The sequence below is a fragment of the Rhea pennata genome, chromosome 11 (genome assembly GCF_028389875.1).
Source record: "Rhea pennata isolate bPtePen1 chromosome 11, bPtePen1.pri, whole genome shotgun sequence".
NCBI classification, from domain to species: domain Eukaryota; kingdom Metazoa; phylum Chordata; class Aves; order Rheiformes; family Rheidae; genus Rhea; species Rhea pennata.
In genome coordinates this window covers 1,971,501-2,085,062 of record NC_084673.1, presented here as the reverse complement: position 1 = coordinate 2,085,062, position 113,562 = coordinate 1,971,501, and the positions used below count along the sequence as shown (strand labels likewise).

The window sequence follows — 113,562 nt, the reverse complement described above, 5'->3', positions numbered from 1 at the left end:
CACCTCTGGGGATGCTTCTGCTGCTGTTTGTCAAAGCAGGACACCTGGAGTCACTGCCAGGGATATGCTGCTAGTGCCCTGGACTCTTCTTGGGGAAGCTTGATTTATGTTGGAAATGGAGGGGACACTGTGCCTGAGTCAGTTGACTTCAGGTTTTCAGCCAGCAGAAACACTTGCAAGGCAGGGGAGGAAAATGCAAACTGGCTCACTCTTTCCAACCATTTTTGTCCTGAAAACGAAATCAAAGGAGTGGATTTACCACTGCTTTGATTTTGTTTTGTCCCGTGCCATGAAGGCTGTATAAACTTCTGCTTCTTGAAGGGTTTTTATCCTGCCCTCAGAACTCGGCAAGGGCATGCAGAAGTGATTTTACATGGCTCTCGGCCGCATCGGTAGAGTCGTTGGTGACGCTTTCCTTCTGCGAGCCTGTGGCAGTATATCCTGTCCAAATGATGAGTTCAGACCTTCGCAGGTCATCCTTCCTAGGAAACTGGTATGGGGACACCACGACCGAAACCCATGCTGAATAGCAGGTGGTTGCAAAGGGGCATACTGAAATTCAGCACTTCTAAGTTCTGTTTAGCTTTCAGTAATTACTGTAATTGTTTTTCCAGAAAAGAGTCAACACTTTCCACCTGAGTCTGCACTGTTAGATTTTTATTTTTCCTTACAAAGAAAGATGGGAGGGATAGCAAATGATGTTCATCATGCACTGGGGTGCATGAACAATGTACCTTGTGGGACCCAGAAGATAGTTACTCTGTGCGGCTGTGGGTGTATCGGGTGTTTGTCACTGCCGTGTAGCGCTCCAGTTTTGGGTACTGCACCTTCGGAAGGGGCAGACTAACGGGAGAGATCCCAGAGGATTGCACAGACAGCAGTCCTGAGAGAGCCCATGTGGCTTGCAAAAGAAAGTCCATGCATGTTTCTAAAGGGAGGAATGCCTTCCAACAGGCATTGCTTGGCTGTCTCCAAGAAAGAAGGGGAGGAATAATTCCCTTCAGCCTGAAAGGGAACAGACCTTCATTTTCAGCAGGGATGGATGTTACAGAAAACTTTCTAGAGGTGAGGATAGAAAACCACCAGAAGAGATACCAGAATAGTAGTGTAGTCTCCATCACTGCAAGTTTCTAAAAACAGATCAGATGAGCATGATCCAAAAGGGCAAAGGAACAGTTGACCTGAGGACTGGCGGGGCATGGGTTTACCGCCCGTGCTGTCATTTCTTGCCATGCTTCCCTGGATGACCAGTCATGGTGAGTATCACTGGTGGTGTGTGGGACGTGCACCCTAGTCACAAAGTCAGACCTTCACAGAATTTCTTGCAAAAAGAATTGCTCCTCAGGTTCTGCAAAGCTCAGCTTGCTTTAACACAATATTGTCCTTCTGCTTCCCAGCAGATGTGTTGGTCTGGGGGACCAAACGGTGCGATTCCTTGAGCCCTTTCCTCTGAGGTCAGCAGGGCGAGGGCAGACCACGCGCTGGTGATCTGGACTCAGCATTTGCCTATCTGCCTTACGAACAAGGAAAACAAGCAAATACCTTCTGCTCTCGCTTCCCCAGCGTTCACCAGTAGCTGCAGTTTGTTCCTTGTCTGTTTGGATGAGCTCTCAAGGCAAGTACTGCTTCCTGCTAGGATTTGTGCGGTGCTTAGAAGAGACAGGGCCTACCTTTGCCGAAAGCTAGGTATAGTTTGAATAAAGAACAGGATAAAAGACTGAAAATGAGGGAAGCAGCTCAAGAGACCTGAAGGGTGAGTAATAAATCAGGTCTTTGTGAAGGCGGCAATGCTTTCACAGGCTCAACAGGTAAATAGTTTCCTATTGCTTTCAAGTATCGTACAGATTATATTCCTTGCATTTATTTGCTGAGAGCAAACAACTGGACTGGCTTTAATCTCAACTTTATCTTTCTTAGCTTCTGTGGGAAGAAAATAATGAACTATGTTTCACGAAGCCTGTGCTTAGCAAAGTCTCTGGTCCAAAAAAACGAGAGAGAAATCCCTTAAACAGGAGCTTTGTGGATAGTGAAGCCTGCAAACGTGGCTGGTAAATTCGCTTAAGAGAAAGCCCAGCCTCTGACAGAGGCTGCCCCTATTTGTAGAAATAATTTGAATTGACTCTATCCCTCCTAAAAACGTCATAAATGTATCTCAGGAAACGTCTAGTGAAAAGTAAGTCCTAGCATTCACAGGACAGCCTTAAAATACGTTCCAATCAGCATGTGCACAATCTACCAGGATTTTAACTCGTGGCACAGCATAAGGGCTGGCAAGACAATGCTGAACAGTTTACGCGAATGAGCCAAGTTCTGTACTCTCAGAAGAAACCTTCTCATGCCTGGTCAGGCTCCTGCAGTGCCGAGTTTGCTCGTGGTGCAGGACTTTGCTCATTGCTCCTCTGTATTTCTGAGACATGACATTGTAAATTATTGGGTTTACAGAAGCCCCCAGGGAGAAGAGAAGCACGGAGATGAGGCTGAAATACGGCGTGAGGTCATACAGGATGATTTCAGTCTGGGCGAAGACGATTCGGCCGACACGGAACGGGAGCCAACACGGTACAAAGGCCAAGACAACGACAGCTGAAGGAGGAAGCGAACCCAGTTTAGTCATTTTGAGCAAGTTCTTCTGCTTCTTTAAAGTTTTATTCTGTGACTGAGATATCAGCTTGCAACATTTTGCCCCGCAAAGACGAAAGCTCCTGCCCTGAGCAGCTCCTGTTGTGCTGTGGTTACTGGCGACCTCAAGCACCACGCGTTTAAAGCTGCAATTAGAACAGGGCACGCTGCACCCGTGCTGCCCAGTGGAGATATGGAATCAAATTGGGGTTGGGGGGGGGCAAAGCAGCCCCAGACCCGTGCTTAAATTAGGAGCTATTGCCCTCTCTTTTCCTAAAAAAAACATGAGTAATCATTGAAATCCTGCTATGGATTTCGGGGGGGGGGAGGGGGAGGACAGGCGAGGTGTGAGGAGATGGAGAAGGGGAACAAGCCACAAAGCAAAGTGATCAAAGAAGCTGGGGTCTGGGAGGTGTCGTGAGACACTGAGGAAGAGGAGGGAAACCAGAGCACTTAATAAGCAAAAAAAAAGAAAAAAAAAAAAAAAAAAAAAAAAAAAAAAAAGGAAACCACAAGGAAACAGCAAATGAATAGCAAGACTGCACTGTTCTCCTGTGGTCTGTTTTTCTGCAGGTATCTATAGTCATGGGTGCTGCTGGGTGCCTGCCAAAAATGCGTCTCTGCTGCAGCGGGGGCTTGGGAGGACGAGGGATCTCAGGATGGGGGAGTTTGCGCAGGGAACCGAAAAGGGACCTATTTCCTGCTCTAGCCCTGGGCTAGTCTTTGAACCATTTTCCATTGCAGAAAGATATCAAAAAAGTCCATGAACTGCTTGAGGCCTGACAGATCAGGCCTGTGGCCCTGGTTGTGATGCCTGGCACCGGCACCGCTTGGAAGGGTGAAAGGCTGGGCAGAGACCCATCGCAGCGAGTGCGCACCCGGGCCAGGGCGCTCGTGGTGGGACACCCAACGCAACCCACCTTGGTCCGTAACAGCTGCTGGAGGCGACTCTCAGATGTGCTGCAACGGAGGGGAGGAGAGCCAAAACCTGCCGGGTTCAGTGAATCTGCCCCAAGCCACAGGTATCAGCTGGGGCAGAATAAAGATCGCATTCAGCTAAACCCAGACACACGGGTAGTTACCATCCCAGCCAAACCTGAGTCACTAAGCTCTACATATTTTGCAGGGAAAGTGGTTTTAAAACCTTTCCTTGCTACAAGAAGGGAAGTGCTTGGTCTGGTTTTAAGTTGCAGAATTTTTTGCATTTCTTTATTTTAATCCCACAGGGTCAAAGATAGGGGTAGAAAAGAGGAACGTGGTCTCAAAACAAGCATTTGCTTCCCTTCAGTGCAACAGGAGCCTGAGCACTGTTCAGATGGGAACTCCTCACCAGGAAAAGCTAGGAACATAAGCCCTAACTGTGTTGATTTTAAGCCACTGTGAGCTTTGAATTTCTTCTCCTCCTGCATCATGACAGCTTGCCCCGGTAATCAGGAGTGATTAGGGAAGGCAGCTTTTCCAACTGGGTTTCAAAACCCCTCTTATCCAGCATTTTGACTATCTGTGCGTGGTACTTTTTTTCTGCTCGCAGCCTGACGCCCCTGCAACAGCTGCCAACTTTCTGCAGATGAGCCCGTAGAGCAGAGTCAGGCAGCACATCGGCAGGAAGAAATAAATGGTGGAGACCCAGGCCACGGTCTCCAGCAGCCCTGCGCGGGCAGCACGCTCTGTCTGCTTGCACTCCTGTCTCGCACGCGGCTGGCTGCCGTTGCGCTCTTCCACCCCCCGCTCTTCCACCCCGAAGAGGAAGAGGATGGGGCTGGCACTCAGGAGGGAGAAGCCCCACAGCGCCAGGATGACCTGCTTCGCCTGGCACTCGGTGATCGTTGCTTTGGCTCTCACGGGGAGGCAGATGGCGAGGTACCGCTCCACGCTCACCATGGTGATGTGCAGGATAGCGCAGTACGTGCACGTTTCGCTCAAGTAGATTAAGAACTTGCAGAGAAAATTCCCCAAAATGTATAGCCTGTACTTCCAGATCCAGTAGAGGTCCGATGGCAGGCCAAGGAAAATTAGGGTGTCCGACAGTGCCATGCTAGACAGGTACATGTTAATGGTTGTTTTCATTTCCTGTGAGTATTTGAAAATTCATATTGTTATCAAATTCCCAGAAATGCCAAAGAAAACCAAGAGGATAGAAATTATAGTCACAGGCACCAAAATGTGAATGTCAAAGAAAGAAAAAGACTGATCTTCAGAGCAGTCTGTGTCATTTCTGGAACAGCAGTAAGTGGAGATGGAGCCCATTTCTGGCTTCAGAACAAAGGGAAGGGCTGGCCTCACGTGTCCGTGCGATGGAAACCAGATTCATGACAAGGAGGAGGCATGTTTTGGCCCGAGTGTCCAAGTGCCAGTGAAGCTGCTACTCAATGATTCTTAAGTGATCAGATAAAAAAACAAATCAAAATGGTGTTCATAAACATTCCACAAATTAAGCTAACTATGTAAATGATGATTAGTCTAATTTATGAGAATGTGGAGGAATATTAGATTCATACTTCTATCATTTTCTAGACATAACCTTTTAAAAACAGTATTTACCATTGTAAAGCAATATTTACTATTCCTGTTTTTACCATTAGCTTCAGAGTGATTAGAAAACTACCAATTTTCATGTCCTGTGAATTCCACTATGTGTATGGCTTGCAAGATGGATCTGGTGCCATCGCTAGCGACCTGTTGCAGAGTATGTGCAAGGAGAGGCCATCCACCCTGACATGAACAGGACAGGAAAAGCTCTCCAGACCTGTTCAGCAGTTTTCCAGGTTCCTTCAGTGCTTGCAAGCGACAGGGAGTGGAAATCTTCAGGCTGAGAAGAGCATTTCCGTGCAGCTCTGTCAATGAGCGGGGAGGTTTGCAGGTGCTCCCGGCACCAGGCGGACACAGGACACTACCACTGCAACGTGCAGAATGACTTTTCTGCCATTGGTGACTAAGATGCTGTTTGTGCCAGGAGGTTCCCAGAGCAGCTGGAGTTCCCCAAACGATTTCTGAGGGAACAGGTTGGGCCACTTTGATTTTTTTGTCATCGGTTCCGGTACATGCCCATTTAACAGTCATCTGTTTTCCTCCCCTCCACCTAAACACCGCTAATGCAGCTGTGTTAAACATGAACGCTGTGCTCTGCTTTCCTCCTCACCCTGCAAAAACTGCCATCAGTTACCAAGTAGGTTGAAATAGTTCTTTGACACGGAAATTCAATTAGCCCATTTGGGCCAGTTACATAATTTTCCATTGTGCTGTGTTTACCTAAGGCCTTTCCCACTTGAGCTGCTCCTCAGCATATGCCATGGAGTGAGAAATGTCTACAGACAGCGTTTTAATGAGATTATTAAGATAGGATGGGAAAGTCTTTATTCCAACATCAGTCTTAAAAATGAGACAGCCTGACACTTAGTCCTGATTTACTTTCCACTTCAGAAAAGAGCGGAGATTATGAGCTGGTAAGTGCCAGTGTGGGGGAGGCAAGGGGAAAAGTGGGCCAAAGCTAGCAAAAACACGAGGGAAGACTCCAGGAAGCTGGAGATTAATTGCACACCGCCGGGAGGGAGCAGCGATGCTCAGTACCAGACATGTTGGGTACTCTACTCGGTTTGGCAGCAGGATGTGTGCTGCCGTGGTTTAAGGAAATTCCTATATTCCCTGAGATCTTGGTCATTAGCAAGGAGCAAGTAGGATACCTAGTACAAAAATAAACCTCTTATATTCTGTTCTCCTCAGAGCTGTACCCATTGCAGTCTTTCTTGTCTTAAAGGCTGTTCAGAAGCCAGCACTCTATAACCAAACAGTGTGGGATTTGGGCTTGAAAGGTCAGTGCTGAATACAGGCACTGCATTATGCTGATGGAGCTTTGGTTTTAATGCTAGGGAGATTTCTGCTGCCATTTCCATGAGATGTGGGCACCGCCTGTGTTTTTCTAAAGCCAGTCACAGGTTTAGGCACCTAAATACCTCAAAAAAAGAAAAGAAAGAAAAGCAATCCATTTGCAAAGGCTGTGCTGCCCCTCAAACACCCCTGCAAAAACTTTCCCCAGAGCAAAATCCGCAAAGCCTGACTCTGCATGGTGAAACCACCGTGCGCACGCTCACACATGGGGCTGAACACCGCGCGGGCTGGCGGCCCGCGTTATTCGAGCAGATCCCTGTCAGCGGGGAGCCGGCTGTCTCTGTTCGGTGGCAGCAGACCCCGGAGCCCAGCGTCCTGCCCGGTGAGGAAGCGACATGGTTTCCTGCTGTGCAATTCCAGCTGGAAACGCTGCGGGTAGCTATAGCTCTCGATCGCGTTTCTCAGCCCGCAGAGTCACTTTTCGCAGCAGGGTTGGCCCGGGAATGCCATCACGGCAGTGGTGGGAGTCCTTTGGGGCCCCAAGGGCCTCTGGCTGCTCTTGCTGGTAAACCTGGAGCCCGCCACCACCATGCAGTATCATCCCTCCCTTTTCAAGAGATCAGCGGCAGCAGAGGACAGCCTAACCCGCTGCCGGTGTCCCCCTCCCCTTCCTTAAACGAGAAAGAAAAGTGGGTTTTGCTTGATTAAGGCCAGCATCTGGAATTCATCCTCCGTTCCCTCCTAGCAGGATGTTTTTGTGTAACGCGCTATGACTCATGAGAGTCAAATGACTTGGCCTCCGGTGCTAGGGCAGAGCCAGCCAAAGCACCCGCGCAGCGGCAGCAGCTCTGTCCCCGGTGGCTGCAGAGCGGCAGAGACAACCGTGCTGCTGCTCGAGGCAGGCACGGTCTGCGGGGTCAGCCGCTGCTCGCTGCGGGACGAGGAGGAGGAGGAGGAGGAGGAGGAAGGGAGGAGGAGGATGATGAGGAGGAGGATGTTGGCTTCATCGCCCCATTATGTCAGCCGGTTCAACGGGCGCATTGCCGCTTGCTCCAGAGGCCTCAATTCACTTGGATCCTCACAGCCAGCAACAAAATCCCGGGAGAAACCATCCCCGTGGCCTCGCTGTGCCCGAGGAGGCCGGGAAGCTCCAGAGCAGACCGTGGAGCCGGGAGCGTGGGGACAGCGCGGCGGCCGCCCGGCCTCCCTGCCGCTCCGGGGTGCCACGCGCGGGGCGGGCGGGCTGTGGAGGGCGGCGGGGGCGACGCAGTCGCCCCCTCTGTAAGCGCCCTGACGGCCGCCGCCTCCCGTGCTCTCCCCTTCCAGCAGCACGAGGAAACACCCGGTTTCCGACCAGGCATCAGGCTCCGGGCGGGGTGGGGGGGGCGCTCCCCGCCCCGGCCAGGCCCGGGCCAGGCCCCGTCGCCATGGCGACGCCGCGCGCGCGCACGCGCGCCACCGCCGCGCGCCCCGGTCACGGGATTGGCCAGGCCCCGTCGCCATGGCGCAGCCGCGCATGCGCGCCCCGGTCACGGGACCGGAAGTGGCCGCGACGGCAGAGCGGAAGCGATGGAGCCGGCGAAGATGGCGTCTCCCAAGAGCGCGCCCAAAGATGCGCAGGTACCGGGGCGGCGGGGGGCGGTGTGTGTGTGGGGGAACCAGGCCGGGCCGGGCCGGGCCGATCCGGGCGATGCCTCCCGCTGCCTCCTGCCCCGCAGGTCATGGCGCAGATCCTGAAGGACATGGGCATCACGGAGTACGAGCCGCGCGTCATCAACCAGATGCTGGAGTTCGCCTACAGTAAGCAGCGGCGGCGGCGCGGGGGAGCACGGAGGTCCGAGGGGACCGGGGAGGTGACAGGGCGGCGGGGAGGGTTCAGGAGGCCTGTGGGCGGCGAGGGGCACCGGGGACGCGGCTGCGGAGGGAGCGCCCGGGTAAGCACTCAGTGGCAGGAGGGAATGCTGCCCTTAAAAGCCTTTCCTGGGTGGCGTTTTCACTGTCAGTTTCTAAACGTAATATTGAGGAAAGCTGTGTCATGTAAGGGTTTTTTTCAGTCATAAATAGGCGATTTCGAAGTTTTTGTTTGTTGGTTTTACTCTTAGTCCATTCTTGATGAGAGACTTTGTTTTCCAAAGGATATGTGACAACTATACTAGAAGATGCAAAGATTTATTCAAGCCATGCTAAGAAATCCAATGTCGACGCAGATGATGTGAGATTAGCGATCCAGTGTCGGACGGACCAGTCATTTACATCTCCACCTCCGAGAGATGTAAGTAAAACTGTATTTATGATTCCAGAAACTGTATTTATAATTTCAGACCATGATAACAAAACTGCAGATAGGAGCGTAACCATGTCTCTTCAGTTCTTGTTAGATATTGCAAGACAGAAAAATCAAACGCCTTTGCCATTGATAAAGCCTTATTCTGGACCTAGACTTCCACCTGACAGATACTGTTTAACAGCTCCAAACTACAGACTGAAGTCCTTACAGAAGAAGGTAAGGGTAGCGTTGCATTTTGATTTGACGAGGCACCTAATCTTCACATTGTTTGTCAGGAATGCTCAAACAAGTTTTTCACATCTTTGAAGGATACACACGTGCAAATGCAGACCTGTGCCCACCAAAATGTCATTTGAAACTAAGTCAATGGTCTATGTTTCTCAGAATGCACAAATATGCTTATTGTTAATAACTTCAACTGTAAACTATATAAAATAGATGGATCTATGATTCTTTTTAGCCTTGCAGCAAAATTCTTCAAGTTTTGTAATGGCTTGTAAAAGACAGAACTAAGATTTCAGATTTTTAGAGAGTTTTTTTCTACTTCTTATACCTTAGACGTTTTTTTCTATTTTTCTTTGTTTGCTGAAAAATACTGAATATCTCAGTCTGTAGTATTTTATCTTTATTTCCCATATTTTAAAGAAGTATCAACAGATGAGCCTAAGGTTATATTTCAGATACTGATATGGGATATGTCTTAGTGCTAGATATAGAGTGGAAGAAATACTAATTAAGAAGTTTTAGTTTTGTTTTCTGTAAAAATCAACGATTGTCCTGAGTGCTGTCTGTCAGATCAGATATCTCCTGATCTTTGGTATTACGTTAAGTCTATGATCTGCCAAACTATGATCTGTGAAAGCTGCCTAGGCAAAGCAATTCATATATGCTGTACTTCAACCTGTGAGATGTTTAGAGGGGTCAGCATCACGTTTAAAAAAATAATTAGGTTTGATTTCCAGAGTACAGACCTCTTGGTGATCAAGAGTGTCTGATTACATACTGCTGGTGCTCCGTGTTATCAGATGGAAAGTCCAGTTTTTATTTTATTTAGTCTTGACGAAGGTCTGTGTGTTCCTTATGGGATTTTGCTTCCACAAGGTACCATGTAGAGCCATTTATACCATAAAGAGTTTGAGACCTTTGTGTTGGAATACACTGACATAATCTATTATTGCTGTGAAATAGGCTGTCTGTAGTTTTTTAGGAGGAACTGCCTCTTCTTTTCATGTTAAGAATTACTAATTTCTAATGTGATGCTAAATTAAATAGTCTCTCTTGACAGGTCTCTTCCTCTGCAGGAAGAATAACAGTCCCTCGCTTGAGTGTTGGTGCTGTAAGCAGCAGACCTAGCACACCTACTTTAGGTAAGAAACAGCTCATTTGCAGTTTCCCATGTTGATTTTGTGAAGGAAAAAAATCTGAGGAGTATTTCAAAACCTTTTTCAGCCATTTAAGAAATGTTGGGTGCTATCTGAAAGTAATATAATTGTTAACACTTTATCTTTTTTTTTCAGTTGAGATGTTATTTCAAATATTATTTTAACTTGGATATGTTTGTATGATACTGGTCTTCTGTATTTTTATTCCTGCTTTTCTTTTAACTTCTATATGTGAAGAGACCATTCAAGAAACAATTATTCAAAATAAATTTATTTTTTTTCCTCAATGTAAGTGGTATACTGAACTGTTAATAGCACTACAAAATTCACTTTTCTAAAAGGTTCACAAAATTTGGTCTGAGCATTTGCATTTGTGAGTGTGCATGTTTGCTGCTAGCCTAGGATTTCATAGGCATGAATAAAGGTGCAGTGCCACCTTAAAATCTAACCAGTATACATCTAGTATCAATGTGTTCTTAAGGCTTTTTTACTTCTTTGGAACTAATACATTCCATGTTGAAAGCAAACTTACGAGTTCAAGTTACTTATTTTCTTGCAATCTTTTGCCTGGATTGTTCTGTATTTTAGGTACACCTTCAGCACAAACAGTCTCTGTTTCAACAAAAGTTGGCACTCCAGTGTCGCTGACTGGTCAGAGGTTCACCGTACAGATCCCATCTTCTCAGGCAACAGTTAAATCAGGTAAAATAGAAGCTACAAAGCACAACTTCTCAGAGCAGTGCTGCTTTTTTGTTATTCCTTTTAGCAGAACAGAAATTAGTTTATAGTAATAATGTGTGAAAATTATTTCACGTCCTCGGTTTTTAAATATTGCTAGTCTTGGCAATAGCAGCTAGTTGCGTCTCCTCACAAAAGACAGGCACTCTCGTCTTTGGTCATTCTAGTAGCTTCTAGTTTTATTTCATATTTCTTGCACAGTGGTGGTGACCAAAATATTTGGTGTTTCAGACAGCTTTCCCTTACAATTTAACTATACTATCTCTGTGCTCACTCGCTCTCTCTCGCCTGTGTGCTTGTCCTAGCTTTCTCCTTTCTTCTGCTCTGCTGCACTCCCAGTATCATTCCAGGATTTTCAGCAGTTCAGTTGCTCTACATAGAAATCAATCTTACACCATCCAATAAAATTTGGTTTTAGATTTAATTTCCTGGTTTTTTTAAGATGTAATAGCCAGCAAAAAAAAAAAAAAAAAAAAAAAAAAGTATACTGATGATCTCAAATGTCCTGTCATAGTTAAAGGCAATATATACGTGCTTGACTTCTCAGTCTCCTTGTGTCTTAATATAACTGTAAAAAGAGTATTGGTACCTAAAATCCTAAAATGATTATATGTGACATTAAACTGGTGCAGATTTATAAACACCAACAATTAATTCTTGTAAAAAGTGACTCCAGAAAAGCTTTAGCAGCTGATGTACTAACAATATTAAAACTTTGGAGGAAGGTTTCCATTGTGCTGGTAATGCCTTTGAAGAGTTACAGAAGAAAAAAAGAATTTTGGCACATAACATTGTTTTCTGATGGTAGATTATTACATGCTTTATGAGCTTGAAGGAAGTACTTTTTTGTTAGTTTTGAAGTGTGGAAAGATCAGCTGTTTTTTTTCCCTCGGTACATTTAATTACTTTTTTTCTTTACAGCCACACCAACAACTCCAACAGTTCAGAATGTTCTAATTAATCCTTCATTAATTGGTCCAAAGAACATTCTTATTACTACAAATATGGTATCATCACAGAATACATCTAGTGAATCAAATCCCTTGAAAAGGAAGCATGAAGATGATGACGACTATGATAATTTGTGAAGAGACTGTCTGGTCCCCTTCCATTCTTCAGAAATGTGATTCATATTGAGTCTGGTAGGGTATTTGCTAAATGTTCTTCGCAAACTCTATGACAGCATGTAAATATTTTGTTAATATGCAGTTGGTTATAGAGTGAGAGAAAGATCATTGTCCTGTGGAAAGACTAAAAAGCAACTTATCTTTTTCTTTGGTCTGTAACATCTTTTAGACCTCAATAGAAACGGTAAGAAACTAGTCACTGTTACACAGGAACACAGCCTTCATGTCTCTTCTGTTATCTGTATTTCGAACAGAAGTGTTTATGGCTTTGAAGACTGGTGAGCCAGGTGCTTTCATAGTACTGTACCGTGCCAAGTACAAATAATTTTTAGAAAGCACTGGGTAATGTAGACTCTGATATAGATACTTAATTTCAAATCAAATAAAAAGAGAACACAGTCCTCGGTGAGGAGGGAAACAGCCAGAGAGAGAAAATTGGCCTTTTTTCCCCCCAAATACATTTACAGCTTCTAGATTGTGTTACTTCTATATTCTGTTCTCCATTTGCAGTTTTAATAGGTGTGAAGATTATCACTTACAGTAGAAACACAGACAAACAGTAAAGGATGGGTTTTCTGCAGAACACTTGCTCAGTTTTAACCTCAGTCATAGATTAGTGATTTTTGTTGGTCTTCACACCTACAGCAGTATACACATGACCATGCTTCAAGTTGGTGAAAGAGGTAAAAGCACAGCTATGATTTGTTCTTTATTTGTTTCCAAAGAGCGTAACGGTATCAGTCATCAGTTCATTAGACTTGTAGTTATATATGTGTGTGTGTTCAATAAAATGCCATTAACATCATGGTACCCAGGGGGAATCTGACTAAGGGCAAAGGGGAAAGTACTGTTTTTCAGGAGCAAGTTGCTTTTGTTCTGTATTAAGAGCCTAAGTATTTGCCACTGAACCACTGAAAAACAAACTTAAGATGTGTTCATATATTATATATATTTTTAAAAAGTGTTTTTTTTTTTTGTTTGGTTTTAATAACTGCCCTTTCTTTGTGAACATTTTTGCCTTGCGCTTCTTTCCCGCTTCTTTCCTTACTGCCTCTTTACTCATGCTCGGCGTAAATTGGGCTGTGGGACCTGCTGTGTGAAGTGTGGTTCAGTTGCAAACCTAAAACTACCCTTTCCTAATCGGGCCTTTCAGGAGCGACAGGGGCTGGCAAACGGCAGCTTGCAAAGTCGTACAAAAATGAGTGCTACCTCTTCAAGGCACAGGTTTCTTTCAAGCGTGACCCTGCGTGCCAGACCCGCCCTTGATTTACCAGTGCCGCCCGCCTTTTACAAATGCTGACAGACACTGGTGAATGTCTTTTGCAGTTCCAATGTTGTTGTTGTTAACTTGTGAAGAAAAGAGTTATTTGCAGCAGCACAGGTGCTAGGGAAAAAGTTTGTCTGCCTCCCCCAGGAAGTGCCCTGCAGAGGGGCTGGGCCTGAGAGCGACTCAAAACGAGCCACAGTCCTGAGCAGCTGCTTGGTGCCAGGGCTGGGCAAGGAATGATGCTTCCAGGCTGAAAGCCGAGTAGGTGGATTTCTTTACAAGTTTAGTGTTAGAGGTAGGACAGGTTTACTTAAACCACAGAGCTCTGTTACCTTGCTTTTTTCTTCCCTCCCACTTTGTTTCCTTTGTGCAGGGGCTTTGCTCCAAAAAGGGAACCTGAGTTAGGATAATTTTATAAATCTGTGTGTGCAGGATAGGAAGATTTGTGGGCAAAGTGTTTAAAGATACTTGAGCTTGTAACTATCTGAGATTTTATATGCTTTGAAAGTAAGAAGACTGAATGTAGCACAGAAGCCACTACTAGCGCTTATTTATTTGAGCTGACTGTATATGGGAGGTGGTGTCCTATAGCGCTCTTGTGAAAGCACTGCCAGTTACAGCACTAACTCTGCTTGTGCTAGAGGCATATGAGAGCATAAACAGGTCTTTGCTGTACTATAAACATCAGAGAATTTACTCATTCATTCATTCCGTGAGTATTTCAACAGAGAAAAACTGTTAAATCCTCACAAAGGAACAACTTCTCCACTGTGTTAATGCTAATCTCAAGGGAGCAGTTGCTCGTACACACTGACCATGCTGATACTTTATTCAGGAGAAAGCAGCCAGTTACTGTTGATGTTTATTAAGGCTCTTCTGAACAGTGACAGTGCAGACAAGCCTGTGCTGCTTGCACTGAAGGGGAAGGCACACAGCCATACTTAACACTGCTAACACAGATGCAAGACTGAGCATGGCAGATCCTGGAGCTGCTAGTTGTTATCCTTACCACCAAAGAAAAACGTTTACTTTAAAGCAAAAGACAAACACTATCACTTTTTCTGCTTCCTGTAGCTCAAAGTCAGGACATGCATCAGTATTACCCTTTTTGAGTAAGATATAGCACAACTAGATTTAGAGTCCTCAGAGGTAGCCAGTTAGCAGTGCAACCACTGTAATAGTTCTGAGGTCAATTTTAATAATGATGCTAACTGCAAAGATCCCAGAATGGATGCAACAAGCTGCACAGTGTAAAAAACAAGCACACACAAACCCAACAACAAAAAAACCCCAACATCCACCTCAAGGTTTAGTTGTTCCTTTATTAAAGCTACAAAAAGAAGTTAAAATTACTACAACATTCACATATGGCTAGCTAGTTTTCAGATTCACTGAACAAGGACCAGTGACCAAAAGGTACAGAAACACTGATCATTTCATAGCTGCTAGCTAACTTAAGACTAAAGACAGTGTCTCATTAAGATCAAGCACCATTAGATCTCATGTGGTGGTTTGGAACAGTTCTTCATTCTGTATAGGAAGAGACAGTGTCCAGATCTCCAGTGCAAATTCAAAGTTCTTTCAAGATCATGGATTAAGTCGTACACCCAGCATGTTCACAGATCAGGATGAGGAAGGCAACTGGAATGAGCAAGCTGGATAAATGGATTCTGCTCACTACAAAAATTCCAAGGAGGAAAGAGTTTTTCTCACCATCGTTCTGGTACAAGACAACCGCCAAAGTCCCACACATACAAATATTTACAAAGAATTGGACACAACCTAGAAAAAAATAGTGTTTGATTCTCTTGCTGATGCCAACAGCTGTCAGGCAAAACAGTCGTCAGGCTTATTCTGCTGCAAGAGATCAATGCTTTAAAAAAAGTCACCAACATTTGTGGCATTAAAGAAGTGCAGCACAACCCATTTGTAGGGCATCTTATGGGTTCCTCAGTCAATTTCCTCTTTGATAGGGGTACAGCCTGAGAAGAAACTGGTATTGCTGCTCAGCATTCTCTTCTTTCTCTTAACAAATGGTATCTGGTTCTCTTGGGACTCCTCGTCTCTCACGATCATGGAAGCAGCAGTGCTGGGCTTCTTGATAAATACATCCTGGTCTGTAATGTCTTTCAGGATCTATCAAGAAAGCAAGGAAGATAGTTTTGAAGCAAGTTGGTCACTGCTCTGAAGTGAGCCAACTAGCTTTCATTAAAGCTTGGAGACAGCACATAAATATGTGAAATTGTGGCCAATTTCAAAAGAGTTGCTGAATTTCTTTATTCAGGTCAAAATCTAAAGACCAATCCACAGGCTGAGCTGGAGGAGACAGCACTAAGAATCAGTATTTAGAGGGTACACCTGAAAAAAGTTAAATGAATTAATTTAGCTGAGGCAAGACTTCAGCTGCCAAGTCAGAGCAGATTAGAACAGTAAGTTTAGAAATAGACAGATACAAATCTGTCCTAGTTCCCCAAATCACTCTTTCATTGTGGGAAGGTGCAGCAGGAAAGCAGGGGGTGTGAGTTAGTATGGGTGACTTTAATTCCTTTAATTTAATTACAACTTTAATTCCTTTCACAAATTGCAGAGAAAGATTTGTGTGGTGTAGTTTTCATACAAAGCCTTAAGAGTTCAGCACACTCTGAACTTAAAATTTATCAGCTGGCCTGAGAAGCTGTGGTGTTTTTAGAAGCTTCTAGCAGCAATTTATTTCTTTGGATTTGGTGTCCACTGCTAACCCTAGATGAGATATACACACATTCAGAATCACCTTTTCCTCAGCTTTGAACAGTACCTTGGTAGTTGGAGTGATACACACTGGTTGAAAGAAGGTCTCTCCTGCAGTCACTTCTGTGGGGTCTTCCAGTTTGAAGGATCCTTCAGAGTCCCTTGTTTGGTCCTCACACAATGGGGCATCCTGAGGGGCAGCACAATTCTAAAGCACTTTTACAATATCCAGCCATCCCTTTCCTACTAATAGAGACCCCTAATATTTCTTTAGCTAGGTGACCTTCTCTCCAATTTCAAAGCAATACCAGTGCAAAGTGATGCCAGATGCCTCTATCTGCTATCAAGCAATTGGTTTCATAGAATAGTGAATAATTAAAGACAGCAACACAGAACGGGAGGTCTGTGCTTCAGATGTCCAAGGGCAAGGCAGATCTTTCTAGCAAAACTTCTAATGATCATCAGTTGCTCATGAACCATCCAGATGCTACAATCCCTGACCCTAATTTACTCCCTTCCATCCTTTTAACACTTAAAATTGAGTTTAGCTATTATGGATAAACCACTGAATTACCATGATATTTACAAAGGTTTCAGAGAGGTATGCACAATTTAGCTTGACAAATTAAGCAATTATGCTACTAGCATGCATACACATGCATTCACCAAGCTTTACTTAAACAAACCACAGGGTCTGAGTGCCTAGTGCAAACACTTTTGCATCCACAAATACAGCAGTACTCACCGGAAAGCCAGTGTCTCTATTTCTGCATTTTGTTGAGTCACAGCTACAGCCTTCAGCACAGCCCACCTTCTGCCTCCTGCAGCCACACTGTCTGTTTCCACATCGGCCTTTGCAGGAACACTAGATAAGAGAAAGTTTAGTGCAGAAAGAGCTTTGGTATTTTATAAACTGCATCTAGATTTCCACAGCTATAAACACCTGAAGCAAGCTGAAGGATAGGACTATCCACAAGCTATCATGAACCTTCTATTTCATTGTCAGTCTCTCAATTCCAGGAGAAGAAACAAAAGTCCTCTTGCCACCTCCTGAGCCATTTCTAGATCAAGTAATCCCAAAGCAAGCACCTTGGGTTTTATATTCGCTGACTTCAGGTTACCCTAAAGGATGCCAGTTTCAGTATCAGTTGAACAAGGTAACATCTACACACAAGAAGGCATGTCAGTATCACCATACTTGGAGACAGAAGTGATCCGATTTGGATATTTCATGGTGCATTAGAACAGCAAACTCCTTTGCATCGTCCAGCTTCTACAAGCTGCAGTTCTACGTTGAAAAGCAACTTGCACTGAGGTCCTACCCAGTTCCACAGAAGGACTCAGAAAAGCATACTGTTAAACACAGAGTCTACTTCCTGCAGTGCGACTAAAGCCAGATTAAAAAAAACAAAAAAACCACACACAACCCACCACACAAGCACAACAAATCACAGCCGCCAAAGCACATACCACCACCATAAACCTTGAGTACTGTAATTCAGAATTCACTAGTTTGACAAGCATCAGTGAAAGAAACTAAAAGTTAAATATTAAAATGCATAGGTTGTTCCGTGGTAAGCGCCTACAATAGCAAAACATGTAGCAATTTACCCTTTAGTAAAGGGAAAGAACGTGTCTCATGATGGAGGTCTACCTCATTGCAATTCAAGCCCAAAGAGGCCCATGGGTTCACACTGACTTTTATTCAGCACTTAAAGAGGAACCTTGCATATCACCTCTTCTATCTTGGCAGGAATCAATTTAGCAGCCAGCTGTAGCTTCAAGTTCAGTAGACTGATGTGAACAGAAGATGAAAATTTTATCTTCTGTCATGGTCCCATACAGTGGGACCAGAAACTGCAGTACAACATAGTGGGACCAGTACATAGAGATCCATGGCAGTCCTTCCCATCTTTCCCTTAAAAGAGGCTCTATGTAGAAATAGTTAGGATTAGCTCAGTTGGCTAAAGCGTGGTGCTAATGATGCCAAGGTCACGGGTTTGATCCCTGTATGGGCCACTCGCTTGAGGGTTGGACTAGGTGATCTCCAGAGGTCCCTTCCAACCTTACCAATTCTATGATTCTGTGATAAAGCAGCTGTTAATCTCACTATTTTGCTGTCATCTAAAACATCTAGGCCAATTGCACAGCTAAAGGCAGTACAGTAGAATGTATTTTGCTCATGGTAGAACCTGTCTGATGAAAAAATCATTTAGAAAAGTGTTGCTGAGGCTGTAGGAAACCTTTTTTTGTCTGCCAAAAGATTGTAAGTGACCAATGCCAGGAATAATATCAGCTTAAGACTGCTCAGAAGATTAGTGGAGACACCACAATCTCACTTTTTCCTCTGTGGACACACTAGATCCTCTGGGATGGGGGCAAGCGGTTCCCTTGTGGGTAGTAACAAGTCAAAGGTAGATAATTAGGTAACTGGATCTTACCCCCATCATGCTTTTCTTTGCTCCTTTGACTGCTTTTACTGGAATCCACTCTGCATCCTCCAGTTCCCCTCCAGACTCCCCTGAGTCAGAGAACAGCTCTTCCACATCCATTTCTGGAGTCGGTGCACGGGGTTTTACGGTTGTTTGCCGGCGAGCCTTTGGCTACACACAGAAATTAGTAAGAGCGGAGGCCTCAGAAGAAATGACAATAGATCTGTATTTTACTAAGGTAGTGTTTCTGGTGTCCCATCTGCATAGCCCCATTCCCCGCAGACAGCCAAGAGATAGAGGGTAAGGGAGAAGGCAATTCAATCACATACATGGTCTAAACTGCTGAAATTCTTAAAAACACAATTCTATTAATTTGCTAAGGATTTGTCAGCTGTGTCACAGTCTTGGAAAAATGATTTTGGATCATTTATTCCTCCCAGCACTAAGATTTAGATATTTTGCAGGGCAGTGATTAAACATCCCATGACAGATGCCTTGTTCCATGATTCAGGGACAGGAAATACTACAGAGAAAACACCTGGCTTACTAAAGAGGATACAAGTCAGACATAATTAGAGGGCACAGGATTTTTAAAAAACAGAAAAACTAGTGCCAAAATTCCAGAAATATTTTAAAAATCAAAGCATAAGGACTGCCTGAAGTAGAGAGCAAGCCTACTTCAATAAGCAGAATGAGATGCCTTGTAAGCAGCAACCTGGCGGAAGGAAATCAAGACTATTCTAGTAGCCACCATTAACATTCAAAAAGAACCCAGGCACAATAGAAACATGACAAGTAGTAGGCAGTTGCTCTTTACTTTGGGTGGAACATAATCAAAAGGAGAATCTGGGGACTCAGATGGCACTTGCTGAATGCGTCGGAGCTTCTGTCCACTGGCAACTTGGAGAAGCAGTAGTTTCTGTTAAGAGGGACAAAAATTAGCTTGGCAGTGTACACTTACCCCACTGCTATTATACAAATTAGGTCTGTACAGATTTCTACCTGTTTAAGAGAGTCATTTTCCTGGAGAAGTTCTTGGTTCTTCTCACAGATCTCCCTCATTTTCTCCAGTTCTTCCTCCTGTTTGCAAAACACAAGGAAGTCTAGAGGCTTACATGGGGGTAGCACAGCCAGCTTTTTGGAACAGATTTTTCTACTTGGCTCTTTCTTCCAGTGTCAACAGGGTTTCTCTATTTTCCAACAAGATGTCAGCTTTGGTTTCTAGATCAGGAAAATCATTAGTGCCACTACTTACTTTTATGAATAATGCTGTCAATACAACTGTGAAAGAATCTAGTCTAAGTGACCATTTAAGATGTAAAACCCCTTCTGTTTTTAAGGCTTCTCTCCAAATTATGGGCACTTGGGATCAAAGTGACTTCAATACCACCGTGTTCTTCCTCAGCAGCTTGCTACACCACTTAATTCTCTTAGCTACAAGGCAAGGGGCAGCTTGTAACATGCTTCTATCATCCTGGAGGCAATTTTATCCTCAAACTAGAGTTCTTCCACTGCTGACAGGACAATAAGATTGTGCTCAGTAAAGCATTAGTAACAAGGTGTTGACTGTCCTAACTAAAGGTGTTCTGAACACGGAAGAAGATTGCACAAGCTGGTCAGAGAACAGTAGGCCTCGTTGCTGAATTCAAATTTATTTCATCAACTGAAGAAGATGCACAAGAGGAAAAAAAAAAAAAAGTCAAATAACCACAGGCTTAGCTGAATCTGTATTGCAGATGGCTCTCAAACTCAGCGTAATCAAGCAATCATAGTTACAGACAGAAATGCCCTCAGCAACAACCCCCTTTGGGCATTCCTCACTCTAAAGCTACTATTTCAAATAATTCCATGTGCAGATAGCCCCACTGAGGAGGCCCCCAAGAAAACATATCCAGAAACTCTACCTGGAATTTGAGTCGTTCTTGTAGTTGTTTCTCCTGCTCATTTAGTGAATCTTCCAATTTCTTCTCTGCTGCTTCTTTTTGCTGAAATTGACTGAGCAGGTATAGAACCTACAAGCAAGATAATAGACCAGACACACAAATGTGAATTCTTAAAGAGATATCTGGCAGATTTGGCATAAAAAGCCTTGGCAGTTTTCTCAAAAAGAGTTGCTTTCTGCAATTTTCAGCATGATTCTGTTCCAATCCACTTAAAAAAAAAAAAATCAACTTATACTCAAGTGCTACAACCTCACTTAAAGCAATGTGGAAAAGTTATTGAATGAATAAATAAATAAATAAAACTTGCAAGGGCCAGAAGGTGAATAGGAAAATTCAGGGGCTTTTACTGTGGTCCTGCAAGAGGCCAATAAAACCTGAACAGGTAGACAGCAACAGATCAGTTCTGTCATGCCACTATTGCCTTTTTCCCTGAGCAGATATGGGAATCAGTTCCAAGACATTTGCACAGGACCTCCCAAGATTTGTCACTCATGTTTTACCTTTTCCTGGTGTTGTTGCTCCTGCACCAAAAGCTGATTTTGGAACTCAGCCTCCAACTCTGTTACATGGTTTCGCTCTTCAATCAGCATCTTTTGTATGTCTGAAAAGCTAGCTTTACTCTGCTGAAGATTGCTCTCCAGCTTGCTTTCCTGCACTTTTGAGGAGACTAGCTGAAAGACAACAGCAAGCAGGTTGCTTGGGTCAATGAGCTCCACATTTTGTGATATATTTAAGACAGAAATGCTTCAGTCAGAGTAGAACAGTTTTGCTTAGCTTATAACCACCTTATGAAGGGGACTAGCCATCAGCAACAAAAGGAGCAGACAAGAGATTCAGAGCTGACAGCCACTGCAGAAGCACAAAATGGAGATAATAGAAATTTTGCTAACAGTTCCTAAATTAATCTGCTTTCCTGCAGCACTTGAGATGAGAGGATTAGGAAAAAACAAAACAAAACAATGAATGCTCTCCTGCTCTCCCATATTTCTTCCTTCATTCTTTTCCTTTAGTTTCTAAGCATCTGGGACTGCCATGTGATTGTCATTGAGCTGTTCTGGCCTTAATTCTGTATTAGACTAATTTCTACTCTCAGTCTTGTTCCCACTTCTTTCATCCCAACAGTGATTCCAGTGTTCCCTAGTCTGACCACAGGCAACTCCCCTTGCTTTTCTGCAGATTGCCAATTATTCTGGGAAGTATTTTTTAGGTACTTTTTCTGTTCTCTTCCACTTCTGAAACTTGTCTCTTTCCTTTTACTGTTCCCATGCAAGGCTCCTACAAACAGAGCTTTAGCTGATACCTCCAGACCAATGTCTATTATGTTTCCCTATTCTTTTTGATTTTCAGTCCCCAAGATGATCTGGAGTACAGGAGAATATTTTAAACAGAAGAACGTTTAAGGAATGAAGTTAACCTAATCCAGTACAACAGTGCTTCACTTGAATTCATCCCTGCTAACAGTCTGCCTATTAGTTGCTTCCTTTCATTCTTGGCCCAGAAGACTGAGGTTTTAGCAATGCAAATCGGAAAATTCAAAATTTACCTCTCCAAGGAGATACTTCAAAGCACATTTAGCCTCTAGAATTGTTGCAATGTTGTCCCAACGCTGTTTCACACGATCGCCATTGTCTGCATCCAAGAGTTTCTGCTGTAGATCTGCTATTTGAGCACTCCTTTGGAGAATATATGTATTTGAGATGAAAGTACAGAAGAGAACCAGAGCTAGCATCTAAGATAGAACTACTGTTACCCAAACATTAGACAAAATAGTTCAAGTTTTACTACGTAGTATGGCCACTGTAACCTGCAGTTCTACACCAAAGACTCCCTCCTCCCTTCTACACCTCTGATTAAAGCAAAAGTGCAATGTTCACCTCAGTTGAGGATACTCGCAAAAAACTAAGACCACAGCAACCTTATTTTTGCCTGAGTAGTACCCTCAGCTCCCCATATTTTGCAAATTTTCAAGCCAGGAAAACCACACGGTCTTACTTCATAATTTATGTTAATGCTAGGAACTACTTGCATTTCTCTTCTGTTTCACAAAACAGCTATAGAGTTGAGAAGAAAAATAGAGGTAAGGTGCAGGCTGTGCACATCACCTTTGTAGTACTGGTTTACCTTAGCTCCATCTCAGTTTCCAGACTCTCTATCTGCTTTGATATGGAAAGGTCCATCTCTGATGCCTGCAAATCTGCGATGGAGTAGGTACGTCTCTAAAGAATTGCAGCAATGGACAGAAGTGAACAATAGTTGAAGAAATGTTATGAAATAAACAGCATGCAAGACAGGGCTTTCATTTATAGACATTTCAAGAAACGAGCAACATTATTATAAAAGCTTCCAAGTATCTTTTAATAGCTTGAATCCCTTTGCAACAGCATAAAGTCTTTGATATAGGCTGTGACCTGCTCACATCGGTCAGATTCATTGCACTAACATGTCACACCAGCACCTATGTTGAGAGACACATATTGCTACTGGAGAGAGTCCAGCATAGGGCTACAAAGATGATCAGAGGGCTGGAGCATCTGCCCTAAGAGGAACGGCTGTGAGAGCTGGGCCTGTTCAGCCTGGAGAGGAGAAGACTGAGGGGGGATCTTACCAATGTGTACAAGTACCTGAAGGGAGGGTATCAAGGGAACGAGGCTAAGCTCTTTTCAGTTGTCCCATGTGACAGGAAAAGAGGCAACGGGCAAAAACTGAACCAGAGAAAGTTCCGCCTGAATGTGAGGGGTATTTATTCCCCGTGAGAGTGACAGAGCACTGGACCAGAGAGGTTGTGGAGTCTCCCTCTCTGGAGATCTTCAAGGCCCGCCTGTCTAACATGCTCTAGGTGACCCTGCTTGAGCAGGAGGGGGGTTGGACTAGATGATCTCCAGAGGTCCCTTCCAACCTTACCGATTCTGTGATTCCCTAACTTGACAGAAGACAGTGGGAACATTGATTCTTTCTCCCAGAGAAGGGAGAGGGAGATGGTTCCCCTTCTGGAAGAAAGAGTTAAATAGCAGCGAACAAGACTAAGTTACAGCACTTGCTGAACAGTCAGTGGTTTGGGTCAGGAGACATGACATTTCCCTCTCTTACCCGGAGCTTTGGAGGTGGGTTATCCCCAGCTTCTTTCTTCTCTTTAAGCTGAAGGAGCTCCTGTGCCAAAATCTTTCTGTCCTCCAGAAGGTCAGCAAGGTGTCGTCGAGCTTCTTCAGTACTAACAAGGACCTCTACTTCATTTGCAAGCCAGCTCTGGAGAAAAAAAAAAATCAGTATACTGGTTCACTCTAGACTTAACTCAGGACTGACTCCTTCTCTGAAATGCTTTCAAAGCTGTACTGAAAAATAACTCTGCCTTCCTTCATATTAAGTAACTCCACTAAATTTCCCTATTGTTTGTAGGGATGCACAATGCATTGTTACCCACCTTTACTCGTGCAGCAACTCCTTCCATCCCCCGATTTTGACTCTCCTTCCGTTTGTCCGCAGCCTCCCGTTGTTTCTGCAGAGCATCCTTTAGGCGCTTGTTAGCAGCTGCTGCCTGCAAAACATTTTACACAAAAGCTGAACAGTAGTCACCTCACCTAGAGGTTCTGCAACATCTAAAAAAATCACAGAGCATTTACAATGCAAGCCACTGACAGTCAGTGAGAAAAGAGTTACAGATTGGCAAATCCACAACAACTTTAAAATTAATCAGGGAATATATGGTCCCTTGCTTTATTTGCTTTGCTGAAAGTCTCAGTTTATAAAGAATCTGCTTAGAAATTAGAATGGCCTATTGGCAGAAGAAAACATCTAAAATCGTGGTGTCAGATGTATGTCTTCTTTGCAGCCATCCTGAAATAAATTTGAACTGCAATCTATCCGAGCTGATTTTCCATTTTCTAGCTTGGATATCCATAATAGACAGCAGCCTGATGCTCAAAGAGTAATTTGTCCTTTAAGGAGCACATTTAATTAGAATCTCTCAACATTTACCAGACAGAAGTACAATGTTTTCTGCAAAAAGGAAAACAACTATTTCCACATCTCCAAACTACTTTTAAGAAATTTCTGCATACTATACTACAACCTCTAACCACATTTTGCAGAGCTTTAGGAATTGGTCAGGAGTTTCTATCACGTACTGACTCCTTACCTCTTCTGTTTTGCGCCGAAGTACATTAGCCTGCTTCTGGAAGTCTCGTTCTAGCTTAAGTAGCTCATATTGCCTCTTACGATCCTGCAAGGAAATATGTTAGATAGAAAAGTTACATCATTTTAATAACTATGGCCAACTGCACATTTTATGGCAATTTCATACTTCATGGAACAAAATGGTTGCACAGTAGAATGGCAAGTTTTAGTGGTTCTTGATGATGATTTCACTGAACCTTACAACGTTAAGCCATATAGTGCCTTTACGAACAAATGGCCATTAGGCTAAAAGCGACTAGAAAGGGCTCCATGCTTTCTACCAAGAAAGTTTAAGGAACCTGAAGGTTGTAAGAGATTGGGACACTGTCTTAGACTTACGACTTCCAAAGCATTCAGGAACTAACTTGTTACAAAAATTCTTAGGGTAAGACAAAAAAAAAAAAAAAAAAAAAGATGTCTGCTGCCCATTATACCTGAATGCTGCAAGCATCGAATTTCATTAATAATTCTCACTGCTAACTTACAGATTCAATAATCTATAGATTACTGAATCTGTATTTCACCATGAAATACCTCCCACTCTATGTCTAAAACCTACAACTTCAACTTAAAATACTTAAAAATATTTAATACTTTTGTCTTCTGCTTCATGTCTGAACCATAATGACTGTGTTGATAGGTTTAAGATCTCTAGATATAAGCAAGTCCATTCATGACAACTGGTGAAAGGTGGTGACCATATGAACTAATATTTTGTCATCTTCAAAGCATTCCCCAGATGTTTTTTCAGATGCTTGTTAAGCTAAACAAAACATTGCAGCAAACTCTAATGAATTGTTTCACTCTTCAGAGGGAGGTACAGTTTGGGGGCTTATTGTTTGCTCACCCGTTCCTTCAGCTGGATCACTTCCTTGTCCTTCTGTTGTTTCCACTGCCTAAATTTCTCAGCATCATCTTTCATCTGGCGCATCAGCTGTACCCTTTGGTTTTTCATTTCCTGAAAAATAAAAACAGCTAGGAAAATTGTGCAACGCTTACATTCAGAATAGTTTCAACCCAGACTGTCCTGGTTTGTGTGGAAAGCGCAAGAAATACTACAGTACACTGCCCGCTCAGCGTACACGCCTCAGGAGGCTCTCAGGAGGGCTAAACCCAGGAATTCATCTTCAAAGCCACAAAGGAAAGACAAACACATGCACAATACATATGTGGAAATCAAAGTGAAGCCAAGTGACTCAACTGAGGAAACAAATTGTCAAAATAGCCTGATACTTTAGACATCTTTTTTCTATCCAAATCTCAGCAGTTGCCTGCCTATTTCATCATCAACAATGGCATTCGTGTAGGAGTCATAGAGGAATCTTGCAAAAAAACTCCTGGTGTTCTCAATCTAACAAAACAGGAAACATCAGCATCTTCCATCTGGAAGCTGCTCTGTCTACACTAGAACAAGTCTGAAATCTGCATGTCAAGATTATTTACCCTGATCTCCTGGTTCAGCTTAGAGACTGTACGTTCTGTGGATTCTTTTAGCTTTAAGAGCTTTGATTGCTCATTCAGCTTCTTCTTCAGCTCGTTAATTTGCCCTTCCAACTCTTGAAGTCTTTTCCGACGCCGTTCACTCAATCTGTAAAGAAATTACACTTTAAATATAGATCCTTAATTACTGTCATTCTCAAACAAGTACTCTCCAACTGTAGAGGCTCCTTACAAAAAATTAAACAGTTCTGCATTATCATCTTTCCCACTAATCTTAACACACTTAACAATTCAACTGCCCTGGTATGTCAAAGGGAAGCAGGATCCTAGGAAGCCTACAGTACCTCACAATTCAATGACTACTTATCCACAACCGTCAGGGGAATGGCCTTCCGCACACTAAAAATGATTCAGACACAAGCTCAGTTATTTTGAAGTCATTCAGCACTAAGATGGAGTTAAGCACAGAATAACCTCGTGCTCATCCCTAGTCCTGTTACAAAAAACAATACTTTCTACAGAGAGTCAACAGTCAGAGAGATCACTGTTACTGGAAGAAGCCAGGGCAGAAGCCAGAGAGTTGTCCAAGCTCAAAGCCTGCAGTAAATCTACATTTTCATCATACTCAAGTTGCTTAGTTATTTTTATCTCACAAGTGAACTGTAAAGGGCCTCCTTTTCAGTTCCTCAGAACAGTGACAGTAGACAGGATAGCCTAGCCCTAGGGTATATACATATGTATTTTGCTTAATCAGGGAAAAATACGTATCGCTGCTCCCTTGAATTGTATGACTAGTCCAAATCTTTATGTCAGTTCAGGATGAAAGCTTTCAACACCAATTATTCTTTAAATACAAACTCTTTCAAAGCCTTAGAACATACTCACTACCAAAAACATCAACAGTATTTATAAGTATTCACTAGAATGTCACCGTGCCATGGATCAGTGGTGCAGTGTTCTTAACCTTGTCTGCATCAAAATAAGAACTATTCCAAATAGCTGAAGCTTACTTGGCTTGGTTGACATCCTTCTTTGCCATATGCAGAGCGAGGATCAACTCCTCCTTTTCTTTTTGCAAACTGCTAACTTCTAATTCTAGGTCCTTGATATTAGTCTGAAAAGAAGGACACAAGTAGTAAGCCTCCAAATAAAGACTTTGAAACTCTACTCCCAGAGACAAAGCTTTAAGACAGGGGACCTTAAGGAGTCCTGTTCCTTTCCAATAAGCTGCAAAACACCCTGACTGGAAACTGCATCAAAAAGGCTAGTCCTCCATATGCTGAAATTGTAGTCAGTCCATAGAACCACCATAATATAGACTAAAAATTATGATTGAGCAATTTCAGAGATGGGAGCTCTCAGCACAGCTGATGAGTAGGGGAAGCCAGATCAGAAGTTAAAAATGAAGTACCTTCATTTAAGCTTGGTGTGGCCAAGCAAATCTCTGAGTAAAAATATGTTCCATTTCTAATAGAACAGACAGAGACTGTCTTATTTTCCATAAAATAAGAACTTCTAGTAGTAGAATTGTTTGTAGACAGCCAGCAACGTTTCCTCCTCTCCTTCCCACCCCATTTTCCACTGACACTTGTAGTTAGCCACCTCCTCCACCAATCTGCCCTGTGCCCAAGTCAGCAGTGACAGCTTCATTAAATAGGCAGAACCAAAGACATGCTCACAAAAGGATGAGTCTTCTCCCTGCTTCCCCCTTTCAGCAGTGCAGTGACTGCTTTAACTGGGAAAAAGAAATTGAATAGATCCTTACAAGAGCCGTTTTGGAAATGATTTACCTGGTATTGAGATTGAATTGGCTCCAGCTGACTTTCATTCTGTGTCATTTTTTTGGCAAGAGCCTCTTTCAGAGCCAGGGCTTTATTCAGTTCAGTCAGCTCTTTGGACATCTGCGCTTGGCGGAGGGCATGTTGAGTGGTGAAGTCATCTGGGGATCTCTTGGTATCCTGGCCCATTTCTGCTTGCTGAAGGAGACACAGTCATGAATTAGGGAGGCCAGTCTCAAGATCTCTAACTATGCGATCACAGTTTCTGCAGAACACTTCAAATTCATTTTTACACAGCACAGTTAGATTTTCAGAGATGAAAATAGGCTACTGATCTTAAATTAAAGAGTGCAGAAAAGCAGCACACACAAAATTGACACATTTCTAATTCAAATGCTTGGTAAATAGACTAGTGTAAGGATGCAAACAAAAGGAGTAGTGTGGGATAAATCATTCTCCTTGATAAGGTCTATGCTGTTGGACTCCTCTCACTTACAGATGAGGCATCTTGTTCAGTGTTTGCCATCTCTGCAGCAGCTTCCATCATGGCAGCACTTTCGCTCTGTATAGGACAAACAGAAAACTTTAGGCTAAAGCGAAAGCTAGAGAAGTAAGATGAAGTCCATAGTAGCCTGTTGGTGCGTGATGACAAAGCCCGAGTTACTCTCCTCTGTCCAGAAAGCTCTCTCTGGAAAGACACCATCTTTCTACTTCAGTAGTGAGCAGACTTCTCCCACTGGCTGAGCAAAGCATCCTTTATAATCCACCCCCCTAGACTCCAGCACTGCCAGCCACTTTCTTCTGAGGGTAAAGAGTCTAGGGACAGGGAGAAATGTCTAGCAAGGGAGAACAGAGAAGTTCTCAATTAGACAGAGATTTGGCAACTTCTATTACACAACTCCATATCCCTACAATTCAAGTTGCTCATTAAAAATACAGAATTTATAACTCAGCTCTTGGCTTCTGGATTGTAGATCCATGCTAATCTCCCACTGTAGGCTTCTTTTAAGGAGACTCATTTATTCTCCGTGTGCAGCCACTCAAGCACAAGTGGGCTTTCTGTAGCATTAAAAGAGCAGCAGGACAGTTGAATTTAAAGTAGACATCAAAAGTCATTTAGTATTTGTAATTCCCGGGGTCCTTAAGCAAGGTTTCTGCTGAGTGGAATCTACTGCTCAGCAGATTGGCAGAAGAGCACTAGGTTTCATTAGTGAACTCATTTGTCACGCTGTCTTCTTTCCCCGGACTCATTCTTACCTGGAACTGAACCAACACTTGCTGCAGATTGCGAATCACCTCTACATTTTCTTTGAGTTCCTGATCTTCCACAGTTTCTACCAGCTTCTGCAGATCAAGCTTGCATCTGAAATACAGACATGGGAATGAGTCCACAGGTCTGACATGGCATGTTTACGTCAGACATGTCAATATATAACAACGGCTTTCCCCACCCTATATGCAAATGAGTTTTGAGTGAACAAACACAAGTTGTCTGTATACTGTTCATCCCAGCAAGAACTCTATGCTGAGAAAATGCCTTTCAGCATTGGAACAGGGTGTGGAAACAGACTTACACAGCATGTTGTTGAAGTTGCTCTAGTTTGACATTCATCTTCTCATTTTCTTGTTCTGTCTAAGAGAAGCCAGAATTATACTGAATTGCAGGAAATGTGAGATAGAAAACAAGGAGTCAGAAGACACAGGAAGTAAATAACTTATCTGTAACAAAAGATACATTCTTAGTTTGTGGTAAAACTATGCACTGAAACATCTTCCACGATCACTTCCATCAGTTTGTTTAGACTTAATAGCTTTATCGGTAGGAAAACAGATAAGAATTAGGATATACACTGCAAAGAATCAAAAAGAGAAAGATAGTGCGAGCGAGCACAAGTGCAAGTGCTGGCACTTAAAAGCATTTAAGTAAAGGATAAGCTGAATGACTTAGGTCTACTCTTGCCCCTGAAGTCACCAGATCTATAGGTGCTGAAAGTCTTCAAAAGACTTGGTTCCAACTACCTGACATCTGGATATTTCAGATAAATGTGAAAGTAACATTAAAGAAAGATTCCTAGTATATCATTAGTACAAGAACCACTATTGACTAGTCGTTAGCTAAGGAAAGTCATGCAACTTAAACTCTTGAATTGAACCTTACCAGAATGATCCTTTCCAACATCTGTGCTGTCTGACCAGCAGCCTCACTCAGTCCTCTGCTCAGCTTTTCATTCTCTTCCATTAGCAACTGATTCTTCTCCATCAAGGACTGGAGATTCTCTGAAGGTGCCATACTGCTGAAACATCAAGGACCAGCTTGCTTGTGAACATGACTGCTAGAGTTTTGCAGTGGCACCGAAATTACCTCCAAGTTTCCTAAATAACTTACAATGAATATAGTTTACAGCAGTGGAACAGAAATAACTCAGAGGAGGTCTAATATGAAATCAAAACTGCTGAACAATCGTACCAAAAGTAGATATTTGAAAAAGACGTTTAAACAATAATGCTATAACCTATGGCAAATCTGTAAACTACATTTATTGGGGTTTTGAAACATCCTTAAGACAACACCCACGTGCCATTTTTTCCCTGCATTTTGTGCTTTTAAGGACAACGGAGATGAATTTAGGGCATGCAGGTAGATGAGAGGAGGTAGGGATGGGTCTTAGAAACAGGTATCTATCCTCTCCAAATTCCTACAATTTATTTTTGCAGTCTTAAGGTTTTTGCTACAAAATAAACAAACCATAGATGCACAGAATTTCAGTAAGCATAACCAAAACCCCTCACCCTACAGCATTGTCACCTACAGCAAAGAAGATCTAGTGCTTTTGGTAGTGTATGACGCGTATTGGTTACATTGAGCATGAATCTACAAAGCTTACTTGATAGACACTGGAAGGGTCCCTCCGTGGGCCTGCAACAGTAACACCTGTAGTTGTTGTACCTAGAAACAGAAATAGTTACTACTTGTAAATCTCTTTCATACAGTAACTAGATGGTTAAAGGAATTACTATTAAGGTCCTTAGTCTTAACCTGTCACCTGCTCCACAATTGTGCTGTTACTGTTTTCTGGGGAAGGGATCATACACCTCTATGGTACCTAAAGAAGTTTGCTTCTTAAAAAAAAAAAAAAAAAAAAAAAAAAAAAAAAAAAAACTCCTCCTCAGGGTTCCTCAGATCAGCATCTGTTTATTTACCCTTACGCAGCTGACAGTGTCGGATGCAGGGTGTCAAAGCCCCCACTGAATCAGAGGGGAGGTCTCACACTTTGTGAGAGATGGTTCATTGCTACCTTTCACATGAGATAAAGACTGCTTTTATTCCTCAGCTGTGTGAATACATGATTTGAATTTACAGTATCTTAACAGACATTCACAAAACTCTGGTTAAGTCTCATATAGAAAAACAAAAAAAAAATTTTATTTGCTCTATTTTAGAACCAAATTATTGAGTGCTCATATGGAGGGTTAGCATGGAAGAATAAGTACATCATATGCTTAGTGCCAAGTGAGTTCAGTAAGCCTGGTTTAACTGCCATTGGTAGACAAGCCCTTCAGCACTTCTAGTTTTGAATTTAACTAGTTCTTTCCAGTTTACGCACTTTAAGTCCCCCCTGAAGCTAACTGCACAGGTACTTCCCACTCTGTGCTAGACAGAGCTGCATAAAGTCAACAAGGCAACCATCGCTACAGGTCTGTCCTTGGCTGTAGGCTAATGAGCAGGCAATAAGAGTCAGTGGAAGGGAAATGCAGACCGCACTAATGCTTCAATTTTTCTATGGCCTCAATGGTTGCTATAGAACTACAGAAAACATTCAGTTCCCTTTATAGCACTTATAGCACCATCTCAAGAGAAAAGAAACACATACTGAGTAGTTTTCAAATGTTCAGCACATAACCATCCTATATCTTTGCCTGCTCTTTAATGAGCTTACTACCACAGCAATAAACCTTTGTCATATGAAGAATCAGTACCTGCTGCTTTAGATGATGCAACTCAGCTGCCTGAGGATCCACGTTGATGATTGGCTTATTTTTTATTTTTCTTGCCCTGTCAGCATAACGTAGTGTATTTAAAGTTTCTTCTAGGTTAGAATCCGCTGGGCTTATACAAGCGATCATAAGAGTGTGGCTGTTACCACCCAGAGAATCTGAAAACAGGATATAACTGATGCTTTAAGAGAGCAAGAATGACCTAGTAAGGCATCATCATACCTAAGATAACATGAATGCATCACCAAACAGATAAAAGAAATCTAGCTCTAATTTTCTGTCATTGTCATCTACTTTCTCCTCTGCTCTAGCAAGTACTAAAGAGCATTCTTTGCATGTCCCAGCATTATGTTTGAGCTCTAAGCACTGGTGATTTCACATCAGAAACCTCGTCACAGTGTTGAGTATATGCAACTTCTGATAACAGTTCTTTACTCTCCGTTCTCTCACACAGGTATAGGCAAGACCTTTATGGATATCCAGACTGCTAAATTCTTATTATTATTTTCCAATTTAAAGAAATAATGACTAAGAACATACCTATTCAGATCATTAAGTTGTATAGTGTTTTATCCTTTGTTTTTACACTAACACACATTGCATACCTAGAACTTTTGATTAGAAAAGAAGGCCCCAAACCCAACTCCACATGAGTTCAAGTTCCTTACATTTGATATTTTCAGATATCCAAAACACTGAAAAGCCTAGCTTTTGGTAGCAATCTATTTAACTATCATAAAGAAACAAAAATGCATTAAATTGCATTATTATGGCTATGCTCATATTAAGATATTAAAACTAAGTTACATAAATTATATTAAAAGACCATTACAATGATTGAAAAACAAGCATTATAACAAACAGATTCAGACTAAGAAATCAAAACACTAAGATACAAAGTGCACAGTTAAGACACAGACAGCCTGAGCTTCATTCTGGATGCGATATCCTCCAGTTAGTAGCTACAATCAGGATATAATAATAGGTCTCTGTTTCCAGACTAAAATTCTCATCTTCCTTCTCCCTTGCAAAAAAGCTGCTCCAAGTTTATCATGGCTCTTCCCATCACAGGGTAACTGCAAGAGTGGAACTTAGACTGCCTGTCTTACTACAACTGTAACCTAAAAATCAGAGTACAGAAAAGGTCTAGCTACAGTGAGAAGAATAATGAAATCAGTAAAAGCAATCATTGCCAGCAGCAGCTTCCCATTTCAGAATGTAGTTATATGGCTTTTAGAGTTTTTTTTTTTTTAATACTTTGTTATTTAAAATGCATTTGTAGATTTAGGCTTTATCATTATTTGGTTCTTACCTTGCAGCAGTCTCGTTAACTTTGAGTCTCTGTAGGGGACAAAACCACCCTTTTTGTTTTCATCACCAAGAGCACTAATTACGTTCCCCAGGCAGAGAAGACCTCTGTTAATGTTGATACCTGCATACAAACAGAAGACAACGAGTAGAGCTACCTCAATAGCTAGAAACTGGTTATTTCTTGTCCTTTGTAAAACACAAAAAGGTAAAAAAAAAAAAAAAAAAAAAAAAAAAAATGCGTTATACTTAAAGAACTGCTTTGCTTCTCCTGACAAGGACTCTATTTACAAACTCAAAAGTGGTAACAAACACAAGTTATATGTGTCCTCTGCCTTCTGACCTTCTTTGAGTCGGTCTCCCTCAGCCTTGGTCTTTTTTTGTCTCTCAGATCCAGCAAGATCAACCAGGTGTAACTTGGAGTGAAAACTGCTGTTCCTATTGCAGAAATAGAAGATTTTACTCTCAGGTAAACATGGAACTAGGAACAGAGTAGTCTAGCTGTTAGTATAGTTGAACTACTGGGCTGAAAGTATAGTTCGCAAAGACAGCAAAACAAAGGAACTGGCTCAACTGTAGCTCAGATGAGTTCATCCCAGACTAGGTGAATAACAGACTATGAAGTTTACATTAAGTCTGACTCCTAACTGCTGCTAGGAGTAGCTGGGCTGTCACACTTACTTGTCATTTTTCTTCTTCTGATCAACGGAAATGGTAAAGATAGCATGTGACCGAGAGGACTGGGAGTTCATTGCTGTGGAGGCCACTGTTCTGGAATTGTTTCCTTGCTCTAGGCAGGATACAGTATCCTGGGCACAAGTGACGTTTCTTTCTGTTAATCCTATAATCTGTATCCAGGAAGAAAGCATCATTTATCCTCTTTCCCATTCATTCCTAACTTACTGCTTCACAAAAATTCTTGTCTCAGACTACAGCTGATGAAGTGAAATCTATCAAAACATACGTTCACAGCAGAGTCTCTCTTTAAGGGAGAAAGTTGGTGTGGATTCCCTAGCAAAAGTTTGTTTTGAACTTCACATCAGTATCTTGTAAATTTCATCACCTCTCTCTCTCCTCCCCCTCCTGCAGGTACACACCAAGCTCTTCTATGCCTGAGGGCCAGGGGGCAATGGGATGTAAGCAGGGCTCCTCAGTACTCCATAGAGAAACCCACAGCAGCCCTTGGATGCCAGCTGGGCCAGGGGGTAGCATAGCATCTATCTGGGGGCTGAACATTGTGACAGCCCCAGGTAGAGGAAAAGGAGACTGATTGATGGGGGCAAGGAAACTGTGTGAGAAGTGTAGAAGGGTGGCAGGTACTAGGGACATAAAGGACAGAAGGGACAGAGCAGCAGGGACTAATACAGTCTACTGGTCTTTATTCTTGGTAAGCTTCATCCTTCCCCAAAAGGCCTATCTCCCTGAAATATTAAGCTATTGCTAACTGCTTAGTTACCATACAAGTAGGTCTATCAAGCAGCAGCATGATGTTTTTCTGCATTAGAGTATAAATGCACATCTACAGGAAACCATTAAAAGAACAAGCTGGTCATTTGAGTAGTTTCTGTCAAAATCCTTTTGTTACACACCATTTCTGCCAAACTGAAGAGCACAATTGCAATAGCAAAATTTGATTAAAGGACCTGAAGCGCACATTCATCTAGATCAGTCTTCAAGAAGAGCCATAAAACTTGCAAATAGCTTTGTCATAAATATCTAACCTTACTGGTGTACTTTCTGAGAAAACTTAAAAGCTCAGCAACAGGTCAATTTTGAGCTAGCCGTTGTGGTGATTTTATACATATGTGTTTACATAGGGTGCAGTATGAGAACAGTCCTTACCAAGTAAGGCAACTGTTCTATATAAACATTTGTCCCTAGCTATACTGCTTATGTATTTATTACGTATCCATTTTTAACAGGACAACAGACCTTTATTCCTTCTTTAGGGTCCTCCCGGATACTGATTTGAGAAGACCGTTCTCTAGATGGGCACAGTAGGTCCAGAATATCTTCATTGTAGATCTGATAATATCAGAATAGCATCTCAGAATTAGCAGTCTTGCAAGAGAAGAGCTTACATAAAGAATAATGTACAATTAGGCTCAGATCAGGGTTAACTTTACATTACGCTGTACTGTTTTACCTTTAATGAGAGGTAAACGAGACTCAGAATTCATATTCCGAAGACATGACCTTACAAAACCTTAAGTTTTCATAAATTCCTATTACCTGAAGGAGACAGCCTCATTAAGGCTCACTTTACCTACAGTTCACAACGTTGTAATATATATTTTTTTTTTGGGGGGGGGGAGGGGAAAGGAGGAAATCAAAACAATTTTTACCTCTAAATAGGAGACTTTGAGGATGAATTCCCAATCCTGCCTCTGTTCCTTTTCTTTAAATAGCAGTTTGATTACCCGAGGAATGACCCCCACACTAGGTTCATGCTCTTGATTAGCAGTGTAGGTACCTCCCATGGAGTACGTTTTTCCAGATCCTGTCTGTCCATAGGCTAAGACAGTAGCATTATACCCTACAGAAATAAAAAATTCCCAGATCACAAAGTCAGGGAGAGACCAGCAGAATACTTTGACAAACTAAGGAGCATTCCAGTAAAAGCATCTTAGCATCTTTCCAAAAAAGTGCTGCCACTCACTATCAGTTTACACAACTTTGACGCATGGGTCACAGTTAACATCAAGGAAAAAATGCCAATGAAGAGCACTCCAAAGCATTGATCAAAATATTTTTCTAGCTTTTTAAGGACAGCTCTTTTGCTTTAAATAAAGAGGATCATAAATACTTTATCATCCAAACTATTCCAGTATTAGTAATGCTTTCCAGTATAGGATGCTTATCAGTACGTTATTCTTACTGAAACTCTCCTGCCTTTAGTAAACATCTCCAAGAACCAAAATGACCCAGTGAACATGCCTAAGTCATATCGATAGCTCTATGGAAGTCTACAGGTTATAAACAGGCAAGATCTGGCACTCCTCACCACAGGCTGAGGTCAGGGTCTAGAAAGCAGAGAATCTTAATTTCTGGGAAGACGAAAGAAGAAAGGACTCAGAATAGAAAGCTGAACAGCATTTTCTCTCACATACTAGAACCCACAAAAAACTCTAGTGCTCTAAAACAGTTTGAATTCAGTTACTACAAACCTTTGAAGATGCCTCGTATGAGAGGAGCAACAGCTGTGTTGAAGACTTCCTCTTGCTCAACAGAGGGATCAAACACGTAGTCATATGTGAATGATTTATCGTTGCCTACGATTACCTACAAAGATTAGAGTGAACAGCACTGACTACACCACTGTAGAAACTTTAGGCCGTGTTCGACTTAGAAAGACATATGTATATATATGGAGATAGATAGATACACGTAGGTGCATATATACATAGGTATAAGCGAGGCTGACCCTTCAAGTGCAGCAGGCCAGCTCCCTCACCTGCGGTTCTCCGGGCACAAAGGAAAGGCACATCTGGCACCCTTCGCTGGTCTCCTTGGGCACCAAGGGCCGGCAGCGCAGCGCCACACGCACGGGGATCACCTTGTCATCTTCTCTCACCATTTTCAGTTGCGCGGGCTGCCCTGAAGACGAGCAGAGAGGGATCAGGCTCCCCGGGAGCAGCGCCCGACGGTGCTGGCGGGGGGCCCTCAGCGCCGGGCCGCACAAGGCCTAGCGCTGAGGCGCGGGAGCACCGGTACGGCCCCAGAGCCTCCCAGCCGGCCGCTCCCGCGCCTCAGCGCTGGGCCCGGGCTCTTCTGGGCGATCCCCAGCCCTCCCCAGCGCCGCACGCCGCGCGGCTAGTGCCAGGGCCGCCTCCCGGCGCCGGCCGGCCCGCACCCACCTGCCGCCGCCCGTTGGAATGGCGGCGCCGTAACGGCCAACGTTCAAACCGCCGGCGGCGCGGCGCGGCGGCCAATGGCGGAGCGCCACGTCACGGCGCGCGCGGCGCGGCGCGGCGCGGGGCGGGGCGGGGCGGGCGGCGGCGCGGGCCCTGAGGCGGGCGGGCGCGCGCGGGGCAGCATGGAGGCGCGGCTGCCCTACGACGACTACCCGGTGGTGTTCCTGCCGCCCTACGAGAGCCCGCCCGCCTGGGTGCCGCCGCACGAGGTGAGCCCGCGCGGGCGGGCGGGCGGGCGGGCGGGGAGGCGGCTCGGGCCGCGGGGCAGGTCGCTCACGGCGCCTTGTCTTGCAGCGGGTTTATCACCCCGACTACAACAACGAGCTGACGCAGTTCTTGCCCCGCACCATCGTCCTCAAGAAGCCCCCCGGGGCGCAGGTGAGCCACGCCGCCGCCCTTGGCCTGGCCACACGGGGCGGCGCGGCGGCCGGCAGAAGGGCGAGAAGATGGCGGTCGCCGAGTGAGGCCGGAGGCCGCCCCGGGGGGTCAGGGAGTTGCCTCCTTTCCTCCTCCTCTTCCCGCGGCGGGTGCGGCGGGAGAAGCCTTGCTGCTGCCCTGCTGCGCGGCGAAGGGAGGGGGAGCTTGGCGGGTGAGGCAGAGGACTGCCCTAACTCGTGACGCCAAGGTGCTCAGGGGCGGGGGGCGCAGGGTGGGACGGCTGGGGAGGTCTGCAGAGAGGGGCCCTGCTTACCGCTCCCCGGGCGATGGCTGCAGCAGTTACACCTTTGCCCTGCGTAGAAGGGACCGGTGGGGACAGTGCTGGGCAGAGCGGGTGGTTACGTTTCACTGCTAACCTGGTCTCTCACGCAGCTCGGTTTCAACATCCGTGGAGGGAAGGCCTCGCAGCTGGGGATCTTCATCTCCAAGGTGTGTCTCTCCTTCCGCCGTTCCCTCCCAGTGTTCTGCCTGTTCCCTTGCTTGTTGCTGAGCCGGCTGGGTATGTGCGGAGACCGACCTGCCTCTTGCATGCACGGCTCTTGGATGTGAGCTGCCACTTACCGAACAGCTGTCACAATCTCACACCCTTTCCTTACCTGTGCCTGACCCACGACTTGCTGGTCTCCATTCCTTCTTAGTCCCGTGTAAGCACACTGGTTGCAGGCGCTGTGGAGAGGCTCTGTAAGGCTGAGCTGTGTGCCAAGGGAAGCCTCAGTGCTGCCCGTGCAGAGGGTCAGTGCCGCTGTGTCTGCTCCTCCGTTCTTAGGTGATCCCCGACTCGGATGCGCACAGAGCTGGGCTGCAGGAAGGGGACCAGGTGCTCTCAGTGAATGATGTGGATTTCCAGGACATTGAGCACAGCAAGGTGAGCGCGCTTGCTCTCCAGCTGCTGAAGCAAAGATAGAGCTTAGCCTGGGGCCCAGCACGCTCTCACCTCCTGAGCAGGAGGACAAGGGCAACATGTGTGCCTGCCTTCTCCTTCAGGCCTCTCAGCCTGCACCAACTCAGTAGCTAACTGGCAACCTGTCTAACAGGTAGGATGAGTGTGAGGCAAGTACCTAGATACCTTCATTGACAACCTGGGCAATCTTTTCTCTGTAATTCCCCCCACCCCATTTGTGGAACAAACAAAATAATTCATAATGCAAAGGGCACATACTAATTTTTTTAAAAAATATCCTTACTGATGAGGAAGAGTAGAAGAACATTAACGTGGAGGGGGGGCACAAGTTCCAGTGTTCCTTCTGAAACATCTGATACCAGCCACTGTGCAAAACAAGCACAGACTGTTGCACTGCATAGCTGATGCATTGCTCTTACCTCTTCTCTAACCAATTGTGGCCACTGAGCAAACTTTCTGCTTTTCAGGCTGTGGAGATCCTGAAGACAGCCCGTGAAATCACCATGCGTGTACGTTACTTTCCCTACAGTAAGTACCTGCGAGCTTCTGAGTGCAGTGGGCTAGCAGAATTTTTCCTTGGGAAACAGACTACCATGCATCCCTGCCAATTCCACCTAAACTTAGCTGTTTTAAATCTAAGGCTATATGTAGTGTCAAACTAGAATCCTGCAGATCAGAAAGGGAAGTTAAAATTGATTTGGGTTTGAGGACAGCTACCAAGTCAAAACAGTAAGGAATGGCTTCAACTACCCACATACAAACTTTTAGAGCAGAGTTTAGCAAAGCAATGCTAAAAGCTAGAATAACTGCTTATGAAAGTGTTATTTATAGAGCTGCAGAAGGAGCTACTTAAATAACACAGGAATTAGCTCTGTCAGTAGTAGAACCATGCTGATGGTTGGCACTGCTTGTAATTTTTTCCTTCCTTGTGTATGTTCACATTTTGTTGGGGTGGGAGGAATGTCCAAATTATTAACTCTAGGCATCTGTACCCATAAAGTTTGGGAATAAGGAGGGGGGCAGCAAAAAAAAAAAAAAGTCAAAAAGTCAAGCCAAACAAGTATTCTTTGTAAAAATGGAAATTGACCCTTGAATGAAAGTGAAAAAAAGTAAAAGTATGGAACAAGGGAAGGGAAGACTTTTAAAACATACTTTTCTTATGAATGCTTTAAAAGAACTTGAAACGACTGCCTGGGATGCTAACATACTATTTTAAAGTTAGCTGCTATCCAGAAGAATAACAAATACTCCTTCTATTTAATGGGATGTAAGCAGAATTCACGTTTTCCTGTAACACTTGGCTGACTTCCTCCAGCATTTGTGACAACTTCTCTTGCCCTTTCAGCCTTGCCATCTCTTTCCGTTTCAGATTATCAGAGACAGAAGGAAAGAACTGTTCACTAATAAACAGCTGTCTGCTGGGGCATCTCTAGAGTGCCTGTCCTGCAGAACAGTCTCTACTACCTTTCCTCAACATCCAAAATGATACATCAACCTTCAGCTGTCACTGGAGGTACAACTGTCCTGTTGGCTGCATGGGCATCAGCTGTGCTTCCTGCTTGGAGGGACACTACAGAGTCTTAATCATCTAGAAGATGGATGGAGCTTTAATCTGCACTCCTTGAATTAGGTCTTGAGACAAGCTCATGGTGCTGATGTGGAAATGGATACTGGAGGGCAGCATCTTCAGTGAGACCTGCGTTTCTATTCTAGTAGGACTTATTTTTCAGAGAGTGCTCTGCTGGTTCTGGATTCAACCCTTGTTTCTAAGGTGTAAGGCCAAGAATGTCCAAGTGTACTCAAGCAGAGCATGCCCATAATCTCCAAGGGATCAGCCACTTCATTCCCTTTCTGGTGACACAGAATCCTTTCCTTCTGCGCTGTTCTACCTCTGCTCTAGACTACTGGGTTTGCTTGGGATTCAAGGAAGAGGAGTAAAATCCAGTCAAAGCCCATCTCTAGCTCTTCTGCACTGCTCTGCCAAGGCATTGTGTTTGTACCTCTTTGTTGTCTAGCTGCCCCTACATTACTGGGCCAAGATACTTGGAGCATGTTTCTAAACTGCTGTGGACACTTGATGAGGTTCCTTTTCATGCACTGCTTGCGCTTTTAAAGGTTTCACCTGCTGGAGCTGCTTTCTTCACTTGGTGCAGCCCTGTCTGTCCCTTCCACAATCAGAACTCCCTGCTACTTTGAGGGAAATCCCTGTTTCTTATGCATCTTATCTCCTGCTGGGGGCAATTCACCCACCTGCTGTTAAATAGGTCAGATGGTGACTGTTCTGCACAGAAAAGAGAAGGCTGCTGTGCCATGTGCTGGGAGGGCACAGATGGAAGAACATACTGGTTATCAGCAAAGCTGGGTCTAAGCACATGGGGGTACACAATATAAATCATGAGCAGAACAGCCCTTGGTCTGGCCTTCTATGCAGTGTTTTCCATTTGCCTGTAATAACTGACATAATAAAACTAGTACAGCAACCAGACTTCATCTTACTCCAATTCTGAAAGTCTGGGGAGGATTGTATTTGTTATCATTGTCAGTGCTATCCAGAAGAAATGCATGGAGTATAGCTGAAGCAAGGACCAGCTCCACATGTCCCTGTAGGAGCGATGTATTGGACCCTTGCAAGCTGCCTTCTCTCCCTTATAATGGTATTGTAAGGGTATTTTTCCACTATAACCAGTGGTTCAAGTCAGCCCTGGATAAGCATGGAACGGCCTTTTAACACTGCCAGAAAAGAATAATAGCTGCAAAGGAGGCTTCAGCTGTTTGTCATGGCACTAACTTGAGATAGCTTAGGGCAGCAGCCCTAACATAGCCAGGTTAGCATTAACACAGAACATGGGCAAAAAGCACCCTGGAAACCTTATTTCTAATACATTGAGGAAGTAAGATCAGAGCTTTTTATCTATAGAGACAGACCTGCAGGTCTCGCACTGTTCTTTCAGCATTTACACACTGCAGGGAAGGAAGACAGTCAATTACAGAAGAACATCTCACACTACTCTGTCCTCTTCTGCCATCTGTTGTGCCCAGCCTTGCTGGGCTGAAGGCTCCCTGCCCCCAAAGCTAGACCCTGTGCTCTGCTGCCCACTGGGGAACACAGCAAACACGGGCATCAGGCTTTTGGCACGTAACTGCACTGCTGAGGAGCTAAGAGGTACCTTGAGCACTGCCACAGAGGGGACTGGAAATACAGGCCTGCAGTCTCTGCAAGTGTTCAGTCTTTTCATCCTGCCTCGCAGCAGGCCCTCTGCAGTAGCTCCACGAAGATCAGCTGTGGCTAGGACAGCTTCCTCTCTCTCTCTGCTGTTACTCAGAGGGTCAGATGCTCTCACAGCCACCATGCTGCCCGCCCCCATGACCATCTTGCTGGGGGCTAATAGGAATGAGTGGATTCTTTCTCAAGATATATTCATGCCTTAGATGTCTTGATTGACCAAGCTGTAATATGGTTTGCACTGCTCACTAGAGTCCATGTCATCCTTCTTCCTGAATTGAGGGGAAAAACTGGATTAATTACCAATTCCTGCAGCAAAAATAACAGGTCCAACAACATCAGATTTTTTTTTAGCTGCTCATAGAGGCACAGGCATATGCATTGAAACAGCCTTAGCTTGTCAATGAATAACTCTTCAGTCAATAAAGCAGTCAGCCAGAAGTACTGCAGGTAACTTGATCTTTTGGAGCAACAGTAACAGTCCCAGAACAAGCTGTATTGTGTTAAGGCACGGCAGATTACACTTGAGAAATGTACTGTACAACTCCTTTCCCTGAGCGTAACACGATCAGGACAGTACAGGCAGCCCATGTGCTCCTGGCCCCATTCAGTCTCTGTACTGAATGGGTCCAGTGCGCTAGGATCCACAGAGCCACTTCATGGAAGAAAAAGCTACTATTTTTTTATTATTATTTTGAATGATCCCCTACCCCACCTTTTAACATAAGGCACACAGCTAAGCCTGAGCAGCATCATGTAGTGTTCCTCCCCACAGCAATGGGAACAGCATCAGTTCTCCGAGCCACTGTGGTCGCCCCTTTCTTCCTTCACTTCCGACAGGCCACTCTCATCTATGTTCTCCAGCGAGGTGGCACGCTGGAGCACCAGCTCTGACAGTGCCAAGAGAGGAAGGTTGTTCTGCTCAGGATACAGCCAGGGTTTCACGCTCACATCGTGCTGCTGCTTCCAGGCAGGATACTTCACACAGGCCTTATGCAATTTCTTCATCATCTGATCAGAAACAGGGAAGCAGAGGGAAAAAAAAACATAGAAGCTTAAAAGACATGTAGGCACTTTTCTCATTTAACCAGTACTAACATCTGATCCAGTTCTTTTGTGGTTGCTTAAAAAAGGGCTTAGGGCCCAATACAGAAAAAGGCAGGACAGTTAAACTTTATAGGACCATCTTCCCTTTGCCTAACCCCCTCGAAGACAGCAGCTGCTTTAGGAAGCATGAAATGAAGACCTCCCACACAATATCATCTAGGGACTGAAATCCTCTGCCACTGTCCTGCTGTGACACCAGAGACGCCCTCAAGCACAGCTCTGCCACTCAGTTCAGGAGCTCCAACAGCTATTGAGCCTCAAGATCCAATTCAGATAGGGCAGGAACAGTGGGGATAAGGCATATCACTGTGCAAACATGAACCAGAATTGTGCTATTATTCACTTCCTGCTGGTTTCTGAAGTGAATCAGAATCAGCTGGTGGGACTGGTAAGGCTGGAATAATGCAATACCACAGCAGAAACTAGCTAAAATGCTCATTTCTAGGGCAGTCCTTGCTCCGAGGGAAGCCCATCCTCTGCAGCCCTTTACTCCAACTCCAGGGGTGGGATTTGGCACATGCATGCTGGAAATGCTCTGCTCACCTGTGGTGCCAGGTACTGAGAAGCTTTATTTACAACCCACTTCGGCAACGACCCTAATATATTGAGGGGAAAACCAGAAGTTAGCATGCCAGAAAGTAGCTGTGCTCCTACTAACCACTCAGCAGCCCCCCACAGCAGGCATTAACGTCAACGCATGCCAAAGAGGGTCTGGAACAGAGAAGTGCTGCAGACTTACCTTTTGGATCCACCTGAGCCAGGTAAGTCAGACTGCAGCTGCTGGGCCCAGTTGAATGCACCAGGTACCCCGTTAAGAGAGATACCGCCCTTACGAGATCCTTGCGCGGAGGATACTTCTGTGCAGACACATCAGACAGTCAGACACTACCTTCCATCTTCCCTGATCTCTCCCACCCTCAGCTCTAGCACTGAATACACAGGGCAAAGAGACTACGCTTGAAGCACAGATGAGGTGCCTCAACATGAGGGCTTGTACAGGAATCACACAACTACCTGGTGCTTTGGAAGTACTAATATATCCCAGATGCAGGCAGGATCTTGCTGTCTACAGACACCTTGCTGCACTTGTGAGAGAATGGCACCGAGCAGGTGTAGCTCAGCTATGAGGGACTCAGTCACATTCTACTCAACAGACCATCTTGACTTCTAATCTAGGAGAATTCACGTAGCTGGTGACTAACCAACTCTAGGATGGCACTTTTGCCCTGCACAGGACTGTCCACTCCCTGTGATCTCTGGAATCAGACGGCCATCCAGCCCAGCCTGCTCGTCACTCACCGGGTGTTTGACGGAGAAGTTGATGATGGCATGATACCCATCCTGAACCTGCCAGGATCGCAGTGTCACCACGTCCCTGTTCTTCAAGGGCTTCGGGCACCGCCCTGGACACAGAAGAAAGAAAACCACTTTACCTTCCTGAGCAAAACATGAGGTCTGCATGGACCTGCGCTCACTCTGCAGGCTGTTGCCTTGCCTGAACATCCTTCTTTAGCTCACTTAGGGATCTCACTACATCCTACAAGCAGTGCCTCTCCCACCCCTTAGCAGCCCAAACGGTGCTAACCAGCTGCAGAAGCACTGATCATAACGGATGCCCAGGACCCCAAATGTCTCTCTCCTGCCAGGAAGCCCAGCCAGGTGGGCCTCCACGCAAGGGGAGACAAAACTCTGGTTGAAGAGGGCCGGTCCCATCTCCTGCGGCCCTCAGCCAGCCAAAGCAGCCCTCCAGCCCTCGCTCACAGGCGTAGTAGCCCACGTCGGCGTTGGCAGCCACCCGGGCGATGTCATGCGTGTCGATGACGGCCGTGTCCCATTTCCGGCGGTACTCGACGTCGTGCAGCACGTCGTACACGGTCTCCGCCGGCACGTCCGGGATGTCGATGCGGCACTGCGGGCGGAAGGGTGGGGACGCGCTCTCCCGCCCCGCGGCCCTCCTCGGGGATGCGAGCGAGCCACAGCGGGGCGGAAAAGCCCCTTGGCGCGCGCCCGTTCCCGAAACGCCGCGCGACCCGACGCGGGGGGAAAGGCTCGCCGAGGGCCCGCGGGGGACATCCCGCCGCGCCGCGCCGCGCCGCGCCGCTCCTCCCTCAGAGCGGGGCAGGGAAGACAGAGCAGAGAGGAGGAGAGAAGCCGCCAGCCCCGGCGCCTCGACGGCGCCGCCGCCCCACCTTGAGCCGGTGCACGCCGGAGCCCGGCGGCGGCGCCTGGATGCAGACGGCGAGGCCGCCGCGGCCGTAGCAGCTCTGCCAGCCGCCGCTGCCCTCGCACTGCTGCCGGAAGGCGCGGAAGGCGGCGGCGTCGGGCACCCGCGCCGGCTCCATGCGCGGCCGCGCTCCGCCGCGCCCCGCGCAGCGCCCGCCGCCCCCCGCAGCAGGTGTCGGGCCGCGGGGCTCCGCCTCCCCCGCCGCGGCCGCCAATCGGCGTCGGAGCCGCGGCGCCGCCGCCCGCGGATTGGCCGCCGCCGCCGCGCGGAAACGGCGGCCGCGGCCCTGAGGAGCCGCTTTCGAACGGCCGCGAGGCGCGGCGCCCGCCCGCAGCGCCGGCCGCGCCTCCCATTGGCTACGGCGGCGGCCAGGCCGCGCGCGCCACGTGGGCGCCGGAAGTGACGCCCCGCGGGGCCGCGCGCGGGCGGCTCGGGGCCGCTGCCCAGCGGGCAGCGTCCTGCCGGCGCCTCGCGGGGCGACTCACGGCAGGGAAGCACCGCGGAACGGCGGCTACGGGGGGAGCTCGGCGGCAGCAGGGCCGCCCCTTCCGACCGCGCCCACTGCCAGGGAAGCGCGGCCGCCCCCTTCGCCTACACATACGCAGGACAGAGGCTGCCTGGACGCCAGTAAAGCAAGCGAAGGCAGCGCGAGCCTCCTCCCCTCAAGGAGCACAGAAAAGACGTTGGTGAAATAACTTTATTTAGTGTGGTACATGGCTGTGGTCAGACAGTCCATATTCGTATTAATAGTCACACTTACTTGGCTAACAGCTAGGAGACAGCAGGGCCAGAGACACACACTCAATATTATACACATCCATAGAGAAGACAGTGGGAAGTGAACTATTTTATTTTATTTCACTAGTTACCCCCCCATTACTTAAGGTCTCCCCTCCCCCCCCACTTCCCTCCCACCAAAGTCCAGTGACTCAGAACAATACGACAGCAGTGGCAGGGCACATCTGCCTGTGAGAAGGGGACGGCAAAACCTGTTCTACGGCAGACACAGACACACTGACAGAACATCAGCAATTCCCACACAACAGGGAGTATGTACAGAGGAGGGGACTGAACTTCCCACTGGTGTGAGGTTCAAAGGACTCTTGACTACGCCAACTATTCTGGGCGAGAAGGCGGGGGGGGGGGGAGGAAATGAGGGGGCGACACTCCAGAGTGAAATGGGAAACATCCCAGCTTCTTCCTGCAGGCCAGCTCACACGGAGAGGAAGGGACAAGGCTCTCGAGAACAAGAGGTAAGTCTAAGTAACTTGAGGCAAGTAAGTCACTGTGGCTGAAGAGCAGCTCTGGCACCACGTGAGCAGGATGCTCCTCCAGCAAGGACTGCCAGGTCGTTACAAGAGTGACAGTTCCCTTCCTATGCATGCTCTGCAGGCTTCAAAGTGCACACAGCTGAGTCAGTGACCAACAAGGCATTCTGCTAGGGGAATGTCCTCAACCTACCAAATGCTGTTGTCCCTGTTTGCACCCTTCACACTGCACTGTCCCTCCTCATCCCACCAGTATTCTCCTGTCAGCATAGGCCAGGTGATCAGAAGAACAGTCAATAACTTAGAACCCTCTTACCTATTTTTTCTCCTGCCAATGGACAAACTTACTGACTTCTGGTTAGGACTGATGGACAAGAAGACTTCCACTACAGGTTCTGAAGAGCTCTGTTAAAGTAGTTAGAAACTAGGGGTATAGAACAGAGAGAAGATGAATGTATTCCTGAAACTTAGAGGTTGAGAAAGGACTAAAAACCAAAAAAGCAAAAAAGCAAAAAAAGAAAAACACCAGCAGTGAACGTTCCTCTAATGCCCAGGTCTGGTAATATATCCATGTTACTAACCTCAGTTTTGGCAATATTATAGTGTTAACACTATTCCAAAAGTGAAATAGCTACTACACGCCTCCCCCCCACAAAAAAAGGTCTGCTACCAGAAGCAAGTAGCTATAATGTAGTGTATGATTTCATTAAGCAGCAACCTAGATACGAAAGTAAAACAGCTGTCACTGACATTCAATCTGCTGTAGCTCTCCTGCTTCATGTGAAGAAACTCCCAGCCTATGTGAAGAGGAACAGGAGAAGAAAGTACAGGAAAGGAATCTGAACAGCACCAATGATGTCCAGGGCAGATACTGGCACTGTAGTGAGGAATTCCAGGGGATTCCAGTGTCTTTGCTATCAACAGATAGGACCTACAGATCCCCACAAACCGCCCTAAGGATCTCTTCCCACTCAACCTCATGCTGCAAAGCCTCTGCACCCTCTTCTTCCCCCAAACTTGACACCTAGCACTCACCAAACACCAACATCTTCAGGGAAGATGAGAAGAAATTCCAACGGAAGAAAGCGATCTGTGGGATGTCTCTGCCACAGGAATGGGAGCAGCAAGGCTCAAGCTATCAGAGTTGGGGGTTTCCAGTGTTTTGTGTCATGAGAGCTAGGTATAGGGCAAACCTTAGAGGTGATGAGCAAGAGTTAGCCAAGACCATCCACCGAAAGGAGAAACCGAGCAGCTACTACTATGCATGCCTTACAGGAGGCAAAGCTAGAAATAGATCACCTGTACTGTCAAAAAGAAGGCAAGGCCAAGTCAAACTGTGACTAGTTTAAAACGAGTAGCCTTTAAAAAGAGGAAGCAGGGATGCAGGACAGAAAGACATTGCTGGAGTGGACAAGGAAGTAGTTAAGATGCAAGGCAATGAAGAAGGGGGAAAGCCCACCCCCAAACTTTGCTTTTGTTTTCCCTAACTTGGTGGCTTTTTCATTGCATTCACAAAAGACATATCTGAGCAGACAGGCTCAAAGTGGGGGGAGAGAGAGAGAAAAAAAAAAAGAGAGCAAAGAGATAGTGTGTAAAGGGCACTACAGTGCCACAGTGCAACAACTGAGAGAGAGAGAGAGAGAGAGAGAGAGAGAGAAAGAGAACACTCATTCTGCACTCAGGGCTCATACCATGCAGTAAGAGGGGCGGCCGGGGCTGCTCCCAACCAGTAAACAGGGAGTTCACTCGCTTAGTAGATTGGTTTTTCAGCCCACAAAGTAGGTTTGCCTAGCCAATGAGCAGTGATGTTCTTCAGTGAGATTGGCCGGTTGGGGAATGTGCTGCTACACAACAGGCCTGTTAGCAGGAGCAACCACTCTCCGTTACTGGCTGCTCAGGAGGTTTCTCTAGTTTGATGTCAATCACTGGAGGAAACAAGTTAAGGAAGTCACCTGGTTCAAGAGGAAACAAGTAGAGAATAGGGAAAGTGACCAACTTAGCCTTTTTTGGATACCAAAGACAGACATGAGTTTCATACAAAGAGAAGCTAGGTTGAGAGTTTACAATCAAAAAGTGTACAGACATTTATATGCCATCCAAACATGACTGTAAACTTAGTCTTGATGATGCTGGCCATAACATTTGGAAGAGTCAATAGCACTAATTTCTTTCAGGTGAGGCAGAACTGAAGGGTTACACTCACCATTTATGATATTGGCAGAACTGCCTCAAAGAGCACCAGTTTCTCCCGCTCCAGTCTTCAGCTTGGCGTATTTTGCTAACTGTTAATTTAGAACCAGCTGCATTTGGAAGCAGGGATGCTATGGATTTCATCTATCCTTTTATACAGGCAAAATGTGGTAAACTTAGCATAGTCACATGTGTGCTCTACTACTAGATGCATGTAGCAGGCAAAACACTGCAAGAGTATTCAGTGGTTACAGTGACAACTCTGTCCTGGGAAGATTACTACTGTCAGAAGTCATGGATCCTGCTTCTTAGTCTGTTTAAGAGTTGGCTTAAAAATAATTTTAAAAAAGCAAAACAAAAACTGAGCTTAACACATTCTAGTAACAGTTAAAAATCAATGTAGTAATTTCTCTCCTACAATTATGAAAAGCTTGTCAACTGTTCATTCTTGATAAGGGCAGATGCTCTAGCAGAGCAGCACATATCTTGCCCCGTGTAACGAGGGAAAAATACTAAGGCATTTTGAAGCTATGCAAATTTTGTCCTTAAGCAGACAAGCTTAAGGAGAGAAAATAAAACTTGCCCTTGCAGTTATAAATTGCAAGGGCAGAATTAGGGTCTGAATTTTTATCCATAGGTTATCACCACACTATACAAGCTGTTCCAGCCATGTGTCTGAAAAACCCAAATAAGGCCCACATCCACAATGTACCAAGAAATCTGCAAGTCCGACCTGCCAAAAAGGTAATTGCCATATCCTACAAGAACAGGAAAGTCACTGAAAAGAAAGCAAGGATACTGTCTTCTTTGCTCTTCTCTGGTGTGCTGTCCATCCCGGGTAAAGCAGCAGCAACACGACGGAAAAGCTAAAAAGTAACATAAGGTAAACAGAAAGCTTGTCGGAAAGAATGCATGTTAAAAAAATAACTTTATAAGAGAACTTAAGAGTCAGAATCTTACAACCTTGTTAAATGGGCATTTTAGCAAGCAAAACAATGATCAACAAATGCAAGGAGAATTCTACCCAAGATATTTGGGTAGATACCCGAGATATACCCAAGATATTCTACCCAACGTTGATAACAAAATGATTAAGTCACCAAACACCTACAAAACATGCAGTTTTATCTGTTGCTACTTAACTGAATATGGCATTTTTCTTCATTAATAACAACAGTTGTTCTAGGGATACACAGAACAGTTCCCTCCTGTGCTCAGTAAGCATGTCAGAAGCTGCAGTTGACCATTTCCAGCCTCAACTGTTTTTGTACACAGTAATGTTACACTGCACAACCCAGGAGTTCTCAGATAAACAGCCTTGGAACAGATTGGACATTTAAGTTTAAGAATACCCTAGCTTTTTAAAGCCCACCCTTTAAATCCTGCTTCAAAACAGTCATCTATAATCAGAATGATTGGGTCAAGTGAGCTTCATCTAAGCTATGAAGGAATTGCTAGAGCTAGGAAGAACTCTCATATCCACACATAAAACAGACAATGCTTTAGCATAATTTTTCAAATCAATGCCTAGAGCTCCTCCTGCTGACACTAACTCAGCAGCAAACACAAAATCAGATAACGCTAGACAAGTCTGGTGGACAGAACTGTAGAAAGGTGTATTTTTACTTGAAAAACTAGAGGAAGGAGACTGACTAATGTCAGTCAGTGATGATCTTTCTCAAAGTACTTTGTCAAGGGCTTACATCCACCTCTCCAAATTGTATTACATGGAAAAATCAAACCACTGAGGTACCAGCAAGGCCCTGCAGTCAATGTCTTCCCTCAACACAGAAGTTCTCGCTACCAACACCCACATGGCAAAGAAAGCAACAGCAAGTTAGAACCAACAATTAAGCTGAATTATATCCACAGAAGTTTAAAAACACTCATCTTCCCCCCCACAACTAAGCCTCCTAATGCCACTGTGATGACCTCCTAACTAGCTGGTGTGCAGCAAACTGGTCAATTCATACACCAGTTACCAGGTAAGTACTACTGGTATCAGGAAGTCACTCAAGCTCCCTGCAAATCTTCAAGCCCTACAGCTGTCTTATCGCCCAAACTCTGCCATGCTTCAGAACAGTGCTTCCTGAACCAATGGGGGGTGGAATCACAAGCTCATAGCAAGAAGCAGCGGGCACAAATTGAAACACAAGAAACTGATCATCAATTTGGAATCTATGATCTCCAGAGGTCCCTTCCAATCTCAACTATTCTATGGTTCTAGATTTTTTTCTGCCAGGCTTATGAACAGAACCAGGAGCTTCTACTCTGGTGCATCAGAATATGCTGTTAGCCTGACTGCTGTCAACACTGATTTTAGAAAACATTGCATTAACTGTTAACAAAAGCAGAGGGAATGCATAAAATTATGTTTGGCATGCTGCACTGTATAGTGACATCCCTATCCTTCTGCAATTTCCATTTTTAGATTCTCCTTCCTTTCAAGGTACGTTAGCTTTAACGAGGTACCACAGACTTGACAGGAAAAGAAGCTTCCACTAGATAAAGCAGCAGCACTGGTCATTAGGCAAGAAGGATTTCAAGATCTGACAAAGACAACAGGTAAACATATCTGATGGAGCATGAACCACAAACAGACTTATTCCCCCCCCCCTACAGAGCAGTGAAGTACATATTTACTGATCTTTAAAACATAACATAGATCTACCTGTTTCACATTGTATCCAGTCTTTGCACTGGTCTCAATAAACATCACATTCAGCTCTTTGGCTCTTTGTTCACCTTCTTCGGTAGTGATTTGCCTGGACAAAGGTGCAAACAGAAGCAGAAAGACAGAAGGGAAGGACAGGAAGAATTAGATGTATCTGTGACTGAGACACTTTTCAATGGAGGGCCTCTTCACCACCCATTACACGAGTGCATAATCTACAGAGACCTCAGGACCTCTGAGTTTAGGACCCCCCAGGTTCCTCGTTAGGTTCCAGCTAGGGAGGAAACAACCTCAGGTAAGTAGTTCAGGGACCACCTGGGCTATGACCATTAATAAAAGGATCATCAGCACAGGATGAAGTTTGTGTAGTGCATTTGAGTCTCATACACAGCATCCTCAAGGGAAAAGAATTCCCATTAGCTGCACCTGATGCAAAAAGCAGTTCCCCAAAAGTCAACAGGAGGGAACTCCATGAGATTACAGCAAGATGTCAGAAAGGCTCCAGCAGCAAGTACAGTGCAACAGCAAGTACTATGCTGCTGCTTGTGAGAAAGCATCTGCAAATGCATCTCTGATCAATACCCTGTACATACCTGTTTCACATTATATCCTGCTTTAGCACTGGTTTCAATATACATCATATTCAGTTCTTGGGCTTTTCTCTCACCCTCCTCTATAGAAACCTGTCTACAGCAATGAGAACAAATCACAGAAAAGAAAAACCAAAACAAAGAAAAATATTCCAAAAATGATAAAAAGAAAAAAAATGTAGAAAAACCAGTGACCAACTGAAGCAACATTAGCAGAAAAGCTGAACTTAACAGGCTACACCAAATAAAAACAGTGCTATTATCAGTTCAACTCCAACCATGTTTGACAGTCGAACTTAACTTTCATCACCACTTGGTTTTAACCAGAGGATGAATGGTTTCCTGTAGGCTCTGCTCAATTTCAGAAAATGTGATCAATCTCAGACTGACCTATGGTTTGTCCAGTACTAAAAGGCCCAGTATTCCAGCTTGCCACAAATCTCTTAAAAACAAAAATTCATAAGCAAGAAAAGGAGGCTTCTTTTAGTGATAGCTTGTGCTGACCAGCATAGCTGAATATACACCCTAACTCTAAATTCTAGGCTAGTCCAGGACTACTGTCACTTATATCAAAACTTCTACAACAGGAATTTCTGCTGACATATGAACTCCAACTGTAGCTATGCTGCAAACAAGTTTCTAGATGCCTTATTCTTATGACAATGCTGGACAAGCTATCCTGGGCACACAAGCACACACACTACTTCGGTACTATCAAAAAATAATCTAAGGCACCAATTATCCCATTGATTTTTTCAGTTCTAGAAGAAACAGTAATTTGTTGGAATTAGAAAGCCTTAAATCTAACCTCCAGATCAAACAGTTAGGAAGCTGGTGTTATTTGCAGCTTCCAGTAGAGTATAAGAGATGCTAATCGGTCAGTATACAGAGCTGCCTTAAGTAGAACAGCTTCTTAAATTTGCTCAGTTGCTTTTACAAGTCAATTCTGCAAGCTGACCATACTGCTCTGAACTCTTGCCACCTGAATTTCTTAATCCAAGCCATCTATACAAATGTGAAGCACCAAATTTTCCCAAGGTTTCTGAAGTGCATTGCACAGGACACTTAAAATGGCCTCCACTGGAACTGGGGAAAGCCAAATAGTTACCAATACTAACGTGGTCCAGCTGGTAGATGCAAAACATACTTCCGTAAGCATTAGCAGCACAAAGACCACACAGCACTCTATTTCTAACTCATTTTTCCCCTGCTTACTCAAACGACATACCAGTAATAGAACTGTCTATACTTTTCCTGCTAGGCACAGCAAAGTAAAAACTAACCGTGTGGCTTGTACAGAGATAAAGTATGAAGAAGGACTCCTGATACCAATTTGTGTAGCCAAAGATGCCTGATATTCTCTCTCATGTGACCATTTGGGCAACACCAAAATCACAGGGGGAAAACAGGTCACAGAACATTTTGAAGCAATATTTACACATCAGGCGTAAAATAAGGTTTGGAATTTAAAATGTGACAGCACCCAACAAGAAAACAGGCAGGCTCCTATTAGGCCATCATGCCAAGAAGCAGAGTAAACAGACTGGCAACTCAGGTATTAGCGCAAATTCTTTTGATAAAATATTCCATCTGTAAGGCTTTTCAGACTATCTTTCAATCAGAAGTGTGTCATGAACCGCCAAAGGTTAGGCTTTTGATTTTATAAGAGTATTTAAATTGAGATCCAAGTATTTCCCATTTCTGCTTTTTTTTTTTTCAGTGACAGTTAAAAAATTCCCATTACTTCAACGCTTCATTCTACAGATTAAACCACACAGTTTAGAGTAACTGGTATATCTGAAATGATTCAGTTCAAAGTACTGAATTTTCAAGGAACTGTGTGGCTTACTCCCATCATTCCTTTGTCAACTGTTACTGAAGCTAGCTACTAATACGAAGATTTTTTTCTATCTACACTATTTCTTATATCCTCAGAAAGAATTAAAATCTCTGAAAACAATACAAGAATTTCTACTAGTTCAATAGTCAAGAGAAGAACTTGAAATCGAAAAATACAAAAATTGCTTAGGAAAATATGTTTTCACTGATCTAGTTTCTCCTCACACTTCCACAGCATCACATGTGACATAAAATTTACGCTCAGAGGAGAACCTTTTAGACGGGTACTACTGAAATCTCATGCTGTACCTTATAACAAGAAAAAAAACTTTACTATAATCTTTTAGATTTGCACATGCAAAAAGAATCATGTAAATATGACTACAGAAAAAAGGCAGATTTCCTTGCTTTTGAATGTATCTTTTTGTTTTTTTCTCAGCATAAAAAGAAAAATTAGATAAGATACACTATGAGAAAGAGAGCTACATATAGAAATACTTAATTTAAGTAAAAGGAAATTTTTTAGGTAGGTTTGTTTTATCCCAAACTATTTGTAGAATAACAAACGATAATTTTGCATATTCTGGCATCAGAAATCTGAATATCATTACAAGCTATTATGCTTCTTGCTTTGTGTGAAGACACACAAGTCAGCCAGTTCCCTGCTTTTACTGGCCATGGCAGCAAGGCCACCAGCTCCCCATCTATGATTACCTCTTGTCTGCCAGATCAGTTTTATTCCCCACCAACATGATGATGACATCACTTCCTCTCTCTGTTCGAACATCATCAATCCACTTGGAGGTCTGCTGGAAAGAATTCAAGTCTGTAGGGGAAAAAATCGAGAATACTGAGGATAAAATTTCTTCCAAGTGAGGGAGAATGCTTTTGAAATTTGCTGCGCCTGTATCCAAGTACTTCTCCAAATCTTCCCACATCACATATAGAACAACCCACAAGTTGTTTTCTATCCAGCCAGAAAAATGGGGGGAAAGAAAGGAAGTAGGGAAAAACAAAACAAAAACCCCCAAAACAAAAAAGCCCCAAACTTTTTCTAGCATTAATTATCTTTCTGCAGAACTTCTTGCTGTAACATACCAGTTCCGCTTATATGTAGTATTTCAAATAACGAGACACCAAAGCATCACTCACTTGTAATGTCATAGACTACCACAGCAATGGTGGAGTCGCGGATGTAGCTGGGAATGAGACTGCGGAACCGCTCCTGGCCTGCTGTGTCCCAAAGCTGCAGCCGAACCTGCTGGTACCAGGCCAGGGAGAGCAGAGAGACAGCAAGAGAGACAAGAAAGGAGGAAACTGTCCTTTAGAGAAAAGGCCATTTCTAGAATCCACTGCATGCAGCCCAGTCTGAGAAGCTGAGACTGACCTTGTAAACTTGTTCCCACATATCCAAAGGGCACAGAAGCTGGCTTTGCTAATTTTCAGTTTACAGAAAAAGTATTTCAATTGCTTCCTTTTTTTGTCTAGTGATTCTGCCATTCCCCCAGTCACCACATCCCAAAGAGCTCTACGTTAAGGTTTCTAACCCAATTATCACTGCTAGTGGTAGCTAATGAGCAATAATGAGTTGGTCTTCCTTACCCAGGACTATATATGGTCTCTCCACAGTACCCCCAACCTACATAGTCTCAGATCAAAGCTCTCTGGGCAATTCCCACATGACAGACGTGCAGTTTCCTCAACACAGACACCAAGTAGTGAAACAGCATCCAGAAGGTGGTAATGGGGATTTTCATGCAAGATTAAGGTGATCAATAACTTAAGCTGTAGCAGAAACAAAAGCAAATGCTGCAGACTGTAGGCCACGTGTGACACAAAGGGCACTGAATGCCCTCCTTTCAGATAAGCACAAGAATCAAAAAACCCATCAAATTTTATGAGAAAGATGCAGTTTGATCTCCAGCACCAGAGCTATGCCCAAAATACAAACTAAGCTATTATATGATAGCTCTGAAGTCTGGTTTGTTCTTCTTTCACATATCTTCTAAACCATATAAACATCTTGTGCATATATTAAAGTAATAACAATCATTATGTTCACACAATGCTGGGACTTGCCTATTTGAAACAGAAATGGTCAAAAAAATACCCAGTTGCCACAACAACTGCTAAACAAAAGCTTTTAATGATGAGCAATTGGGATTAATACTGTTTCCTTCCAAGTTATCATTCCACACTGCTGGCTGTACAAGTAGTGCTACACAGTCAGAAAGCAAAATTGCTATTTACAATCTCAGTGGCAACAAGTTTCATACAAGGGTAGGTATTTGCTCCCAAAATAATTCAGCTGGATGATATGAATTACATCAGAAGTTCTCACAAAGCTACCTGCTCAGCCATGAGGGATAATTGCTTTTTTTTGCTTAGGACATCTGTTAATATGGGAGCTTGCAGAAGGAGAGGGAGAAAGTAGTTTAAGGAGGACTTGGTTATTTGGCTTAAAAGAGAAATTTTAACAGAAGCTGGACAGAGTACATGTCTGCAAAGCATCCTGCTACATGCATATTTAAAACAACACAGTATCTACATGAGGGCATCCACACTGTTGCTATCAGTATTCAGGACAATTAGGGCTGACAGTTGAAGCAATTAGCTTGTATGAATTGTTCTCTTCATTTTGGAAACAACTTTGATTACATTAGCAACAATCAGGGCTCTTTAGTACCCCAGGAAAATGCAGGGCAACGAACTCATAGCACTTCAACAATTTTACACCAGTGCTGGCAGATCAGATAGGTAATGACAGCTTTAGGCTCTTGCTTCTGGTCTCCACAACGAGCTACCACACAGAGCCCTGAGACACGTAGTATTTCAAACAATGAGTCACCAAAGCATCACTCACTTGTAATGTCACAGACTACCACAGCAACGGTGGAGTTGCGGATGTAGCGACTGTTCACCAGCCTATTAACCCACAGAGTTTACCAAGCTGGTAGTTTAAATGTTCCAAGATTCAGTCTCAGGATCAAAAATGCAACTAAAGGAAGAACTACAAACTTAGCAGAAGAGTAATAATCTTGTTGTAGTGAAAGGTGCAGGGTGAGGGAAATCATTCAACTAGTCCAGAGGTAGTATAAGGGCACCCCTGAAGGGACCTAAGAACAGAAGTTAGCTGCAGTATTCCTGGTTTCTAGAAGTCAAAGTTGTTCTGCAGCCATTTTTGGAGAGGAAGAGAAAACACAACCCTCCTAAACAAGACAGCTTGCTAATGACAATACTGGTCTGGAAAGATGAGAGATTCTCAATCAAGCATTAATCAGAACTAATTCAGAAATCAGCACATGAGCTAACTTGCTCTGCAAGGGGCCAAGTTGCAGTATGTCCCACTAATATTTCAAAATATCCAGCAGATTAACATAAGCAATTTTTCTTCTCAGCCCACCACATACTAGCTAAGTTTCTGGCTACTAGTTAAAGAACATCTTGGCAAAGCACCTGACATACATAAGTACGTCACAGGGAGCTGTCACTATTTTACCCTGCCATGATGCTGACCACCATTAACTTTCAAGAGACTGTTTAAGGTTCCTGAATACAGTGACTATTAAAAGATAATGCATATATACAGCTCTTTACAGTAGTAAAGAAAATTAAACATATATTCCTAATATTATTAGTGTTCACCATTATCATCACCTCAGAAGTACATGAGCATGTTCTGTCACAAACAGAAGAGATTTAAAAGCCTCTCACTAGCTAAGAACAGACCAAGGAGTAGTAACAAGAAAAATGGTATTACTTTGATCTTTTCAGACACTTTCAAGGCATGAGGAGGTAATTATCGCTAAATCATTTCTGATAGGTTTGGAAACTTAAGAACAGCTTAGACTAAGATAGATTCTTCAATTTGCCTGTGTAAACAGCATCCTTCACTTGCCCCGACAGGGGGACAAAAAACACGCCAACTTCTGTAGCCTGTCATTCTATCTCATCCAGATCTGTTCCCAAGATAAGTCGTCATGTGCACACCTTGCAACTGTTCAAACCCCAAAAAGCCCAAACAGATCACTTCAGTTTCATATTTTTATTTTGTACCAAGCCAGAAATCTTCCCCGAAACAAGTACCTGAGCTACAGGATTGGAATTTCAAAGACTATTCAATTATTTGCTTTCACTGCATAAGAGCAATGGTAACAGAATTTTGTTATTACCTGTTAAGCATTTCCATTTATCAAAGTGCAACAAAATTCAGATCTGCAAAGACTCACTATAATCTAGAATTCGTGGCAGAATAAAAGTGGACCAGAGGTTTTTCATCTGTGCCATGTTCTTTACTTAGACTTTGTCTACATGGTATTGGCTAACTGGTATAAATCCTGTGCACATATTTATGCTGATACTGTAGCTGAAGTGAAAAAGCCAGATCAAGCGGAATCAATAACAAGGAGTTACAATGAAATAATTATTATATTCATATCGTATTTTATGCTAAAACCCTCCAGCCAAGAAAATACAAAAAAGCAGCCTCCAAGTTTGTTCATTCTTTAGAAGTTACGGTAATTATAAACTTCTATTTCAGACGCTCTCTGGTGGCTCGTATAAACAGCAAGCTCTCACCTTCAATGACATGAAAGTCCCGAATCCTCACAATTTTCTAGGTAGTTTTTATTTAAATAGGTGTTGTACTACTTACATAGCATGACAATTTTTCATTATTTTGGCATGTGTTGTTGCTACTTTCATTAATTCTCTAGTCATCCAGAACAGAGGAAATTTTCATTTCAAAGTTTAAAAAAACGGAAAAAGTAAAAAGCTTTACAAAGGCTCCTAATCACTGAGGACATACAAGATATAAACCCGATTCACCTACCTGAAAATCCTCTGCGTGTCACTTCCAGTTTGAGCTTTGAGTAGACAAGAGATTCCCCAGTTTCTACCTCATGGAATGCAGTTACTATTGGTTGTGGGGGAAGATGCTCAACTACCTCCCCTCAGTAAAAGCAGATCCACCCATGAAACACCTACTGTCCTGGGACACAGGGCCTATCTTAGCTCCTTTCAGAAAACAGCCTTCTGAAAACACCACCACTTCCAGTGCATAAAAGGTACATGTTAACAGCAAGGCCTCTGCAGATACCCAGGCTCGATACCTACTTGTAATGTCAAAGACAATGACAGCCACAGCAGAGTCACGGATGTAGCTGGGAATGAGGCTGCGGAACCTCTCCTGGCCGGCTGTATCCCACAGCTGCAGCCTGATCTGGGAAACGGAAAAGTGTAGGGGAAGAAGAAAGGGAAAGAGCAGGAAAATGGAAAACAAAACCAAAACTCAAGTGAAATAAAAAGAAAAGAATTGCAAGGCAAAAATAACCCAACAAAAGGAAAGTTAAAATGGAACAGAAGTATGAAAAGAGCCAATGATGCTTCTAATCCCATCCTTGTGATAGCCTCTGTCTAACATGTCCGATAAACCTCCCTCCCTTCACAAGCCCATTAATCCATCTTGCACACACATCAACAAGCTTCTCCTTTTCAACAGAAAAGCAAGATATTCCTAATATATCTTCTAACACCACCCACTGATGGAAACAAGTGTACCTACCTCAGTGCATCCTGCCACGTCAGGATTCTGGCTGTAATGATTCTACAAGCAGACTGCAATCTATGTCTAGCTAGATGTGGTCACATCTATTTATAAGGAGTAGATCACTCGGCTACTAATTAATCCCCTGGAAAGCCTGATGTGAAGTACTGAAACATAATAGCGAGGTACAAGCCAGGACAGCAAACATCCTCTAGATAGGCTTATTTTATGCTTAAACCCAACAAGTCTAAGAAGGTACTGCGACACAGCCAAGAAAGTACTATTCAGCCTTTCAGAACTGAGGTTGTAGCTATGACATAGAACTGTCAGCCTGACAGTCAGGAGTGAGAATGGGGCTTCTCATGGCTCCAATTCACTCAGCGCCATAGCTCATTGTACTAGCAAGATGCTGTAAACGACACACAATTGCAGTCTATGGGAGTCTACACAGAGCTGATTTTGAAGAACTCAGCTCCATATGTATTTGTTCCTTCTGCTGCCTAGTATGTGCTACCTGAGCCATATTTAGAGCTCAGAGATCTGGCATGGGTGTGTTTTTAAGGGAAGGATACATCAGATGTACCAAAGTACACAGTGCAGTTACAGACTTACTCCTCATTTCAAGTATGACAGTCAAAGCCTGTTGTAAAATATAGCACTAGCCATATTTGAGAAACTTCTTTAGTGTCTGAATTTTCTTAGCTTTTATGCTGGCATTTCTCCTTCATCTACATTCAGAAACTCTGTTATTGAACAGGCTTTATGGGTGATACTGAACCACATATATAATCAAGAAGGCTAACAGCATACCAAATATTTCAAAGAGGAAGGTATTTTCTAGATAGCAGATCAGTGGGTGACTACCCTTGAGAATTATGGACTATTGAAAATAACATATTGCTATTCCAACTTACTTTCACAGGTGTCAAGTAGCTTTCCCAAGATGTTTCTTTTCCTTCTTCTACTACTGCTAGCATAGCTGGAGAATGTTAGCAAAGGAGTTTCTTCCATTCAAAGATTAAGAAAGGTCTTTTCAAACAGTGAATCACTGATAAGATGCCAGAGAAGCAATCAGGAACCCTCCCCATGCCCCCTGGGCTAAGACTTCTTCTTCTGGGCTAACACATCCAAAGCAACACAAAACTTGCATTACACCTCTGAACTCCAAACAGTTTCATCCTTAACCAATAGTAAAACTAGCAGAAAGGCAAGAACTACTGAACATGAACTAATGAAAAGACAAATACTGAAAGACAGAGGAGACAGATGTGAGGGGTCTGTTTATGCAAGAAGGAATCTCACGCAAGCTAAATCGAAAATTGCTTTATTACCAATAAGCCAGAATTGTGTTACTGACAAACTTTTTACAAGGAGGAACTCTGCCAACACTGGTAGCCCCAAACGATTCCAGGACTCAGAACTACCTTGGGCCTATTCAGGTCCGCTTACACTGACTATTCCAGAGGCAGCGCTGCAAATCCTACAAGCAAACTATGTCTATAGTACATATAGCAGGCAGCCTGCTCCCCTGTGACATGGAAATCAGCTTGCCCCAATTTTTCATGAAAGGTTTTGACTTCATTCTAGAAGTATCCAATGTTACTAAGTACCAAAAAACAGGAGACTGGGTCAATGATTTGATTTAAACACAGGAAAAGCATTCATACAGCAAGAATTAACTGCCTGAGGAGTCTGGTGTCTCAAAGGCTGTGCCTCTGAAGCCTGCTGTGGGATTTCAACAACGGCTGGAGGAACAGTCAGGCAAAACAGCATGCACAGCAACTGCTGCTCCCATGACTGCAGTTGCCATGCTATCACACAGATGCCTCACTTACCGTGCGATCTTCAAGATACATTGTTTTTGACAGGAAATCAATTCCAATGGTTGCCTGAAAAGAAAAAAAGCGTTAGCAACCGCAACTTGTCTTCCGTATCTGCAAATCAGATCTTCCCATGCAATCTCTCAAAAATGTTCATAAACTTACAGTTAAGCTCTTCAAGTCATTTCCCGTCAATATAGTTAATAAAAAAACAAGCAACATGGGTATCTGCACTATCTTCAGTTCACATCACTCTTCAAACACTTCTCAACTTCATACGATCCTTTGAGTTTCTGATTTTTCCTCTCAAACATTCATATACCTTAACAAAGATCTTATCAGAACTGGCATCTCCCTCCAGTCTATAACAATTCAGTCTAGTAAGACTTATTAGAAGTAAGGTTATTAGAAATAACTGAAAGGTAGAGCAAATGTTATTTTGAATACTGCTCAGAAATTACATGCATAAATTGTGGATGAGTGCATTGAAACCTAAAAAGTGATGTTTTCTCAGTGCTTTTTAAATTGAGAATGCACCTTCCTTTCAGTGAGATTCGGTAGCTTCATTTCCCAGATAGCTCTTTGCAAATCTCCTCCCATTCCCATTGCTTGTAAAGCAATTCAGGTATAGACACATTTGGAATAATTTACTGAGTTAGACGTATTAAACATTTCCCTGGCTCTTAAACCAAGCAGATACCTAAGTCCATCATAACACAGGGAGAAAAGACAGGATACTGATGTACTAGATTTAAGTGTAGTGCTTTAGGGGCCTTCTATATCCAGTATAATGCGACAAATAGCATATACACTGCTCTGGAAGGCCTCCATCAGAACACAAACCTCTTAAGGTCAGAAGAGGCCACAACAGTCAATTTCTGTAGCTAATACTAATTTCTGGGAGCTCTGTTTCCTGGAGCCAGGACACACTTTACAACAACTAGATTAAAACACAAGAGCACCTTAAAAAAGTCAGAATGCATTCAGTTTCACTCAATGACTTATCCTCTAGACTCCCACTTTATCTTCCTTTTCTCTAATTGCAGCTTCAAATTATTCTGGTTTAAAAACAGTAACTTTCTGGCATGAATTGAGAGAACATCATAGTCTCATCTTCGAGGAAGCTAGTTCTTATTTCCTTGAAGCTGCTTCATATTCTCTTGAAACACCCAATACTCTTGATGCAACTAACTACTTATGAAATCCTCAGATTTTGTGATTACCCTAGTTCTGTATTCAGCCCCCTTACACATCTTTAGTTTTTAATCTGAAGGTTCCTCATCCCTACTCTACTCACTATCAGAATTTCCTTGGCTTTTTCTATATCCAGTATTTTAGGCGAAAAAAATCAAAAATGAAACAAAAACAAAATCTATGCTGCCATCTTGCCTATTTATCTATGAACTCTGGACCAAACTATTATTATATAAATAGAAAAATTCTATAAAGACTCTAGAGACCAAGAAGAGTACAAGCACAATTCATCTATTGAATTCATCTATTGTGTTTCCCGACACTTCTGCATCCATCTTCAGTCTTGACCTTGTGGTTCAACTCCATAAACCAATGGCTTCTTGACCCTCTCTACTCAAGATTCTTACATGTCCAGACAGCATCTCAGTCTTGTTGCTTTTCCCTACACTGCATATCCTCACATCATACTAGATGCTTAATCATAAAGTCTCATCTCCATTTCATGGCACATTACAACCTCATGTATGAAAATGAATTGACATCTCATGCAGAATCATGTTTGCCCCTAGATCTTAAATGCATATATCTTTAAAAAAAAAGACTACCACATACCTGGTAAGTATTGTCAAAACTGTCATACATAAACCTGGTGATCAGAGAGGTTTTCCCAACTACAAAAGAAGAGGAAAAATTACTTTCAAGCAGCAGTGGGAAGGGGGGAGAGGGGTATCACTGTTCATAAGAATAAAGTTTCCCATGTAAAGCTATTTCAGTGATTCCCTCCTGTGAAATAACTAGCTAAGAAATTCATTCACAACATGACAGGACTGTACTAAGCCAAATCAAATTAGGTCAAGAATTAATCATGATGAAAACTTGGTCTATAATTTAAGTGTGTTGTGATGTACATTACAAAAAAAAATATTTGTTCTTTATTTGAGCAAGCAATATATCTGCTTTGCTTTTTACACTTGATACTTATAAAATTACCAAGTCTAAGACCTCTAGCCACAAAATACCAAAGGAGATGATGCTGATGGTCTGGACACTATCTAGCTGCCACTGACTGTATAGAAAAACAACCTTTAAGATGCAGATCCTTTCTTCAAAACACAATTCGAGAGACTGGGTAAACTTTGATGACTTGCCTAAAAGCTTTAAGTCTTTGCTTGCAAAAATTATCAAGAGGAACTGAACAAGAAATGGGGACAAAAGATAAGATCTCTCTATTCTTCTCCAAGTAGGAAGAAGACAAGAAAAATTCAAAGGGCATGGATGGAAGAGAACGTGGAAAAGGAATAAATTGCCCAGAAAGGTTGTGAAATTGTAAGCATTAAAGAGGGTTAAAAATGGTTCAGACAAATGTCTATCAGGAGCAAAGCTGATCCCGCCTTGACAAGGCAGGTGAATTAGATGACTTCTGGAAATTCCATTCTGCCTTACAGTTCTGTGATTAAGGAGTGGGTAAACAGTAAGAGGTCTAAGAGTCACAGAGCAAAGGAAAATGCAATTCCAAAGAAAATACACAATTTGCCCTTACATTAAGAGGGCATGGAAACAAACAGGAGTCAATCTCCAAGTAAAAGACAGAATAGAAGAGGGAGCGCAAAAGGGGGCAACAACCATTCTGTAAGAACAATGCTTCTTTACCATTTATTTTTCCTCTCGTTTGCCCTGCACACAGTGAGCAGAGTAGGCCACAAGAAGAGCTCCGACGCAACGGGCTGCAGCGGCAGCGTAAGAGCCGTCTCCCAAGTCGCCAGAAACGCACACCTGCCCGCACTGGGCCGCGACCCGCCCAGCGCGGCTCCCGGCGCACTGCAGGCGAGCCCCGGGAGGGGGCGGCGAGGCCCGGCCTGGCCCCGGCAGCGCCGCCGGCGCGCGGAGGCAGCCAGGCCCGCGCCGGGGGCCCACGGCGGAAAAGGGGATCGCGGCGCCCGCCAGGCCCGCGCCCCCGGCCGGCGGCGGCCTAGCGCCCGGCTGCGCCCGCGCCGCCGCCCCCCGGCCGCGGCCCCTCCCCACCCCCGCCGAGCCCGGCCCCTGCCCCCCCCCCCCCCCCCAGCCCTGACGCCTCTTCCCCAGTCTCTAGGTCGCTAAAGGCTCCTCGCCCCCTCCCCCGAGGGCACCTCCCCGCCCCGGCGGTCCCTACAGACGCCTCCTCCACCCCCGACAGGGCCTTCCCCCCCCCCCTTCGGCCCCCGACAGCTCCTCTCCGCGCCCCCCCCACCCCTGACAGCTCCTCGCAGCCCCCTCGGCCCCTAACGGCTCTGCTCCCCCCCGCTTCGGCCCCCGACAGCTCCTCTCCGCGCCCCCCCCACCCCTGACAGCTCCTCGCAGCCCCCCCGGCCCCTAACGGCTCTGCTCCCCCCCGCTTCGGCCCCCGACAGCTCCTCTCCGCGCCCCCCCCACCCCTGACAGCTCCTCGCAGCCCCCCCGGCCCCTAACGGCTCTGCTCCCCCCCGCTTCGGCCCCCGACAGCTCCTCTCCGCGCCCTCCCCCCCCCCCGACAGCTCCTCGCAGCCCCCCCGGCCCCTAACGGCTCTGCTCCCCCCCGCTTCGGCCCCCGACAGCTCCTCTCCGCGCCCCCCCCCACCCCTGACAGCTCCTCGCAGCCCCCCCGGCCCCTAACGGCTCTGCTCCCCCCCGCTTCGGCCCCCGACAGCTCCTCTCCGCGCCCCCCCCCACCCCTGACAGCTCCTCGCAGCCCCCTCGGCCCCTAACGGCTCTCCTCCCCCCCCCGCTTCGGCCCCCCACAGCTCCTCTCCGCGCCCCCCCTCGCTCCTGACGGCTCCTCCCCCCCCTTCGACCCCTGACGGCTCCTCCCTCCCCCCCCCCATGACTCCTTCCTCTCCCTCCCCGGCCCCTAACGGCTCCTCTCCGCCCCCCACCCCGGCTCCTAACGGCTCCGTCCGCCCCTAACGGCTCCTCTCCGCCCCCACCCCGGCTCCTAACGGCTCCGTCCGCCCCTAACGGCTCCTCTCCGCCCCCCACCCCGGCTCCTAACGGCTCCTTCCGCCCCTAACGGCTCCTCTCCGCCCCCACCCCGGCTCCTAACGGCTCCGTCCGCCCCTAACGGCTCCTCTCCGCCCCCACCCCGGCTCCTAACGGCTCCGTCCGCCCCTAACGGCTCCTCTCCGCCCCCCACCCCGGCTCCTAACGGCTCCTTCCGCCCCTAACGGCTCCTCTCCGCCCCCACCCCGGCTCCTAACGGCTCCGTCCGCCCCTAACGGCTCCTCTCCGCCCCCACCCCGGCTCCTAACGGCTCCGTCCGCCCCTAACGGCTCCTCTCCGCCCCCCACCCCGGCTCCTAACGGCTCCGTCCGCCCCTAACGGCTCCTCTCCGCCCCCCACCCCGGCTCCTAACGGCTCCTTCCCCTCCCTCCGGCCCGACAGCTCCGTGCCCCTCACCCCGCCGCCTCCCGGCTCCGCACCCGCCCGCGGCTCCTCCTCTGCGTGCCGCCGCCCTGCTCACCGCTCTGCTCGCCCAGAAAGACCAGCTTGAACTTCCGCAGCGGGTTCCCGAACTCGCCGCCGCTGCCGGGGGCCGACATGGCGGAGCGGGCAGGCCGAGCCGGAGCCGTGACTGAGGAGCAGCGCACACCGCCGAGCGCGCACCGCGCCGCCCCACCCGCCGCCGCCGCCGAGCGCGCGCGCGCGTCACTTCCGCCGCCGCCCGCCCGCCTTCCGCGGAGCGAGTGACGCCACGGCGCGGCCGGTGACGTCACGGCGCCGCGGCGCGTGGCGTCACGGCGGCGGGGCAGGGGCGCCGCGGGCGTCGCGCTCGTCGGGGGGAAGCGCGCGGGAGAGAGAGCGCCGCCCGTGGGGGTGGGCGGCCCGCGCGCGGCAAAGAAGCAGGAACGGCCGAGCTCTGTGTTCTGGGAGCCGTGATTTCAAGCGCCGCGGTGGGGGGGTACATCGGCTGGGTTTTGTCGCTGCCGCCGGGGCTTCGAGTCCGCGCGGGGACTGACACGGGGGGGGGGGGGCGGGAGGTGGCTAGGGGGGCGTTCTGCGCCACGGGTACAGGCCGGAGCGCTGCTGAACTGCTTGCGCTGCGCTAGGTACGCTGGAGAATGTATCGTGGAAATCTTCGTCCCAAATTCTGCTGCACGGGACGGGTCGCGGCCGCACTAGTCAGGCAGCACATTAGCTTTCTTTTTCAGCTTCCTCTTTCTCATCTTCATCGTCCTTTTCCCCCTTGAGTTTTTGGCGAGCAAATTCCTCAATCACAATGTCCTCCTCACTGGAAAGGAGAGCACAGTGCAGTGAGGTCTGGGAACCGGCGAATAGGGCAAAATTCCTGCTTGCACCCCAAAACACCGGCTCCCACTAGGGGACAGTGTGTGTGTGTCCTGCGGGTGCTCCGCCGGAGGCAGCCCGGCACACGTACGCCGTACAAACGTATTCCTCCTCCCTGCAAAGGCTGCAAGCAGGCAGGTAAAGCCAGCGCAGCCGGAGACACTTTCTGACCAGAATACACAAAATCAAGGACTGATGACTCGGGGAAACTCATGGCACTTCGCTGGCTGCTGTGCAGCTAGGAGCAGGGACAGGGGGGGGCCTGCAACTTCAGGCATTTAAAACAATGTTTTGCATTGTAAAGAGGAAAAAAAGGAAAAATATAAAATGGAGACAGAGATTAGTTACCTCCTTGCAAAAGAGATGACATCAAGGGAGAGCCACAAAACGAAAAGTGGGGGAAGAAAATGGAAAAAAGGAGTCAGCAAAACAGATTCCAAAAGCCTGCAAATGTGAAACATCTTGGCAAGTTTGCAGGGAATGGTGGCGGGGACCGGCCAAGAGGTTTGTTCCTTGGGAAGCTGGGATATCCTTGCTGAGCTGAGGAAGCAAGTCCCTGGTGTGAAAGCCCTGGAGTTGCAGAGTGAGTTTCCAGACTCCAAATACCAGTACTCATGTCCCCTTGCAGGGTGTAACCAGGCACAAAAGCAGCGTTTTGGGGCTTTGCAGCTCAGAGGCCACGGCGGCTGCCAGGAACGGGTTTGGCACGCTGCAGCGCCCGGAGGGAAGCAGCCCCAGCCTTGCGTTTTGGCTGGAGTAAGCCTGTGTCACGGGAGCCGAGGAAGCTGGCAACGGCGACGGCGCCCCGCTGGCAGCCTTAGCCCGGGTGGTCTCGGGGGAAACGGCACCGTAGCTCCGGGGCTGCAAGAGCTCTCCTGGCGCGCTCTCGCTGGGGGAGGCTTGGGTTTGTGCAAGGCACTGTTTGCTGCAAGCCAGTGCCCAAAGTACTGCGCCAGCATTTGAATTCTGCTTGTGCTAGCTCATGCTGGCTGCAACGTCACAGGGATGTCATGCAGCTTGTTTTTACGAAGGAGGAGCAGGGTTTTGAGGCCTGAATGTTTTGATCTAAGGACAGCTCCATAATTCCAAGAGGGAATGGGGCATCACATCCATCTGTGATGGATCTATACAGTTTATTTGTTAGAGGAAATAGTAATTTAAAAAATAAAATATTTTTCCTTACCTTGGCTTATCTGTAGTCCATTTATAAGCCCATCACAGGGAGGCAAGGATTGAAAGAGAGAGAGAGACACACAGAGGTTAATACAGAAATGACATTTCAACAAGCATCTCCTTCATTCTCGGATGTTTCTTCTGGAAAGACAGTTCCCTTACACGAGGCTTTCTGAGGTTTAGGCTATCACAGGATGGCCTCTGGTGTGGTGATGCAATAACTCAGCTATGTGATCTCGTTTTCTGCAGCACCTCCCCTACCCTTTGGGACTGTCCCCTGCCACCAGCCTGAGCAGGTCCCCTCTGAGCTGAGCCTGCCCCGTGCTGCCCCGTGTTTCTGTAGCATCACTTACCATCCGCAGGCTTCGGGTGCATCAGGATGACTGGTAGCTCGACACCAACGTCACTGGAAGGAAAAGCACTTCGGTCAGTGAATCGGCCCAGAGCGGCACCAAACCCTGTGCAGCCCCGTGCGGGGCCATCAGCAGCCACCCACTTCATCCACGGCTGCAGCGTTGGTGCTGCTGCATCCCCCTGCGCAGCTCCGCAGAGGGTTCCCCTCTGGCTAGTTCCTTACCTTGACGTGAGATCCCCCAGGATGCTGCGGCAGCGAAAGGAAAGGCACAGGATTAGTGGAGGAAGAGCGAAGCCGGCCTGCCGGGAGCACTGGGGATGCTCCTTCGCGAGGCAGGAGGCATCTCCAGCCGGCAGCTGCCATCCTGGGGAAATGGGTCTCACAGGAGCACGTGTCAGTGTGTCAAGAGACCCCGTGGCGGGTCCTGCCGGGAGAGACCACCTTTAGGGCTGGGGCTGGTGTCGCCTGTGTGGGACCCGGCATTGGGTGCTCTTTGGGGTGCTGGACTGCCACGGCCAATGCATTTCTGCAGGCCCCTCTTTGCCACTCCCCAATGCCGAATGAAGATGGTAAGTGCCAGAAGTGCTTTGTAATAAAGTGGAAGATGCTTTATAGTATGTTGGATGGTGCTCTTTAATGAGGGTGAAGGGCAGGGGATGTGGGGACATGCCACACGTGCACAGCATGGGCAGAGGGACATCCCTGGCATGAGCTGCTCCATGGGTCCTATCCCTCCGGCATCCACCCACACGCCACAGGCTCCGTGTTGAGAGCTTCTCACCCTCCTCGGGACACCATCAGGTTGACCTTCACTTTGTAAGACACCAGGATCCCCAGCACCTCCTTGTCCATGCCAGGTCTCAGGCTAGGAAGAAAGGCAGAGTGAAGCCATGAGAGGTGGCATTTCTCCCACAAGATGGATAACTGGGTCTGTATCCATGCCACAAACACCTCAGCTTTTTCAGTGGGATGAAGTCACCTCAGGCATGGGGACAGTGGGCAGGATCCTTGCTGGAAGTGAAAGGGAAAACACCCAGAACAGCGGGAAACCGTGGGAAAGGTGGAAGGGCAGGGGGTACTCTTGCATCGGCAATGCTGGGGGCGAGGGAGGGGGCCAGGAGCCCGCCAGGCTCTTACATTGTGGTGGAGGCCAAATTGGTGTCCTCGTGCTTGAGCTTGCCGTCGAGAGCCAGGCCTCGCTTCTCACGGTTGGCCGAGAGTGTGGGCGTCACAGAGTAGGTTTTGGAGAAGGTGGAGTTGGCCGGCACGTTCTCGCTGCAGGGAGCAGAGAGGAGGCACTGAGCACCAGTGCCATGCCGGACCAGGGCACGTCCGCGCCACACTGGATGGGGCACAGCCGTGCAGCACCAGAGCAGGGCATGTCTGTGCAGCGGCACCTGGGCAAGGCGGGCTGCCACCTCCTTTGTACTTACTTGATCTCCTCAGTGCACACGGTCTTCGTGTATTTGTCCAGCGAATAGAGGACCACGTCTGTGATCTGGTCCACTGCAGAGAGACAAGATGAAGCAGCGCTAGGTGCATGATAGGTGCTGCATGTTGCACGGGCACACACCAACGTGCAATCCCCATCACCCTGGCAGCCAAAGAGGCAGCGTCTCCCATCGGTGGGCTGGAAAGGAGATACCTGCAGGCTTTTCCCCATCACTGAATTTACCAGGGTAAACACTGAGTAGATAATGTTTCATGTTGGCGGATGGTCTCACAGTCACATTACCCCACTTCTCCCTCCTGACAGCTGATGGCTCTCAGTGGGACACTGGCAAGATGTCTGGGCTACAGCTTCAGTGCTGGCAGCAGGTTTCTCATGCCCATCAGAGTCAGTCTGTGACAGTTTCGCCCCATGGACACCCCACCCCAGGGCAGAGAGGGGGCCTGGATGTGCTCCTCAGACCTGCTCTCACCTGAGATCTTAATCTTTTTCACAATCTTGTTGGTGGTGTTATTGATGTTGACGGTCACGTTGATGGGGTCTCCATGGTAGTAGATCTACAGTCGGAAGAGACTTGGTTACACAACTGGCAAGCAGAAAAGAGCTACGACTTGGGTGTCGGAGTGATGGCTTGGTGTTGTGAGGGCAAGCAAACAGTGAGGAGGGAAGCAGCTCCTGGGGTGCACCAAGGGTTGATAACCCTCAGATAGTGGAGGACACCAGGGAAATGCATCTATGCATCATCCTTGAGACTTTCCCTTCCAGGGAGGCAAGAAAATCCCAGGTCATGGGGGTGGGGGGAAGAAGGGCTGCAGCCAAACCACAGAGCCCTCAAACCCTTGGGCTTTCAGGGGATGTCGCAGAGGGGATGCTGCACATTGCAGGAGTTCAAACATGGAGGAGAATTTCCAGTTTGAACTTTGGCTCCAGCCTAAGGTTGCGCCCTGGAGCGCAAATGGTGGTGGTGAGTTACAGGCTGCAAAAGAGCAGCAGGGCAGAGTGAAACCCCAAGCAAATAGCCCCTGGCACTGACCTCCTTGTCCAGCGAGGCCTCGAGGTGCAAGGGCTTGTCGGACATCATGAACTGCCGGGTGGTCTCCGACTTTGGTGCGGGCCCCATTTTCACCGGCGCAAACTGTATCTTTCGGATGATGAGCCGCACCGAGTTCCTGCCGGGGGGAGAGGTGGTCATCCCTACGGACACAGCGGACCTGTCCTACCCTGCCAGCCCCCTCCTCCCCGGGCACTGAAAAGGGAACTGGTGCCTATCCTGCAGCCAAAACCAAATCCGGGTGTGCCAGACGCCGCACGTGTGGCCCAGGATCCGCTCCCCGAGCTGGCCCCGGCAAGCGGCCTGGCTGTTCAGCTGCAGGGGCATGGGAAGGAGAGGGGTCCTCCGGAAATACCTCTTGTGAATTTTCTCCTCCAGGTTTTCAGCACAAAATCCTTTGACCTCAAAGTCCACTCCGCAGGCCTGAGGGAAACACGTGTGGTTACGAAGCGGGACGGGCACCGAGTTCCCCGACGTTCAGGTTTATGCACTTCCTTTTTGCACCACATCACCACTTCTGCTCCCCTGCAGAGCCCAGCTCCGGCTCCCCAACCCTCGCCCTCAGGGCGCAGCCCTGTCCGGGAAGCCGAGGAATTGAACATCCCTCCCTCCACGGCCGCGAGTCGACGGCAGCGTCTCACCTTCCCGACATCGTCTGGTCCGGGCTGGAGGGTGACTGAGCAGGGCAGGTTGGTTGCAACCTGGGAAGAAAAGGGACCAGAGGAGAGGTTTCCACTGAGCTGCCCAGCGTAACCGGGGTGAACGGAGTGGTTGGTGCCCCAGAGGGGAGCGCTCGGGGCTGCAGGGGGGCATTCGCTCTGGCGAGTGCTGAAGAGCGTGCCGCGAGGTCAGCGCCAGCCACGCTGTCCCTACCTCGAACGTGAAGGGGTAGGTGTTCTCGCCCAGCTTCTTCAGCAGCTTGTCCTGCAAAGGAGTGAGGGTTTTGGGCACCTGGTCCGGCACCGGAGGGAAGATCTGAGTGGTCAGGACATAGAGGTCCTTCCTGAAGGTCAACCCAATAACGTCGAGGTCATCCCGGCCATAGCGAAACGCGCACGTCAGCGTCACGTACACTGGCGTTGGCGCAGGGCCGATGGAAAACAAGAGAGGAGTGGGATTAGGGAGAGGGAAGGAGTACAGGAAAACAAAGGGCACAGGAGAAAAGGATTGAGAAGAGAGGAAAGAAAGAAAATCTATTAAGGACTTCAGCATTAAAAGCAAAATATTTGCAGAAACAGAAGTATAACTCCGTTATCAGCACCTGGATCTCAGGCACTAACTGGAAAGTTAAAGACTCATTGCCTCTTTCTTCAAAGGCACTGATAGCTTCAGAGTTGGTGCCCGAGACCCAAGAGATGGAAGAGAAGCAGGAAGAAAGGCAGTTCTCCTCCCTGGGTGAGCGATCATTGCCCTGAAGTGTGACAACCAGCACACAACCCATTGCAACGTTAGCATCTGTTCAGTCGCAGGTTGCTTGTGGACTTTGTACCAGTTCTTAACCTTTCCCACTAAAACATCAATTTTTGTGTGTTAATACCTTTTCTGTCCTTTAGGTACTCTGGGTCAATCAAGCAGACACCATCTGCAAACAAGCAAAGAAGAGCAGGTAAGGTTGGTGTCCCTACAGGAGGGAGCCTGCCGGGGGCTGCGAGGAGGGCAATATCCTTCCACCATACAGCGGTTCTTAAAGACACCAAAATCGTCTGTGTCTATCAGTGCTACATGTGACTTAGGGGAGCTGCCTGTCAAAGACCTTTGATGTCTCCAACAATATCTCCACCAAGAGTGCAACAGGTTTGATTTGCAAAGCTCAGGCTTTGTCCCTCTCCCCAGCATCTTCCTTTAAAGGCACTCTCAGAAAAATGGGATCTTTTGTTCCTCTGGAGTTGCTCCCGCTCCTCCTTTTCCCAAGGGGGAGCAGAGGCAACTGGAGTATGGAGGCCACCAGCAGAGGAACCAGGTCTCTGAAACCTCTCGTAGCCACATGCATCCCAGCACTGGGCAGGAGGTGGCAGCATCTGGTGGGGACTGCTCCGGGAGGGGGGGAATGGCCTTGCTCACCTACAGACTCCACGGACTCCACGTGATCCACAAAGTCTCTCTTCCCAAGGTAGATGGATAACTGGAGGAAGCACAGGGTGAAAAACAAGAAGGAACAAGGTTAGTGTTTGCCATTGAATCGGTAGACATTTTTGAGCCCCAGTTTGCATCGCAGAGATCTTTAACACCACGGTCGTTCAGCATGTTGGACCAGGATAAGATTCAAGGGTTCATATAGGTCTCTTAATTTCTATTTCGAAAAGCAAGCCCTGCAGTGGCATTGCAACGGGGGTAGAAGTCAGTCGAGAGAGCCCAAGGGGAAAGGAAACCTCCTACATCCCCTCCCCTCCCAGCTGGGCATCCCTGCAGCCCCGCAGCAAGCCCAGAAGCCAGGCTGGCACCCTGCGGACAGACCGGTCCGCGTCTGCCTTCTCCTGCACGGACTCACCTTGCCGTTGGGGCTGGTCTTCTTAAACACTCTGCAGAGGGAACAAACACAAACGTGTTGGGAAAGCCATGGAGGAGCTGGGAGCAGATTGCTCCTTCCCAGGGCGCATGGTCGCGGAGGGGACCGAGGGGACGGAGGTGGTGACGGGGGGCACAGGCACAGGGCCCCGCCAGGCTGGCAGATGAGGCAGTGCGGTGCCTCCCTGCTGTGGGTTGCCACATCCCTCCCACGCAGCACGAGCAAGGATGGATGGACGGACACCTACTTTGCTCCTTCGGCCATTTCGGATCAGTCGTGGCGCAGCGGAGAACCTGCAGGGAGAAACGCAGAGAAATGCTGGGAGAGCTCGTGGGGATGGGGGGCAGCTGGCCATCACCAGGAGGCAGCCAGGAATCGGAACAAAATCACTAATATGCCAATAAATTACAGAGTCCTCAGGCTACAGCTCTTCAAGGCCTTTCACATCTCTCAGCAGCCAAATTTCTGGGCTTTGCAGAGTTCAGGTATTCTGGTTTCTAGCGGGGCTTTGCCCTGTTGCCCTGGGGCCACGTGGACGTGGGGACACAAGTAAGACCCATGCTGGTGGCTCAACTCTCCAGGTAGGGAGAGCTGGTGGGGACAGCCCGGCCAAGCAAGGCTCTCCTCCCAGATCAAAGGGCAATAAAAGGGAAGAGGAGCAGAAAAAGTGAGACAGATACCCAAGGCAGGGCAGGTTTTAGAAAATGGGAAGAGAAACCTTGGGAGGTGACGCCCAAGGGGGTGAGTTCAAGGCTGGGAAAGGCAAGAAAAGGAACGAGACAGTTTAGAGCATTGCCATTTCACGTATTTTCTTGTCTGCGGGGAACTGGCTGTCATGACTTAAGAGGAGGAACGTGCTCATTTTGTACGATCACTCGCCAGGAGAGCAAGGAAACCACAGTCAGAAAGGTCAAGAGCGGTCTGAGTGTTGGCAAGCTGGAGGAGGGTTTGCGGCGCTGAACTCCATGGCGTGTCAGTCCCCCGCCACAGACCCCTTCCTTCCCACAACACACCAAATAGCACCCTGGAAACCCCCCCGCGCTGGAGCAGCCGGAGCTGGGGACACTTTGTTGGTCTCTCCCGTGTGCAGCCGGTTTCTCCAGCAATGGGAAACGCTCAGCACAGCACCGCGGCGCGCTGGCCGTGCGGGAGTCAGGCGCGCCCGCGCCTGGGGCACGCGTGCGTGCGCCGCGGCTCCCAAGCGAGGGCATCGCCGGGCCCGAATCGCGCTGCCGCAGCTCTGCCGCGGCCCGCTGTCCCGTCCCGCTGCTCCTCATCCCCACCGAGCCTCCTGCCTCATCCTTGCGCCGCCTCGTCTTCCTGGAGCCTGTTCCCTGCTGTGGCACCTTGCTGGCCATTAGACGATTTGCAGGGGGATTAGAAGGGATGAGCTCAGCTTCCTAAACTTAGGTTAACTCTGCTGTGAGCAGGGCTTAAACCTCGGCAGGTCGCTAAGCCCCAGTGGGGCCTGGGCAACTTCCTCCTCCCGCAGCTGCCACGATGCTGGGGAGGAAGAGGAGACCAGTATCGCAGTGGGGAGCTGATCCTCCTCCCCACTGGAAGAGGACAGATTAATCCCAACCACAGGATCTTTGATTGCCCTCTGCCAGTCAAAGATTGTGAGGGATTATGAAGTTCATACAGGTTCTGCATATGGGTTATGAAGTTGAGGCATCCTCCTCATCTGCAGGGTTTCTCGGGCAGCAGCAGGAGGAGGTGCAAAGCCTCCGCTGGCCGGGCAGCCTGGGAATCGGGCAGGGGGACGTTGCGAGCAGGAGGGGAGAGAAGAGCCGAGCTCTGCCACCGAGGCCCAAGGCTCGGAGAGGAGGGATTCGGCGACTTTCTCCAGCTTGGCGAAGCTCTCCCGCTGCTACGGCGCTACCTCTGTCCGTGCCCTCCGTGCCGACCTGCCCAAACCTCTTGGCCAGGTCGTTGCTCTTTCAGCCCCGAGCTGCCCTCCTTCCAGCCGGCAGCTCGGCGCAGCCGTCCCCGCTCTGCAGCCGTTCATCGAGCGGCAGGCCCACTGCCCGCGCCGCGGGGAGCTCGTACCTGCGGGCCGGACCGGCAGCCTCCTCTTCCTCACCGGCGCTGCCCTCCGTCGCCGCTGAATGCAGCGTGCGCCCGCTCCTGCCACTCTTATACCCCCGCGCCGGTGCCGCCCCGGCAGCCGAGCCCGCCGGCGGGGCTTTGCCGGCAGGTGTGCAGCGTGCACGCCGCGGACGTATTTTCAGGCTGGAATCCTATTAGTTTATTAATTCGGGAGAGGCTTCACGAGCAAGAGTGGGCTATAAATGCTGTTCTTGTCGGGGCCCTGGGAAAGCAGATTACGGAGATCGGCAAAGCAGGCTTAGGAGCCGGGTGATGGTAATTGAGGTGGATGCTCTGCCCGTGGGCAGGCGAAGGCACCGCGCCGGGGGGGAGGCAGCGGGGTGTCCGCATGGCTGCCGACGCACGCGGCGGCCGGTCGGGACGCCCTGGGCGCCGTGCGGGAGCCGGGACCTGCCCGACACTGTTCCTCCCTCCTGCGCTTCTTCGAGCTGGTGCGGGCGGCTTCTCGTGCAGCCGACAGGCTCGGCCAAGCCCGGTCACCTCTGGGACCTCCCGAACGCGGCCCCGGTCCTCCCGGGGAGCAGAAACGGAGTGGTGATTTCCGAGACCGGGGGCAGAGGGCCTGGGCAGCCGCGGGATGCGTCTCGCCTCCGCTGGGCCGTTTCATAACGCCGAGGTTTGCCCTCGCCTGACCCGATTAGCACATCACTAATTCAAGGTTCGCTGCTGCAAATAGAAAACTCCTGAAAGCACTGAGTGGATTTGCCTCGCGGGAGGCCCGGGAGACGAACGCTCCCGGCTCCCTTCCTCCCTCGGGAACCGGCCTCCCGCGGAGCCGGGCTGCAGAAAGCCGCCGGCACCTGCACCTGCTCTGCCCCGCGCGGAGCGGCAGCCCCGAGCCTCGCCCGGCCCCGCGGGGCGCAGCAGGGACGTGCGCCAGAGCCGGCCCCATTCCTCCGGCCCGGCTCCAGCGCAGCCCGAGCCCTCGCTTGCTCGCTGATGCTTTGCATCCCCCTCCTTTAGGCACGCACTATTTTTTCGGTGTGCTTTAGCCCCGGAGCGGTGGCACACGGCGTTTCCCTGCTCCCGAGGAGGCACCGTTCGTGCACCGACCCCCTCCCACGCTGAGCCCCCGCGCTGCACGCCACCGCGAGGGGCACCCGCCGGGCCTCTCGGGCCTTTAGCTATTGGAACGTGTCGTCCTCGCCCGGGACTTGTGATCTCTTTAATTGCACGCAGCAGAGCGGCTTAGCAGTGTAGATTAGCGGGCGCTATTTCTGCCCAGGCCAGGGGACACGTGAGCTGCGACCCGCGGGGCGGCGGAGCCCGCCGTGTCCCAGCCCGCGGCGCCTTGACACCGGTGACGGTGCTTCGCTGGGCAGGGGAAGCGCTCCCGCCGGTCCCGGGGCGGGCGCCCCGCTCGGGCAGCCCCTGCTCTCCGTTCCAGGTGTTCAACGCGCCCATGGGGCCAGGCGGCATCGTGCAAACAAGCAGCCATCTGCCTCAGGCTGCAGTAATTTCCAAAAGCCCGGCAGAGCTCCAGGACTTTCCTCCCCTGAGCTGGATTAGACGGCGCCCACGGCATTAAGGGCCCTGCGCAGCCGGCGTGCGGGAGCGGGTCCCTGGCGGGACTGGGGTCTGCAGCAGGATCCTTGCAGAGACCCGCTCGCCAGGCGGTTCCGCGCCCGGCGGGGGCGGTGATTTCTGCTCCAGATGCTCTGTGAGCAGCAAGCAGCCGGGCCCTGCCTGCCACCGCCGAGAGATGCAAATGCTGCTGTGCAGCCCTGAACCACCAGCCCAAAATAAACCAAGCTGCCAACATTTCTCGGCAGCCGGGGCCACAGCTTCCTCCCACGACGGCAGAAAGCTCAGGTGGCGCCAACCCCGGGAGGAAGCCCGGCCCGGGGGCCGGGGGCCGCAGTCATGTCCCGGCAGCCCTGGGGGCTCAGCCGGGGCCTCCTGTTTGCTTCTGGCTCAGGGGCCAGTTCCTGGTGCAAAGAAACCCTGCGTGGCCCCGCAGTGGCGAGGGGGGCGAGGAGCCTGGCGCCCGCCTTGCTCGCCCGCGGCGGCTGTGCAAAGAAACCGGCTGGCAGCGGTGTCGCCCCGGCGGCCTCGTCCCTGTTTGTGGCTCCCGTTGCTGCAGCTCGTTTCGGAGCCTTGCTCAGATCAAATGCTCCTGGCTTTCCCTGCACGTCCTCCCCAGGAATAACGGCTGGCGAGGCGCCAGCTCCGCTCTGGCTGGGCTGCAGCGGGGCGCGGGGAGGAGGAGGGGAGATCAGGGCCCTTTGCTGAGCTCTGACCAGTTTTGAGGCAGCTTCGTCCCATCCCAAATCTGCCTTTGCTCACGGCCTGAGCACGTCGGGAAAGGCCGGGGGGGGGGGGGGGAATGTGACGGCCGACGGCGGTGGCCCCATCGCTGCACCGTGCAAACCGCCCCCGCCCAGGGCTGCGTTTTGAGCCCTCCGAAACATTTGCCGTGCGGGCGGCTGAGCTTGCACCCAGCGGTGTTCTGAGCCAGGGAAGCTCCAGCGCCCGGTGCCGCGGCGGGGACAGACCCAGCTGCACTCCGGCTTTTAGCCCTGCTGATGCTGCAAGGAGAAAGCCCGGCGCCCTGGGGGCCACCCCGGCTGGGGAGGGGGGACTGGCCCGGCCGCGGCCCCCGCGGCACCCACATGACTGCGCCGGCTTCCTCCGGGCGCCGCAAGCCCGCCGCGGGGAGGAGGAGCGAGGAGGCTGGTCCCGGCAGCGGGGCCGGGGAAGCGCGGCCGAGGAGGAAGCGCGGCGGCGGGCAGCCCAGCGGGGCCGTGCGGGGAAGCGCGGGCTCGGGGAGGCGGCGCGGCGGAGGAAGCTGCCGTCGGCCCGTGCGTCCTCCCGGCTCCACTGCCCCGGGGTGGCTGGCGACTGGGCACGAGCGAGGCAAGGTGAGCGAGTCCCTGGGAGCTGGGGTGGGAGCCGGGCGGCCGCGGCGCCGCCTTGGCAGAGGTCCGGTTCGCTGATCCGTGCCTCTTCCCGATCCGGACAGGCCGGCGGGAGCCAGGCGGATGGAGAGCACCGGCACCCTCGGCCGCTCCCGGCGAAGCCCAGCAGCCCTGCAGCCAGGTGCCGCTGGGATGCGGCCGTCCCCGTGACGAGCGGCACCGCGGCTGCCCCTCGCCTGCTGCCGGCAGCAGCCCCTGGCTCGCCCCGGTGCCGCTCGCCCGCCGCCCGCCATCAGCCTCTCCGTCCTCCTCCGGCCGCGGGGCGCCCGGGTAGCTGGATGCTGGGCTGGTCCCCGGGGCCGCCCGTCGCGCTGGAGGATGGCGGCAGCGAGCTGGTACCACCGCGACATCAGCCGGGTGGTGGCTGAAGAGCTGCTGGCCAAAGCGGGCAAGGACGGCTGCTTCCTGGTGCGGGACAGCGAGTCCGTGTCCGGGGCGTACGCCCTGTGCCTCCTGTGAGTTACCGCCCCGCTCCTCCCCTGCCCCCCTGCGGGACCCAGCGCCGTCGCTCGCTCGAGCGATGCCCGGCTCCCGCCCCGTCCCTGGGAGCCGGCAGCGGCCGCGAGCCCTGCTCGGCCCCGGGGGCTCCGGAGGGGCGATCCTGCCGGGCTGGGGCCCGGCCGCGTCAGGCGGAGCCCTTCCCCCGCTGTCACCTCCCTGGGGTGGCCGAGAGCATCCCGGCCCGGCCCGCTGCCCCCTCCGCTCCAGGGTCCCGTCTGCCGCTCGCCCCTGCGGGGGCTCCGCCGACACGTCTGCGGCCGCCGGCGAGGCGCGGGGGCGGCAGGGCCTGGAAGGATGCCACCGCCTTTCCTACGGTTTTCCTGGCCCAGCGCATGGTGCAAATTGCAAACACATGGTGCCGAGGAGCGCGGCGGGGTGCAGCGCGCCAACCCGGCCGGCTCCCCCCGGCGGGATCCCAGCCTCGCTGGGCTCCGATTCGGAGCCTGGTGGGACTGGGCTGCGCGGCGCCTGCAGCAGGCGCCCGCTGAGACCCTGCTTGCTCGTGGCAGGTTCCAGTGGCACGTGCACACCTACCGCATCCTCCCCGACGACGAGGGGCTGCTCTCCGTCCAGGTGGGTGCAGCGGGTCCCGCTGCCCTCGCAGCGGCGCAGGGGAGCACCCCGGGACGGGGAGCTGCAAGCCTGGCGGGCGGCGGGGTCCAGGCTCCGGCAGGAAGCAGGCTGCGCAGGCGGGTGCGCTCGCCTCCACCGTCGGGGCCGGGTGCAGCGCACCCGCAGCGGCGGCGTGGGCACTTCCATGCACGCTGGAGCCGCGGGCGAGCGCTGTGGTTTTCTCTCCGCGCACGCCGGCTTCGGCGCGCGGCCCCACAGGATGTGAATTCTGTGCTTCGTGCAGCACCGCCTCGCACAGGTTTCCGACGCGCCGAGCGCGGCTGCAGCCCGGGAACGCCGGCTCCCCGGCGCGTTCACCCAGCCCACTCGCTCGCCTGGCCCACCGCTGCCGCTGAGCCCGCGGCTTTAAACCTGCTGGGTGGCAAACGCCGCAGCAGCGTCCGTCCTCTTCCCTCCCCAGACCGTCCAGGGCATCCAGGCCAAGTGCTTCCACAGCCTCGCTGACCTGGTCGGTGCCTACCAGCAGCCCAACAACGGCCTGGTGACGCCGCTGCTCTACCCCGTGCACCGGGCGCGGGAGGCGGCCGACGAGGACTCGGGTGCGCGGGAAGCGGCGGGGACGCGTGGGGCGGCTGGTGCGGGGGAGGAGGAGGAGGAGGAGCAGGCAGGTGAGCCGGTGCCCCTCTGCTGCAGACGGGGAGGAGGGCCGCAGCGGCGGCCCGGCGGACGCGGGCCCCCCCGGCGGGGCCGCCCCTGGCGCCTGGGCTGGCAGCACGCACACCGGCCGGGCCCACATCTCCCAGCAGCTGCACCTGAGGCTGCAGGAGCAGGTCCACAGCAGGTAACACCCGGCCACGGCTCCCGGGCTCGGCCGGAGGCTGCTGGAGACGCCGTGTCGGGACTTTGCACCGAGCCCCAGGGCTCCTCAGCCGTCTCTCGCCTTTGCAGCCCAGCCAGCGACTTCATGGGCTTCATGGCCGAGTACCTCACCCACCACCTGCAGCTGGACCTGGAGGCGCTGCGCAACGGGAACCTGCAGCTGCGGCACCTCAGCACGGCGCTCGTCACGGCGTGCCGGGGGCTGCACAGGCGAGTGGCCCCGGCCCGGCCCCAGCGGCTCCCACGCAGGGTGCTCAGCCCGCACACCGCCTCTCAGCCCGCGCGCACCCCGCCGCACGGCTCCTTCCACCACGCTCACGCTCCTTCTCGTCTCTCTGCAGTGAGATCGACTTCGCGCTGGCTGGCTTAGAGACACTGGCCAAGGTGTTCGACCCTCCTGCTCCCCCCCGCAGCCCCACGAGGGAGCAGGTGTGACTCAGGCGGGCGCTGGGGGCTGCAGAAGTCTCATCACATGTGGGCAAGAGCTGCTCAGGATGGTTTCGGTGCCCACGTGCACCTGGAGAGGTGCTGCCTGCCCTGCAGGGACAGGGTCCTGGTGCAGTGCGTCCTCAGTGGTGGAGGGGGCCCTTGCACAGCAGGGACCTGGTGGAGATGGGCAATTCACTTCTGCATCCAGCCCATGATGCTGCAGGAGGGGGAGCCAATTCCCTGCCTGCCCCGGGGACCCCCAGCTGCTGCGGCACGTCCTGCCCTAGTGGTGGGACTGGTCGTGGAGGAACCCACCAGCTGGATCTGACTGTGCTGTTTGGAAAGCCTCCACCCCCAGTGAGTGTCTCTCTCTCTCCTCAGGATCTCCTGACCAGTGATCCGGACCTGGAGCTGCTCCTCAGCAAGATATCCACTGTCAACAATCTTCTCTCTTCCCTGGAGAAAAAGGTGCCTGATGGGCCTGGCTTCATTGCCAAAACGGGGCAAGATGCGCTGCAGAGCGGCTGGGGGGCTGCAGACAGGGCAGTGGGACAGAAATCAGCATTCGGGATGCTAAGGCAGAGAGGACTGTCATTTCCAGACCCCATCAGAGGGGTTGGTGTCCCTCTCCCATCACCGTGTGTCATCGTCTCCCTACTCCACTCCTGTCTCTCTCTGCAGGTGCTGAGGTCGCTGCAGGAGACAGTGTCCAAGCACAACCTGGCACTGCCCAGCGTGGCCACAGCCCCCCTGCCACCCACCAAGCCCATGGCTGTGCAGAACTTTGAGGTATGGCCAGGCTGGGTGAACTGTGGACCCAAGGGGCAGATGAAGTGGGGGGCAGACAGAGCAGGGGTAGGTGCTGACTCCTGTGAGCATATCCCCATGCTGCAGGTGAAGGTGGGCAAGTCGCAGCGAGCAGCCGTGATGGTGGACGTGGAATCAGGCACGGTGGCCATCACCAAGAAGGGCAGTGGGACCCCAGAAGAAACTATCCCACAGGACAAAAGTAAGGAGCTTCCAACCCCCCCCCTGCCGGTCCCCAAGGGACAATGTGGGGTCAGAGGTTCCCTCTCTAAGGGCAGCAAGGGAACTCCTTGGGACACCCCCCAGGGACAGACCTGATACTGAGGTGGTGGGCTCCTTCCTCTCTGGAGCGTGTGGTGACAGTGGGGAGCAGGCTGTGTGTGCCCCCAGCCCTGCGCAGCCAAGGGCAGGGGGTGCTGGACAGGCAGCAGGACATGACATGGTGGCCTGTTGTTGCCCCCCTCATGCTTGTGGTCATCCAGTCTTGCAGCTGATTAAATACCAGAGCGTGCAGAGCAAGGTGAGGCTGGTGTATGACCGGGACCAGAACAAGAGCCTGAGCAGAGACTTCATCTTCCCAAATGCACGGGTAAGAGGATCTCTCGAGGTCCCAAGGTTAACAACTCTCTGCATGTCCCCAGTTCCCATACCTGGAGGTTAATCCATGTCCCTGTGGCCTGACTGCAGCCCCGGAGATCTGGTCATCAGCATCTCTTGTGGTGCCGCATTTCCCAACGCCCTGGGTCCTGTGTTGGTACTCTGGGGACACCTGTGTCTTCCTGCAGAAGCGAGAGGCCTTTTGCCAGCTGCTCCAGCTCATGAAGATCCAGCACTCCAACCTGGATGAGCCTGACCTCATCTCGGTATACATCGGGACGTGGAACATGGGTAAGGGGCTGGGAAACGCTCACATCATGCAGGGAGGCCATTGTGGCTGGTTGTTCGTCGAAAAAGCCCAGGGAGGGTTTTGGAAGGGGAGGCCTGCAGGACCTGCCCTGGGATGTCTAGGGCTGGAGCTGCTCCTTGCTGGGACAAGAAGCCTGGAGAAGGCCCTGACCAGGCCTTTTTCAGGTTTGTCAGTTCCGTTGTGATCCACCTATTTTGTGGTTGTGTGGAGTAAACAGAGGAGCTGGGATGCTTGGAGCATAGCAGTAGTGTAGCAGTAAATCCCAGCACAGGTCTGGGCTGTGCGAGGGTGGACTGTGTGGTTGACATGATACTTTCCATCCTCCATAGGGCTTTGACACACACAGGGCCTGAGGGTCATGAGAGTCTCAGGGAACCACCCCTGGAGGCAGCCTCGTGCTGTCATCCCACCTAGCCTGGTTGGGGAATGTTACTCGGTGACTGCTGTCCCTTCTCCCCGCAGGCAGCACCCCACCGCCTCGGTCCCTCGCCTCCTGGCTGACATCACGGGGCCTGGGGCGCACTCAGGACGAGACCACAGCCTGCATCCCCCATGACATCTATGTGATTGGCACCCAGGAGAACTCCCTGGGTGATCGTGAGTGGGTGGAGTTCCTGCGAGCATCTCTGAAGACACTGATGTCCATAGACTACCGAGTGGTAATGGCGTGGGCCAAAGCTTGAGAGGGTACATCTTGCATTTTAGCTGCCTGCTCCAGCTTTGTCAGGGGCACATCCACTTGAAAAAAGCTGAAGACTTCCACAAATAGGTTCAGGAAGCTGATTACCCACAAGTAATCGAGCCGGGGCTCTCATATCCAAAGCCAATGTCCTCTTCATCTTTCTGCTTTTTCACCCTGTCCTGCTCACTGGGGGCAGCAGGCAGGCACAGGCAGGAGCCAGGCACCCCAGTTCACCCCATCTCTGAGGCTGTGCAGGCCAGCTTACTACTGTCTCCCACAGGTTGCCTTGCAGTGCCTCTGGAGTATCAAGATAGTTGTGCTGGTGAAACCAGAGCATGAGCGGCGCATCAGCCACGTGAACACATCCAGCGTGAAGACAGGCATTGCCAACACCCTCGGTACAGGCTGGGAAAGGGCTGCGAATCCTCTCAGTGGGACGAGGCAGGGTGGGCTGTTGTGATCAAGGATGCTTCAAGCTGAGGAGGCAGCCTGGGGGCATGGCGTGGGGACCACCATGTGCCATCTCTGCCATGCTGTGAGGGAGCATCGTCTCCTCCGGCTGCTCAGCATCCCGTGTGTCCCCACAGGTAACAAGGGAGCTGTGGGCGTCTCCTTCCTTTTCAATGGGACATCCTTCGGGTTTGTCAACTGCCACCTGGCCTCAGGGAGTGAGAAGATTCACAGGTGATGGAGGGATGTGGGGTAGTGGGACAAACCCCAGCGGGGTTGGCTGAGGGTAGCGCTGCATAATAGTCAAGGTGGGTCCTTGTTTGGACGGGTCATTTAGAAAGGGATCATGGAGATTTTCTAATGAACCACAGAGGAAACAGCAATAAAACACAACCCCCCAGAGCCACCCAGTAACAAAGGATATCCTTCCTCACAGCTCCTTGTTTCCTCAATGTTATGGCAAGCTTATACACGGCTTCTCCTCCCACCGTGTTTCCTGCTTACTCCTTGCAAGCACAGCTGGAAGGGAGCTGGGGTTGCAGCCAGAGCCCTTTGGAGCGAGAGAAATTCTGGCCCCTGAATGTCAGACATTGGGTTCAAGGCTGCTGGTCCCTGTCCCCATCCTGCGTGGGCTGCCCCCACCACACTGGGCCCAGCGGCTGAGTGGCCTGGGTGCTGGGGCTGGTGGTGGGGCTGCCTCACCTGCTCTGCTCCTCTCCCCCCATGTGGTGCAGGAGGAACCAGAACTACAGCGACATCCTGCGGTCGCTGGTGCTGGGTGACAAGCGGCTCAGTGCCTTCGACCTCACCCTGCGCTTCACTCACCTCTTCTGGTTCGGGGACCTCAACTACCGCCTCAACATGGATGTGCAGGTAGGTGTGCAGGTAGGAGGTGCATGTGCAGGCGTGCTGCAGGGACTGGGGGCCATGCTGGAGCTGTTGTGGAGGCAGGGCAACACCAGCAAGGCACCATCCAAGCCCCCAAGAAAGCAGGTGTGAAGAGGAGCCTGAGTTGTGCACTCGGGGTCCCTGCTGCAGCTGGTACTAAGGAGGAACCCAAAAGGGCCCTGAATGCCTGTTGCAGTGCTGAAGCAGAGGGAGGGGTGAAGAAAAGCTTGGATGCTCACAGTCTCTTTCCTCCTCCCTGCCCAGGACATCCTAGCCCATGTAACCAAGAGGGAGTTTGAAGCCCTCCTGGCTGTGGACCAGCTCAACCTGGAGCGAGAGAAGAACAAGGTCTTCCTACGATTCAGTGAGTGCTGGTGCAAGGTGCCAAAAATGTGAGGGACATATTGATGTGCACCAAGGACAGCTCTCTCTCTCCCCCCCACCCCCCCCCCCCCGCCTCACTGGGGCAGCCTGTCTGGGTAGGGAGGCAGGCTGGCCTCGGCCCCTGCACTTGCGTGCCAGTGAAACACAGCCGTGCTGCTCCCAGTATGGGAATGGGGCTGCGGGTGCTCTCAGGAGAGCCCCAGCAGGATGGGGGGGCAGGGTGGATGACATCCCCAGCCTGGTTCCAGGTGTGGGGACAACCAGGGACACCTGTCCTGGCTCAGCTCTGCATCTTGGTTCCAGATGAGGGTGACATTTCCTTCCCTCCCACCTACCGGTATGAACGGGGCTCCCGGGACAACTACATCTGGCAGAAGTTCAAGACCACAGGGGTGAGTTACAGCACTCTCATGCTGTGGCCAGAGTTCCAGAGGTCCAGGACTGTGCTGGAGGAACGGGAACAGTGCCTGGGGACACTGCCAAGCAGGCTGCATGGCAAGCAGATACCTTGCTCTGTGCTGCTTGGCCTGCACACCCCCACCAGCCCTTCCCCTCTGCTGAAGATGGTTTGGGCAGGAGGGAAACATCTTTTAAGGGTCCTCTATCCATTCTGTTGGTGGGGAACAAGAGAGAAAACTTCTGGTGGGAGAAGCACTGGCTTGGTAAGAGAAAGCAGCCAGATCAGAGGACTGCAGGAGCATCACCTACATCGACTGTTTTTCCTATTAGATGAGGATCAACGTCCCCTCATGGTGTGACCGCATCCTGTGGAAGTCGCACCCGGAGACCCATATAGTCTGTAACTCATATGGTGAGTGAGATCTCCCAGGGCTGTGCTGGGGACCTGGGGGGAGCTGAGCGCCTGCAGTACTGCCGGGGTGCTGGGGCTTGGTGGCAGTCACTCAGCTCCCCCTTCTTGCACTTCAGGCTGCACCGATGACATTGTGACCAGTGACCACTCGCCAGTCTTCGCCACCTTTGAGGTGGGAGTGACATCGCAGTTTGTGCCCAAGAAGGGTAAGGGTGATGGTAAAGGTGAAGGTGAGGGAGCACCTTCTCTGGGAGGGTGACTGTCTCTGCAGCAATCGGGCCTGGAGACAGCCTGCAGCCCTGCTTCTTCTTGGCCATCTGCAGCGCCTGGCTCCAGCCCTGAGTCCCTGGCCTGCATCGAGTGGGAGAGCATCGAGGTGATCGTGAAAACTGCCAGCCGCAGCAAGTGCTACATTGAATTTCACTCCTACTGCCTGGAGGGTGAGCTGGGGCCAGGGCCAGGACCCAGGGCTGCAAGGGGTGTCCACACATGCATGCACCTGTGGGCCAGGGCAGCAAGGGGTGCAGGGGCAGCTGCGCCCTGCTGCATGGCAGCCGTGCGCCATGGGGCAATGCACGGAGGCACCGAGCTGGGCTCTGGGTTGAAGCTGGCACCAGAGACAGGCCAGTGCACGGCGGGGCTGGGCAGCGGGGTCAGCGGTGGGAGGGAGCTGCCTCCCTTCAAGCTCTCTCACCGGCAGAGCCCCAGCGGAGTGGGGAGAACACGTCCCAGAGCTGCGACATCCCTGGCTTCCTCAAGCTCAGCTGGTCAGCTAAACACTTGCCCATGGTGAGCACCGGGGAGAGGGGGTCTAGGCCGCAGCGGCAGGGCAGGGGCAGGTGGATGAGGCACCAGCTGCCCCTTCACACTGGCTCTGCACCAGCCCCCAAGCACCCCCATCGCTCCCCTCCCCTATCCCTCCTGCCTGGCCCGGCATCGGCGCTCTGTCCAAGGGGAGTGCTGGGGCTGTCACCATCCTCGAGACTGGTGTGACTCTCATGCTGGCCCTGTGGCCACACTCCCCAGCATCCGTTCTCCCTGTGTGCAGCTGCACCCCATCCTCTCGGACCTGGAGTACCTGGGGGACCAGCACCTGCTGCTCAGCATCAAGGGCACAGAGAGCTGCGAGTCGTACGGTACATCCCCACGCCGGGCCTCTACGTGGCAGGGCTGGGCTGCTGCGGGCACCCTGTGAACACCGTTGGGACAGGGGCTGCCGGGCTCTTGGGGGGGGGGGGGTGATCTGCAGAGAGCTATGGCTGCAAGCTCAGGGCTGCAGTGGGTCTGCCCCCAGCACTGCACCATTTCCTGCCTGGGGAGAGACCTTGATGGGCTATATGAGGCCGTGATGACTACCTGGCCCTAAAGGAAGCACAGATGGTGTCAGGAGTAGCCTCTGCATGCAGTTTTGGGAAAAAAGTCTCTGCCAGCCTGTGGGCCTGCTGAGTATGAGGTTTCGCAGCTAGAAATGACAGCCACCCTCGCCAGTGCAGCACCTGCTAGAGTTGCTGCTGGAAGGGGGTCCCGTGATGGGAGAAGCTGCCCTGCTCCCAGCCCGCTAATGCTTCCATGTGCTGTGGGTGCAGGCGAGTGCTGCATCGCGATGAGGTCCATGATTGGCAGCATGGCCCAGCAGTTTGAAACATTCCTCTTCCACCGTGGTGAGGAGACGGGCTCCATGCGTGGCTGGATGAAGGTCCGAGTGCCCAAAGACAGGCGCAGCACCCGCGAGAGGCTCTACGGTAATGCTGCCGCAATCTTCGGCCACCCCTGCTTCACCTGCGACATGTCGAGCGTGGTGCAGCTCAGCGCTTCCCATGCCCAGCGCTGCCCTCCCCTTCCTCGGCAGCGAGGGGAGGCCATGCATAGACTAACTCATCCTCCTGGCACACAGTGCTCCTTGTGATAAAGGCCAAGACTCAAATACCCGCACTCAGCTCTTTAACTGTGCCCTTCTTGCCCTGAATTTCTTGCAAGCGAGCCTTCACCAGCCTTATTGTTTGCAGAGTGGATCAGCTTCAAGGAGGAGGACGCCGAAGCAGTTGCTGATGTCCCGACGTGCTCCAAGCTGCCTGGGCACCGCGTCAGGTACCGCTGGCATAGCTGGGCCCCGTTGCCAGCCCGGCAGCCTCCAGCAGTGCTAAGGCCACTTTGTCCCACCATGTGTTTCAGGAGCCGGCCCCACAGCATCCCGGACACGGCCAGCAGCTACACAAACCCAGCCTACTTCATATTCGAAGGGTTGCCCAACACATGGGCACTGGCACCTGACATCCCTGAAGCCCTCCATCGCCCCTTCAATGAGCGGCAGAGGGAGGGCCCGCGGCGCCGCAGCCCAGCCCCACCGCCCATGGAGGAAGAGCCGTGGGGCGGCCGACCCTGCAGTGTGGTGGGGGGCCCTGGCCATGGGCGCCAGCTCAGCCCCCTCCCCGTTGGCAGGCAGAAGAGGCCCAAATCGGCCGTTCTGGAGAGGGACCTGCTGGCAGCAGTGGGCGACTGCTCTCTGACAGCGCTGCACATGGCGAGGTGTCTCAGCGAGCTGGACCGGGTGTCCCCTGAGCGGGGCAGCCGCCTTGACGGCAGCGTGGCCGGCGGCCCCAAGGTGCAGCTGCGCCAGACCCGCAGTGCCCTGGAGCCGCCACCGCGGGGCTGCCCAGAGATGTCAGGGCCCACACGGGACGCCCAGCGGCACGGCCATGCCACGGAGGTACTGCCTGCTTGTGCCTGGCACCGGAGGGACCTGGGAGGGCAGGGGACTTCACCTTGGGGACCTGCTTTTGGACACCAGACCTCTAGCAAAGCTGGGACGCTGGTCTGGCATTCCTCTGTTGGGGCAGTGGGGTAGCGAGGGAAGGTAGAGGAGCAGCAATGCCAGGGTCCTGTTTCATATGGGTGGGGGAATGAGGGTGGCCACGTCGTGGTCCTCTATTGCAACCCTTCTGGAGCATGTCCTTGTTCTCTCCCCAGTGGCCCTGCGACAGAGGTGACCGCTCCCGCAGCATCGGCGCATGGCTGAGTCACCTCGGCTTGGAGCAATACAAGGAAGGGCTGTATGAAAATGGCTGGGATGACCTCGAGTTTTTCAGGTATCCTCCAAGTCAGGGAGCTCATAGAGGGGCTCAGGACAGGTGCAATTAATCCCCAAGTGGCAAAGCAGCAGTGGAGCAGGTCAGGACAGCTCCTGTGTCCACTAGGTCCCTGGTGAGCCATGAGCCTGGAGGGAGGCAGCAAAGGGGATGAATGCAGAGTAAGGCAGAGAAGAGGAGGCCATTAACTAATCAAGCCCTCAATTCTTTCTGGATCCCCTTGGCCCATGAGAATGCTGTCTCCCTGCATCCTCTTGATGGCTTTCCCACAACTGCTCTCCCCCACCCCACCATACAGAGACATCACTGAGCAGGACCTGCTGGAAGCTGGGGTGCTGAGTCCTACTCACCGGAAGCTCATCCAAGCCAAGCTCCGCGAGAGCTCCACTGAAAGTCTGCAGCAGAGACCCTATCTGAAACCGAATGCCTAGATACCAATGCAACTGTGCTGGGCTGCTCCATGTGGTGGTTTCCTCCGAGGAGCTTCTTAGGGAGCTTCTGCTCTAAGATGCCCAAAGCCCAGAGCAGAAGGTGACAGGATTGGAGGTCACAGGGATAAATCTGTGACTGGGAAACACACTCTTGGCTGGCTTCCTCTGCAGTCTTCACCCCACTGCCAATGTCTCGCTGAACATGTCCCACTGACAGCTGCAGCTCACACCCCTGCCCTGCCTGAACCCAAGTCCAGAACTATCGGCCTTGCAGTGAAACCAGCCGCACTCCCAGGCTGTCTGGCCTCACCAGTAGGTGACAGGATGTTTCTCCACTGGAAAGTCTCAGGGAGTTTCTGTGGCCGTGGAGACTGACACAGCCTGGGTTTCACCCCGTGTCTTTCCTTCCCCAAAGCTATGAAAGGGCCATGCTGAGCCTTGCCGGAAAAGAGAGGTGGCAGCCTGTGGGACACGTGGAGGCCACGCGGGAGGTGAGGACCATCCACGTTGCACCCCTCCCACATGAGCTGGGGCATGACGTGCCCTGACAGGTGGGGGCACGCTCTCGCCATCGCCCCAAACGCAGGCACTGAAGCACCGTCCGGGAGCCTGAGGCTGTGGCCGGCTCAGCAGCGGGAGCTGCCCTCCCCGGGCACCTCTCTTTGCACCTTTTCGAAGGCTGCGTCGTGCTTTCCTTTTGCCTCTTGCCATTGCCACCGAGAATAAAGCCTGAGGGCTCGGAGGGCGCTGCCGGCCGGGCGCCGCCTGGTCTCTGACAGCCTGGGGGGAGCGGGTGGCGGTGGCGTTGCGGCGTTGTGGCCTCATGGTGTCGTGGCCTCATGGCATTGCGGTATCGTGGCCTCATGGTGTCGTGGCCTCGTGGCCTCATGGCTTCGTGGCCTCATGGCGTCATGGCCTCGTGGCCTCATGGCATTGCGGTATTGTGGCCTCATGGCGTCGTGGCCTCATGGCGTCATGGCCTCGCGGCGTGATGGCCGGGCCCAGCCCCTTCCCTGCCGTAGGCGCCGGCTCCTGCCGCTCCCCGTCTTTGGGGACACCATGCCGGGGCCGGCCTCAAGGTGGCAGTGGCCACCTTCGTCCCCAGGAGAGGGGCTCGGCCCCGCTGCAAGCCGGGGGTCGCCCCCGGGGGCGCATGGCCGGGGGGCAGGGGGAGGAGGGGAGGGGAGGGGGCAGCGAGGCGGCCGCCATCGCCGCGGCCGTCGTCGCCGGGACGGGACGGGGACGGCGCCGGCGGGGAGGAGGCCGCGCGTCCGGCTTCGGGACGGCACGCCCCACGGCGGGCACGGCCCCGCGCCCCACGGCGCCTCTGCGGGCCGGGGCGGTCAGGGGCGGCCGAGGGAAGTGGGGCGGCGGCAGCGGCGAGGGTGGCAGCGACGGCCTCGGGCGCCTGCCCCCGCCTCCGCCCGCCTCCGGCCCTGCCTCTCCCTGGCACTTTGCTCCCGGAGCCGGGCCCTGGCCCCGCAGAGCGGGAGCGGGAGCGGCGCCGCTCGAGGGCCTCGGCCCAGCATGGCCCCCGCGCCGGGAGCGCAGGTGAGGCGGCGGCGGCGGCGTGGACGGGGCGCGGGGCGGACGGACCTTCCCCCCGCCAGCTCCGGGGCACCGGCCGGCCCCGGGCGTCCTCCCCAGGCCGCGGGGCCTTCGTCCCTCCCCAGGCACCTGCCTCCTCCTCTTCCCCCTCCGCCACGCTCCAAGGGGATCGTCCCCTCCGGAGGTGAAGTGCCCTCCGGCTGCTCTGCCTCACGCTACCTCCGTGGGTTTCCCGAGGAGGTGGGGGGCTCCAGGGGAGCCCTGCCGAACGGCAAAATTGGCAAAAAAATCCCCAGATGCATCCCATGTAACCTTCCACCCCACTGGGAAACAGCGTCACCGCGGAGAGGACCCGCTGCGGGCCTTGGGAGGCACCGGGCTGGGCTCCGACAGCAGGGAAAGCGTCCGGCCCCGGCGAGCCCCAGCTCTGCTGGCATTCCCGAGGGAAAGCGTCCGGCCCCGGTGAGCCCCAGCTCTGCTGGCATTCCCGAGGGAAAGCGTCCGGCCCCGGTGAGCCCCGGCTCCGCTGGCATTCCCGAGGGAAAGCGTCCGGCCCCGGTGAGCCCCAGCTCCGCTGGCATTCCCAGGAGAGGAGGCATCGGCTCCGGGGGCAGCGACTTGGAGTTCACCTCTGGGCTGCAGCTGCTCTCATAGGATCAAAAAGAAATCAGGTCACACTCCCCTCGCGCCGGGGCTTTGGCTTTGCAAACCACGCGGCGATTAGGGACAAGGGTCTGCGGGCAGGATGTTTTGCATAATTTCCCCTTGTTTTGCAATTTCCAAGCATTTGAGCAAGAAGAAAAGCCCTGTGTTCCCCTCGCTTCCAGCGGCAGCCAGGTTTCGGGCTCACCCTGCCCAGGCAGCCCGGCCGCCCTGCTCTGCGATTTGCTCTCCTGTCAGCAGCTCCCAAAGCGAAGCAGAGCTCGCCGCTGCAGAGCAGGGCTCGCCCCGGGTGCCAGGCGCTCGAAGCGCCAGCACTGGCCGTTCCCTGCCGGAGGAGAGGGCAGCCCCAGCGTTCCCCGTCCTCCCGGGGCGGCAGGACCTTTGGCTCCCGAGCGGATCCCGGCCTCTGCACTGCCAGACTCATTCATTTCATTGGTGCCTTCCCACCGCCTACGTAAAATCGACACGCAGGAGGCTTGGGAAATGCTGCCACATGCCGGGGTCCAGGCGAGCCGCTCCTTGTCCTTTTCCTCCAGGGCTTTTTATCTCCCTGACCAGCTCCCAGGCTGCGGCGCCTGGCTGGGAGACAGCTGACACGGAGCTTGGAGCCTCGCTTAAGCTGCAATCGCTCTCTCCGGAAAAATTCCACCTAGGAGAGGCTGTGGCCAGGGAAAACGGTGCTGGCAAAGTTACCCAGAAGTGGGAACAGGCCCAGCAGTGATGTGTCCTCGGGGTAGACTGATGTAAATCAGAGCAGCTTAAACCACTGATCTTGATCATGACTAAGATGAGGAAGCAGGAAACTTTAGCTGTTGAGATTAAGACTGCCAAATGTAGTCGTCTCACATTTTTGTCTTTCAGTTGTTTTCCTGAAGAAAACTTGCTTAGGAAAAGATGTTGCTAAATACTGACTATGCTCAAGGCTTTGTGTTTTTGGGAGACAGACACCATGAACATATACTCTCATCTGAACAGCCTTCCACCAGGCAGCTACTCAGATGCTTTCTCCTTTTCCTTTTGTCTTTCTCTTTTCTTTTTGGTGGTTTTTTTTTTTTTTCAGTCTACCAGATTTTTCTTATATTCTTCATGATTGTTGGCATGTGTTTCATGGAAATTGGCTTTTGTCACTAAATCCTTGAGCACGTCTGGTCTGGTAGATCTCCTTATTTCATGCTTCATTTATTTAGAGCTTAGAAGAGGCACAGACATCTCCTCTTCTTCATACCTTCATCAGTGCCTCAATTTTGAGAGAAACAACTGCTGGCCAGACCAGTGCAATAAACCCCGACGACGAAAAGAGTCTGGCTGCACCTGAGGCAGAGGTGGCTGCTGGTTTCTTCCTTCTGGAGGTGGTTCCAGGTGCTCAGCTGAGGCCTGGCACAAGCTCAGAGGTTTCAGTGCTTTGATTTTCTTGACAGTCCTGCCAGCAAAAATGTACTGAAATTTTTATTTTGTAATAAATTTATACTGGTTTAATGGGACACTGACAGGTCAGCCTTCTAAGGCACTGTGTTAAACCTGGAGCTAGATTCTCCTTCCAAGCCAATCCCTCCTTTTCCTGGCTTTGCAAGGGTAGAGCAGCTCAGCAGAACTGTGTATTATTCTGATGGAGTCAGGAAATCCCTATGCACACCAGCAGCAATCTCAGGCCTTGGATTCCCAGCATCTCCTCTTATTTCTATTCTGAAACTTGCTCTGACTTGGCCTTTTGCTGCAGTGTTAGGAAAATCTCAGCTGAAGGACTGATAATAGTGACTTCCTCATCTCCTGCTCTACCTGGGGGAGTGAGGCTGCCTTTCACAGGCTGGTACCAACGGTACTGCACTGCAGGGGTGATGACTTACCTTGGGTTAATATTTTAGCTCTGAAGATAAGTTGCCTTCCACTGATCGGGTCTCCTCGTCACCAGGGCGTGGTACATCATACAGTACCTGCCACCACCAAGGCCTTGCTTGGAAGTTGTTTCAGTGGAGGCTGCCTTCCCTCTGGGGGACCAGCCAAAGGAGAGCAGATGGTCCTGATGGCTTGCACCCAGCACAGGGCTTAAGCCCCTGTCTCTTATGCAGGCTTTTAACCTCACACTGATTTCACCCATCAGTCAGAAACTGAGTTAGCATTAGGAGCCTCAGGTTTTTGTTGAACCTTCAAATAGAAGGGAGTATCTCTATTGTGAAAGACATCTGGAGCAGCAGGGTTTTCCCATGAGGAACATATCACAAGTTCCCTTAAAGGCAGGTGAATTCATAGGCTGATGCTTTCTTTGGAAGGTATTTCAGTAACTGGATCTATCCTGCAAAGGCCTTCCCTTGTATACTTCTCCCTACCCTTTTTCTAAGGACACTGCTGTCAGAATGATTCATAGACTCAAATTCAGACTTGATGTTGCTGGGGCTTTGTAATGACTACTTTGAGTACTGGGACAAAGGCCTGCAGCTGGAGTGGGAAGCTGAGCAGATGCTGGTGCAAGGAAGGCTTGAGCACAGATGGGATACATGCATGATTATTCTGAACCCCAGCTGGGTAATACAGGCACCCGTTTGATTCCATCGAGCCTTTCCCCATTCACTGGTCTCTCTGCAGAGAGTATTCACTGCTCTGCCACACAGCTGCTACTAAACTTTGCTGTGCAGGCTCTGGCAAGGTTTGCTTTGCTGTCAGAGAGAGTCTGAATCTTTTTACTTTCTCAGGCTTTGCATCTTGCTAGGTATGTGCTTATCAGCTGGTGTTTATCTGTGAATTGTGGTAATCATCTGAGACAGTCTTACACGAAGGATATTAGTGGTAGAGAAGAACAGGCAACTACATTACTTTGTTAACTCCCTCATATGCCAGCTTTCCATCTGGAGCTTGCTCTTCCTACCCAGGCTGAGAATGTAAGATGCTCAATAGACTTCATGGGTGAAGCAGCATTATTTGCTCGTTTCTCCAGGACAATGAATAACTATATAGTTAAAAAGTTGGGGGAAAAAAAAAATCCAAGCTAGGTCCGGTCAGATTGCCTGAAATAAGCTTATTAGAAAGGAAGCTCTGCCAGCAGCTTTGCAGCCTTACAGCTAAGCTCTTTGGTCCTCATTATGGCCATCACGGCCAATGCCGCCATTTCAGTCTTCTTCCACTTCCCTATAGATATGTCCAGGCAGCAGAGTAGCTGTCCAGGCTCAAGTCAGGCTAACACCATAAAATGCACCCAACAATGCCAGGAGAGCTGGACACACCACCCCAAAATAGTCCAGAGCCCAAGGAATCTTCTCGGCTCCCAGATGCACAAAAACTTCTGCCTTGCACATATCTGAAACATATGGACACATACGATGGACACAACACAGGGATGAGACCTAGTGAAGCTGGCTAAATTAAGTGGCAGACCCCACTTGATTATTGACAGCCCCAGTGCTCTGGGTCCTCTCAGATGGGTGCTTGAACCACGTACATGAGGTGTACCCTGCTCACAGGACACCCTGCAGCCCCTTCCGCAGGATGCTGGCATTGCCCAGCAGCTCTCAGTGCTGCAGCCCGTTCTGGTGGCAGAAATGGGCCATTTCCCAAATCCCTGCCTCCTCTCCCTTGGCACTTGGGATTTTTGTGGAGGTGTTCCAGCAAGGTTGTCCAAGTCAAGATTGCAAGATGCAGCTGGTATCAGAGCCCGGTGGCTACTAGGGGTTCCCATGAGCTGGTTTTCTCTCCTGTTTACAGGGGAATTGACTGAGTTTCCTTTGTTAATGTTTGATCAGGACCTGCCTGTTGCTCTCTGAACTCATCCCTGTAATAAAGCTGTGAAGCAATCTGCACCTTCTGTAGCTGGAAAGCAGTAGCAGAGTGTTTGATTTGGGCCCGAGGCTCCAGCTCAGCCCAGAACTCAAACAAACGGTGCAGTGTGCGTAGCCACGGAGGCTGGCCTGGCACAGACACCCTCCTGTCTCTCAGCCCATCTGCCTGCAGATTAGTTTATGATCATGACTGTAAATCTAGGAATGCCAATCTATCCAGGCAAGGCTCTGCAGAGCAAAGTGACAAAATGGATCAAATCTCACCTGACCCTGGGGTCATAAATAGAAGGGATAAATGGGACGGGAGGAAGAGGCAACCAACGGAGGAGAGCAGAAGACAATGCAGCCTTCTACCCTGTATCACTGAAACCAGCAGCCCATTGATGTGTGTCATCTCCCTAGATCCAGAGTCCTCCTCTGTCCTAACGTCATCATCTCATGAGTGAGCTCTGAACCAACACACGCTGCTGCGAGATATAGCGGTCAGGTGCACCCTCAGCTCTCTCTACAGCATGGCAGAAGCCAACTCTTGCTTTTATTTCAGATTTCCCTTGCTAGTCATCTAAGGACACAGTGGACACTTGCCCACAGAACTAGGAGATGGTGCTCAGCCTGCCTGGACTCAGTCTGCAAACCCTTCCCAGCACCACTGCGTACAGAAGCACTAACCTCAGGTTGCAAGTGCAACCTGCCTTTCCTGACTCTCCAAATAAGCTCTTGCTTTTGGTTATGTTTAAAACTCCAGGATTCAGTGGAGCCCACTGGGAAAATGCAGCTTAACCTGTGTAACTGGCCAGGACCTATTACTTTTGAATCCTCTGAAATATTACCAGCAATAGCTTTATATTTTCCTCTTCATCTTTGGTAGATGCCACTGGCCCAGGAGCAAGTCTTTGCTGGACTCTGTAGATGCAAGTTCATGGGATAAGAATATATGGCTTTATAATTAATTTTTTGAGCATCTCTGATTATGATTTTAACCTACCAGGTTGAAATAAAAATGGCTTATCTAGTGAGAGAACAAAACGTAGTTAAGTGTATGCAGGTAAGTAAGTGTTCTGTTTTTTAGTCCTTTCTTAAGGTGTGACTTTGGTGTCACTAAGGTGTGCTAGCAAAGTTGCAGAAGCACTGGTTTGTGCACTGGATCAAAGCCAGAATATGCAGATTGTCCAACTGGCCTTGCAGCAGCTGACAGCTAAAAGAGGTTTTTACTCCAGTTACTGATCTTTTACCCACCATCATTGTGGGACTGACTGTTGAGTTGCTTCTGTCCATCCTGCCTGTGACTTCTCAGTTTGCTGCCTTGGCTTGGAAGCCACTGTTCTGGAAGTGCTTTGCAAGGAAGCAAGGCAATCTCGGAAGAACTGAGATGCTGAAACTCTTCTGAGACCCAGGGCTTTGTTGGATGTGACATTTGCAGTAGAAGCTCCCTCTTTCTTCTGGAGAAATGGACTCTGAACTTTAGACATCTTGAGATGCAGATGCAATCATTCTATAGTTTGCCCTTTCATTTTATCCTGGAGATTAATGTGCCAGGATGGTGAGAATCCCAGTCTTTGATCCTAACAATATGCATCAGGAAAATGCCCTGCCTCGCTTGTGAACTTGCACTCTCTTGGGCTGGGACTTGGCTCTGTCATAGCTCCTCTCTGCACTGCTTAGATCGTTGCTGTCCTATTGAGAATACCCGACAGCTGGAGGCCCCGCACTGTCCAGGGACACACTCTCCCAAAGGCTCCTTTAACAGCCCCCCAAGGATTTCTGCAAGCCATAATATTGACCCAGACAAGCCTTTCTTCTCCTCTAGTCTTTCTTCTGTCAAGGACCCCTGTGGGATGAGCAGCATTGTCAGGATGGTGCCAATTAGACTGAGCTGGTTTCCAAGAGTCTGCCCTGGCACCGAGCAGGGGGTTGCTGTTGCTCATAAAGGTTTCTTTGTTAGTGGCACAGCGGGTTTGCTGGCCTGGCGGCTGGGGCTCAGCGTGGCAGGGGGGATGCAGGCCTTTCTGTCTGAGGCATGCTTCCTGGGCTCTCATATAGTGCTGGTGCCACTGCACAGTGCTCAAAGGGATGATTAACGGGTGTCATCGTGGGGGCTCCAAAGGGGAGGATTTTTCAAGCCTGTCTTGGCTGACCGCAAGGCCCAAATGTGAGAGCTGAGAAAAAAACAGAGAATCATCAAAGTGTCCAGAGCTCCTGGGGGGGGGGGGGGAAATCTGGCATCTTTGGCGACCTTCCACACTTTGTGCCTGACAATGGTCGGGATTAACAACTAATGTGTTTTTATTAACTGCTCTTCTAGATCTGTCTTTGAGAACATGGCCACTTCAGTGAGGACATTCCCAGTTGCCCTGTGGACACCAACGCCTGCTCCCTGGCTGGTAGGGAACACCACCACTGTGGCAGAAGCAAAGTGTGTGTTCAATGAGGAGTTCAAATTCATCCTGTTGCCCGTCTCCTATGCGTTGGTGTTTGTAGTAGGGTTGCCGCTCAATTCTTGGGCCTTGTGGATTTTTGTCTCTAGGATGAGGCCATGGAATGCGACCACGACCTACATGTTTAACCTGGCTGTCTCCGACGCGCTCTATGTGCTCTCCCTCCCCACTTTGGTCTATTACTATGCTGACCGCAACAACTGGCCATTTGGGGAATGGCTCTGCAAGATAGTGCGCTTTCTTTTCTATGCAAACCTCTACAGCAGCATCCTTTTCCTCACATGTATCAGTGTCCATCGCTACATGGGCATCTGTCATCCTATCCGCTCCCTGAAGTGGGTGAAAACCAAGCATGCGCGCCTCATTTGTGTGAGTGTGTGGCTTGTCGTCACTATCTGCCTCATTCCCAACCTCATTTTTGTCACCATCAGTTCTAGATACAACAGCACCCTTTGCCATGACACCACTAAGCCTGAGGAATTTGATCATTATGTGCACTACAGCTCCTCTGTCATGGCCCTCCTCTTTGGGGTGCCCTTCCTGGTTATTGTTCTGTGCTATTGCCTGATGGCCAAGAAGCTTTGCAAACCCAGTTTCTCCAGCACCAGCCCCCGAATGCCCTCCTACAAGAAACGCTCCATCAAGATGATCATCATTGTGCTCACTGTCTTTGCAATCTGCTTTGTACCTTTCCACATCACCCGGACTCTCTACTACACCTCCCGCTACTTCCAAGCAGACTGCCAGACCCTCAACATCATCAACTTCACCTACAAGATCACACGGCCCCTGGCCAGCATCAACAGCTGTCTTGACCCCATTTTGTACTTCATGGCTGGGGACAAGTACCGAGGCAGGCTGCGCCGGGGGGCAGCTCAGTGGCCCCGGTCAGGGCCTCAGTCTGCCCTGGCCCTGGTGTCCACCTCCAGGGATGAGGCTGCAGGTAGCCGTCATGCCGCCACTTACCGCATCAGTGACACCTGAAAGACAGGGACAACATGTAGGCAGAGGAGGGCACTGAGAGCATGCCAAGGGGAAGTCGATGGGATTACAGCATCCCTAGTCTCTGCGAGTTGCACCTTCAAGGTGCTCTGGCATCCTCTACATCCCCAAACCTCCCTCCCCTTGCCATGCCCAGGCTCAGCCTCTGTCTTGGAGCCAGGACTGAAGCAGAGGCTTATGTGCTGCAGGTCTGGGGGAGGGAGGAGACATCTGCAGCAATGTGCAGAAGACAGAACTGGACTAGATAAGAGTGATGAGGAGTTCTCAGTGCATTTTGAGTACAGTTGGCGGGTGGACTCTAAAGCTGGGCAATGCCGAGGTCCCCCTTCCCACCAGGCCCAGGGGCCTGCAGATATGGGCAATGCCCCATACTCAGGAGCTTGCCTGAGCTTTGCCTGAATGTTGCTTGCACAGAGGGCAATGAAGTGGGGGCTCAACCATCAGCCCATGCATGCTCCTTTTGCAGGACAAATCTTGCTGTAGATGAACCACTTGTCTTTCTTCCCTCAGTGCCCTGAGAATGGCGTGTGTGAGCTGGCCCACTGAAGCTGGAACACAGCCGTGCAAGTGGGGCTCTGCCATCGTGGCAGGTGGGAAGGGCGTGGGGCAGGGATGGATGATGTGCAGCATGCCCAGCTGACAGCTGTGGCATCCTGCATGCGTTACAGACACTGAGATGTTCCTGTCACAATATTGTCCTTGGGTGAGGCAAGGGAGTGACCCATCATGGGGCTGGTGATCCCTCCAGCACCGCCATCCGAGCTCGGGCAGTAGCGGGGAGGTGATCATTGCTAACTAGCCCACCAATAAAGTGTATTTTCTTTCTCTAAGTCCAGGCATGTTTCTCCCCACAGAATCACGGAATGGTTGAGGTTGGAAGGGACCTCTGGAGATAATCTAGTCTGATCTCCCTATTCAAGCAGGGTCACCTAGAGCACATCACTCAGGATCATGTCCAGACAGCTTTCGAATATCTGCAAGGAAGGAGACTCCACCATCTCTCTGGGCAACCTGTTCCAGGGCTCTGTTCATCTTACAGTCAAGAAGGTTTTCCTCATATTCAGGCGGAACTTCCTGTGTTTCAGTCTGTGCCCATAGCCTCCTGTCCTGTCACTTGGCATCACTGAAAAGAGACTGGCCCCATCCTCTTGACATATTTGTAGACATCGATAAGATCCCCTCTGTCTTCTCCAGGCTAAACAGGCCCACCTCTCTCAGCCCTTCCTCATAACAGACATGCTACAGTCACCCAATCGTCTTTGTTGCAGTCTCCAAAAGTAGCCCCACATCAGGCTCCCCTCACTCACTCACAGCCTGGGCCAGCAGAGGTCCACATTTTTTTGCTGGGAAGGGGTGAAGCCTCAGAAGGTGTTTCTGAGCATAGAGGAAAGCTTTCTTCATGCTTCTAACATGGCCTTATCTGACAACAATGCTGACAAGCGTTTGTGTGCCATGTTAACATTAGTGTTTCTATGGGTTTCAGGAACGAGATATCTGGAACAGTGAAATACCGAGGTGACTAGTGACAGGAGGTTAATGAGTCCTCAGGAATCTGTTCTTTATGGGTGTTTGCTTTCTAAATGTTTACCCCGATCTCCTGTTTAACCGAGTGCTGTGCAAAGAAGAGCAGGCCAGAGATGATTATCACTATTATTGACTTTCCCACACCAACCCATTAAGGATGTCGTGTCTCACTTCCTACCAGCCCTCCCTCCCCACCACAACCAGGCAAATCTGGGGTTGTAAGTCTGTATTGGATGCAGAATCAGTCATGATGGTGAGAAAGGCTCATTACCTGGGGCCACAACAGAACCAGTCCCTCCAGCAGGGTAATGTGGTCTTAGGCTTCACTGAGGCTTGTTGAGTAAGTCCCAAGTCCTGGGATTCCCACTCCTTCCTCATGGGAGGCCTCTCTCCAGCACAGCACCTCACAGTGATGGAGGGCTGCTCCTAAGAGCTGCTAACCCCTAAGACCTGCTCCCCTTGGCAATTTTCCCTCTTTCTCTTCCTTGCTACACCTAGTCTCCTGCTTGTCTTGGGAGGGAGCATGCCCAGTCCAGCACTGAGATGACCCTTTCCTCCTCTCCATTGCAAAAACACCTTTGTCTGCCACTTAAACTGAAGGGATGAGACTGTGGTAAGGCCACCAATACGTCTGGCTGCATAAGACCTGTTTGCCAAGGTAAACACTGCAGTGCAAACTGTCATGTTCAAAAGCCTTGATTGAAAATACTCCCATGGGGACATTGCTGCCTCCTGCACCATGGCTCCGTGAACCCTCATCCCATGGAAACCGCTGTGCTGTGGAGGAGCGAGAAGTGGCTGCTCACCCCAGCAATACCCCAGGGGCCCTCTGCTAGTTTTTCCCTCCCTCCCCTTGGCTTCTCCCTTCCTCCCATGCCTCATTCTGCTTTTTTCCATCTTCCTTTCTTAAGCCGCCATGGAGGTGTGTGGGCCAGAGTAGAGGCAGCAAGGCAATGAGGCAAAGGGCAGCAGCGGCACCTGGCATGTGGGAAGGTTCTCTGGAGCCAATGGGTTCCCACAAGCATGGGGCCCATCCTTCTGTGCCCACTTGCCGGGCGGGCTGAAATCCCCACCCGCAAGAGCCGGCTGCCCTTGCGAGTCAGGACTTGGCTGCCCACCTTGGCCTGCAGCTTCTGCCTGGCCTCGCTCACATGATCCGCAGCTCGTCTGTCTCTGACAGCCCATACTTGGTCTTGTTCTCATTGAAGAGCTTGAGCAGGGAGCGGATGTACATCTCGTGGTACAGGTCCACAGTCTCACGGCTCGGGTCCTCAATCTTGGGCACTGTCACAGGCTCCCCCACTGCAGGAGCCAGCACAAGGGAGGCCCGTGAGCACCAGGGATGAGGGACGAGATACTGCGCACCGTGGTGCTAGATCCCACCCGTGCACCATCCCACCCTCCCAGTATGTGGCGCTGCCAGGGACAGGATCTGCTGGCACCGTGTCCCAGCACAGAGGTGCTCACCAACGGTTGTGATGGGCCTGGGGTAGGGCAAAAAGCCCCGGGACTGAACGGAGGTGAGGCCTCGGCCATAGAAAACGCAGGGGGCAAAGCCCATCATCTTCTGGAAGCGCTGCTGGATGCTCCTCATCCAGCTGCCCTCCTTGAAAACCACCTGCCGGAAGAGGTCGTTCTCGCCGAAGGAGAAGGAGGGCACCAGGTATGCCCTGTGGGGGAGAGACATTGCTATGTGACCAGGTGCCCCACAGTCCCCCGGGAGCACGCGGTCCATACAGCACCCCATCGCCCGTGGGCAAGAGAAGCTCTGTCCCTTGCCGCAGCTGCCCAGTCCAGCTCACCCATGCTGCAGGGCCATACGCACAAAGCCCTTCCGGTTCTTCAGGATTAAGGTGGTGACTCCTGGCCGGCAGGAGAGCGACTCGGCTGCACCGCCGATGACGATGGCTACGGCGTTCCCAGTGCCATTCTTGGACAGGAGGTACCCTATGGCCTGTCGTGTCACAGGGCACAGACCTGGGGAGTGGGGCAGCGAGTAGAGTTGCAATGGAGATGATGGAGATGTGCCTGCCCGGCTGGGAGCCGCATTTTGGGAGGCCAATACTTGTTTGCTGGGGAGGCAGGTGGCAGAGAGCAGAAAGTTTTCCAAGCTCAGGGGGTAGACGCAGGGAAGGTGCAGGCAGGCCACAGATAGGATGCAGGCAGGGTGGAGACAGAGCACTGCCTCTGCTCCTAGGGCAAACAGCCTCTGGGCAAAGCTGGACCAAGCATGGGCTGTTAGTCCTGGGGCTTGCCCGTGAGTGGGAGCAGGAGGCCAGAGGATGCAGTCCATGCACCCCTCCACTGCTCCAGCTGTGCTCCCTCCGCAGCGCCACCTCACGGAGCACCCTGCATGCCCCCGCGTGTGGGGCAGAGCTGGGGGAGCAGGGCAGGAGCAGGGCAGGCAGGGACAGCTGCTCCAGGCCCTTGGGGTGCCTGGTTTGTTTAAGTTGGAGAAGAGGAGGTGACCAGTGCGGGTGAGCACCCAGAGACTCCCCAGAGTGCCTCGCAGTGGTCCCCTGGGCATGCTCACCCCCACTCATCAGGTACTCCCTGAAGAGGGGCAGGCGGAAGTTGCCGGCCAGGGTTGTCAGGAAGGGTCTGATGCCTGGGAACATCTCCAAGAAGCCTGTTGACCCCGTAACGAAGTTGCAGAAGGCCCCGACGCAGAGGATGCCGTGGGGGTGTGAGCCGATGATGTAGTTGTGGCTGGGCGACAGGTCATGGGTCTTCACCAGCTGTGGGAGCCATGGGGGATCAGTGGCCACCAGCCTGGCCACATGGGAGCTGCCAGCCACCATGGGGCTGGGAGCACACATCCGTGCCGGGCAGTGGACCACCACCTCCCACCAGGGTGTGAACCGTGGCAAATGGGGAAAGCAAGGGCATTTCCAGGAACTGTTCCTGCTGGAGGAATGCCCCTCACACACCCTAACTCACCTAACCTTCCCAGTACACCACCTCCACCTCTGGTTTTCCAGAAAGTGGGACGTAGTTCCCACTGGAACTGCTCCTCAGGGAGCTGGGCTTGCACCAAGGCTTGGCAGGGGGTTGGCTGGGCACACACACGCATGCTTCAGCCATTCGTCTACTCGCCTACCCATGGCTTACCTGAACCGGGAAATAATCCCGGAAATGCTTCCACACGCTCCATCTCCGCAAGCACGCCAGCCTCCTCCCACCTGCAAACATACACCAATGGGGGTAAGCAAATCCACCCCAGCAGTCTTGCCAAAGAACTTGCAGCATATCCCTCTTTTCTACCTAGATGAAATCTACAGATGGAAGAAGGACCTGTTGTGGTGGTGGAAAGATCATTCCTTATGAAAGGGGCTGATCAGAGGAGAAAAGGCTGAAGGAGCAAACAGGACACACCATGCTCAGTCGAATGTGCTGTAATGGGGACCCTACAGTGCATCTGCTCCCAATCGATATTCCTAGGCTTACCTTTACCACGAGCACGATAGCTATTCACAAAGGTCCCTGCCCAAAATCCAGCAAGCTACACATGCAAATCAATGCAAAGGCTTTGACATACTCAGCAGCACAAGTTATCCCATCACCTTCTCCTTCTCCGTGTTGGTCTCACCACCACACCCCAGGCAACCCAGACGTAATTCAGCAACAGGTGGAGAAATGTGAAACTCCACATTTTCTGGGGGACATCTCTGTGCTGCTACAAAGATGCAGGAAATGGGGCTGTGTCCATCCATACCTTTCTCAGGCGTGTCCCAGTCAAAGATGATCCAGGCCAAATAGAGGGCAGAAACGGGCCAGAAGCTGGTGAACACCAGGTAGATGAGCAGAAGCAGGCTGACCACCCCTGCAGGAGCCAGGCAGAAGGGGTAAGCATATGCCCGCCCAACCAGCTCACGACATCCTGTTCTCAGAGCCACCAACACCTGGGCACAACTTTCCCATGTTTCAATAACACCTGGCAAACACCAGGATTAAGGCACAAGAGCATTTTTCCTCCTGTGAGATGGGATGGAGCCTCTGCCAAATCCTGGTTGGAGGCAACACAGTGCACATGGAAACTGCCCCATCCTTGGTGGCTGTCAAACACCAGCATCCTGCGAGAGCAACATCCCCTTCGCACCCTCAGGGTTGCCCCACTCACCCAGGAGCAGGAAGCTGAGGACCCACTGGAGGACAGCAAGGAGCTGCAGCCACGAGCAGATGTCCCGCTGTGAGGGCCATGGCACCCTGAGCAGGGTACGGAGGGCAGCCTGGACACTGGCACGACTCCCTGTGAAGCATGGACACCCGCTGGTCCCTGGCTCCCTCCAAGGCACCGCGATGGCCCCAACCCACCTCCCTCCAGCCACGTGGCCTGAAACAGCACGAAGCCTGGGCTTGCGCAAGCACCTCGTGGCTGTCGGGGAAGCCTGGTGGCAGTCTCCGACATCGGGGCGGGGGAACTCAGCAGCCCTCACTGCTTCACTGCCCGCCACCTCCCACTTCTTTCCCTCTGACCTTAGTGAACCATTAACCACCCCAGAGCGGTGCCAGTCAGGTCGGGAGCCAGGATCCAAACTCCACACGCATCCCTGTCCCCTCCTCCTGTGTTGGCCCACTGCGCTCGCCTCGCCGGCCAAAGGTCCGCCGCAGGCTGAGGCCACCCACCACAGCCACTGCCACCACCATGGGCTCTTGGGTCACACAGCTGCAAAATGTCCCCAAACCTGGGCACCAGCCAAACAGAGACCCCTCCACAGAAAGACCCACATTGCTCTCCTGGGCTGGGAGGTCCCAGAAGGAGTCTCAAGTTGGAGAATAACCACTGAAACCCAGATTTAGGCCAGGCCGGGATGATGAAGGTTCAACTCTTCCCGGCTCAATCCGAACCAGGAGTGGGACAACTGAAATAAATTAAACACTGGAGCCTTCACAAGCATCGAAGAATTATTTTTCCTCTCCCTATGCCCCTGAGCAGTTTGCCATGCTTTAAACAATCCCTCCTGCCTGTCTCTGACACACGCCCCACAACATATTCCCAGAAATCTTATAGCCCTTGGAGCCCTGTGGTTTTCAACTTTCCAAATCCCTAGTTTTTTCCAGTGAAGACACAAGAGCTCTGCCTAGTAATTTGTGCCCACCAAAAACTTGCTTTTTTTAGTTACTTTTTATAACCCCCCCCCCAAGAAGCACTTCATGAATTTCCAGACCACAGAATGAAAACCATCAGCTGAGTAACGGACAAACCCCAGTGGCTCTGCTCATGCCCATGTAGGTCTCCATCCTGAGTTAACAGGGACTTTTCTGAAGGCAACCCACCAAAAATTTGGACTCCACAGCTGGGAGGCAGCATTGAAACATGAAGAATTTGCTGTGCTTTGTAGCATCTTGCAGGAGTAACATATTGTATTAACATAAGAACATAAGAGCAACTCTGTTTTCCTCTGATGCTGCTAATCCCAAATTGCTACGAACACCTCCCTTTACCCTAAGCAGTCAACAGCAAATAGACAATATCGACAACAAACATGAACTGCCTGACTAGATACTTGCAACTCAGAGCATTAGAAACCATTCAAATACACTTTGGAAATGTCTTACCACTACGATTTTGAGAATAGGCTGCAATAATTGTTTTCATGATGGCAAGAAGTTCTGCTTCAGGCTCTGGTTCTGCAGGTTAAAAGGCAAGTTTGGAAATGCCAGACTGAGATTGTGTATCCAGTTACTTTAACTGCACCAGCTGATCCAAGATAAACTGTCTGCTGCGCAGGGGAACGGATGGGCTCCGGCCTCAACCTGCAGCACGAGGAGAGAAGCTGATGCTTCTCAGGAGGAAAAGGAGATCACACTGAGCATTGAGAAGCTGCCTTCATAAAGGTGTGCTTTCCTCCAAAACGCACAATTACCACAACTCTTCATCATTATCGAAGGTCATTCAGCGGGTGCTGCCATCCCCCCTGTGGAGAATGGTACTGCCCATACTTTGGGTATTTCACAAACGGCTGTGGTGCCTTACTGGCGTGACTCTCTCAGGGCTGCTGAAAGAGTCTTCCCCAAATCTCCTGCTTGGAGTTGCAGGAACTCACTTTACCAGATGGATTCCGACTGTTAGCCAGTTAGTCCAACACAAAATCCCATCCTTTTTCATGGCCACAGTCCAGACGAGGAGGAATTGCGTTGCCTGTGACTAGATGGGGCACCAAAGCCAGCAACCTGGCACCATTTCCCTGATGTTCTTGAGACTGTGGATATTTTTGTTTTCACTCTTCTCTTTTTGAGGTTGCTGGAAGTGATACGAAAGGAGATTGAATGTGAAGCTTAGTTCTTTGTTATTTCAACCAAAGGCTGATCCACCCAGGCAAAAAAAAAAAACACACACACACTCTTTCTGTGCTAGAATAAGATCAAAACTTAATGCTTTTGAGAAGATAATCATCTTTAAGAGGATGATGGTTGAACTAGCTGTCAGGCATATGGCTATGGCCTGCTAGCCCATGAATACTGGAGTAGTGCTCATAGAGGGTGGGAGACCCAAAGCTTTCTTTCTGCTTAGAAAGCAATCTGCATCAAGCTCCCCTGCATCCTACTGTGAAGGTTGGAGGAGGGTTAGGGTACAAGAATAGCTTCAGGAATTCATTGGAATAGCCTTAATGTGGAGATTGTGGCTCTGGCTGGAATTACAGCGCACCAGAACACTAGCACAGAAGGCTGAAAGTAGGATTGGGTGTAGCTAAATCAAATGCATACGGGGGGGGAACAACAACAGACGAACCAAAAGTAGCACAGAAGTATCCTCAAGATATGGTTCCAGGCTAACAATGACAGGAATAGTAAAGATCTCCAGGATCTAACTCACTAGAATTAGTTCTCAGATCTATCTTTCCAGAAGTACTCCATAAGAGCAGTCTCTCTAACACCAAATGTAGGAAAGGGGTAAATCCACGTATAAAACTGCATTTCTGAGGGGAGATCTGAAGCCCACAAAAATTCATAGACAAAAATCTTATTTAAGTTATAGAGATCTGATACCTAGAAAAACAGGCCTAACAGCACCCATTGCAGGCAACAGCTTCAGAAATGCAAATTAGCTAAGAGCAGCTGAGATTGCCTCATACTGCTAGGTATAAAATGTCAAAACTCCACTGCAGCCTATCTGGTCCTTGAGTTGTGCCTGAATCATGTTAAGATGAAGGAAAAATGCTAGATCCTCTTTGAATCATCATCCCTAAAGATAAGGAAAAAGCCTGCAGATGAAAACCCCCTGACTGAACTCAATAATAAAAAAATCTGACAGTAAATACCTTGTGGCCTGCTCTGAATAACACACATGACCACATTAGCAGCTGCCATAGGAATCAGGCTTTTTTACCTGACTTTTGTAACATAGCTTCCATTAATAGAATGCCAGTTTAGAACAATCTCAGAATCACAGCTGTTCACCATGATAAGAGAGCCTAGAATTTCCAGCAGTATTTTTTCAGGCTTCTTACCCAGCAATGCTACTTCTGTGATCCAGGTCAATGCTAGGTATGGCAGAACAGTCACGCTCGCTCTTCTCTCAGTTCAAGATTGTTACCAACAGCTACTTAAACTAGCATTAGAGGAACCTAAACAGGGTTTTCACCACTACAGGGTTGTTCTCTAGTAAGATTACAAAGCACACTCGCAGTCAGTGTCCTATCCCTCTTTTGAACATTGCACAATTTCTCCCAGTGTTAGCCCCCAGAGTACACTAAGCTGGTTGAGCATAAATACAGACTTTATACAATGTATATTATACTATGCTATGGCCACACAATCTCCCTATTACGCTAAGTGAAAGGATGAACATTTCTATTACGGCATTTGTACTATGCATATTATCAACACTTCACAACACAGCCCTTGAACTACTTGATCTACTTAACATACAAAAATCCAAAACACTTTTGTCTGTCACTTAGAGAAGACAAAAGGGATGAGACTGTAGAAAAGCCACCAATACGCCTGGTTGCATAAGACTTGTTTGCCAAGGTAAACATTACAGTGCAAGCTGTTGTGTTCAAGAGCCTTGACTGAAAATACTCCCTGGAACAGACCACCTGACAATTCATATTTCCCATACTCAACTCTTCTCATTGCTGGAAATCAACCTTACAGATTGCTCTAGAAGAGCCTTGGACAAAGAGCAAGGGATTTTACAGCAAGAACTAGTCAGGACAAGAGATTTTATTTTGTTTAAAATATAGAGAAAAAATAAATACATCCACCAACAATACAAAGAGCTGTTTTCAAATTTATGTACTTTCTTTCAAGGACTTCCTCTGACTGGGAGAATAGAGATAGTCCAAGCCCTCAGAAAGAGCTCCACTTGACAGGAGCTCCCGTGTTATCTCTGCACATAACAAGTGCACTCTCAGTCAGTCTGACATTTATGTAAACCAAAACAAACTGTCCTGTTCACTCCTCAGACTCTGGTTACTGCCAGAGAAATCAAGGATACCTCTGTGTATGTACAGTGTATGTACTCCTGCACCTCCAGGACATAGGCATTCTTATGGGATTTCCAAGTCCTACTCTTTCTGCAGCTGGAGCATCAGCCCATATTCTGTCGGTTGCCATAGCCTTTTGGGTGCGTATCTTTCCAGTCATCCCAGTTCCGAGCTTTTTGAAGAGCTTCCTCGTCATCCTCTTCCTCTTTTTTCTCCTGTTGCTTCTTCTGCAGTTCCTCATCAGCTACACCTGCTATAGGTCAAGCATAAAAGTGAGGGGCAGAAAAATAGAAGATCACAAGCCCAGTTCTCAGAACAGCAGCCCCTCTGGAAGCCAATGCAGACAGAAAGCAGAAATAGCCAACCAACAGCAATCTAGCAATCCAGCTACTCTCACAGTCTAATAGGGAAAACTTTTTCCAGCTCTTCATCAGTCAGTGGGTGTTTTGTATCTTTAACATATCCCTATTCACTCTTCCCCTCACAACAGTTCCCAAATTCCCTATGCCAAATTTTACTTTGCACTCCATACCTGGTGTTCTCTGAGGGACGCTCTGACCAGGCATGACTCCTTGCCTTCTGCGCTGTTCATACCAATCATCTACTGTCATAGTTGGCACACCAGGATATCCAGCACCAAACACTCTATGGGAAGAAAGAGTCAAGGAATGCACTTTATGTACCCTTATTAATGAACAGAAATGTAACAACACAGAAATACTTTGTACTCCAATTTGTACTGGAATAGAAGACATCTTGTCATGGTTGGTTTGGGAACAGATGTATTTCTCGAGTCTGGGCCTTCAGCAACAGGTTTGCCAGTAACCTAGCCATAACAATATTTAAACAGTTTATGCAGTAAGTTTAGAGAGATAAAGACTGTTCTGTTCCAAAGGCCCTGAACTACTACTTCTATTCAAAGAAGAAAGCTCTCTTCTGGCTTAACTTGCCAAGAAAGCTACTGGGAAATGAATTAGGCATTGCTTAGCTAAATAGATATATTGAAGGCTCAGGACAAGAAACCTTGTTTCTATCCCATTTTGTGTGTTAGCTGCCATATTCTTTACAAGAATCTGACAGTGCCATGCAGTGTTAAGATCATGGTCCCCTACGGAGAATCTTACAGTCAAAAATTGTAAATAACAGGCTATTGTGACTGATGAATCTCTAGTAGGTATCACATCTTCCCAGTCACTAAAGTCACTTATTTGAATTACTGAAATCTTCTAGAGTGCACATTAGATTAACATACACATGCTTTTCACCACCAGGTTCTCAGAGAGTAAAGAACAATTCTGTTATACCATATAGAGGTTTAGAGGGTGAAATGAGCCTTGCCTCTACACAGCTAACTAAAGAGCAGGCACAAAGCCTATAAACTAATACAGCCATATTTTGTCTCACACAGTCTTCTCTTCTGCTACTCCAATAGGAGGAAATAGCATTAACAAAGACATGCTGATAACTGAAGAAATTACACAGGAGGTGGAAGAAATAAATTAGGAGCTTCCCCCATCCCCTGCCCCAGACATAGAATACATGCCACATCTCGATGTGGCACACTTCTTAAGAATAATCACTATTTTTCTGTATTTGAAAGAATATCCTAGGGTTAATATGACAGAGCACTGCATCACACTGTGTCTAAATAATCAGAAAACAACATACTTAGCCTGAGCAGCATCCCGGGTAAGAATGAAAGGTTTCAATGGAGCCCTGACTTGCCGAGAAGTACCATGTGGTGGTGCTGAAGACTGAAGTTGCAAACAATAGTCAAAAGATAATCATGTAGATGGCAGTTCCCTTCTTTCCTTTACATCCCAAACACATTATTAAAGGTTTTGTAGATGAGAAATGCCTCTGCTGTCAGAGCAACATCTCAAGATGGACAAATCAGGCCCTAATCCAGTTTAAAATCATGAACTCCATCTGTGAGCTTCTACAAACCACTTCTATTTGTGCCTTTGTTATATCAGCTCTGATCAATGCACAAAGCTGACGGAGCTGAACCAGATCCGCTCAGATGGAAACATAAAGAGTAGCTTTCTTTTTTCCATGGAACAAACTGTATTTTTCTGCAAGTAGAATCATCATTCATAACGAGGTTGTCATCTGGGCACTACAGAAGAGCAGACTTCTTCAGTGCCAGATAACAAACTGCCTATATAAGTCAAGCCAATGAAACTAGCTTACAGCACTTCTATGCACATTATGAATTTTTAATCCCAGATAGACATTTAGGTGAACAGCACGAAGCTCAGAAACACTGGTCTACACAAGATATGCAGGTTCATGAAAAGCTTCAATCATTCAGAACAGGCATTCCTAGAATGTTTTGACATTTTCTAAGCTAGAACTGTATGCTAGAGAAATGAGAACAGAACAAATCAAGGCTCTTATTTTGGTTTAAAAATCCACTTAGTTCTTTAGTGTTAAGGGCCTTGCACAACCAAGTAGAAAAAAGCCTCCACACACAGACTAGATCAGCTTTGATATTCTATGCTCTATTATTTCACAAGTTTTGACTGTCTAGGACACATGATGGCACTAGATAGTGACTAATCAAAAAAGACCACCACCCATTCAGGATTAAACCAAACCCCATCCATTTAGACCATATGTGAACTAGATTTTAATCTAGAACTTCACAGAGTAAAACTTAGAAAACTCTAGCTCTGAGGTTCATTTACTTGCAACATTGTCTATCATCAGGTCTAAAGAGCTACAGTCCACAGGACCTGCAGTTCAAGACAAATCTCGTACCTGCTTTATTGTACCTCTGCTCTTCAAAATGACAATTTCTTGGTCAATACTCTCAATTTCCTCAAGACTGATGTTGATCCATTTCTGGATTTGCAGGAGGTAAAATTCTCGCATCTGATCCTCATCTGCTTGCCCACTCTCCACAAAGGATCTCATAGAGGCCAATCTATTCTCCAGTTCTTTCTTCTGCTTATATCTGGCTCACAGAGAATAAAATGAGATCATTTAAGTAACATTTCTCTAGCACTGCTCAGATACTGTATTTTCTAAAATAAACAACTTGACTGAATATCATGAAATAGCAAATTCAGTTAAAGAGCTACCTCCTGCCTCAATCCCATTTTAATTGCTTTTTACATAGCTGCCAATCGGTGACAAGTGCTCACTTGGATAAGCAAGTCCCAGACATTCATAGTGCTCCCCATACCTTAGAAAAAATTCCCTGTGAAAGCAGTTCCCATTCATTTAACAACAGAGTAGCATTCCTGCAATGACCCACAGGAACACTTCCATTATGAAGAGGAGGACCATTGACAGCACCAGATCATACTGGGGGTTACTTGCTGGTGACCTCTAAAGTGTAAGCACAAGGCAAAACAGGAAGCACAAGGATATATCCACCCACCTCAGTAAGAATCTGATGATTTAAGTCTTTAACACAAGAAAAATAAAAAATGGTTCACTTTTCTCGCAAAAGCTTTCAAAATGCAGTCATATACAACCATACAGTGCTAATATCTTTTCCTCACATCTTTCCCACCACTTCCATCTGTCCACTCAAGTTTAGACTTTACCTTGGAATTTTGCTACTCTTTAAAAAATGTTTTAACACCGTATCAGGTATTTAAGAGAATCATGTACAGAATTACGTACAGAAATGGAGGTTTACTTTGCAATTGAAAGTAGCTCCTGACTGTTAAGAGTAGTTAAAATAAGACAGTTAAAATGCCTTTTCTCCCTCCCTGACTTTTTTTTTTCTGGTGTTAGCTCAGCAAACCTAAAATATTAAGCCTCCCAGGTAAAATTAGGAAAACTGGCAAGGCTAATCTGCTGGAAGGAATTACATTCTTCAGCCTCCTTCACTGATATATACAACACAACAGCTATTTTGAGCTGTCTCTACACTACATGAAGACATCAAGTAGTTTTTTATAGGGAAAATGAATTGATGAAGAGTTCTGGTCTGCACAAAACCAAAATTACATTGAAAAAAAACCCACACACCTGAGACAGGAACTGGAAAAGTGTTTTAGTTATTGGAGTGGTGGAGGTTGGGAACAGCCTAAATAATACATTTTAGGTTAAATGAGTGTTAGGTAAAGAACGTTGGATGCATTGAGAAACAAACAGTAAGAACCAAGGATTAGAAGTGGCCTAGGAGAACTCTGCAGGGGGGCAGGTTGCTTCAGCCAGCCGGCTGCAATGCCAGCCCGCTCATACACGGTGCAGAGAGCGAGGCTGAGCTAGGACGGCACAGCTCCGGGCTAGACGCAGGCCTGTGTAAGGAAACATGTTCACGCGGTCTACGGGCTTCCCTGAAAGCAAACGTAATTGCACCTCCTTACCTCGCAGCCAGGTCAAGCAACAACCTGCTTCCAACCCAACTCGCGAGGCAGGTGCCGGCGCTTCTCCCCGGGGCGGGTGGTGCGCGGCCCCGCCATGGCACCGGCGCCATCCCTCCTCGCGAAGGCCTGGCTGACCCAGCCAGGCCTCTCCAGCCGCTTCTCCCACCCCAAGCCAGTCTCCTTTAGATGGCCTCCTAGGACACGAACCACGCCCGGCCTTCGCGTGAGGAAGGCTCGAGACTTATCGTTCAGTTTACCAGCAGAAAACCTAAAGAAGAAGGAAACCCCGCGGCGGCGCCCCTACCTCTCGATCTTGGCCTGCCGGGCCGAGGCGGCGGCGAGCAGGCTGCCGCCGGCCGGGCCTGGGGCGGCGGGCGGCGGGCTGGCGGGCGGCGGGCTGGCGGCGGGCAGGGCGAAGCGGCCCAGCCCGTAGCTCTTGCAGAGGCGCAGGAAGCGGCAGAAGTGGGCGCGGGCGCTGTCCAGGTGCTCCAGCCGCTGGCTCTGGCTGACCTGCCGCAGCGTCAGGGCCCCAAGCAGCGCGGGCAGCAGCAGGTAGCGCAGGTCGGCCGACGCGACCTCCTCCAGGTCCTCGTTCTCGCTGCGGGACGAGAGAGCCGAGCTCGTGCCGCGCCCGCACCCGCGCCCGCCGCGGGGCCGGCACCGGGCTGCGGCCGCCCCGCCGCCCGCCCCGCCGCCCCTCACCTGAACAGGTCCAGCTGCGCCACCATGGCGGCCGCCCGCTGCAGGGCGTCGAGCCCCCGCCGCACCTTGTCCTGCACGGCCGGGGCAGCCGAGGACGGCTCGGTGCCGGCCTCCACCTCCTCCCACAGCCGCCAGCCCGCCGCCAGCAGCTCGGCCAGCCGCGGCGCCTCCGCGCCGCACCCCTCCGCCATCTTGCGCCGGCAGCGCAGCCGTTGCCACCGCCGCGCCGCTTCCGGGCCCGCCCCCCCGGCCGCCATCTTAGTGGCGGCGCCGAGCCGCGCCGCCATCTTGGTAGGGGCAGGGCGGCCACAGCGGGGCGCCGTGTGAGGAGAGGAGGGGAGAATGGGGCGGAGAGCGGAGCAGCGGTCAGCGTCGGCCTGCTGGGGGGCTCCGCGAAGCGAGGAGAGCTCCATGGGGCCGGAGAGTCTGCCCTATGAGGAACGGCTGCGAGAGCTGGGCATCTTTAACCTGGGAGAGAGAAGACTGAGGGGGGATCTGATCAATGTGTA

The 113,562-nt window shown here is 49.8% G+C and overlaps 10 protein-coding genes and 1 pseudogene across 26 annotated transcripts; 4 read left to right on the top strand and 7 right to left on the bottom strand.

Annotated features, from left to right (window-relative positions):
• Positions 1-755: 755 nt before the first annotated feature.
• LOC134145479 (growth hormone secretagogue receptor type 1-like) lies at positions 756-4,866 on the bottom strand (annotated as a pseudogene).
• Positions 4,867-7,990: 3,124 nt separating this feature from the next.
• On the top strand, positions 7,991-12,942 carry TAF9B (TATA-box binding protein associated factor 9b). Its single transcript, XM_062584656.1, has 7 exons — positions 7,991-8,064; positions 8,163-8,244; positions 8,580-8,716; positions 8,813-8,947; positions 10,017-10,098; positions 10,702-10,815; positions 11,773-12,942. Exons 1-7 carry the CDS (start codon positions 8,014-8,016, stop codon positions 11,937-11,939), a joined length of 768 nt encoding a protein of 255 aa, XP_062440640.1. The 5' UTR covers positions 7,991-8,013; the 3' UTR covers positions 11,940-12,942.
• Positions 12,943-14,570: 1,628 nt separating this feature from the next.
• KIF4A (kinesin family member 4A) lies at positions 14,571-36,616 on the bottom strand. The gene is made up of 30 exons (XM_062584439.1): positions 36,494-36,616; positions 36,207-36,321; positions 35,385-35,575; positions 34,972-35,064; positions 33,721-33,887; positions 33,383-33,477; positions 33,044-33,163; positions 31,714-31,889; positions 30,621-30,682; positions 29,894-30,029; positions 29,310-29,368; positions 28,993-29,098; positions 28,232-28,297; positions 27,748-27,933; positions 26,968-27,071; positions 25,961-26,105; positions 25,365-25,475; positions 24,480-24,563; positions 23,766-23,879; positions 23,435-23,590; positions 22,469-22,563; positions 21,891-22,020; positions 20,848-21,018; positions 20,309-20,416; positions 19,407-19,484; positions 19,222-19,323; positions 18,414-18,575; positions 16,718-16,837; positions 16,040-16,162; positions 14,571-15,381 (listed from the first exon to the last, which is right to left on the bottom strand). Exons 1-30 carry the CDS (start codon positions 36,614-36,616, stop codon positions 15,196-15,198), a joined length of 3,684 nt encoding a protein of 1,227 aa, XP_062440423.1. The 3' UTR covers positions 14,571-15,195.
• A 415-nt stretch (positions 36,617-37,031) lies between these two features.
• Positions 37,032-40,777, top strand: PDZD11 (PDZ domain containing 11). 3 transcript variants are annotated; one of them, XM_062584756.1, is made up of 6 exons: positions 37,032-37,162; positions 37,248-37,331; positions 37,764-37,820; positions 38,158-38,256; positions 38,760-38,820; positions 39,662-40,777. In XM_062584756.1, exons 1-6 carry the CDS (start codon positions 37,076-37,078, stop codon positions 39,694-39,696), a joined length of 423 nt encoding a protein of 140 aa, XP_062440740.1. In that variant the 5' UTR covers positions 37,032-37,075; the 3' UTR covers positions 39,697-40,777. The 3 variants fall into 3 exon arrangements, with proteins under 3 accessions (XP_062440740.1, XP_062440742.1, XP_062440741.1); XM_062584758.1 differs by lacking the exon at positions 37,248-37,331; XM_062584757.1 differs by lacking the exon at positions 37,764-37,820.
• A 1,398-nt stretch (positions 40,778-42,175) lies between these two features.
• On the bottom strand, positions 42,176-44,976 carry LOC134145351 (START domain-containing protein 10-like). 2 transcript variants are annotated; one of them, XM_062584753.1, is made up of 6 exons: positions 44,812-44,976; positions 44,384-44,531; positions 43,922-44,025; positions 43,362-43,479; positions 43,166-43,218; positions 42,176-42,526 (listed from the first exon to the last, which is right to left on the bottom strand). In XM_062584753.1, the coding sequence occupies exons 1-6, from the start codon at positions 44,962-44,964 to the stop codon at positions 42,305-42,307; spliced, it is 798 nt and encodes a 265-aa protein (XP_062440737.1). In that variant the 5' UTR covers positions 44,965-44,976; the 3' UTR covers positions 42,176-42,304. The 2 variants fall into 2 exon arrangements, with proteins under 2 accessions (XP_062440737.1, XP_062440738.1); XM_062584754.1 differs by having other exon boundaries at positions 43,362-43,476.
• Positions 44,977-45,529: 553 nt separating this feature from the next.
• Positions 45,530-65,592, bottom strand: RAB41 (RAB41, member RAS oncogene family). Of its 10 annotated transcripts, none has more exons than XM_062584381.1 (9): positions 65,439-65,592; positions 63,617-63,690; positions 62,579-62,637; positions 60,788-60,841; positions 54,560-54,665; positions 54,122-54,233; positions 50,976-51,069; positions 49,104-49,170; positions 45,530-48,039 (listed from the first exon to the last, which is right to left on the bottom strand). In XM_062584381.1, the coding sequence occupies exons 3-9, from the start codon at positions 62,606-62,608 to the stop codon at positions 47,975-47,977; spliced, it is 528 nt and encodes a 175-aa protein (XP_062440365.1). In that variant the 5' UTR covers positions 62,609-62,637; positions 63,617-63,690; positions 65,439-65,592; the 3' UTR covers positions 45,530-47,974. The 10 variants fall into 10 exon arrangements, 8 of the variants coding, with proteins under 8 accessions (XP_062440365.1, XP_062440362.1, XP_062440364.1 ...); XM_062584378.1 differs by lacking the exon at positions 63,617-63,690 and adding an exon at positions 58,523-58,628 and having other exon boundaries at positions 54,560-54,668; positions 65,439-65,524; XM_062584380.1 differs by lacking the exon at positions 63,617-63,690 and adding an exon at positions 58,523-58,628 and having other exon boundaries at positions 65,439-65,524.
• Positions 65,593-66,036: 444 nt separating this feature from the next.
• Positions 66,037-79,014, bottom strand: ARR3 (arrestin 3). The gene is made up of 18 exons (XM_062584350.1): positions 78,860-79,014; positions 73,045-73,090; positions 72,780-72,810; positions 72,353-72,413; positions 71,829-71,873; positions 71,165-71,364; positions 70,933-70,992; positions 70,647-70,714; positions 70,274-70,409; positions 69,713-69,797; positions 69,224-69,296; positions 68,928-69,065; positions 68,572-68,655; positions 68,013-68,036; positions 67,789-67,841; positions 67,446-67,455; positions 66,611-66,613; positions 66,037-66,206 (listed from the first exon to the last, which is right to left on the bottom strand). Exons 2-18 carry the CDS (start codon positions 73,059-73,061, stop codon positions 66,110-66,112), a joined length of 1,185 nt encoding a protein of 394 aa, XP_062440334.1. The 5' UTR covers positions 73,062-73,090; positions 78,860-79,014; the 3' UTR covers positions 66,037-66,109.
• On the top strand, positions 77,607-89,394 carry LOC134145135 (phosphatidylinositol 3,4,5-trisphosphate 5-phosphatase 2-like). Of its 4 annotated transcripts, XR_009959536.1 has the most exons (29): positions 77,607-77,767; positions 77,869-78,279; positions 78,835-78,898; positions 79,359-79,497; positions 79,592-79,739; positions 79,847-79,987; positions 80,119-80,206; positions 80,588-80,674; positions 80,888-80,995; positions 81,101-81,215; positions 81,496-81,602; positions 81,799-81,901; positions 82,383-82,579; positions 82,883-83,000; positions 83,190-83,286; positions 83,787-83,925; positions 84,205-84,304; positions 84,628-84,716; positions 85,054-85,135; positions 85,252-85,365; positions 85,459-85,575; positions 85,836-85,924; positions 86,184-86,271; positions 86,722-86,877; positions 87,142-87,223; positions 87,308-87,842; positions 88,103-88,221; positions 88,520-88,964; positions 89,068-89,394. XR_009959536.1 is itself a non-coding variant. In XM_062584348.1 (28 exons), exons 2-28 carry the CDS (start codon positions 78,143-78,145, stop codon positions 88,650-88,652), a joined length of 3,468 nt encoding a protein of 1,155 aa, XP_062440332.1. In that variant the 5' UTR covers positions 77,607-77,767; positions 77,869-78,142; the 3' UTR covers positions 88,653-89,394. The 4 variants fall into 4 exon arrangements, 3 of the variants coding, with proteins under 3 accessions (XP_062440332.1, XP_062440331.1, XP_062440333.1); XM_062584348.1 differs by having other exon boundaries at positions 85,252-85,341; positions 88,520-89,394; XM_062584347.1 differs by having other exon boundaries at positions 88,520-89,394.
• A 7,554-nt stretch (positions 89,395-96,948) lies between these two features.
• P2RY4 (pyrimidinergic receptor P2Y4) lies at positions 96,949-98,049 on the top strand. Its single transcript, XM_062585025.1, has one exon. It carries the CDS (start codon positions 96,949-96,951, stop codon positions 98,047-98,049), a length of 1,101 nt encoding a protein of 366 aa, XP_062441009.1.
• A 2,640-nt stretch (positions 98,050-100,689) lies between these two features.
• Positions 100,690-105,463, bottom strand: LOC134145246 (diacylglycerol O-acyltransferase 2-like). The gene is made up of 8 exons (XM_062584590.1): positions 105,151-105,463; positions 103,712-103,840; positions 103,307-103,414; positions 102,703-102,773; positions 102,125-102,329; positions 101,394-101,568; positions 101,059-101,261; positions 100,690-100,893 (listed from the first exon to the last, which is right to left on the bottom strand). Exons 1-8 carry the CDS (start codon positions 105,188-105,190, stop codon positions 100,739-100,741), a joined length of 1,086 nt encoding a protein of 361 aa, XP_062440574.1. The 5' UTR covers positions 105,191-105,463; the 3' UTR covers positions 100,690-100,738.
• Positions 105,464-107,742: 2,279 nt separating this feature from the next.
• IGBP1 (immunoglobulin binding protein 1) lies at positions 107,743-113,246 on the bottom strand. 2 transcript variants are annotated; one of them, XM_062584561.1, is made up of 6 exons: positions 113,054-113,246; positions 112,656-112,949; positions 110,787-110,982; positions 109,692-109,777; positions 108,556-108,668; positions 107,743-108,276 (listed from the first exon to the last, which is right to left on the bottom strand). In XM_062584561.1, exons 1-6 carry the CDS (start codon positions 113,242-113,244, stop codon positions 108,128-108,130), a joined length of 1,029 nt encoding a protein of 342 aa, XP_062440545.1. In that variant the 5' UTR covers positions 113,245-113,246; the 3' UTR covers positions 107,743-108,127. The 2 variants fall into 2 exon arrangements, with proteins under 2 accessions (XP_062440545.1, XP_062440546.1); XM_062584562.1 differs by having other exon boundaries at positions 107,743-108,273.
• Between the last annotated feature and the right edge of the window lie 316 nt (positions 113,247-113,562).

What these genes read in the sequence shown, in the direction of transcription:
- IGBP1 (XM_062584561.1), bottom strand. Translation starts at nt 113,244, where the DNA reads ATGGCGGAGGGGTGCGGCGCGGAGGCGCCGCGGCTGGCCGAGCTGCTG. An exon ending in CGGCAGGCCAAGATCGAGAG is followed by an intron (nt 110,983 to 112,655) that starts GTAGGGGCGCCG and finishes TCTGTGAGCCAG; the next exon opens with ATATAAGCAGAAGAAAGAAC. An exon ending in GCAGAGGTACAATAAAGCAG is followed by an intron (nt 109,778 to 110,786) that starts GTACGAGATTTG and finishes TTGCAACTTCAG; the next exon opens with TCTTCAGCACCACCACATGG.
- LOC134145135 (XM_062584347.1), top strand. Translation starts at nt 78,143, where the DNA reads ATGGCGGCAGCGAGCTGGTACCACCGCGACATCAGCCGGGTGGTGGCT. An exon ending in TGTCCATAGACTACCGAGTG is followed by an intron (nt 82,580 to 82,882) that starts GTAATGGCGTGG and finishes TGTCTCCCACAG; the next exon opens with GTTGCCTTGCAGTGCCTCTG. An exon ending in TATAGTCTGTAACTCATATG is followed by an intron (nt 85,136 to 85,251) that starts GTGAGTGAGATC and finishes CTTGCACTTCAG; the next exon opens with GCTGCACCGATGACATTGTG.
- PDZD11 (XM_062584756.1), top strand. Translation starts at nt 37,076, where the DNA reads ATGGAGGCGCGGCTGCCCTACGACGACTACCCGGTGGTGTTCCTGCCG. An exon ending in CCTGGGTGCCGCCGCACGAG is followed by an intron (nt 37,163 to 37,247) that starts GTGAGCCCGCGC and finishes CTTGTCTTGCAG; the next exon opens with CGGGTTTATCACCCCGACTA. An exon ending in AGAAGCCCCCCGGGGCGCAG is followed by an intron (nt 37,332 to 37,763) that starts GTGAGCCACGCC and finishes TCTCTCACGCAG; the next exon opens with CTCGGTTTCAACATCCGTGG.
- TAF9B (XM_062584656.1), top strand. Translation starts at nt 8,014, where the DNA reads ATGGAGCCGGCGAAGATGGCGTCTCCCAAGAGCGCGCCCAAAGATGCG. An exon ending in GCGCGCCCAAAGATGCGCAG is followed by an intron (nt 8,065 to 8,162) that starts GTACCGGGGCGG and finishes CCTGCCCCGCAG; the next exon opens with GTCATGGCGCAGATCCTGAA. An exon ending in ACCTAGCACACCTACTTTAG is followed by an intron (nt 10,099 to 10,701) that starts GTAAGAAACAGC and finishes TCTGTATTTTAG; the next exon opens with GTACACCTTCAGCACAAACA.
- ARR3 (XM_062584350.1), bottom strand. An exon ending in AGACCAGCCCCAACGGCAAG is followed by an intron (nt 72,414 to 72,779) that starts GTGAGTCCGTGC and finishes TGCTTCCTCCAG; the next exon opens with TTATCCATCTACCTTGGGAA. An exon ending in GAAAAAGATTAAGATCTCAG is followed by an intron (nt 69,297 to 69,712) that starts GTGAGAGCAGGT and finishes GTCTCTCTGCAG; the next exon opens with TGGACCAGATCACAGACGTG.
- LOC134145351 (XM_062584753.1), bottom strand. Translation starts at nt 44,964, where the DNA reads ATGGAGCCGGCGCGGGTGCCCGACGCCGCCGCCTTCCGCGCCTTCCGG. An exon ending in ACTTCTCCGTCAAACACCCG is followed by an intron (nt 43,480 to 43,921) that starts GTGAGTGACGAG and finishes GTGTCTGCACAG; the next exon opens with AAGTATCCTCCGCGCAAGGA. An exon ending in GGCTCAGGTGGATCCAAAAG is followed by an intron (nt 43,219 to 43,361) that starts GTAAGTCTGCAG and finishes TCAATATATTAG; the next exon opens with GGTCGTTGCCGAAGTGGGTT.
- KIF4A (XM_062584439.1), bottom strand. Translation starts at nt 36,616, where the DNA reads ATGGTGAGAGAAGATGACAAGGTGATCCCCGTGCGTGTGGCGCTGCGC. An exon ending in CAACTTCAACAACATGCTGT is followed by an intron (nt 29,099 to 29,309) that starts GTAAGTCTGTTT and finishes TCTGTATTTCAG; the next exon opens with ATGCAAGCTTGATCTGCAGA. An exon ending in TTCGGCGCAAAACAGAAGAG is followed by an intron (nt 23,880 to 24,479) that starts GTAAGGAGTCAG and finishes AATGTTTTGCAG; the next exon opens with GCAGCAGCTGCTAACAAGCG.
- P2RY4 (XM_062585025.1), top strand. Translation starts at nt 96,949, where the DNA reads ATGGCCACTTCAGTGAGGACATTCCCAGTTGCCCTGTGGACACCAACG.
- RAB41 (XM_062584383.1), bottom strand. Translation starts at nt 65,517, where the DNA reads ATGTCGGCCCCCGGCAGCGGCGGCGAGTTCGGGAACCCGCTGCGGAAG. An exon ending in TGTATCTTGAAGATCGCACG is followed by an intron (nt 58,629 to 60,787) that starts GTAAGTGAGGCA and finishes TCCGTTTCCCAG; the next exon opens with ATCAGGCTGCAGCTGTGGGA. An exon ending in CATTGTCTTTGACATTACAA is followed by an intron (nt 54,234 to 58,522) that starts GTAGGTATCGAG and finishes TTTCCCCTACAG; the next exon opens with ACTTGAATTCTTTCCAGCAG.
- LOC134145246 (XM_062584590.1), bottom strand. Translation starts at nt 105,190, where the DNA reads ATGAAAACAATTATTGCAGCCTATTCTCAAAATCGTAGTG. An exon ending in CTATTCTCAAAATCGTAGTG is followed by an intron (nt 103,841 to 105,150) that starts GTAAGACATTTC and finishes CATGCTTCACAG; the next exon opens with GGAGTCGTGCCAGTGTCCAG. An exon ending in CTGGGACACGCCTGAGAAAG is followed by an intron (nt 102,774 to 103,306) that starts GTATGGATGGAC and finishes GTATGTTTGCAG; the next exon opens with GTGGGAGGAGGCTGGCGTGC.